Source organism: Oncorhynchus masou, chromosome 31 (assembly GCF_036934945.1).
Source record: "Oncorhynchus masou masou isolate Uvic2021 chromosome 31, UVic_Omas_1.1, whole genome shotgun sequence".
Lineage (NCBI taxonomy): Eukaryota > Metazoa > Chordata > Actinopteri > Salmoniformes > Salmonidae > Oncorhynchus > Oncorhynchus masou.
In genome coordinates, this window is record NC_088242.1 from 32352974 (window position 1) to 32474869 (window position 121896).

At 43.1% G+C, this 121896-nt stretch overlaps 6 protein-coding genes, 1 long non-coding RNA gene and 1 other non-coding gene across 15 annotated transcripts; 3 read left to right on the top strand and 5 right to left on the bottom strand.

Moving 5' to 3' along the window:
- Positions 1–8961: 8961 nt before the first annotated feature.
- Positions 8962–38790, bottom strand: LOC135523816 (protein phosphatase 1B-like). 4 transcript variants are annotated; one of them, XM_064950749.1, is made up of 8 exons: positions 38458–38790; positions 24450–24944; positions 12794–12967; positions 12527–12700; positions 12316–12433; positions 11973–12084; positions 11745–11802; positions 8962–9543 (listed from the first exon to the last, which is right to left on the bottom strand). In XM_064950749.1, the coding sequence occupies exons 2-8, from the start codon at positions 24930–24932 to the stop codon at positions 9520–9522; spliced, it is 1143 nt and encodes a 380-aa protein (XP_064806821.1). In that variant the 5' UTR covers positions 24933–24944; positions 38458–38790; the 3' UTR covers positions 8962–9519. The 4 variants fall into 4 exon arrangements, with proteins under 4 accessions (XP_064806821.1, XP_064806818.1, XP_064806817.1 ...); XM_064950746.1 differs by lacking the exon at positions 8962–9543 and adding an exon at positions 10070–11224 and having other exon boundaries at positions 24450–24941; XM_064950745.1 differs by lacking the exon at positions 8962–9543 and adding an exon at positions 10070–11224.
- LOC135523817 (uncharacterized) lies at positions 37719–42439 on the top strand. Its single transcript, XR_010452873.1, has 3 exons — positions 37719–37914; positions 39510–39608; positions 41931–42439. It is a non-coding gene; the product is annotated as an uncharacterized LOC135523817 (long non-coding RNA).
- Positions 42440–42669: 230 nt separating this feature from the next.
- On the bottom strand, positions 42670–42764 carry trnai-uau (transfer RNA isoleucine (anticodon UAU)). The gene is made up of 2 exons: positions 42727–42764; positions 42670–42705 (listed from the first exon to the last, which is right to left on the bottom strand). It is a non-coding gene; the product is annotated as a tRNA-Ile (tRNA).
- Positions 42765–47145: 4381 nt separating this feature from the next.
- Positions 47146–65597, bottom strand: mta3 (metastasis associated 1 family, member 3). Of its 2 annotated transcripts, XM_064950751.1 has the most exons (19): positions 65223–65594; positions 63517–63584; positions 60311–60404; positions 59997–60135; positions 59762–59825; positions 59520–59637; positions 59332–59434; positions 59146–59245; positions 58824–59012; positions 58550–58624; positions 58347–58405; positions 54550–54668; positions 54213–54370; positions 53827–54049; positions 52081–52173; positions 51749–51910; positions 51633–51661; positions 51126–51256; positions 47146–47703 (listed from the first exon to the last, which is right to left on the bottom strand). In XM_064950751.1, the coding sequence occupies exons 1-19, from the start codon at positions 65248–65250 to the stop codon at positions 47532–47534; spliced, it is 2124 nt and encodes a 707-aa protein (XP_064806823.1). In that variant the 5' UTR covers positions 65251–65594; the 3' UTR covers positions 47146–47531. The 2 variants fall into 2 exon arrangements, with proteins under 2 accessions (XP_064806823.1, XP_064806822.1); XM_064950750.1 differs by having other exon boundaries at positions 51633–51910; positions 65223–65597.
- Positions 65598–79622: 14025 nt separating this feature from the next.
- LOC135523819 (protein tfg-1-like) lies at positions 79623–96130 on the top strand. Of its 3 annotated transcripts, none has more exons than XM_064950752.1 (12): positions 79623–79798; positions 82279–82321; positions 82960–83162; positions 83428–83509; positions 83859–84143; positions 86541–86749; positions 89387–89422; positions 89894–89974; positions 90365–90478; positions 91289–91333; positions 93599–93718; positions 93836–96130. In XM_064950752.1, the coding sequence occupies exons 2-12, from the start codon at positions 82279–82281 to the stop codon at positions 93944–93946; spliced, it is 1329 nt and encodes a 442-aa protein (XP_064806824.1). In that variant the 5' UTR covers positions 79623–79798; the 3' UTR covers positions 93947–96130. The 3 variants fall into 3 exon arrangements, with proteins under 3 accessions (XP_064806824.1, XP_064806826.1, XP_064806825.1); XM_064950754.1 differs by having other exon boundaries at positions 86607–86749; XM_064950753.1 differs by lacking the exon at positions 91289–91333.
- Positions 96131–102567: 6437 nt separating this feature from the next.
- Positions 102568–105937, bottom strand: LOC135523821 (phosphatidylinositol-glycan biosynthesis class F protein-like). 2 transcript variants are annotated; one of them, XM_064950757.1, is made up of 6 exons: positions 105683–105937; positions 104959–105216; positions 104733–104824; positions 104488–104604; positions 104134–104242; positions 102568–103929 (listed from the first exon to the last, which is right to left on the bottom strand). In XM_064950757.1, exons 2-6 carry the CDS (start codon positions 105184–105186, stop codon positions 103816–103818), a joined length of 660 nt encoding a protein of 219 aa, XP_064806829.1. In that variant the 5' UTR covers positions 105187–105216; positions 105683–105937; the 3' UTR covers positions 102568–103815. The 2 variants fall into 2 exon arrangements, with proteins under 2 accessions (XP_064806829.1, XP_064806828.1); XM_064950756.1 differs by having other exon boundaries at positions 104959–105221; positions 105683–105935.
- An 81-nt stretch (positions 105938–106018) lies between these two features.
- Positions 106019–109626, top strand: cript (cysteine-rich PDZ-binding protein). Its single transcript, XM_064950758.1, has 5 exons — positions 106019–106120; positions 106435–106500; positions 106605–106659; positions 106727–106848; positions 109110–109626. The coding sequence occupies exons 1-5, from the start codon at positions 106105–106107 to the stop codon at positions 109172–109174; spliced, it is 324 nt and encodes a 107-aa protein (XP_064806830.1). The 5' UTR covers positions 106019–106104; the 3' UTR covers positions 109175–109626.
- A 480-nt stretch (positions 109627–110106) lies between these two features.
- gch2 (GTP cyclohydrolase 2) lies at positions 110107–120385 on the bottom strand. Its single transcript, XM_064950755.1, has 6 exons — positions 119923–120385; positions 114827–114936; positions 114394–114449; positions 113233–113264; positions 113026–113110; positions 110107–112891 (listed from the first exon to the last, which is right to left on the bottom strand). The coding sequence occupies exons 1-6, from the start codon at positions 120218–120220 to the stop codon at positions 112762–112764; spliced, it is 711 nt and encodes a 236-aa protein (XP_064806827.1). The 5' UTR covers positions 120221–120385; the 3' UTR covers positions 110107–112761.
- Between the last annotated feature and the right edge of the window lie 1511 nt (positions 120386–121896).

A 121896-nucleotide genomic window follows, 5' to 3' on the forward strand; every position in this document is an offset into this window, starting at 1 on the left:
CGTAGGTCTCACTGCATGGCATTTTGATAGCAAAACAGCTCAACCATTTCCTTGTTTGTAAAAAAAAAAAAAGAAGCTTGTCCTGTTATGTAATACGCCCGCATTTTGAAACACCAGTCTTACAGGATGTGCTAAGTCTCCCATTGGACCTTTGGCAGTAACATCTTTCAGAAGAGAGAGCTGTCAAGGTATGTGCTCTTCTTTTAGCCAAATATACTCTGGTTGCACTTGGCTCCTACTTAGTGAAGCCACGGATGCCCAGAAAACTAGCACCGGGAGATTTTTTTTAACATAAAAACTTCACATCCATCTTTTAAAAACACTCGTATGCATTTGATCCATGGCCATCAGGAAACCCGAACCATGACCATATGGCTGAGCCTAACTGAATCTGTGCTAATGCGGATTGAATGTGTTTGTCTATCAGACTGTTAGATATGATCATCTGACTGTATTAGAATGTCGTGTGGCTTAACACTCAAATGTTAAATATGATAAAGCAGAACAGTGATTAGAATAAATGGTTCATATCATTGGAAAACCACTTGGAGAAACATACGCAGCCTACCGGCGATACGGTGGACAAAAAAGTCACACCCTGGACCGGAGGGCCATAATAAACACTGTTATATGTGTGTGTGCTTATCTTTGTCCAGAGTGCCCAGTGTGTCCCACGGCCTTCGGAAGCAGAGATCACACAGCGGGATTTGATTTCAGAGGGCAAGATGAAGCTATAGTACCTGTCCAATCCTCTCAGATTTACAGGAGTGCCAATGCGGTCTAGGGGTTGATTTGGGATGGGGCAAGATTGTTGTGCCCTGTCCAAAAAACACCGTATACCAGATTGGTGATTGACACGAAGACCAACGAGAAAAACATCCGGGGAAACAAAAAAGCTGGGGTTCCTGCCTGGGCTCAATTAATAATGCCAATTATCACCCACGGGCAGATGGATCTGTCTGAGCCCAGTCACACTGTGTGGAGTGCTTCTCTATTCTCTAGGAATGTGTTGGTGGTTTATTCTCTAAGGCTGATACTTCTGGGTCAGGACATGTCAAGGCTGGTTCCATTCATTCCATACTCTCTAACACGATTACTACTCGAGACGCCTTAGCTGTTGCTCACAGATCCACTTCATGACTATGTGGTGCCTAAAGCAGACTGGTGGGTCTCTATAACAGAACAGGACCACCAGCTAAACGTACGTCAGGATTTCTATACCAGGTATCAATTATGTGTATTTATAGCTGTATATAGGGCTGGTTCTCAGGGCTTTCTTAACTCTCTCTTCAAAACACATATTGTCCTCAATCTCCCCGTAGAGAAATATGAACTGTACAGGAACATACAGCACATTATTACAGGAGAACAATATAGAATACCACCCTGAATCCCACTCCTGGCTTGCCGAAGATGCTAAGCGGTGTCGGTCCTTAGAGGGGGGGACCAGATGCTGCTGGAAGTGGTGTTGGAAGTCAAAAAGGAGGCACACTTTCCTCTGGTCTAAAAAAACATGTTTAAAAGCTTCCAACGCCCCAGGTGCAGTGATGGGGGACATTGCCCTGTGTAAGGCGCCGTCTTTCGAATGGGCCGTTAAACGGGTGTCCTGACTAAATGTCCAATCTGGCCCTCATACCATCACGGTCACCTAATCCTTCCCAGTAACTATTCCCCAGGTCGTTGCTGTAAATAAGAACGTGCTCTCGGTCAACTTACCTGGTGAATTAAAGGGTTAAATAAATAAATAAATATGAAGAGGGAAAAAAAGAGTGGAGAGGTGTTACCACTCAATTACACACCCAAAAGCACAAAATACTCCCCTATAAACAATCAATCACAAGATTATTATAAGATATTTCCTCCAAAACAAGCCTTCGTCTCTGATCCAAACCCTCTCTCTCAGACACACAGAGAGAGCGAGAGAGCGGGGAGCTGGGCAGATGTTGACTCTGTATTTAAATCGTTATCCAGTAAAATGTGGTGACATCACATTAACCAGGTTGTTAAGCGTGTGTAGATGTGGAGACAAAAGCATACAACTGGCCTGACAAAGACACCAGCAGCCAAAAACACAAACAGCTGTCTGTTTTCAGTATTCACCAACTGGCAAAAGCAAGAGAAACAGAGGAAAGGAGAGAAATGTACAGGGGAAAAAGTACAGGACTTATACAAAAAGGAGTGGGACAGGAAGAGGAGGAAGGGACTGAGAGAGGCACAGGAAAAGGGAGCTTTGGAGGAAGGGGACTAGGGTTAGAGAGAGGCCAGATGGGGGCATGGGGTGTGTGTGTGTGTGTGTGTGTGTGTGTGTGTGTGTGAGTGCGCGGATAATAATCTGCACTAATCAGGAGCGTGTTAACCCATCTGAGCAGTCAGAGCAGATTATCCCTCTAACAATGGCCAGCCCTCATCTGCTAAATGACCCCACTCGAAATCACATGCTGTCAGTGACAAACACCATCTATACGTAGAAGGACCCTCCAGAACACAAGGAACTGCAGGACGATGTCATCCAATACAGTGCATTCGGAAAGTATTCTGACTTTTTCCACATTTTGTTACATTACAGCCTTATTCTAAAATGGAATAAAATGGTTTATTCCCCTCAATCAAATCACATTTTAGTCGTCAAATACAACAGGTGTAGACCTTACAGTGAAATGCTTACTTACAAGCCCTTAACCAACAATGCAGTTAAGACGTGTTAATTAAAAAATAAGAAATAAGAGTAACAATTAAAGAGCAGCAGTAAAATAACAATAGCGAGGCTACATACAGGGGTACCGGTATAGATGTGCAGGGATAGAGTTACATGTAGGCAGAGTTAAAGTGACTATGCACAGATAATAAACAGAAAATAGTAGCAGCGTAACAGAGGGTGGGGTGGGGGGAATGCAAATAGTCTGGTTAGCCATTTGATTAGCTGTTAAGGAGTCTTATGGCTTGAGGTCGCAGCTGATGGGAAGCCTTGGACCGAGACTTAGTGCTCCGGTACTGCTTGCCGTGTGGCAGCAGAAAGAACAGTCTATGACTAGGGTGGCTGGAGTCAGGGCCTACATTTAAAAAAATAAAATCACATCCGGCCGTGATTGGGAGTCCCATAGGGCGGCGCACAACTGGCCCAGCGTCGTCCGAGTTTGGCCTGGATAGGCCGTCATTGTAAATAATAATTTGTTCTTAACTGACTTGCCTAGTCAGTTAATACCAGTAAATACCTTATTTACATAAGTATTCAGACCCTTTGCTATGAGACTCGACATTGAGCTCAGGTGCAGCCTGTTTACTTTGATCATCCTTGAGATGTTTCTGCAACTTCACAATTCCTTTGACCTCATGGCTTGGTTTTTGCTCTGACATGCACTGTCAACTGTGGTAAATTCAAATGATTGGACATGATTTGGAAAGGCACACACCTGTCTATATAAGGTCCCACAGTTGACAGTGCATGTCAGAGAAAAACCAAGCCACGAGGTCGAAGGAATTGTCAAGAGAGCTCAGAGACAGGATTGTGTCGAGGCACAGATCTACGGAATGGTACAAAAAAAAATTAAACAGCATTGAAGGCCATAATTTCATACTGAAATGGAAGAGGTTTAGAACCATCAAGACTCTTCCTAGAAATGGTTGCCTGGAGCAATCGGAGGAGAAGGGCCTTAGTCAGGGAGGTGACCAAGAACCCGATGGTGACTCTGACAGAGCTCCAGAGTTCCACTGTAGATATGAGAGAACCTGCCAGAAGGACAACAATCGCTGCTGCACTCCACCAATCAGGCTTATATGGTAGAGTGGCCAGACGGAAGCCACTCCTCAATAAAAGGCATATCACAGCCCGCTTGGAGTTTGCCAAAAGGCACCTAAAGGACTCAGACCATGAGAAACAAGTTTCTCTGGTCTGACGAAACCAAGATGGATCTCTTTGGCATGAATGCCAAGTGTCACATCTGGAGGAAACCTTGCACCATCCCTACGGTGAAGCATGACCCTAAAGCACACAGCCAAGACAACACAGGAGTCTTCAGGACAAGTCTCAATGTTGAGTTGCCCAGCCAGAGCCCGGACTTGAACCCAATGGAACATCTCTGGAGAGACCTGAAAATGTATGTGCAGCGATGCTCCTCATCCAACCTGACAGAGCTTGAGAGGATCTGCAGAGAAGAATGGGAGAAACTCCCCAAATACAGGTGTGCCATGCTTGTAGCGTCATACTCGAAGCTGTAATCACTGCCAAAGGTGCTTCAACAAAGTACTGAGTAAAGGGTCTGAATACTTATGTAAATGTGATATTTCAGTTTGCTAACATTTCTAAAAACCTGTTTTTGCTTTGTCATTATGGGGTATTGTGTGTAGATTGATGAGGATATATTGTTTTAATTTATCTTAGAATAAGGATGTAACGTAAAAAAAATATGGAAAGTCAAGTGGTCTGAATACTTTCCGAACGCACTGTACCGGGGTTCATGAGAAGCAGATACATTGAACGGAGGATGTAAAAGCAGCCAATAGCAGAAGTAACCCATCACCAAATTAAAAAACACACCTATGACCCATAACGCCCATAATGTCTTAATCAAGCTCAGATTGAGAAAATTGTGATTGGAGATTATGATGAAGTGATGAGAGGCCCGAGAGAGGGGGATTAACCAAGGGTATAGGGGGGAAGAAGGGCAGCAGCTGGATTCTCCCTGAAGTGTACTCATTCGCTGTCCCACGTGGATTTAAACGGAATGGATTTGTGTGTGAAATAAGCAAAACAGGGTGCCCACTTTCATACGCTAATGCAGACGCAGAAACATGTACACACAATCCAGAGACACTGACCACTGGTCCTTGGCAGGTATTTTATTTCATATATAGACGCTTTCTGTAATCAAATGTGAGTGCAATCAAACAACAGCAAATACAAACATTACCGATGTAGTCTGAACCAGGTACACAGGATTAACACTAGGACTCTACCTGGGTTTAAAAAAAGGTACACTCCACCATATGACGTCATACACAAAATGGGGCGGCGCTCTGCTTTACAGACAACAGCAACAATGTTTTTATCTGCCAAGAAGACTGATCACATTGGGAAGAGTCAAGTGTCAGTTTTGGCAAATTTGAATTGTGTTGGTGATTTCCGTAACCAGGAAGTTGCCCTGCAGTCTATGATGACATCACATTGTGGAGTAGGGCGTCTGGCGGCCAACCAGGGGTTGATGTCACAAAGCAGGACCAAATATTTAGCTAACGCTCCTAAATATTCTTAAACAACTCCACATTTCCTAGTTTACAGAGACTGATTTGAATTCAACTTTAGCTTGGTAATACTCCGTAAAATCAACAGCAACGCGCGTGAATGTTGCTCAATGTGATCTGGGCCCGGTTTCACGATAGCGATGGACCTTAGGCTTACAAGTGTTTTAACGATGCAACTTTCCTACAACCGCCGAAGATATAACATGCGTTTCCAAAAACACCACGCGTAGAGAACAGTCGCTAAATGCATCGTTGGAGCATGTGTTGATACTGATAGGATCGAACGGGAGTGCTGCTCTCAGATCAGCTTTATCCATTCAAATCTTTCCTTTACATTATATTTCTTTCACAAAACTGACGACGGATCAGCTTCTAGAGACACATTACCACCTACAGTTGCAAATATCGAGGCGGCTTATTTTTTAACGCTTACCCAATAACAAATGCACCATATCACTGATTTGTTAGGCTACACGTGATGAAATATATTGATACAAATTACATACAGTATCCTACAGTACAGTACATTTGAAGCATCTTTTTATGTCGCCTCCCACTGTTTCAATGGCAAAGACATTGGCAACTTTGTATTTGTGGTCAACTTTGTTCTGAAGTTATAGGTGGTCACAGAGACTGTTAATAAACCATGTGATTATGTTTAGCGGAGATCGTGTGTATAAAGTGACGTGGGAGGGCAAAAAAAAAGCATCTAACTCGGCTGTTCTGAGGTGATCTGATGCAGGCGTCAGATTACGAGCATCTTCAAGTGCAACGTTAATAACGATGGTTTTGGGAAACGGCTCACAGATTTAACGACAACGTATCTAACGTTCTTGGGAAACCGGGCCAAGGTTAACTATTGATCCTGCTTTACTCAGGTGGGCATAGCTGAGGGGAATAAGGTGAGACGGTGGGGTCCAGGAGATGTCCGTTTTTGATCAAAGTGATCAGGTTAACTATTGATCCTCTTTGATCAGAAGAGCGGGGGGGGGGAGTAGGTGAGGTTCAGGAGCAGTCTGTTTTTGATGCAGCAGGTCCAACCCTGACACCCTAACCCCAATGTTTCCCAAACTCGGTCCACGTTTAGTTTTTTGCCCTAGCACCACACCGCTGATTTAAATGATGAACATCATCATCAAGCTTTGATTGCTTGAATCAGCTGTGTAGTGTTAGTGCAAAAAAACTCAAATGTGCTCCCCTTGGGGTCCCCATGCCACAGTTTGAGAAACTCTACCCTAACCCCTGATCCCTCCCTCCCCCAGTCCAGCCTGTGACACAGACATCATCACACGGAAACCCACCACGCCCAGAGTCCACCATTGTGAGCCCACCCCTACCAGAGAGAACAGAAATCGCCGTAGTCCTCTGCCGAGTCCCAAACCAGTCCCTCGCCTCTACCAACTCTCGGAAAATCACTCCATTGTCACACTTCCTGACAAGACTGATGTTTCCAGCGTGTCAAATCAATAACCCCAACCAACTTCGGGACAAAGTCATGACTTGAACGATTCATTACAAGTTCAATAAAATGGACATGTAAAAATGGACATGCAAGTCTAATTGAAAAATTCCCCGTTGTTTAACGAGATTTAAACCACACTAACAGTTGAACATTTCATTTGGGATGTATTTCACTGCTTCACAAAATAAACGCACGTGCCTTATCATTAGGCAAGACTTTTCAATGTTATTTATGAAATTGCACTTTGTGGTGCGTGTTGGAATATTACTTTGCTGTGAAGCCAGGTGGAAGTGTCTATCGGAGAGAAGAATTAGACCTAAAACCCCTCAATATTTCCACTCCCTCGGCTTTGGGACACGTGCATATGGCGGGCTCACATGAATGTACAAATCGAGGGCATTGGAGCGAGTGGAAGGGACTGGTTTGGGATTCAGCACTCCTCTCCTTTTTACCGCTCTTCTCCTTCGTTTATCCTACAGCAAACAGAACGTAAAAATTATCAGAAATCTCCATCCATCAGGAGGAACCAATCAGAGGCAGTCAGGTGGGATCAGTTTGAACCAATACCCACCCTGTTGCTGTGGCGTGGCACATAGGGGGTCAGGTGGGATCAGTTTTAACCAATACCTGTTCAGTAGCTGTGGCGTGGAGCAGAGAGGGTTGTGAGGGATGGGGGGGTGGGTGTATAACCGCAACATGTAGCACGTGGACCCCCCCACCCTCTGTGTGAGAGAGAGAGAGATACAGTGGGGAAGTATTTGATAACCTGCCGATTTTGCAGGTTTTCCTACTTACAAAGCATGTAGAGGTCTGTAATTTTTATCATAGGTACACTTCAACTGTGAGAGACGGGATCTAAAACAAAAATCCAGAAAATCACATTGTATGATTTTTAAGTAATTGATTTGCATTTTATTGCATGACATAAGTATTTGATCACCTACCAACCAGTAAGAATTCCAGCTCTCACAGACCTGTTAGTTTTCCTTTAAGAAGCCCTCATGTTCTCCACTCATTACCTGTATTAACCTCACCTGTTTGAACTCGTTACCTGTATAAGACACCTGTCCACACACTCAAACAGACTCCAACCTCTCCACAATGGCCAAGACCAGAGAGCTGTGTAAGGACATCAGAGATAAAATTGTAGACCTGCACAAGGCTGGGATGGGCTACAGGACAATAGGCAAACAGCTTGGTGAGAAGGCAACAACTGTTGGCGCAATTATTAGAAAATGGAAGAAGTTCAAGATGACGGTCAATCACCCTCGGTCTGGGGCTCCATGCAAGATCTCACCTCGTGGGGCATCAATGATCATGAGGAAGGTGAGGGATCAGCCCAGAACTACAAGGCAGGACCTGGTCAATGACCTGAAGAGAGCTGGGACCACAGTCTCAAAGAAAACCATAAGTAACACACTACGCCGTCATGGATTAATATCCTGCAGCGCACACAAGGTCCCCCTGCTCAAGCCAGCACATGTCCAAGCCCGTCTGAAGTTTGCCAATGACCATCTGGATGATCCAGAGGAGGAATGGGAGAAGGTCATGTGGTCTGATGAGACAAAAATAGAGCTTTTTGGTCTAAACTCCACTTGCCATGTTTGGAGGAAGAAGAAGGATGAGTACAACCCCAAGAACCCCATCCCAACCGTGAAGCATGGAGGGGGAAAGAGCATTCTTTGGGGATGCTTTTCTGCAAAGTGGACAGGGCGACTGCACCGTATTGAGGGGAGGATGGATGGGGCCATGTATCGCGAGATCTTGGCCAACAACCTCCTTCCCTCAGTGAGAGCATTGAAGATGGGTCGTGGCTGGGTCTTCCAGCATGACAACGACCCGAAACACACAGCCAGGGCAACTAAGGAGTGGCTCCGTAAGAAGCATCTCAAGGTCCTGGAGTGGCCTAGCAAGTCTCCAGACCTGAACCCAATAGAACATCTTTGGAGGGAGCTGAAAGTCCATATTGCCCATCAACAGCCCCGAAACCTGAAGGATCTGGAGAGGTCTGTATGGAGGAGTGGGCCAAAATCCCTGCTGCAGTGTGTGCAAACGTGGTCAAGAACTACAGGAAACGTATGACCTCTGTAATTGAAAACAAAGGTTTCTGTACCAAAAATTAAGTTCTGCTTTTCTGATGTATCAAATACTTATGTCATGCAATAAAATGCAAATTAATTACTTAAAAATCCTACAATGTGACTTTCTGGATTTTTTTTATTTTTTTTTAGATTCCGTCTCTCACAGTTGAAGTGTACCTATGATAAAAATTACAGACCTCTACATGCTTTGTAAGTAGGATAACCTGCAAAATCGGCAGGTTATCAAATACTTGTTCTCCCCACTGTACATTTGCAGGGCTTGGTGTGTCAGGTTTTAGGGTGTGTGTGTGTGTGTGTGTGTTCAGGCGGTTGGGGTTTTCAGGCAGCACAGAGTCCAAGACAAGTACCAGATTGAACCAGTCTGGGTCCCAATCCCCACCTCCAAATTTCCTTTCTCTCTCACACACACACAAACACATAAATCCACCCCAGGTCATGTCCATGTAGTCAGGTGATCAATGTCAACAACAACAAAATGTAACACCAGAAAACCTGGATGGTAAAAAACGTCTACCATCCAGACGCTTCATCAGTCCTTACAACAACCGCAACACCTCCAAAGACACACTCCTCCCAAGGAAAAGCAGAGTGTGTGTGTGGGTGTGTTCATCCTCACACGCACACACACACGTCGTCCACTGGGCACGTGGAAGAGGCAATTCTCCCTCTGGGTGGCTAGACCAATCACAGGAGGAGACCGGGTCGCAGTTACCACGACTACCAGGGGTCCTCCAGATCACACTGAGATAGAGAGAACGAGAGAGAGAAATGTTTATGAGGCGCCATAGTGCATACAATATAAAACTGATGTTATTAACGTATTGATGTTGAGAAGCGGGTGTGCAAGTGGACCGGGAGCTGAGAATGTGAGGGGTTGGTATGTGGGTCAATCTGTGGGATGAGCCGATCTTGGACTCACCTGTTGGTGGCCTACTGAAAGACCAGCTGTGTCCCAATTCTTATACTAGGCTACAGCCTAAGTAATAGGCTTTTTTTGTTGTCAAGAATTAAACATTTGTAGATGATGCTATAAATGCCATGGTGCCATGTAGCAGGAAATCACTGTGCACTATTCAGGACATGAAGAGCAATTTCAGACCCACAATGGAATGTTCACAGGAAAAAGTGATCATATACCATAACAGTCAGACACTGACCAAATCTGACAGTCAAGAGACAAACCAAATCAGATGGACAGATCTTAGTATTATTATTAATTCAAATCACTTTTATTGATTATTTTATTCATTCACATATTGCTGTATGGAACAGATTCAGCCCACACACACACACACACACACACACACACACACACACACACACACACACACACACACACACACACACACACACACACACGTGTCTTGTTGCATACAGTAAGTGCCACCATTCATCAGAGAGAAATACAACTCAGTCTTTAGAAATACAATGACACACACACTTTTTTTACTTTGGTATTTTGAACTTTTTAGAACTTTGTATACTGTTCCAGAATTTTGAAGTAGTTACAGTACTGTAGTGGACACACACCTGAACAAATTCTACCAAACACACACACACACACACACACCTCAGCTGGCTGCTAAGACCTGTCTCTCTCTCTCGGACGGACAGAGAGACACGCAGGCAGACGCAGAGAGACAGAGACAGGCAAACAGAGACACACAGAGACACACAGAGAGTGAGTGTGTTGTGTGTGGGTACTGTGAGAACAGGTATAGGTGGTTTATGGGAACTTGTGGTTTTATATGGACAGTCCAGTCGGTCTTCTCTCTCTCAGTCAGGTAGAGGTCCAGACATGATCGGTCCATTGACTTAGACCACTCATCTTTATATCTACCCATTATGGCGTTTGTGAGAGCACGGATGGACTAGACGCTGTGAGAGCACGCATGGACTAGACTAGATGTTTTTGGGGGGGTCAACAACAACAACAGAGATCAGAGGTGAATTAGGAGGGGGGAGGGTCTGGTTGGCGAAGCTCAGCAGCTGGAGGATATAGTGGGACGAGGTCTGCCGCGGGAGGTTCAGGTTGGTCAGTGTCTACCGCTGGAGGTTCTGATTGGTCGATGTCTGCAGCCGGAGGTGGTTGTTGGTCGATGTCTGGAGAGGGCGTGTCTTTGCTTTTCTCTGTCTCCGGGGATGAGGGCGTCTCGATGACGACAGGTGAGGGAGGGGGAGAGGGGGGTGAAGGCCGGGGGGAGTCAGGGAGGTCGTCAGCGGTAAAAGAGGAGGATTCCTCTCCCATGTCGGCTGTATTCTCCCCAGGCAGACGGTAGACTGCCAGGGCTTCCTCCAGCACCGAGCGATACTGCCCCCGGTGGTGCAGGCGGAACTGACGCAGCGCCTCCAAGAGGTTGGTCGCCGTACTGCTGCCTCCTCCCTCCTCACTTTCCTCCTCTCCTCCACCTCCAACACAGGCCTGGCCGGGGCAACACCACGCCACACACACACACACACACACAAGCTAGTGTCAGACACCCACCAGCGTCAAACACGCACACACAGGCACACACACTGTCTCACACCATACTACCCCTACCCCTGTGGCCAGCTACCCGTAGTGACATTGTCTTTGTCCAGTGAGGGAGAGGAGAATACCACAATGCCTTCCCGTTCCCCACTACAACTCCCAACACCCCAAACACAACACAGACTAGACTAGACAATGCAAAATAGTTCATGTTCAAAAGACGTCCAGGACTTTTGTGTGATAAAAGGTTGGGACACGGTAGGAAGGAACATCAGGGAGCAGTATTCATGTGATGTGAAACCAAGTCTTGACTCTAGATGAAATATTCAATTTTGATCATGTTTGGTATTTTGACGGTCCTCGAAGCCCATTCACACGCCAGAAGAGTGGTGCTGTTGTGACTGGGCTGGAGTGGGGTCATTGTGGAAGTGGGAGGTCAGGGGTGAGCGGTCAAAGAAGAGTTACTCACCCCTTCCTCTTCTCTTTGTGGGTTCAGCCTGCTGTACACCGCCTCGATCACACTGCGCCTGACCCCACACACACACACACAGAATTAGACATTCTTATTTGTGAACTTGTGTGAAGCGTTATTGAGAAGTTGGATCAATAAATCATGACAGTCTCTCATACTTTCATGAAGAAAGAAGGGGGAGACATGGACAATAAAGCAGTTGTCTTCAGTGTGTGTAGTATTTACTTGCAGGCCAGGCCTCCTCCAGGTGGAAGGTTGGGGATGTTCTCAGAGGCGATGTTCCTCAGAACAGACACCAGGTCAGGAACCCCCTCCTCTCCACAGCTACCCAGCAACTCTAGAGACAGACACAGGGTTAGAGTGGAAACGCAACAGAATAAAAGACGGACAGTTGCCTCTGACCAGAATATTGGCCGCCATGTCCACGTTGAAAGAGCCTCTGCTCGTCGACACCCAGCAGGTGGTCGCTATTACACACCGCGGCAACAGCTTCTCGCTGCTATTAGCCGTTCGTCCGTGTAGTGTCTAAGCTCTTAGAAAGGATGGGGGTGTATGTGCATGTTCTCACCCTCTACACGTGTCTCCAGGTATTTGTCCAGGTCCTCCTCTCTCTTAAGGGCTTCCTCAGACACCTTGGGAGCTCCCGGTAAAGTCACCAACACCACACTCATGTTATCTCTGCTGCCCTGGAGAAACACACATACAGAGACCGGGGCTTAGAGTGTGGGGCTTAGAGTGTGGGTGAGTTAGAGTGTGGGTGAGTTAGAGTGTGTATGTACCTTGTGCAGACAGGTGTCCACCACGGCAGTGCAAACTCTTTCCAGGTCGTCAAACACTTGTAGCCGGGACCTGACGAACTCGCACAGCTCCTCGTTGGACATCACGTCCCAGATCCCGTCGCACGCCAGCACCACAAACTCATCCCCCTCCGCAGCACGCTCCAACACACACACCTGTGGGAGGAACACACACCTCAAGTAGGAGAAAGACCTCGAGTTTACTACAAGCTGTGCACAGTAATAAAGGCATTTTAAATACACACACACCTCTGGCTCTGGGCTGACCAGTTGTTCTGTGGGACCCTTCCCATCCACACACTTGTAGTCATAGTCCCCCAGGGCCCTGGACACGGCCAGGGAACCGTTGACCCTCTGGATCATCACTGACCCCCCTGCGTTCTGGATACGCTCCTTCTCTCTGGGGTTGCACGGCTTGTGGTCCTGCAGTGAGAAATAGAAAGCGTTTGAGATAAGAGGCTGCTGATCTACAACATGACCTTGCATTCTAAATAACTACTCATTACATGATCAGTGTCAGAGATCATGCGTCTTGCCAGGCTCAAACTGATCCCCTGCTGTCTCTCGCCATCACTCCCTCCCTCTCACTCAGTATATTGTATAAGTATTCAGCTCCCTGAGTTCATACATGTTAGAAACACTGTGGGCAGCAATTACAGCTGTGAGTCTTCAAACTCTGTCAAGATGTTGGGGATCATGGCTAGACAGTAATTTTCCGAGTCTTGCCATAGTTTTCAAAGCAGATTTAAGTCAAAACTGTAACTTGGCCACTTAGGAATATTCACTGTCTTCTTGGTAAGCAACTTCATTGTAGATTTGGCCTTGTGTTGAAGGTTATTGTAATGCTGAAAGATGAATTCCTCTCCCAGTGTCTGGTGTAAAGCAGACTGAAGCAGGTTATGCTCTAGGAGTTTGCCTGTGCTTAGCCCTATCCCAATTCTTTCTTTCTTTCCTGAAAAACTCCCTAGTATTTACCGATGTCAAGCATGAATCAGCCACCATCATGCTTGAAAATAAGGAGGCAGTTGCTTAGTAATGTGTTGTGTTGGATTTGACCCAAACATAGGGCCTTGCTTTTAGGCTAAAAAGTTTATTCCTTTGCCATGTTTAGTTGCATTATTACTTTAGTGCCTTGTTCCATACGGGGCGGCAGGTAGCCTAGTGGTGGCAGGTAGCCTAGTGATTAGAGTGTAGGGGCGGCAGGTAGCCTAGTGGTTAGAGCGTTGGGTCAGTAACCAAACGGTTGTTGGAACGAATCCCAGAGCAGACAAGGTAAAAATCTGTCGTTCTGCCCCTGAACAAGGAAGTTAACCCATTGTTCCCCAGAAAGCAGTCATTGTAAATTAGAATTTGTTCTTAACTGACTTGCCTAGTTAAATTTAAAAAAAAAAGTTAAATACAAGATGCATGTTTTGGAATCTTTTCACTTGGTCATTAATGTGGAGTCACTACAATGTTAATTCATCCTCTCCCATCTCAGCCATTGAACTTTGTAGCCGTTTTAAAATCACCAATTGCCCCATGGTGACATCCCTGAGCAGTTTCATTCCTGTCCTAAAGCACAGTTCAGAAGGATGACTGTATCCAAGGTGTCTGGGTGGTTTAAACACATAATCCTCAGCATCAATATAAACTAGACCATGCTTAAGGAGATATTCAATGTCAGATTTGTTATTGTGACCAATCACTGCCCTTTGAGGCTTTTGAAAAGCTCCCTGGTCTTGTAGATGAACGTGTGTGTGAAATGCAATACTTGACTGAGAGACCTTACAGGTGTTTATGTATGGGGGACAGAGTAAGGGTTCGTCATTAAATCATGTCAAACCCTATTATTTGCCAGAGTACATGTAACTTTTGTGATTTGGTAATTTGACTTCTGAACTAATTTAGTTTTGCCTAAACAAAGGGGCTGAATACTTATGCAACAACTATTTTAGTTATTGAAATGTTTTATTCATCAAAAAAAAAATGAAACAAACATTCCACTTGGACAAGAGTATTTTGTGGGGGCCTCCCGGGTGGCGCTGTGGTTAAAGGCACTGCCATCAGAGACTCTGGGTTCGCTCCCAGGCTTTGTCGTAACCAGCCGCGACCGGGAGGTCCGTGGGGCGACGCACAATTGGCCTAGCGTCGCCCTGGTTAGGGAGGGGTTGGTAGGGATGTCCTTGTCTCATCGCGCACCGGCGACACCTGTGGCGGGCCGGGCGCAGTGCGCACTAACCAAGGTTGCCAGGTGCACGTTGTTTCCTCTGACACATTGGTGCGGCTGGCCTCCGGGTTGGATGCGCGCTGTGTTAAGAAGCAGTGCGGCTTGGTTGGGTTGTGTATCGGAGGACGCATGACTTTCAACCTTCGTCTCTCCCGAGCCCGTACGGGAGTTGTAGCGATGAGACAAGATAGTAACTACTAAAACATTTGGATACCACAAAATTGGGGAGAAAACGGGGTAAGAATTAAAACATTATTATTTTTATTTTTTTAAAGAGTATTTTGTGTACATTGTCATCCCACTAACACAATAAAATGTGAAAAAAGTGCCTTGACAAATAATTCTGCAAGGCACTGCATATTGTACCAGTGTAGAGATGATAACCGTTAAAAGCGGTTAGCTGCCAAAAACACAGTTGACCGATTGGTCTATAGGCTAATTTGCATAATTTAGTGGAATGAAATTGTCCGGTGTGCATTTACGAAATAATGCATCTTATTTATCACACAAGCAACAATCACCTGTTGTGCAAGCTCCTCCTCCAGCTGGTTGCAACTTGAAGTGAAACATGTAATCGCATAAACCCAGTCGTCGCACAACAATTCTAAATGCAATTTGAGTGAAAACGATGTTGGCCACCAGCCCATTAAAACAGCTTTCTATTGCTACACATTTTTCTTCCCTCCTTATATTAAAGCAACTGGATCTTTTTACAAGCGGAGTAGCCCTTGGTTAAAAAGACCATTGGAAACATCCTCAACTCGCCATTTGAGTGCGCACTGCGTGATACGGTAGGATCAGTGAGTCACCCATTACCTTTCAATATGCGCTGGAGGCAGTTTGCATGTACATATACAGTGCCGTCGGAAAGTATTCAGACCTAGACCTTTTCTACATTTTGTTACCTTACAGCCTTATTCTAAAATGGATTAAATACATTTTTTCCCTCATTTCCACACAATACCCCAGTCACAAAGCGGAAAAAGTTTTAGATGTTTACATTTTTTACATTTTTTTTTTTTAAACATCTTTAAAAAAAAAAGAAAAAAGAAAACACAAATAGCTTATTTACATCAGTATTCAGACCCTTTGCCATGAGAGTCAAAATTGAGCTCAGGTGCATCCTGTTTCCATTGATCATCCTTGAAGTTTCTATAACTTGATTGGAGTCCACCTGTGGTAAATTCAATTGATTGGACATGATTTGGAAAGGCACACATTGGAAAGGCACATAAGGTCCCTCAGTTGACAGTGCATGTCAGAGCAAAAAACAAGCCATGAGATCGAAGGAATTGTCCGTAGTGCTCCGAGACAGTATTGTGTCGAGGCACAGATCTTGGGAAGGGTTCAAAAACATTCATGCAGCATTAAAAGGTCCCCAAGAACACAGTTGCCTCCATCATTCTTTAAATGTTAGAAGTTTGGAACCACCAACACTCTTCCTAGAGCTGTCCGCCAGGGGGAGAAGGGCCTTGGTCAGGGAGGTGACCAAGAACCCGATAGTCACTCTGACAGAGCTCCAGAGTTCCTCTGTGGAGAAGGTGGACCTTCTGGAAGGCTCTCCCATCTCTGCTGCACTCCACCAAAAGGCACCTGAAGGACTCTCAGACCATGAGAAATAAGATTTTCTGGTCTGATGAAACCAAGATTGAACTCTTTGGCCTGGATGCCAAGCCTCACACCTGGTACCATCCCTATGGTGAAGCATGGTGGAGGCAGAATCATGCTGTCAGGATGTTTTTCAGCGGCAGGGACAGGGAGACAGGATCGAGGGAAAGATGAACGGAGTACAGAGCGATCCTTGATGAAAACATGCTCTGGAGCGCGCAAGACCTGAGACTGCAGCGAAGGTTCCCCTTCCAACAGGACAATGACCCTAAGCACATAGCCAAGGAAATGCAGTAGTGACTTCGGGACAAGTGTCTGAATAGCCTTGAGTGGTCCAGCCAGGGTCCAGACTTGAACCCGATCTAACATCTCTGGAGAGATGTGAAAATAGCTGTGGAGCAACATTCCCCATCCAACCTGACAGAGCTTGAGAGGATCTGAAGAGAATGATAGAAACTCCCCAATTACAGGTGTGCCAAGCTTGTAGCGTAAACAAAGTACTGAGTAAGGGGTCTGAATACTTATATAAATATTTTATTTCTAATACATAATAAAGTATTTTGTCAGCCACCAATTGTGCAAGTTCTCCCACTTAAAAATATGAGAGAGGCCTGTAATTTTCATCAAAGGTACACTTCAACTATGACAGACAAAATAAGAAGGAAAAAAATCCAGAAATATCACATTTTAGGATTTTTAATTTATTTATTTGCAAATTATGGTGGGAAATAAGTATTTGGTCAATAACAAAAGTTTCTCTCAATACTTTGTTATATACCCTGTCTTGGCAATGACAGAGGTCAAACATTTTCTGTAGGTCATCAAAGTTCACACACTGTTGCTGGTATTTTAGCCCATTCCTCCATGCAGATCTCCTCTAGAGCAGTGATGTCTTGGGGCTGTTGGGGCTGATTTTCTATGGGGTTGAGATCTGGAGACTGGCTAGGCCACTCCAGGACCTTGAAATGCTTCTTACGAAGCCACTCCTTCGTTGCCCGGGCGGTGTGTTTGGGATCATTGTCATGCTGAAAGACCCAGTCACGTTTCATGTTCAATGCCCTTGCTGATGGAAGGAGGTTTTCACTCAAAATCTCACGATACTTGGCCCCATTCATTCTTTCCTTTACACGGATCAGTCGTCCTGGTCCCTTTGCAGAAAAACAGCCTTCACAGTAGGTATGGTGTTCTTTGGATGCAACTCAGCATTCTTTGTCCTCCAAACACGACGAGTTGAGTTTTACCAAAAAGTTATTTTTTTGGTTTCATCTGACCATATGACATTCTCCCAATCTTCTTCTGGATCATCCAAATGCTCTCTAGCAAACTTCAGACAGGCCTGGACATGTACTGGCTTAAGCAGGGGGACACATCTGGCACTGCAGGATTTGAGTCCCTTGCGGCGTAATGTGTTACTGATGGTAGGCTTTGTTACTTTGGTCCCAGCTCTCTGCAGGTCATTCACTAGGTCCCCCCGTGTGGTTCTGGGATTTTTGCTCACCGTTCTTGTGATCATTTTGACCCCACGGGGTGAGATCTTCCGTGGAGCCCCAGATCGAGGGAGATTATCAGTGGTCTTGTATGTCTTCCATTTCCTAATAATTGCTCCCACATTTGATTTCTTCAAACCAAGCTGCTTGCAGATTCAGTCTTCCCAGCCTGGTGCAGGTCTACAATTTTGTTTCTGGTGTCCTTTGACAGCTCTTTTGTCTTGGCCATAGTGGAGTTTGGAATGTGACTGTTTGAGGTTGTGGACAGGTGTCTTTTATACTGATAAGTTTAAACAGGTTCCATTAATACAGGTAACGAGTGGAGGACAGAGGAGCCTCTTATTAAAGAAGAAGTTACAGGTCTGTGAGTGCCAGAAATCTTGCTTGTTTGTAGGTGACCAAATACATATTTTACACCATAATTTGCAAATAAATTAATTAAAATTCCTACAATGTGAGTTACTGGATTTTTCTCTCTCATTTTGTCTGTCTTAGTTGAAGTGTACCTATGATGATAATTACAGGCCTCTCATTTTTTTAAGTGGGAGAACTTGCACAATTGGTGGCTGACTAAATACTTTTTTGCCCCACTGTATCTCTTGTTCTACTGGTTTTCAATTCTCTTCCAGAAGTTAAAAGGCATATAGTCATTAACTACCCATCTTAATTGCTGCATCTTTAGATATTGGAGAAAAGTTCAAAAAACGGACCCTCCGTTACATCGTGACGCGCCGTAACGTACAGCAGGCATAAAGCAACTATCTCTTTCTTACAATCTCTCTCCACCAGGTGTAGCACTTCTCATCGTTTCAAAACAAGAAATGGACAATGACGGGGGTAGGGTGATACCTACCGGTAGTCATTTTTTTCGTCATCATTGCATGCGATCATCATTCTCAAAGCCGCTGTTTACTTCTAAGATCACTTCAGCACTGCCCTAAAAACCCAATTTCAGATTCGACACAAACCTTCAAATAGGTATGTAATGACACATTATATAAAGTCTTTATAGTGTTTTATTTACATTTTAGAGGCGATAAGGTGATAAGTTGGACAGATCAAATGAAAAAAAGCAATTTTCCCACACAACTCCTCTCCTTCACGTATTAGTTTCGCTTCCCCACCCGCCATTTTTAAAAGACCCTATGGAGCTCATTGCCTTCTTGAATCATGCAGAAAAGGACATCGTGGAGGTCTCGGCATGGAATTTGTTGGAAAGGGGAGAAATTGTGCTTTACAATAGTATTGAAATTACAGTTGATCTGGAAGTATTACGTTTTTTGGGCGCTAAAATAAGGTCAATTGTACGGACCAAGGCGATGTACAAAAGTGCGTGAGTTTACGTTATCCTGCAAACACCGGCTTCCGAGGGCATTATCTGTTTTATACAATATACATTAAAAGCTTTATTTTTAGTAATTAATTCATACTATTTCATACTTTGACGTGACTGTAAGTTAGTCGTAGTTGGCTAGCTAGCAAACAAAATATAGTCCCGACACAAATCTAGGGTTGCTACCCAAACTGGCTGGTCATTCCTGCTATCGGTTCGGTTGCTAGAGACGCGACCCTGTCGCTCAGTATCTATGAACGCGACCCAGTCGTTCGTTCTAAATGTTCCATACTGGTTGGCAACGTCTTATTGCTTGCTAGCTAGCCAACTATGGCTAACTTACAGTCACGTAAAACAGTACAGCCAGAATGTTTAAGCTGTTTTCAAGTTACTTTTATTTGGATGTTCTCGTCCTTCAGGGGAGCTACCCAACAACACTTTAAAAAAAAACTTTTATTCCACTAGGTAAGTCAGTTAAGAACAAATTCTAATTCATGCTGGCGGACTACTGGGGAACTGCCTTGTTCGTTGGCAGAACGACAGATTTTTACCTTGTCAGCTCAGGGATTCGATCCAGCATTCTTTCCGGAGACACCTGAAACCCCACCTCTTTAAGGAATACCTGGGATAGGACAAAGTAATCCTTCTCACCCCCCCCCCCCTTAAATGATTTAGATGCACTATTGTAAAGTGGCTGTTCCACTGGATGTCATAAGGTGAATTCACCAATTTGTAAGTCGCTCTGGATAAGAGCGTCTGCCAAATGACTTAAATGTAAATGTAAATCTCACCTCTTACTACATTTCTAACAGATATTTTAATCTCAGTCACATGAACTGCTCACATCAGGTGCACTTTTCCAGCCAATTGCTTTTGGCCAAATGTTTGAAAATATTTTTTGCATTGACTGCTTCATTACAGTAATTGTATGTTCAATACTACAGTGGCTTCGCTAAGTAATTCACACCCCTTGACTTTTTCCACGTTGTTGTATTAAATTGAGATTTGTCGTCACTGGTCTACACAAAATACCCTATAACGTCAAAGTGAATTTTTTATTTCTTTTTACAAATTAATAAAAAATGAAAAGCTTAAAAGTCTTGAGTCAATAAGTATTCAACCTCTTATGGCAAGCCCAAATAAGTTCAGGAGTAAAAATGTGCTTAACTAGTCATATAATAAGTTGCATGGACTCACTGGGTGTTTAATAATTTCTTTAGAGTCTATGACATTGGGGAAAAGGTGTGCTAAGCTGACATATGGAATTGTTTTAAGATGGGCACACTGGATCATTTTGCTATTTGATTTAGAATTTTAGGACCCCTTTATATATATATATATTTTTATACCTAAAACAATTGTATAAAATATTGATTTTGGACCATAGAAACTCAACACAATTATTAAATAGCACAAAGGACAATCAAAAAATAAATCATGAACTTGGTTTAAGCTAGAAGGTAACCGATACCGGTAAAAAAAATAAAAGGGTTAAATATGTGTAAACAATATATATTTATTTCTATTTCCCAAGTTTTTTTAAATTTAAAAAAAATATCTCCTAGATTTAGGACAGACACTCGTCTGTCCTAAATCTAGGATAAAAAATAAATTAAAAAAAACTTGGGAAATGTAAGTACATATACATTTTGTTAACACATATTTAACTTTTTTTTTTACTGGTATCGGTTACCTTCAGACGAGTCACGACACTTGTGGGGGTGGTGGAGCAAAACGGAGAACACCATCGTGTTTGTGAGAGGCTCCCCCTTAGGACGCTACAAACAATTGTTACAAGAGTGATTTTCAGATGTGGCAGAGCTAGAGCGGTGTTTGTCACAACATGAGACATTTCACCGCAGATGCGGAAGTGCGACACTGGCAGATGAGGTGGATAGAGATGCATTCAATTCTAGCTTAACTTCTTGGTGACAGGGGAGCAGTATGGAGTAGCTTGGATGAATAAGATTCCCAGAGTAAACTGCCTGCTACTCTGTCCCAGATGCTAATATATGCATATTATTAGTAGTATTGGATAGAAAACACTGAAGTTTCTAAAACTGTCTGTGATGGCAGGCGAAAACCTGAGAAAAATCTAATCAGGACGTGGGAAATCTGAGGCTTGTAGTTTTTTAAAACTCAGCCCCTATTGTAGATACAGTGGGAAATTGGTTGTTGCACTTCCTAAGGCTTCCACTAGATGTCAACAGTCTTTAGAATTTTGTTTGAGGATTCTACTGTGAAGTGGGACCGAATGAAAGAGGAATGAGCCAGGTGTCTGGCAGATTGCCACAGGCTCTGATGCGCGGTCACGAGAGAGTTAGCTCTCGTTCCATTGCATTTCTACAGACATAGGAATTCTCCAGTTGGAACATTATTGAAGATTTATGATAGAATCAATCTTTAGGATGTTTTTATACTGAGTTTGAAAAGTTTCTACAGGCTGTAATGGACCTGAACGCGCTTTGGATTTGTTGACCAAACTCTCTGCTTGTTTAGCTATGGTTGAAAAGAATATTTTGAAAATCTGAGATGACAGTGTTGTTAACAAAAGTCTAAGCTTGAGAGCAAATATATTTATTTCATTTCATTTCATTTGCGATTTTCATGAATAGTTAACGTTGCGTTATGCTAATGAGCTTGAGGCTATAAATAGGATCCCGGATTGCTCAACGCAAGAAGTTAAACTAAGTGATTTCGATGGAGATTTTTTTGGTCATGTAACTCAGATGAACACACTGGTGCGTCAATCGACTCTAGGGGGTTAATAATAGTGTTTAACACGACTGCATCGTCTCTGTACCTATCACACACATTTATCTGTTGAGGTCCCTCTGTCGAGCAATGAATTTCAAACAAATACCAGGGTGGTTTTCCAATGCCTTGCAAAGGGCACCTATTGCTAGATCAGCAGACACGGAACATTCCTCTGAGCATGGTGAAGCTATTAATTACACTTTGGATGGTGTATCAATACACCCAGTTGTAGAATGATACAGGGGACCTTCTGAGTTGTCAGAAAACCACTCAAGGATTTCACCATGAGGCCAATGGTGATCATGATAAAGAGAAAACTGAGGAAGGATCAACAACATTGAAGTCAGTCCACAATACTAACTTAATTAGCAGAGTGAAAAGAAGGAAGCCTGTACATAATACAAACATTTCAAACATCCATCCTGTTTGCAACAAGGCATGAAAGTAACATGCTGACCACACCGCTTGCGTCGCATACTCTGCAAAATAAATGTACACATACATGTTATTCAATCATTGCACCCACACTGCTCACGCGTGTCTGTGTAGTCAGGTGTAAAAATAGAACTTGGTTCTATTTGTGACGCTTGACGCGCTGCAATTCCCGCCTATCCCAGCTCATTGGTTTTTAGGAGAGTATTCCCACAGGGGTGATTGAAAGATGAATTGAGGGCCATACTCCAGTCCAGTTGGTGGTGGTAATGTACCTTAAAGTTGGTTGCCAAACGCCATATAAACTCCAAAGAAGAATCCTGGAGGAGAGGTTACTATAAAAACTCGGTTTACCCTTTTATCTGTGGATTAATTGTCAGAGAAGAGGACTTTGTTCACTTCAAGTTAAAATAACAACCCAATGTTTGCTTGTAATTGTTAAAGACTAGGCAGTTTTTCAGAATAAACAAGAAATGTAATGGAGCTAAGCACGGGCAAAAACCTAGAGGAAAACCTGGTCTGCTTTCTACCAGACACTGGGGGATGAATTCACCTTTTTGCACAACAATAACCTAAAAACACAAGACCAAATATACACTGGAGTTGCTTACCAAGAAGACCGTGAAAGTTCCTGAGTGGCCGAGTTTCAGTTATCGTTTGAAATTCTATGGCAAGACTTAAATGGTTGTCTAGCAATGATCAACAACTTGACAGAGCTTTTAGAAATAAAAAAATAAATAAATGGTGCAAATGTTGCACAATCCTAGGTGTGTAAAGCTCTTAGAGACTTACCCAGAAAAACTTAGAGCTGTGATCACCACCAATGGCACATCTACAAAAGTATTGACTCTCTATTGTAAATTAGATCATTTCTGTATTTCAGTTCAAAATTATTATTTTTTAAATTCAAACATGTTTTCACTTTGTCATTATGGGGTAATGTGTGGTTTCATTCAAGCTGTGACATTTGGAATAAGTAAGGAGAATGAATACTTTCTGAAGGCACTGTGAGACGATAGGCTTGTCACGTTACAATTAAACTCTGCAGCCGTTTTTACCTCAATATCAAAATCATACCTTTAAGGTTCTATCTGCAAAAGATGATCCAGAGATATGTCTTTAAAGTTGAGAACCCCCATTTGTTTGAATGAAGTCAGCCATTTTGATCTTGTATTCTTTTGAACTTGACATGAATTGGGATATTTAGAATACTATATATTAGGTAGAGAACATTGAACGTAATTTTAGGGCCTAACGCCCACCGCCACAGGCATCGGTGGGTTAGATGTCTATTTCCCCATCCACGTTGGCGGGTGGTCAGGGCTCCACAGTACGATCATTTCACTCACATTTCTGAAAACAAATAGTAAAGTTTGAACCCATTTAAAGTAAAATAAATGCTGCACTAGCTTTTTAAAAATTATTTCTGCTGTTTAGCATCATAGCTAGTAAATTAATCTCACTAAGTCAAATAACTACGAATCCTGCAACAATGCCTGGCTGGGGGCTGTGTGCATGTGAAGGGTAGGTGAAAAATATATATTTTTAAAGTGCTATGAACAGTTATACAAGTTGGTCTAATTTACTTGAAACTAAAGTCTACTGAAGTGAGGCTTAGTCCTTCCTTGGCTATTTAAACAAAAACTAGATGTTTCACAAGCTGGGTTGTCTTTCTACATTTGAGTTTCAACTGCTAAGGAAGAGAAGCAATGCGGATGCTAGTCAGATTCTCAATTCCACAGGCACAAACATGACGAGTTGCGCAACCTCGGTAACCTCCCACACTTAAAGGGGCAGGTGAAAATGTTTGTCTAATCTGTGATATTTTGGTTAAAAGACTCGACACAAACCGGTGCGCCTGGCACCTACTACCATACCCCGTTCAAAGGCACTTAAATCTTTAGTTTCGCCCATTCACCCTCAATAGCACACATACACAATCCATGTCTCAATTGTCTCAAGGCTGAAAAATCCTTCTTTAACCAGTCTCCTCCCATTCATCTAGACTGACTGACATCAATAAGGGATCATAGCTTGCATCCCTAATTTGCATCCCTAATCTAGTGTAATATATTGTACCTGTGTAGAGAATCCAACTCGTCCATCTCGGCTCAGCACGGCCCGGGAGTCGCCACAGTTTATGAAGTAGAGGTGGAAAGGGCTTAACAGCACACCCACTGCCGTGGAGCCGCTGCGGTCCAGCCCTTGTCGCAGGTCCGTGAAGCTGCGCATGTATTCGTCGATCTTCAGGAAGCCCGTGCGGATCCCATCCTTTACACCCTCCACTGAGCCCGTCCCCGGGGTGAACTCCGCCCCCCCTGATAGGATGTGCTCCAGTAGGTGGGCGGAGCAGTAATTGGCAACGCGGGAGCCGGCATGCCCGTCGTAGACGGCGAAGAAGGACCAGTCGGTGAGGCCGTGGGGCAGGCCCACCATGGCGGTGTGGGCATCCTCCATCTCCACCCGCCAGCCCTGCATGGAGCTCAGGCCGTAATGCAGCCCATTGCCCTCACCATGGGCCGTATGCTTCTCTGTCTTAGGCTTGTCCAGGAACGCCCCCATACCTACAAACTGCTGACAGGAGAGAAAACATACATAAAGCTACGTTATCAACACAGTCATACTTCAATAGGCTAATGGTGGCTAGGGTGCCACTGAAATGTTTTTCAGCTGGTCATGTTAGTTTTTGGTTCCCTATTTTATTATTATCATCATGATTTGGGTATGCAACAATGGGTATGCAGACATGGTATTCAAAAAGTTTGGTCTGAAGTCTTGGTTGAATCTTTGTAATACGCAACTCGGTTATCATGCGCTGATTGAAAAACAATTTCTAATTGCTTTCCCAAAAACCGACTGCAAAGTAGGCCCTCCCTGGCAGAATGATATCATGATAATTTGTATAAAATCACAGGGTATTCTGCCATTACATGTAGCCTACATCGTACAAAAATACATCTAGCCTAACAACATTCTCCTGGAAGGTGCACAATTGAATAAAAGGGCAACGACACCCCTCCCCCCCTCCCCCAAAGATGTGTTTGATTGTTTTGAGACCTCAAAACATATCAGAAGACCGCTCTTAAGTCTACAGCAATGCATAAACCATAATATTTTGTATTTTTACATGCATTTATTTAATTTTTAAACAAAAGTGTGATTAAATAGTGAAAACCTGAACTACAAGCAAAGGAAGAAGAGAACAGGCTCTGGAGCGGCATGTGGACACGCTGTGCAAGAACTCCGGTACACAGCAGGCGGAAGGCGACACGTAGCTAGCTAGCACACTTGTGCACAGCACAGACTGTGCACTTTGCCCCCACCTGCCGGGCACTGTTTTCCCGCAGTTCTGTTACCATGGCCAGGGTAGGTGTTCGGCAGGCATTAGCGAACACTGGGTGCTAGCAGGAATGCCCACACGCCTTGAACACCCCGAACTGTGGGTCTAAATTGAATTGGTCCACTCACACAAACAGCATCGTGAAGAAGGCGCAGCAGCGCCTCTTCAACCTCAGGAGGCTGAAGAAATTCGTCTTGTCACCAAAAGCACTCACAAACTTCTACAGATGCACAATCGAGAGCATCCTGGCGGGCTGTATCACGGCAACTGCTCCGCCCTCAACCGTAAGGCTCTCCAGAGGGTAGTGAGGTCTGCACAACGCATCACCGGGGGCAAACTACCTGCCCTCCAGGACACCTACACCACCCGATGTTACAGGAAGGCCATAAAGATCATCAAGGACATCAACCACCCGAGCCACTGCCTGTTCACCCCGCTATCACCCAGAAGGCGAGGTCAGTACAGGTGCATCAAAGCTGGGACCGAGAGACTGAAAAACAGCTTCCATCTTAAGGCCATCAGACTGTTAAACAGCCACCACTAGCCACCACAAACACCACCACCGCCAACACACTGACACTGACTCAACTCCAGCCACTTTAATAATGGGAATTGATGGGAAATTATGTAAATATATCACTAGCCACTTTAAAACAATGCTACCTTATATAATGTTACTTAACCTACATTATTCATCTCATATGCATACGTATATACTGTACTCTATATCATCGACTGCATCCTTATGTAATACATGTATCACTAGCCACTTTAACTATGCCACTTTGTTTACATACTCATCTCATATGTATATACTGTACTCGATACCATCTACTGTATCTTGCCTATGCTGCTCTGTACCATCACTCATTCATATATCCTTATGTACATATTCTTTATCCCCTTACACTGTGTATAAGACAGTAGTTTAGGAATTGTTAGTTAGATTACTTGTTGGTTATTACTGCATGGTCGGAACTAGAAGCACAAGCATTTCGCTACACTCGCATTAACATCTGCTAACCATGTGTATGTGACAAAATTTGATTTGATTTTGATTTAAATTACACACTACTGGGCTTGCATGATCTGCTTGAGAAAGGTGCAACTGAGGACTGCAATTTGGAGCATTCCTGTTTGTGGACATTCCTGCATCTGCAGGAACCCCTCTTTATACTTCTATTGGTCAATTTGTATGCTAGGACTCCTGTACACAGGTGGGAGGTGGGGGCACTCTAGTACAGTAGGTGGTGGCAACGCATCAGAAAGTTGGACGCCAACTGCCGATAAACCTAACAGAAAAAGATGTGGGGCTAGCTAGTCAACACTGGAGTTGCTTACCAAGAAGACAGTGAATGTTTCCGAGTGGCCGAGTTACAGTTTAGAATTCTATAGTAATACCTGAAAATGGTTGTTTAGCAATGATTGACAGAGCTTGAAGAATTTTGAAGAATATTTTTTGGGGTGGAAAGCTCTTAAAGATTTACCCAGAAAGACTCACAGCTTTAATCACTGCCAAAGATGCTTCTACAAAGTATTGACTCAGAGGTGTGCATACTTATGTAAATTAGATTTAAGTATTTTATTTAAAAAATAAACAAAATACAAGTTTTCACTTTGTCATTATTGACTATTGTGTATAGAGGGGTGAGAGAAAAAAAATCGATTTATTCAATTTTAAATTCAGGCTGTAACTTTCTGAAGGCACTGTATTGAATTAATTTGATTAAATCTCATTTTTGTTTTAGCACAAATTTCCAAATGCCTGTATCACAAAAAAAAGTGTTTTTCATGTGCATTTATGTATTTTTTGACTCGTCTCATTCGCTTGTCCTGTGCTGTGTGTACCTTCCCATTCTCACACACGCCAAGCCACTTCCCCTGCCACTCACAACAGAGATAAAAGATCACTTCTTCTTCTCTGAAAAGCCGTTTCATCTCGGTATTTGCATTTGAGGTTTGGTCCATCGGAATAGGTCATGTAGACAATGAAACAAAGATATTATTTTACTGTAATAGGATGAGAATGTTAGTGCAGAGCAGACCCTACTAACACTGGAGTATCCATGAACATTGATTCTGGAAAAAGTATTCTGTTTGTCGAGCGCGGCAGTGCAGTACCACGTATCGCCAGCAGGATTACAGCCATAGACTTATTTTCTGGCTTTCTAGTTTGTGTTTTTATACATTTGCAATGAATATAAAAAAAATATGCATTTATTGATTTCAACATCTAAGCAAAGTGGACAGGCTAGCATGCTGTTCAAATTTCAAAAAGCTAGAGTCGGACAGGAGGGTGTGTTCATAACAGTTCAACTGTTTTGCCTTGTTAGCTTGCAAATAGATCCAAGTTGACTCGACTTGAAATAAAAGATTAGTTGGCTACTCACTAGAACATGGGCTTGTGCTGGAGATTGTTTATGAGATATTTGTTGATTTTCTAAATGCCTGCTATAACCAGTTGGTCATTATTATTGAATTATGCATGGTTCTGATTAAAGTTGTAACAAAAATGGCATTTTCAGAGAGAGTTGAAAGCCAGATAAGTGATTACAAAAAAAACAACAGGTAAACGCATTTTGATACAATTATTAGTGGGTCTTATGGTTGTGGAAGGCCTATATGTAGCCTAGGTATAATTACACAAGCCCTGAATTCATTAGATTGCTGACTGCTTGAAAATGCAGTCTATTGCCCTTTAAAAACTGTGCAATAAAGCTTATAGACAAAAATAAAACTGAGATATTAAGTTTGAAAAAAAAAAGATTTATATGCCATATCGACCAGCCCTAAATCGTGAGCACACACACACACACGGCACGACAGGCATGTGCCCAAAAAAAGGTTGGTAGGCACAAAGAATGACTCCCCAACTGGCCTTGGAAGAATGTGTGTGTGTTTGTGTGTGTGTGTGTGTGGGGGGGTGAGAGCCAGTGGGGAGCACACAAGTCATGATGCTCTGTAAAAACACAGTCTATTAATAGTGTGTGGTTTGGGTTTCAAGCTCAAGGTGGGAAAGACACTCCATTCATACCTCTACTAGCCCCCCCATCACTCCTACTAGCCCCCCATCACTCCTTCTACTAGCCCCCCCATCACTCCTTCTGCTAGCCCCCCCATCACTCCTTCTGCTAGCCCCCCCATCACTCCTTCTGCTAGCCCCCCCATCACTCCTTCTGCTAGCCCCCCATCACTCCTTCTGCTAGCCCCCCATCACTCCTTCTGCTAGCCCCCCATCACTCCTTCTGCTAGCCCCCCATCACTCCTTCTGCTAGCCCCCCATCACTCCTTCTGCTAGCCCCCCATCACTCCTTCTGCTAGCCCCCCATCACTCCTTCTGCTAGCCCCCTACCCCTCCTCCTGCTAGCCCCCTACCCCTCCTCCTGCTAGCCCCCTACCCCTCCTCCTGCTAGCCCCCTACCCCTCCTCCTACTAGCCCCCTACCCCTCCTCCTACTAGCCCCCTACTCCTCCTCCTACTAGCCCCCTACTCCTCCTCCTACTAGCCCCCTACCCCTCCTACTAGCCCCCTACCCCTTCTACTAGCCCCCTAGCCCTCCTACTAGCCCCCTACTCCTCCTCCTACTAGCCCCCTACCCCTCCTACTAGCGCCCTATTCCCCATCACTCCCCCATTGTCCCTCTACGAGCCCCCCATCACTCCTTCTCTTCTAAGACTAGGCTACCCATTCGTCCCTATACTCAGAGTCGATATCCACGTAATAAGGAATTCACCAACTACGCCCACAAATTGGACAAAAACAAACATTATTTCCAATTAAGCCCCATTTAACAAGGAGCCAACTTAGACATACAATTTTTGCTATACAGAATCAACAAAACATGCCGAAAAGCTGCTGTGTTGTTCAATGAACAGTGCCAGTTAAAAGTTGACACACCTACTCATTCAAGTTTTTTTTGTTTGTTTAATTATTCATGGTTATTATTTCAAAGTGTTGATGTCTGCACTATTATTCTACAATGAATAGTAAAAATAAAGAAAAACCCTTGAATGAGTAGACATGTCCATACCTTGGACTGGTACTGTACATGGAGCCAGGTCAAAAACTCTGACTTCTGTTTCACAATGCTCCCAAGTAAGGAAATAGAGCCTGTGAGAAGAGCCCTGTGGCTTCAGGCTGTTAGGCATGGGAAAGTGGGAACACGGTGTCTAAGTAGGCTACATGTAGCTCTATGTGTGTGGAAACATTCTCACATGCAAGACATTTAACTTGTTTAGTACAGTCCGTTTGTAACTCCACTCACTACTTGTAGCTGTACAGTCTGTTTGTGTTGTTGGGAGCATTCACTCAATTGGCTACTAGCCAATGGGGTAACCTAGGTAACCACAGGTTGTTTTCCCCCACAGGTGGGCAGCGATATTCTATCTAATACCGACTGGGTCTATATCAATGTGTGTGTGTGTTTGTACAGAACGTCTGTCATGTTAGGCAGTACAACTCTAAAATAAAACAAACTCACTACTGTTGCCTAGCAACCAAACATGCAGTCTAGGCTTCATTCAGCTACCTCACACACGCTCTCTCAAAAAAAATGGGAGCAGTGTGTGTGTGTGTGTGTGTGTGTGTTCGAGGAGGAACGAGTTACATTGCCCAGCCTGAAATGGCAGGGAATCACAAAGCTCCAGCTTCCTTCTTTAGTATCCCCTTTATTCTCCAGTGGCATTTGGGTGGACTGCTACACACACACACAGACATAGGTGTTATTGAGACACATACACCCCAGCTCAGGGACGAAACCACAGACTCTCGACCACTCAACCCTCGAAACTGATGTCACCCAACTTAAAACCACAAGCCGAAACCAGGACTCAGATCTCCCACAGCCACACGTGGTTGTCAAGAACCACTGGCTCTGCAGAGGGAAGTGGAGGCCAGTGATTACATAACTCTAATGAGCGCAGAGTACAGCTCTGTGGTCACACACATACGTCACTTTTCCAACTGTTCACAGATCCATTTAGAGGATTCCATTAGGCTTGCAAGAAAGGAATCTCTCTGTACTTGTGCATGTGACACATTACAACCTATTTGAATTCAATCATTTGACAGAACCCCTTTTGATTTGATCAAAACCTTCCATAAATATTTCCCCATTGTATAAGTGCTCAGAAAGTGACTTTTTCATACCCCACCATGAGACAGTCATGTCTTCATCACTGGAAAAGATACAGTTGAGATTGATATTTAAAAGGTTTACAAACAGGGTTGTCATTTGATCATTTCTGGAGATTGCTCTTTCTGATATTTCTTAAGAAAGCATTTTTGGGGATTTGTGTGTATTGGTAGGTAAACACTGCACTGTTGGCGCTAGAAACATATGCATTTCGCTGCACCTGCGATAACATGCTAATTACACTACTTGACCAAAAGTATGTGGACACCTGCTCGTCAAACATCTCATTCCAAAATAATGGGTATTAATATGGAGTTGGTCCCCCGTTTGCTGCTATAACAGCCTCTACTCTTCTGGGAAGGCTTTCAACTAGATGTTGGAACATTGCTGTGGGGACTTGCTTCAATTCAACAAGAGCATTAGTGAGTTCGGGTGCTGATGTTGGGCTATTAGGCCTGGCTCGCAGTCAGCATTCCAATTCATTCCAAAGGTGTTCGATGGGGTTGAGGTCAGGGCTCTGTGCAGGCCATTCAAGTTCTTCCACACCGATCTCGACAAACCATTTCTGTATGGATGGAGCTTCCTTTGTGCACAGGGGCATTGTCATGCTGAAATAGGAAAGGGCCTTCCCCAAACTGTTGCCACAAAGAATGTCATTGTATGCTGTAGCGTTAAGATTACTCTTCACTGGAATGAAGGGGCCAAGCCTGAACCATGAAACAGCCCCAGAACATTATTCCTCCTTCACCAAACTTTAGAGTTGGCACTACGCATTGGGGCAGGTAGCGTTTTCCTGGCATCCGCCAAACCCATATTCGTCCGTCGGACTGCCAGATGGTAAAGCGTGGTTCATCACTTCCCACTGCTCCAGAGGCGGGCTTTACACCACCCCAGCCAAAACTTTGGATTGCGCATGGTGATCTTAGGCTTGTGTTCTTTGGCGGCTCATATGCTGACGTTGCTTCCAGAGGCAGTTTGGAACTTGGTAGGGAGTGTTATAACCGAGGACAGGCGATTTTTAGGAGCTACGCGCTCCAGCACTCACCGGTCCCGTTCTGTGAGCTTGTGTGGCCTACCACTTCGTGGCTGAGACGTTTTTGCTCCTAGACGTTTCCACTTCACAATAACAGCACTTACTGTTGACCGAGGCAGCTCAAGCAGTGTAGACATTTGATTAACTTGTTGGAAAGGTCATATGACAGTGCCACATTGAACGTTTTATTTGACATAGAATTGTAGCGGACGTAGCTGTCCCAAATCAACTCCTCAAACCGTAGCAACTAAACAAAAAAGACTGGATAAATGTAACAAACATATGATAATCATTAGGTAGGATGATTGGATTTGTAAGCATTAAGACAATTGGTTCAGCTTGCCCTCAAAATGGGTGGAAACCTATCCAGTCCATGCAGAACGACATCCCAGCACACCTGATATAGCTAACAGAGATCTTGATGAATTGATTTTGATTAGTTTAAAATCACACCTGGGCTGGAACTAAAGCCTGCTGAAACTGTAGCTCTCCAGGACCAGGGGAGAAAACAAGTATTGTTACCTATCCAAAATATTTTTGTGCAGATGTAACCGCTGTGAAATGGCTAGCCAGTTAGCAGTGCGTGCTAGTAGCATTTAAATCAGTGACGTCACCCGCTCTGAAAACTTGAAGTAGTTATTTCCTTTGCTATGCAAAGGCTTTACAAGGCTTTTGTGGAGCAATAGGTAACTACGCTTCGTGGTTGACGATTGGGGCAAGGAGATGCACAGAAGCAAACCTGTCACACCATCTGAACACGCCCCTGTACTGAACCACTCAGCCTCGCACTCCACTTCCCTCAATCCCTCAGTGATGGGAGAAAGAGATCTGGTTAACTGTATCAAATGTCATAGCTTGTTCTCCAGCTTTCTAAATAGGGAGCCAATTTGTTTTTAGCATTTATTTCCATGACTGATCAAAACTATTTTTTTCTCATTGCTCCCTTGTCCATCTGCAGCAAAAATATCTTTGGAACATCGAAATCGCAACACATACACTGAAAAAAAAATAGAAAACTCAACATGTAATGTTGGTCCCATGTTTCATGAGCCGAAACAAAAAGATCCAGAAGTGTGCCATACGCACAAAAATATTATTTTGCTCAAATTCGTTTACATCCCTGTAAGCATTTCTCCTCTGCTAAGATTATCCAATAACCTGACAGGCGTGGCATATCAAGAAACTGATTAAACCTATTGTACAGAAATTAACATAAAATTCTCTGGCAACACCTCTGGTGGACATTCCTGCAGTCAGCATGCCAAATGCCCGCTTCCTCAACTTGAGACATCTGTGGCATTATGTGGTGACACAACTGTACATTTTGGTGGCCTTTTGTCACCAGCACAAGGCGCACCTGTGTAATGATCACGCGGTTTAGGGAATTGGGCAGTACGTCTAACCGGCCTCAGAACCGCAGACCACGTGTCACCACGCCAGCCCAGGTCCTTCACATCAAATCTTATTTTATTGGCCACATATTTAGCAGATGTTACTGCGGGTGTAGTGAAACGCATCCAGCTTCTTCCCCTGCGGGATCAGCGGGAAATTGCTCACCTTCGATGGCCACAAAGATGCCATGACGAGAACCTGAGGCCCATTGTCATGCCATTCACCCACCACCATCACCTCATGTTTCAGCATGATAATGCACAACCATGTCACAAGAATCTGAACACAACTCCTGGAATGTGAAAATGTCCCAGTTCTTCCATGGCCTGCATACTCAGCAGACATGTCACCCATTGAGAATGTTTGTGGTGCTCTGGATTGACATGTACGACAGCATGTCCCAGTTCCCGCCAATATCCAGCAATCTTTGCACAGACATTGAAGAGTGGGACGATATTCCACAGGCCACAATCAGCCTGATCAACACTATGCAAATGAGATGTGTCACGTTGCATGAGGCAAACAGTGGTAGCACAAGACACTGACCGGTTTTCTGATCCACGCCCATACTTTGTGGTATTCTATGACCAACAGTTGCATATCTGTATCCCAGTCATGTGAAATCCATAGATTGGGCATATTGAATTTTTTTTAATTATCGATTTCCTTACATTAACTGTAACTCAGTATAAAATCTTCGAAATGTTGCGTTTATAGTTTTGTTCAGTGTAAAATCGTGAGAATCGCAATAGAAATAAAAAAATATATATATATATATATAAAATAAAAATACCCTAAAATATATCGTGAGGTCCCTGGCAATTCACAGCCCTACTCTCCTGGTCCGTCTTCTCCCTACGAGTGACTCCTCATGAAACCCAGACAAAAAAATGATTTAGGGGACTTTCACAAAATGTAATCCATACAATAGTCTTTTGGAGGAAGGATTGTTGACATATTTTGACATTTGTACAGTGCCCTCCACTAATATTGGCACCCTTGGTAAATATAGTTGAAGTTGGAAGTTTACATACACCGTAGGCAAATAGATGTAAAAACTCAGTTTCACAATTTCTGACATCTAATCCTAGTAAAAATTCCCTGTCTTAGGTCAGTTAGGATCACCACTTTATTTTAACAATGTGAAAATGTCAGAATAATAGTAGAGAGAATGATTTATTTCAGCTTTTATTTCTTTCATCACATTCCAAGTGGGTCAGAAGTTTACATACACTCAATTAGTATTTGGTAGCATTGCCTTTAAATTGTTTAACTTGTGTCAAACATTTCTGGCAGCCTTCCACAAGCTTCCGACAATAAGTTGGGTGAATTTTGTCCCATTCCTCTTGACAGCTGGTGTAACTGAGTCAGGTTTGTAGGCCTCCTGGCTCGCACACGCCTTCTCAGTTCTGCCCACAAGTATTCTATCGGATTGAGGTCAGGGCTTTGTGATGGACACTCCAATACCTTGACATTGTTGTCCTTAAGCCATTTTGACAACTTTGGAAGTATGCTTGGGGTCATTGTCCATTTGGAAGACTCATTTGTGATCAAGCTTTAACTTCATGACTGATGTTTTGAGATGTTGTTTCAATATATCCACATAATGTTCCTTGCTCATGATGCCATCTATTTTGTGAAGTGCACCAGTCCCTTTTGCAACAAAGCACCCCCACAACATGATGCTGCCACCCCAGTGCTTCACAGTTGGGATGGTGTTCATCCAAGCATAACGATGGGCATTATGGTCAAACAGTTCCATTTTTGTTTCATCAGACCAGAGGACATTTCTCCAAAAAGTATGATCTTTGTCCCCATGTGCAAACCATAGTCTGGATTTTTTATGGCAGTTTTGGAGCAGAGGCTTCTTCTTTGCGGAGCGGCCTTTCTGGTTATGCCGATATAGGACTTGTTTTACTGTGAATATAGATACTTTTGTACCCGTTTCCTCCAGCATCTTCATAAGGTCCTTTGCTGTTGTACTGGGATTGATTTGCACTTTTCACACCAAAGTACGTTCATCTCTAGGAAACAGAATGTGTCTCCTTCCTGAGTGGTATGACGGCTGCGTGGTCCCATGGTATTTATACTTGCGTACTATTGCTTGTACAGATGAACGTGGTACCTTCAGGCGTTTGGAAATTGCTCCCAAGGATGAACCAGACTTTTGGAGGTCTACAAAAAAAAAAAAATTCTATGACCTTGGCTGATTTCTTTCTTTTGATTTTCCCATGGTGTCAAGCAAAGAGGCACTGACTTTGAAGTGTCAATTAGCCTATCAGACGCTTCTAAATCCATGACATTTTCTGGAATTTTCCAAGCTGTTTAAAGGCACAGTCAACTTAGTGTATGTAAACTTCTGGCCCACTGGAATTGTGATACAGTGAATTATAAGTGAAATAATCGGTCTGTAAACAATTGTTGGAAAAATTACTTGTGTCATGCACAAAGTAGATGTCCTAACCGACTTTCCAATACTATAGTTTGTTAACAAGAAATGTGTGGAGTGGTTGAAAAATGAGTTTTATTGACTCCAACCTAAGTATATGTAAACTTCCGACTTCAACTGCATGAGCAAAACAGGCTCTAGATCCTTCATTAAAAATTCACAAAAATCTAACTTTTATTTAAAGTAAAATAATTTACACAAATAAATTAACATAAAACAAATATTTCTCAAATATATGTGTGCCACAATTATTGGCACCCCTTCGTTCAATACTTTGTGCAATCTGCCTTTGCCAAGATAACTCAGAGCCATTTTCTCCTGTAATGGGTAATGAGGTTGGACTATGATGAGACTATTCCTCCATACAGAATCTCTCCAGATCCTTCAGATTCCGAGGTCCACGCTTGTGGACTCTCCTCTTCAGCTCAGGTTTTCTATGGGGTTCAGGTCAGGGGACTGGGACGGCCAAAACAAAACCTTGATTCTTTGGTCAGTGAACCATTTTTGTGTTTATGTTGAGATGTGCTTTGGTTCATTGTCCTGCTGGAAGATCCAACCAAAGCCCAGTTAAAGCTTCCTTGCAGAGGCAGTCAGGGTTTGATTTAATATCTGCTGGTACTTGGAGTGCATGATATTATGTATCCTAACAAGTTGTCCAGGTCCTTTGGAAGAAAAACAGGCCTACAGCAAAGATAAACCACCATACTTCAGTGGGGGTGAGGTACTTTTCTGCATGGAAATCTTTCTGTTTACGCCAAACCCACTACTGTGTTTGTTTCCAAAAAGCTACATTTTAGTCTCATCTGACCATAGAACCCGGTCCCATTGAAAGTTCGGCAAACTGTAGGTGCTTGAGTGTTGTTTGATGACAGCCACGACTTTTCTATGGCAACCCTCCCAAACAACTTGTGGTTACGTAGGTGGCGTCTGATCGTAGTTTGAGACTTTCTGACCCCAAGACCCAAATAACATCTGCAATTCTCCAGCTGTGATCCTTGGATATTTTTTGGCCACTAACTAGCCGCCTCACTGTGCGTGCGGTCAGTATAGACACACGTCCTCTTCCAAGCTGATTGTTAACATCTCCAGGTGCTTTAAACTTCTTAATTGTTGCCCTGATAGTGGAAATGGGCATTTTCAAATGTTGAGCTATTTTTTTAATAGCCATTTCCTGGTTTGTGCAGCTCAACAACCTTTTGTCGCACACCATTACTGTATTCTCAGGTCTTTCCTATAGTGATGGATAATCTTGGCCTGTATGTCACCTCATATTTATACCCCAGTGAAACAGGAAGTGATGGCATACCACTTAAGTATTCCTAAACCCTCAAGTGACTTTAAAAACGTGAAATATGAATGGGAATATACTATAGATTTTACTCATAAGAATTTCAAGGGGTGCCAGTAATTGTGGCACACGTTTGAGAAAAATATTTATTTCACATTTATTTTTTTCCAATAATTTTACTTAAATTAAAAAGTTAGATTTTTTGTGAATATTTGGAATGAAAGACCAAGAGGAAAAACAGCAAAGACATTTTTTTTTGCAGCCCGTTTTGCTCATATTTACCAAGGGCGCAAATATAAGTGGAGAGCACTGTATCTAAAAGCATAATTTAGAAAAAAAATGAATCAAAGTTGGCCTTACCCAGGCCTCCTTTAAGACCCCATGTTTCATCTGTAGATGCTACAAAGCCAAAATTGGTGTTATATTAAGCTTGTCCGCTTGCTCTGTAGTATGAGTAGTATTTTAATGTAAAAAAAACATTATGTACATTAAGAATATTGACAAAATTAAAACATGAATAATCTAAATAATAAATATACCTAATCAGTCTCCTAGAGTAATAAAGATAGGGATGTGTAAATGACGAGGTTCTGTCTAAGTTAACATCATTGCACCTAGTGTCACTTCTCTGTGTGTGTGCTCTACGTCATGTAACCATGATTGTGTTCCGACCTCAGTACAGCTCAGTGTAAACAAGTAGGTATACCGGTAGGGTCAGTATCTTCTGGCAAGGTGAATGGGACAACGTCGGGAGTCTGTTCGTTTGACTCCCTGCGTTGTGCATCGTTCTGGTGTGCGGCGACGGAAAATAACCCTACAACGATATAGCCGGCTACTAGGACCCCTGGGGGTACTTAGCCTAGCCACAGGGAGTACTTAAGACTCATGAGACAATATGCTTACTACAGGTAAAAAGAACATGAGGGGATACTTCGGCTAGAGCAGAATTCAGTTGGTGGTAAATGTACAGTAACCGAAAAAGGTTAGGAACCACTGGATTATATAATTAACTGTGCTAATATTACGCTTGATCAGATTCGATTATTTCTGCGACAAACGGATGTTTGTTGGTTGCGTTAAAACGGACAACAAACCAAACGCCACATTTAGCTAGATAGCTGACGTTAGTTAAAGGTGTCACCTAAAAAAAATAAGCGGCTAGCTATTTAGCTAAATAGTTGGCAAAATAATGACTTTTCCCTGCCCAAACACAGCATTTGAAAACAAGTGATGTACCTTTTAGACGACGTTGACAGTCAAAAGCATGTAACTAAGGTTAAACGTTAGCTGCTATTCGTAACACAAATTCATGCGAGAATCAATCACTGGTGACGATAACGTCAGCTACAGTTGTAAGCTAGTTAAATGCGAATAGGCCATGCTAGGCTAACGTTAGCAAGCTAGCCAACACAACGATTGCCCCCTAGCTAAACCTCTTAATTTATACTTACGTTTCCAACTGTAAAACGAATGTAGATGTTTTTTTAGGTCCCTGACTAGTGGGTATCGTCGTGGTGATATATTGTTTTGTTTCCTTACTTGACAAAACAAAATATGCGAGTTTGGCCTCAGATGAGCGGCGATAATTCCTTTCTCGGCGGTTCCCTGCTTGGATGGCGTAGGTTTTTACGCATGTTTGACACCAAATAGGTTTCTCACATCAACAAAAAAAAACTGTTTGGTACGTTTCTACACAAATATGGACAGTAAGAATTGGTTATAATAGACAACACAGGCGAATCTCGCACTTTCGTCCTTTGGGTGCTGAACAAGAGGAGGTGCTATTTTTGGTACTTGTTCGGTGATTGGTCAAAAATTATCGAGGGTGATAACATTGATTGGTTGAAATCGCTTTCAATCAGCTCTGCCCCCATTCAAATCTGCCGTTTCATTGGTTAATGTGTAACCGTCTGACGTTTCGCAAAGGTGCGCTCGTTTTCCCTGATGTGTTTCCCTGATGTGTCCCGAAATCAGCAGATGAGCTCAGGGCTTGAAAGTCAGTTACAAATAAAGTTTGTCTAAAGTTTTTAGTTTTAGACAATGATGTGATCTTCCCATACTTCAAAAGATTTACAACTAGATGATTCAAAACACCTAACACACACATACACACACACATAGGAGAGGGAGTGACAGAAAGTACATTTAAAACATTTAATTTATCTTGGAAAGTCAGTTTAGAAACAATAGCTTATTTACAATGACAGTCTACACCAGCCAAACCCAGACAGCACTGGGCCAATTGTGCACTGCCCTATGGGACTCCCAATCACAGCCAGTTATGATACCAGAATGCAGTGCCTTAGACCACTGCACCACCCAGGAGCCCCAAATAAAGAGAAAGGAGAGGGAGAGAAGAGTTATAGGGGAGTAGGATGAGGGAGGTCGACAATAGATTGTGCAGACAGACAGTCTGGGGTCTTTAGGGTGAAAATCAGCAATTGCTCCTCCTTGTAAGAACAGGGGAGCTTGTTTTCATGTAGTGTTTCTTTGTGTTTTTCAGCAGGATTAATCTCAGTCTTATTAATGGACAACTCATCAGATATCACAGCAGCTTTCCCCCGAGGCCAACAAGTGTTATGACACTCAGCCACAGGCCTGGGTGAGTGAGTGAGTAGAGTGGGTATTTTCATTTGCTAAAATGCAGGATTAGCGTGGGTAGACTTGTATCATTTTTCTCTGTTCTCAGGATGTTCAATCTCAGTTTACCCCCCTGAACAAACACACACAGGCTCTGGTTAGGTGTGTGTGTGTGTCTGTGTGTGTGTGTGTGTGTGTGTGTGTGTGTGTGTGTGTGTGTGTGTGTGTGTGTGTGTGTGTGTGTGTGTGTGTGTGTGTGTGTGTGTGTGCGTGTGTGTGTGAAAGAAAGAAACCGGGGGTCAGGGGCTGTGTTGCTCTGGCCCCTTCAGGGGATTTAGAGTCTTATAGCAGCGGATCAGAATCCTAAATTAAAAACTGTCCTGTCTAATCTGCAGGGAGAAAATAGTGTGACACACACACACACACTGAAATCTGAGCACTGATAAACTGTGATCAGTGATTGTGTCCTTGGCCAGATGAAAGAAAGAGGAAGAGAGGGAGGGAGGGAAGAATGAAGGATAGGTAAGGGACACAGATTTACAGTCTCATGTTCAGTCCAGATATCAGATATCTATGTCACATCATTACTACAATATTATTCTTGTTCATTCCCAGTTAACACATTTTACAGAGTTTACACACACACACACGCACACGCACACGCACACACACTCTTATACACATATTTGATTGCACAATAAAACATTGGTAATAGAAATGTCACAAATATGTAAAAGGTCTAACAGTTGCTTGGTGGCTAGCCCCTTTAAACAATGTTCTGTATGCTTTACATTGCAACCTGCCCCCACCTGGCTCCAATCCTTTTTTGGTGGCCCTGGCCTCAGCCATGGAAACACAAAAGTCTGAGTCTTTAATTCATTCATTTAAATGTATTGATAGAAATTACTGGTCAGTTTTCATTTCATCAATTGAATTTCAATTAACTACCCGAATTAACTGACTTAAAAAAACATCCCTTGGGTTGTGCTGTGGCGGAGATCTTTGTGGGCTATACTCTCTTGGTGGTTGGGCAGTGCCAAGAGTGTGCAAAACTGTCATCAAGGCAAAGGGTGGCTACTTTGAAGAAACAAAAATCTGAAGTATATTATGATTTGTTGAACTTTTTTTTGGTTACTACATGATTCCATATGTGTTGATGTCTTCACTATTATTCTACAATGTAGAAAATAGTGAAAATAAAGAAAAACCCTTGAATGAGTAGGCTCGTCCATATATGTATATAGTCTTAATTCATTGCTACTTAGATTTGTGTGTATTGGGTACATGTTGTGTAATTTGTTAGATATTACTTGTTAGATATTACTGCACTGTCGGAGCTAGAAGCACAAGCATTTCGCTACACCTGCAATAACATCTGCTAATCACGTGTATGTGACCAATAAAATTTGATTTGATTTAAAATAAGATGTAAGTAGCATGTAATAAGATGCTACTATACCGTGGCAAAGGGACAAAGAACAAACATTTGAGAAGACTGGGTTGGGGCTGGTTGTGATATATGCTTCCCTCTGGTGGAGAAGTACAGATCACACGCATTTTACATTGTTATGATTATGAAACAGTCGTTTCATACAGTACTTTCATTACGACAGATGCACAATGGAAAAGGTCACTAACATCTGCAACAGCAAAACAATGTTTCCTTTCAACCTTTTAAGTAAACCTTTTAACATATTTCCAACGGGTAGAGAGACCCTCTGCTAGTCAGTTGCTTGTTTACCAGTAGGGTGTACTCTTGAGCAGCTATTAAAGCACTACTTGAACACGCACAACGCAAAATGTTGGGCATCTTTTGAGAGCACCAATTTTCCAAACTGAAAATCACTGATGTAATGATTTGACCTCGTTTTTATCCGGAGTTCCCAGCTGTCTTGTGGTGCGTTCAAGACAACTGGGAACTCTGAAAAATACGAGGTCAAATCATAAAATCAGTTATCCTCAGGTCGGAAAGTCGAAGCTCTAGAGGCCCGAGTTCTCGAGTTAGAATCCTACTTGGATTAACGTAAAAAACTATTTTTCACCTTTGCAGCTCGTTCACAATTGTCTTGAGTGCACTGAAGTCGGAAGTCAGAGATTTCCGAGTTCCAAGTTGTTTTGAACTCGGCATTGAAAACATAATAAATACAGAGATGACACCATTGTTATCAATTATGTATTATGCCTCGTTCAAAACAACTGGGGAAAAAATAATTCTGACTGGGAAAAATATTTTTGAATGGTCACCCAATTCGGAATTTCAAGTCGGAAAAAACATATTTCTCAGATCCGACTTTACGACCTCAAGATCACTGACATCATGATTTGACCATTTTTTTTTCTCCAGAGTTTCCAGTTGTCTCGAAAGCACCAATAAACCCTGAATTGCTGATGCTATGTGTTGGCCAATGAGAGACTTTGAAGCCACTGGTCGGCCATATTAGCACTTCCCAGACTCTCCAACCCGGTTCCTGAAGAGCAAGCAACAGATTTTCATTCCAAAATGTATCTAGCGCAACTGATTCTAATAATTAGCTGGTTGATAATATGAACCAGGTTAGTTACAGCTAACAGAGGTTGGAGCGAAAACATGCAAGAGGGTACTTAGCTGAACAGGATTAGAGAGCCCTGCTCAGAAGAAGCAGTCTCCATAGGAATGAATGGAAATCTACAGTATTGCGCAAGAAATATAAGTTAAATATGCAATTCAATTGCACAATTAAATGTTTCAAGGACACAATTACAGGTATTATTTTGTGGTAGTGGCCACAGTAACATTATAAAAAGTATGATTTAAGGGAAATGGTTTTATATATTTTTTATGTTTATGTTTAGCTCACATAATATTATTTTTAATGTAAGCATTAAAGTGTCTGTAATATCATAAACGTGGCAAAATGAATGTTGACATTAATAAATGCTTTTCTATAGTTCCCAAAATATTTTTCTCAAATCCTTGGGGAGTTCCAAGTGAATTCAAAACAGCACACCTTGTCATTGATCCTGTGTATATATAAATAATTGGTTGTAACTTGTGTATTTGTCTTCTCCGCCGTTCGGTCAAGCGGGATCAGTTAAAAATTCTCTGCTCCAGGTGAGGCTCGAACTCACAACCTCGGCATAGCTCAACTGAAATACTGCTGTATAAGTACCGCGCGCTAACCGATTGCGCCACTGGAGCCCCGATGTTTCCGACTAGGAATACCGTTTAAGAATGTCATGTTTGTTCATTAGGGAGACGACTTTTTATTTTTTCCTTTTTTTCTACATCCAACCGAGTAGCTTGCAGCTAATTGTGTGGCTGACAATAACCGACTACGACGTTATGCAGTGAAATCACTGGCAGGGAGGAACAAGGGAGGGGAAGAAAAATGAAAAAAGAGGATACAGGAGAATGTTGGATCAAATAACATACGAGGCTAATGGAAAATAAAAGTTACAAACATGAACAATTAGCTAATAATATTCGAAATATTATTCCTAAATATCTCAGTATCTGTGGAATAACAGGGACCAACTTGACACCTGAGGTGCAGACTTGAATCAGTTCTCATTGCTCCCATCCTTGGGCCTTCCTCCCTGAGACCAACCATCACCACTAGGCCAACACACACTAAACAGACTGTAGAGACAGAGTGAATTCTGTGTATTGTATAAGGCTATTGTTTATTTGCAAGTATCCTGGGGCAAAGATTATTCTCGTAGCTAACCATATTTCCCTTATTCATCTGTGGTTGTGAGGTTCTTATTGAAATTCCTCTGTGAAAAATAGATCATGTATTGTAGGCCAACTCACTGTGTCCCATTGTGTAGTCTATAGCCTTCACTGGCCGTCACAATGGAGTTAGTCAGATACAAACACTCTCTGCCCAATCTCTCTCTCTCTCTCTCTCTCTCTCTCTCTCTCTCTCTCTCTCTCTCTCTCTCTCTCTCTCTCTCTCACTAATTACAATTTGTACAATATGTAACGAATTTGCAAAACACACACACACACACACACACACACACACACACACACACACACACACACACACACACTGACCCCTGGGAATAGAACAGTTGAATGAATTCAACCGTCAGGCTCTCTGAAGGAAAGGACACGGAAAGGAGACGAGGAAACATAAAGGAGGCGAGTAGAGAAAAATCTGTAATGTGTTTTGTTTTTAATCACGTGACGTACAGGAACACGTGACGTACAGGAACACCAACATAAACATAGTGGAGAAGTAATCAAAGATCAGCTGATCAGGAGGTTTGACCTCAGAGGCATGCTGCTGCAGGAGACATGTCCTAAAAGTCACCCTATTCCCTAATACACCAGACGGCTCTGGCCAAAAGTAGAATAGGGTGCCAAATCAGATTAGATCTGTCATGACAGTCCCAGGTTCTGTTGAGCAAAGAGGAAGCGTTCTACCTAGAGCAGGGCTAGGTAGAGCATAGAAATAGAGTGGCTAGACTGTACAGTGTTGCAATGGGTATAGTAATATACAATGACTCTGAGGGAGAGGAGCGTATATCTATGTTGTTGCCTCAGAGGTTCGCAGTGTCATGGAACTGTAGGCTACAGAATGATGCAGCTATCCTTTTAAATGATAACAATCCCTTTAACCATTTAGTTTGTGATCAAACCATCCCTTTAAATCTAGTTGATCTGTTTTGGTTAGTTGATATCTGGTTAGATCTCTCTGACACACGGAGGAGAGCTATACAGTATATACAGTGCCCTCCGTAATTATTGGGACAGTGAAGCATTTTTTCTTCTTTTGGCTCTATACTCAAAAATCAATCAATGACCATGAGGTTAAAGTGCAGACTGTCAGCTTTAATTAGTGGGTATTTTCATCCATATTGGGTTAACCATTTAGAAATGACAGCACTTCTTGTACATAGTCCACCCATTTTAGGGGAACAAAAGTATTGGGACAAATTCACTTTGTGTATTAAAGTAGTAAAAAGTTAAATATTTGGTCCCATACTCATAGCACACAATGACTCATCAAGCTTGTGACTACAAATTTGTTGGATGCATTTGCTGTTTGTTTTGGTTGTGTATTTTGCTCCCAATGGTAAATAATGTATTGTGTCATTTTGGAGTCACTTTTATTGAATAGAAATAAGAATAGAATATGTTTCTAAACACTTCTGTATGAATGTGGCTGCTACCATGATTACGGATCATCCTGAATGAATCATGAATAATGATGAGTGAGAAAGTGACAGATGCACAAATATCAAACCCCCCACCGGTCACAAAAAAATGCCTCCACTGTTATTGTAATGGTGAGAGGTAAGCATGTCTTGGAGGGGTGATATTTGTGCTTTTTTGTTGTTGAAATTACAGCACTTTTTGTACATAGTCCTCCCATTATAGGGGACCAAAAGTATTGGGACAAATTCACTTATGTGTATTAAAGTAGCACAAAGTGAAGTATTTGGTCCCATATTCAAAGCACTACATCTAGCTTGTGACACATTCGTGAATAATGATGAGTGAGAAGGTCAGTTTATGGCAGCATCCACATTCATGTAGAAATGTTTAGAAACATATTCTATTCTTATTTACAATAAAAGTGACTTCAAAAGGACACAATACATTATTTCCCATTCTTTTATATTGGGGACAAAATCATCTGAAACACAGGCAAAACAAACTGAAATGCATCCAACAAATGTGTAGAGTCACAAGCTTCATATAGTCATTGTGTGCTATGAGTATGGGACCAAATACTTAACTTTCAAATATTTTAATACACATATAAGTGAATTTGTCCGAATACTTTTGCTCCCCTAAAATGCGGGATGTACAAAAAGTGCTGTAATTCTTTGAGGGTATTTACATTCGATATGGATGAAAATACCCTCAAATTAAAGCTGACAGTCTGCACTTTAACCTCATAGTCCTTGTTTAATTTCAAGAAGAAAAAATGCTTTACTGTCCCAATAATTACAGAGGGCACTGTATATATACATGCATTCGGAAAGTATTCAGACCCCTTGACTATTTCCACATTTTGTTACATTACCGCCTTATTCTATAATGGATTAAATACTTTTTTTCCCCCTCAATCAATCTACACACAATACCCCATGATGACAAAGCAAAAGCAGGTATTTAGATATTTTATCAAATATTACATTTACATAAGTATTCAGACCCTTTACTCAGTACTTTGTTGAAGCACCTTTGGGGAGTTTCTCCCATTCTTCTCTGCAGATCTTCTCAAGCTCTGTCAGGTCGGATGGGGAGTGTCGCTGCATAGCTATTTTCAGGTCTCTCCAGAGATGTTCAATCTGGTTTAAGTCTGGGCTCTGGCTGGGCCACTCAAGGACATTCAGAGACTTGTCCTGAAGCCACTACTGCATTGCCTTGGATATGTGCTTAGGGTCATTGTCCTGTTGGAAGGTGAACCTCCGCACCAGTCTGAGGTCCTGAGCGCTCTGGAGCAGGTTATAATCAATGATTTCTCTGTACTTTGCTCTGTTCATCTTTCCCTTGATCCTGACTAATCTCCCAGTCCCTGCTGCTGAAAAATATCCCCACAGCATGATCCTGCCACCACCATGCTTCCCTGTAGGGGTGGTACCAGGTTCCTTCCAGACATGATGCTTGGAATTCAATCTTAGTTTAATCTGACCAGAGAATCTTGTTTGTCATTTAGATGCCTTTTGGTCATTTAGAGTCCTTTAGATGCCTTTTGGCAAACTCCGAGCGGGCTGCCATGTGCCATTCACTGAGAAATGGCTTATACAAATTTGTGAATAAAGGCCTGATTGGTAGAGTGCTGCAGCGATGGTTGTCCTTCTGGAAGGTTGTCCCATCTCCACAGATGAACTCTGGAGCTCTGTCAGAGTGACCATCGGGTTCTTGGTCACCTCCATGACCAAGGCCCTTCTACCCCGATTGCTCAGTTTGGCCGTGCAGCCAGCTCTAGGTAGAGTCTTGGTGGTTCCAAACTTCTTCCATTTAAGACTGATGGAGACCACTGTGTTCTTGGGGACATTCAGTGCTGCAGAAAGGTTTTTGCACCCTTCCCAAGTTCTGTGCCTCGACACAATCTTGTCACTGAGCTCTACGGACAATTCCTTTGACCTCACGGCTTGGTTTTTGCTCTGACATGCACTGTCAACTGTGGGACCTTATACAGACAGGTGTGTGCCTCGCCAAATCGTGTCCAATCAATTTAATTTACCACAGGTGGACCCCAATCAAGTTGTATAAACGTCTCAAGGATGATCAATAGAAACAGGATGCATCTGAGCTCAATTTCGAGTCTCATAGCAAAGGGTCTGAGTATTTATGTAAATAAGATATTTCTGTTTTTATTTGTAATAAATGTACACTTAAAAAAAAATGGTTTTCACTGTGTCATTATGGGGTATTGTGTGTAGACTGATGAGGATTTGTATTTATTTAATCTATTTTAGAATAAGGCTGTAACGTAACAAAAAATGAAAAAACGAGGGGTCTGAATACTTTCCGAATGCACTGTATATATATATATATATATATATATATATATATATATATATATATATATATATATATATATATATATCTCACAAACCCCCACTCACTGGCATGTAGCAGGTACAGAAGAAGAAAAACATCAAGTTCACACACTCGTGCACACGCTCATATCCTTGCGCGTGCACACTCGTGCTCAAACACATAAATTCTCACACGCACACACTGGTTTCTGTCCTAGGGAAGTTTAATCTGTACAGGTGGGAACCACTTTCTGTCTGTCCCCACCGCAACACAGCACATCACTTCCTCCCGAGGTGAAGGGTCAGACTCCGTAGGGTCGGGAGGTTCACAATATTTTTTCTTAAGTGGGCGATGGGCAGGGCGGGTTTCGGGGGCCAGGTGAAACTAGGGTTAGGGTCTTGCATGTAGAGCATAGGCAGGTGACAAACATGGCAGAGAGATAGGGTCAGAGGTCAGTGGTCAGTCGTGGATAACGATGGGTCCCCTCATCCTGAGGCTGGGGTGGGGGTGTGGAGGGGCGAGGAGCGGCCCCTGCGATAGTGCCTGGGAGGCCTTGCGCAGGGTGATCTGCTCACAGGGCTGCCGACAGGCGCGCCTCAGCTGGGACCGTGACAGCAGCCGTCTGGCCCTCCTGGAGAGACAGGATATGACATCAGAGGGGAACTCAACAGAACGTTAAAACACACGTCTCGCTCTAACCTTTTATTCTGCCAAAACCTTGAAAGAGACACAGAGAAGGATACATGAAGTAAAGGGCAGTGGTTGCAGGGAGTCTATTACTACAGCATTTCTCTCTATCTCTCTCGGTCTCTCAGGGTTGTTCATCATTTCTCTGAACAGAAAAATGCATCAATTTCCTCCAGTACAGCGCACGCTGGGATTTAATTAGGCTAATATAGGCACTATGTGTGAGTGTGTGCGTGCATATTAGGTTGTTTTGTCCATTGTGTTTTACTGCATCAAGGAAAGAGAGGGAGATGAAGAGAGATATGGGTCCTGAGGGCAGGGCTGTCTGGTGAATGTCTGAGTGTTTATTAGAGAATTTCTCTGTGATATAATCAGTAATATCGATCACTCCATCTAGTGAGGCAGGACCAGTCACAGAGTCATGGAAAATGTATGTGTTCCACACACACAGTCTTTTACTGAATATATTCTTTCATAGTCTCGAAAAACCCAGACCTAGAGCAACAGCATTAGGTCTGGGGAATATGGGGGATTTTCTCGGTAACTTCGAAAGGGTAGAAAAAAAAATGTGAATGGTAATTCTTGCTCTTGAACAATAATGATTTCGGAAACATGACAGAGGTAGACACAAAAGCAAACTAGTTACTTGGGAAATACAAATATTGTCTGCAAGCTCCATCGGGCTAGTTACAAATGTTGTGTCCGGTGGGGATGTTTAAGGCATAAGGCTCAGAACGGATTTCCTGTATGTCCATTTCTGCCTTGCCCAACCTACGCATGAACCTTGGCACACCTGTAAATTGGAACATTGTCATTGTGTGAGACAAGCTGTCTGCTGGCCCTTGGGAGACTAATCTCTACCTGTTTAGAAATACAGGGCATATGTAATCTCTCACACACACACACAAATGCACACACACACCACCAGCCTGACCTCTACCTGAGCTCTAATTGGGTCTAATAAAGCATAGAGCATCTCCATCATCTGTCGTTAGTGTCAGCCAATCAGATGAGACTCATTAGCATATTCCAGCTGTGATTCTGGGAAGAGGAAGTGTTCTGGCGCGCACACACACACACACACACACACACACACACACACACACACACACACACACACACACACACACACACACACACACACACACACACACACACACACAGTGGCATGTAAGTGGATGCTCCAGTGGTGCAGTAATGATATTTCCACTGAAGCCTGGTCAATTTCAGACAGTTAGACTAAAATAACCCTTCATCCAGGGAACAAGGGGGGTGATGCGGTTGGCAATTTTTCGTGGACACAGTGAGTGTGTGTGTCTGTTTGTGTGTGTGTCTGTCTGTGTGTGTGTGTGTGTGTGTGTGTGTGTGTGAGTGCATTATCCCGTTGACTGGACTGAACGATCCACAAATGACAAACAGACTCCACAGGTAACCCAGGTCACGTGTGTATGTGTGTGCTTGCACGTGTGTGTGTACGTGAGTGTGCATGTGTGTGTGTGTGTGTGTGGGGTGGGGGGCTTACCGTGAGCAGGTGTGTAACGGCTGCAGCACTGAAATGAAACAAGCAGCCAGTCACTGACACGAAGGGAAACACACGCCGACCCACGATGCAACAGGGCACGAGAGGTCAGGGTCTGTATTCCCAAAGAGTCTCAGAGCAGGAGTGCTAATGTACACTCTTAGGAAAAAATGTGCTATCTACAACCTAAAAGGGTTCTTTGGCTGTCCCCATAGGAGAACCCTTTGAAGATCCCTTTTTGGTTTCAGGTAGAACTCTTTTTGGTTCCATGTAGAACCCTTTCCACAGATAGTTCTACATGAAATCCAAAAGAGTTATCCTATGGGGACAGCCGAAGAACCCTTTTGGAACCCTTTTCTTCTTAAGAGAGTAGGATTTTGCATTTGAGGTCGTAACAATGTTATATGGAACCGATCCTGGATCAGCACTTCTATTCTGAGACACTTTTTGCATACGGGCCCAGGTGTGTGTGTGTGTGTGTGTGTGTGTGTGTGTGTGTGTGTGTGTGTGTGTGTGTGTGTGTGTGTGTGTGTGTGTGTGTGTATGTATGTATGTACATTAAGATACATAAAATTATGTGAGTGTGTTTTGTATGAGATGAGCCTATTTGGTTACCTGTGGAGTCCCATTCATCAGCTTGGCAGTGGCCTCAGTCTCAGCCCTGTCTACCCTACAGTTATGATCCCCTGTAAAGGATGTTCAACTAACTATCCCTTAACCTAGCAATTTGATGCATAGCAAAACCATTTCCATAGACCACACACTAAAAACAAATGGTTCTATATAGTGGCAACTAAGGGTTCTTTGGCTTGTAACCATAGCGGAAGGTTTTTGAAGGTTCTATAAAGAACCACGCTCATAAGGTTCTAAATGGAACCTGTATGGAGCTATAAAGCACCCTTTCCTAAGGTTCTATAAAGAACAATTGAAAAAGGTTCTTTAGAGCACCAAAAAAGGGTTCCGCTATGGTTACAACCCTTTTGGGAGCTAAAAATAACCCTTTTTTATGGTTCTTCATAAAACCTTTATAGAGAACGTTTCTATAAAGAATCTTTCTCAATACAAACTTTTTTTTGTAGAACCATGCAGGGTTTTAATTCTGGTTTATTAGCCATATTAAATTGTTAAAATTCCATACATTTTATTATTGTGTGTATGAACAAGTTGAATTAGGTTGTGCTAGCTCTGGAACGGCTGGGGGTCCCTGAGGAGAGAATTGAGAACTACTGATTTAGTCAACCGTGAGTTTTACGTGAGTCTTTCACACGACACCATCATTGGCCATAGTCATAAGTCAAAATGAAATAGCATAACACAACATATTACATAAACTGTAATGACACTCACTCACGGTTGCACAAAAATAGCTGTGTGCGCAAACCTCGACCCAAAATATTTGAATGAGTCGCCACCCCTACATTTGAATTATCACTAAAAGAGGAAAGAACCCTTTTTTGAAGTGCAAAGAACCATTGAAGAGCTCAAAGGGTGCTTTGGGTCAGTATGGTTCCACATAGAACCATCACCCTTCCCAAAGAACCCTTGAGGAACCCTCATTTCTTAGTGTGCATCTACAGACCAATTTGACCCATTTTGACCCAGACTCAACTTCTGATGCATCTCAACGCTCAGCAGTGGCTTGTTTATTCATTTCATTTCTACGTCCTGATCTCTATTATATTCGATTTCTGTGCTCGGTGAGTCATGGTTGTCGAAGCTTGTCAGGACATGGCTTCTTCAATCCAATCAGCTGTCAGTCCCAGGCATAATCAGCCGTCACGCTCTAATCACATATAAGACAGTATAACGTATCATTAGCTCAGCAGCCAATCAGAGGCCATGCCTACCTGGTCTCCCGGGAGACGACGAAAAAGCTGTCGTCAGGGGCATCGATCAAGTTTGGGCGTCGCTTCCTAATCATGACTCCGCCCCTAGCACTGCCCCTGGTCCCTCCGCCACCACTGCTGCGGCCGTTGTGCTGGGAAGAACCAATCATAAACAATTAGAATGAGCCAATCAAATACAAGCACCTCATAATCATCCAAGAAAAAACTGCCATGTTAAATGATGTAATATTGCGGAGACAACCTTAAATGTCTGTATTTGAAGTCTGTGGTTGAATTGCTGCCCGACGACATTGCAGACGTTGCATTGCATCATCAACCAATGGTTGTGTTGCTACGTCATCAACTTGGCAGCAATTGAGCAGGTTGGTATGTCATATGATGTGATTAGCAGATATATTAAAAACCTTTCCAGGTGTTTTGAGATCTGGGATGAGTCTGCAATGAAGTCAAGGAGGAGCGCCACCTACAGTATGTAAAGTGTTACGTAAAAGAAAGACTGTTACTCACCACTGGTCCTGTTGTCTGCCCCGGGTTTTCTACAGAAGGACACAGGAGACAACACGATAGAGATGAATAGGAGTTTGTGCGATTGTTTGTGTGCGTGTAAGTGTGTGAGTTTGTACCTGGGCGTTTCTCCGGCTCGGCTCTGGTGTGGTGGTGGAAGCTGCGTTTACCCAGAAGGCCGTGGGGACCGTAAGGGAGAGAAGAGAGGAGGCGGCGTGGGGGAGGGGCTTGCAAGCCGAGGGTTCGGTGAGAACGGGGCGCGTGTATCGCGGGGCGGGACTCTGGAACACATTACATCACAGATTTGACACCCATATTACCAACTATTTTAGGTTCTTGTTATCATATGAGTATGTCATTCCTTACGGATTACTTCATGTCATAGGAACACGCCGTGGGACGTATTTGCTCCATCATTTAGGTATTGTGAGTCGGTGTGTGTGTGTGTTACCCAGAAACTGCAAGACGCTGGCCAGGGTGCTCCTCTGGGCAGTCCGGATTCTAGGTGGTCGCCCGACTTGCCCCTCCGACACCCGCAACATATCTAGACCAATCACCAAACAGCAGCTCATCTACTGACCAACCACACCGCCAGTGACAAACAAAGCAGCTGTACTGTCATTCAGTCAGGAATATGGAGACATGTTCAGAGACTAAAGGTGTGAACATCGGTTTATTTACCGGTGCCTGTTGCAAGCGGCGCAGTTTCCTTGTATTGTTTCATCTCTTAAGGCGGAATTTACCTGAAGGCTTCGAAACTAACTGTAGCCCACCAATAATAGCTGTGCAACTACTGATCTGCTAACATAACTATCGAGCTTCAGTCCGAGTTGAGAGCAGTCAGTTTGAGACAAACGCATGTTTTATAGACGACTTTCTGAATAAGATGGTTATGGGGAGACGTAGTAGCAGTGCTTTCTCTCACACACAAACTGAATATAAGTATAAACACAACACCTAAAACTAAAATATAAAACACATACATGCACATACACACAGCATGTTGAGGGTGTGATGGAAGCAGGCAGGGAGGCTGAGTCCATGCTATTGGGGCAGGCCTCGTCTGGTCCTCTGGCCAATCGGTATGTTTGGTGTCGTGATGGACAGGCACACAGACACATGAAGCACAAGGACTCAAGAGAGGATGGTTTCAGCTGTGACTTTATTAGTTAACCACCGTCACATTCATAGAGGGAGATGGAGAGAGAGCGCTGGAGAGAGGAAGAGAGACAGTTGAAGAGCAAGAGAGAGGAAGACAAGGTAGGAGAAATAGAGATGATTCCATATGACTGGGACATAGGAAAGTCCCGATATGGGCATGTGAGAGTTGCTTATAGGACGGGAATGGGAGTGGGCTGACAGAGCAACACAGAAACAGGAAATGATAAACAAGCTTCAAACTCAGAAAGAAAAGCAGAGAATGGAGATCTGATTACCACCATCTTCATAGAATCCACTACTGCCTGAACTCCCCCTCCCTCCTTTATGTCCTATTCCGCTTTATCGCCCTCCTTTGTCGTCAGTTGAGCTCTAAATCAAACTGCTCTCAAGCATATCACACATACACACAATTACTGGCCCAAAAAAGGCACCGACACACGCAGAAAAGCACACGTACAAAAAGGCTCATTAAGTGTAACACGCACTGTGCAAAATAGAGCTTCTCTTAGTAAAATAAGTCTCCTCTACTTCTAACCAACCTTAAATATACGCGTACATTCGACAACCATCATGTACCCTGGCCTGGAAAGTAGGAAGAGCATCAATTATATGCATCCATGTTTGTCTATGGGTGGGCATGTATAGTGCATGGCATGCATGTATAGAAAATGACTTCTGAGAAAAGGTGTGGAGAAGATTGTGTGCTTGTATGGATTCCAAACGGCTCTAAAGGCTCAGTGGTTTAAAAAATAAAAATGAACCAAAAACAGACAAACGAACAGATGATGAAACCCAAAAGTCATGAGGACAGGCAGTCTTTATTGAAACCGGGGAGAATACAAAAACCAAAATAATAATAATAATATAATACAATATAACAAAAACAGAGAGAGAGAGACAGACAGGGAGGAGGGGGAGGAGACAGCGAGGTGGGGTGAAAAGGGGGGTGTCAAGGTGAAGGAGGAGGGCGGTGTGTGTGTGTGTACGTGCGTGTGTGTGTCATGAGGCAGAAGTTAGGAATTGAAGGAGCTCTTACACTCTGCCTTTATGGCGCCACAGTTAATGGGCACAAAGGGGCGCCGCGCAGCGCGTCGCAGTCTGATGATGTCGCGGCACATATGGCGTGCCAGCTTGGTGAGGCGGGTGGCCTGCAGCAGGAAGGCCTGCTTGGTCTTCGTGGAGGACTTGGGGCTGCCGCTGTTACGCACCGGCACCATGTGACTGGACTGGCGGGGGCCATGGCCGCGCGACCGAGGCTCCTAGAGAAGGAGAGAAGGCTCACATGAATACCTGTTCTCCATGACCAAGAAGATCAACTGTTCTGAACTTTCAGTAACATTGTAGAAGCAGAATTTGGTTTTATGTTGAGTGGTGGACAGTGTTAAAGAGGACGTGGGGGGGTAGTTAAAGGTGAAGTCTTACGTTGGGCACAGGGCTTGGTGGGGTCTTCTCCTCAGGCGCCTCCGCTCTGCTTGGCATCTTAAGGCCACCGTACTTCTTCCAGTAAATCCAGCACGAGACACACAGGCGACATTGCATGTTGGGCGGCCCCCACGAGTACCACTGGGCTGATTGCATTGCTGTACACACACACACACGTATATAAGGACTCATACACCTTATCAATGCATAATCAATAAACATGATCAATATCTAACAATCCATCAATATGGTTTCCTCTTAAACACTGTTCATCAGTCTCTCATCAGGGATGGAGAGCTGGATGGATGGATGGATGAAGGGAGGAAAGTGTACTTACAGTAGCAGCTCTCGCAGGCCCGTCCTCCCCCCGCTGCATGGTAGGCTCCAGGCCCCGCCCCATTCACCGTCGCCATCTTCCCATTGGTCACTGAGATCTGGTTAGGGTTGGGCTTATTGCTGCGAAACGAGAGGAAAGTGGAGACAACAAAGCTTACAATCTCAATCCTATGTAACGACTAAAGACAAACATGTCTGCCCTGTAAGAGCTGCCACCGGTCAACTGTAAGTGCTGTTATTGTGAAGTGGAAACGTCTAGGAGCAACAACGGCTCAGCCACAAAGTGGTAGGAAACACAATCTCACAGAACGGGACCGCCGAGTGCTGAAGCGCCTGTTGTCGGTTGCAACACCCACTACAGAGTTCCAAACTCCCTCTGGAAGCAACTTCAGCACAATATCTGTTCGTTCAGAGCTTCATGAAATGGGTTTCCATGGCCAAGCAGCCAAGTGTCGGCTGGAGTGGTGTAAAGCTCGTCGCAACTGTACTCTGGAGCAGTGGAAACACGTTCGCTTGAGTGATGAATCAAGCTTCACTATCTGGCACGAATCTGGGAATCTAAGAACTTGACTGTCCTGCACAGAACCCTGACCTCAACCCCACCCAACACCTTTGGGATGAAAGGAACACCGAATGCGAGCCAGACCTAATCGCTCAACATCAGTGCCCTAATGCGCGTGGCTGAATGGAAACAAGTCCCCACAGCAATGTTTCGACATCTAGTGGGACGCCTTCCCAAAAGAATGGAGGCTGTTATAGCAGCAAAGGGGGGGGGGGACAAACTCCATATTAATACCCATGAGATGTTTGACGAGCAGATGTCCACATACTTTTGGTCATGTAGTGTATATGGTCATTGTGCACCCACACACACTAGAGGTCGACCGATTAATCGGAAGGGCTGACTTAGAGCCGATTTCAAGTTTTCATAACAAATCGGAAATTATTATGGCCGATTACATTGCACTCCACGGGAAACTGCGGGGCAGGCTGACCACCCGTTACGAGAGCGCAAGCAGCAATGAGCCATGGTAAGGTGCTATCTAGCATTAAACGTAACTTATAAAAAAACTATCAATCTTAACATAATCACTAGTTAACTACACATGGTTGATGATATTATTAAGTTTATGCATCTTGTCCATCGTTGCATATAATCGATGCGGTGCCTGAAATTGTGTCACTTCTACTGCGTTCTGTGCAACAGAGTCAGGGTGTATGCAGCAGTTTGGGCCGCCTGGCTCGTTGCGAAATGTGTGAAGACCATTTCTTCCTAACAAAGACCGTAATTAATTTGCCAGAAATGTACATAATTATGACATAACATTGAAGGTTGTGCAATGTAAAAGCAATATTTAGACTTAGGGTTGATACCCGTTCGATAAAATACTCAACGGTTTCGTATTTCACTGAAAGAATAAGCCTTTTGTTTTCAAAATGATAGTTTCCGGATTTGACCATATTAATGACCTAAGGCTCGTATTTATTTCTTTGTTTATTATATTATAATTAAGTCTATGATTTGATATTTGATAGAGCAGTCTGACTGAGCGATGGTAGGCAGCAGCAGGCTCGTAAGCATTCATTCAAACTGCAATTTACTGCGTTTGCCAGCAGCTCTTAACAATGCTTGAAGCACAGCGCTGTTTATGACTTCAAGCCTATCAACTCCTGAGATTAGGCTGGCAATAATAACGTGCCTATAAGAACATCCAATAGTCAAAGGTATATGAAATATAAGTGGTATAGAGAGAAATAGTCCTATAATAACTACAACCTAAAACTTCTTAACTGGGAATATTGAAGACTCATGTTAAAAAGGAACCACCAGCCTTCACATGTTCTGAGCAAGGAACTTAAACGTTAGTTTTTTTGTGTTTTTTTTACATGGCACATATTGCACTTTTAATATCTTCTCCAACACTGTGTTTTTGCATTATTTAAACCAAATTGAACATGTTTCATTACTTATTTGAGACTAAATTGATTTTATTTATGTATTATATTAAGTTAAAATAAAAGTGTTCATTGTTCATTCAGTATTGTTGTAATTGTCATTTATTACAAATATACAGTGCCTTGCGAAAGTATTCGGCCCCCTTGAACTTTGCGACCTTTTGCCACATTTCAGGCTTCAAACATAAAGATATAAAACTGTATTTTTTTGTGAAGAATCAACAACAAGTGGGACACAATCATGAAGTGGAACGACATTTATTGGATATTTCAAACTTTTTTAGCAAATCAAAAACTGAAAAATTGGGCGTGCAAAATTATTCAGCCCCTTTACTTTCAGTGCAGCAAACTCTCTCCAGAAGTTCAGTGAGGATCTCTGAATGATCCAATGTTGACCTAAATGACTAATGATGATAAATACAATCCACCTATGTGTAATCAAGTCTCCGTATAAATGCACCTGCACTGTGATAGTCTCAGAGGTCCGTTAAAAGCGCAGAGAGCATCATGAAGAACAAGGAACACACCAGGCAGGTCCGAGATATTGTTGTGAAGAAGTTTAAAGCTGGATTTGGATACAAAAAGATTTCCCAAGCTTTAAACATCCCAAGGAGCACTGTGCAAGCGATAATATTGAAATGGAAGGAGTATCAGACCACTGCAAATCTACCAAGACCTGGCCGTCCCTCTAAACTTTCAGCTCATACAAGGAGAAGACTGATCAGAGATGCAGCCAAGAGGCCCATGATCACTCTGGATGAACTGCAGAGATCTACAGCTGAGGTGGGAGACTCTGTCCATAGGACAACAATCAGTCGTATATTGCACAAATCTGGCCTTTATGGAAGAGTGGCAAGAAGAAAGCCATTTCTTAAAGATATCCATAAAAGGTGTTGTTTAAAGTTTGCCACAAGCCACCTGGGATACACACCAAACATGTGGAAGAAGGTGCTCTGGTCAGATGAAACCAAAATTGAACTTTTTGGCAACAATGCAAAACGTTATGTTTGGCGTAAAAGCAACACAGCCTCATCACCCTGAACACACCATACCCACTGTCAAACATGGTGGTGGCAGCATCATGGTTTGGGCCTGCTTTTCTTCAGCAGGGACAGGGAAGATGGTTAAAATTGATGGGAAGATGGATGGAGCCAAATACAGGACCATTCTGGAAAAAAACCTGATGGAGTCTGCAAAAGACCTGAGACTGGGACGGAGATTTGTCTTCCAACAAGACAATGATCCAAAACATAAAGCAAAATCTACAATGGAATGGTTCAAAAATAAACATATCCAGGTGTTAGAATGGCCAAGTCAAAGTACAGACCTGAATCCAATCGAGAATCTGTGGAAGAACTGAAAACTGCTGTTCACAAATGCTCTCCATCCAACCTCACTGAGCTCGCGCTGTTTTGCAAGGAGGAATGGGAAAAAATTTCAGTCTCTCGATGTGCAAAACTAATAGAGACATACCCCAAGCGACTTACAGCTGTAATCGCAGCAAAAGGTGGCGCTACAAAGTATTAACTTAAAGGGGGCTGAATAATTTTGCACGCCCAATTTTTCCGTTTTTGATTTGTTAAAAAAGTTTGAAATATCCAATAAATGTCGTTCCACTTCATGATTGTGTCCCACTTGTTGTTGATTCCTCACAAAAAAATACAGTTTTATATCTATGTTTGAAGCCTGAAATGTGGCAAAAGGTCGCAAAGTTCAAGGGGGCCGAATACTTTTGCAAGGCACTGTATATTAAAATCGGTATCGGCTTTTTTTTTGGTCCTCCAATAATCGGTATCAGCGTTGAAAAATCATAATCGGTCGACCTCTAAAACATACACTTACTATGTGGGGATGTAAACCTGTTTCAGTTTGCTCTCTGCCTCTGCTGCCTTCAGTCTCTTCTGCTCGGAGAGAAACAGAGAGGAGAGTTAGACTGCAAGCCAAGGAAACACCAGAGGATAGCTTGGCACTGGATGCTACGTTGTGGCTAACAGCTAAGCTAGCTAGTTAGTTAGCAGGAGCGGTGTAGAGATACCGAGACTTACCTGCTGTACGTATCTGTCTGTTGTCTTCCACATGTAATAATACTCTATTATACTGGTCAGAGACTTCCACGGTAGCTAAAGTGAGGGAAAACATTTTATTAACTCGTGTTTTTGATGTCTGTGGGTCAGATCCCCCCCCCAAAAAAAGTTGAGCAGGGTAATTCTAAACCCAACGTGTCAGACGCAAAACACAGTTTACTATATACACAGCAATCTCACATGTATGGCTATTCATGAGCACCTGACCTCCACACGCACACACACACACACTTACAAAGTCTTGTCTTATGTCGTTGAAGTCCTTTCCGTATTTCTCCAGAGCCTCCTCAAACATGGCTGCCTCCGAGGCGCTCCACTCCTCCATCTCGTCCCGACACAGCACCGGCCCACCGGACGGCACCAACACACTCAACGCACTGGACAGGTCGTAACCATGACGATGCAGCGTGTCCATCGCATGGAACTAGACACACACATACGCACAGGCAGATCGACCGTTATAGAGTTGATCAGTGGATGTGAGAGAAGGTTACCGCCGTAGACGAACAGCCAAACCCAGGACAATTAAAAATGGTGTGTGTGTGTGTGTGTCTTACCAGTGTGATGTCTCGGGAGGCGGCAGCTGCACTCGTATGTAGACTGGGCTGTCTGACCGAGCTGCTACAGTCCAGCGCTCTGGCAAACGTCCCCACCGCCCTACAAACACAGTTTTGAGGTCAGGGGCTAGAGATCAAGGAGATCAAGGAACTGAGAGGTCAGGGGTTAGAGGTTAAATGTCATACCGTGCGACCACCAGGAACTGGTCAATCTGTTTGCTGGAGAGAGGACAATCAGGATCCCACAGCTTCTCCTCTAACTTTGACTGGTCCCACTCATCTGATTCCCCTACAAAGAGATGAATACAGTCAGAGGGTGAGTGTGTGTAAAGAACATATGGTAAGTATGTCTGTGTGTGTGTGTGTGTGCCTACCCTCCTGTAGCATGTCAGGTACATCGGCCTGAAAGCGTGGTCCCACTCGGATCTCTCCTTTATCAGCCAACAGTGTCTTCTGGGTAGGGTCGTAGACCAGCGAGTAGAAGAACGTATCCTACATAAAACACACACACACGTTTTACATTATACCACACACACACACAAACACAAAGATGACGCATGGTAGGCATTTTAATGGCAGATGTGGATGCATGGTGCACACACACAAGCCCCCTTACCTCTTTGTCCAGGTAGGAGAGGACAGCTTCAGTCTCATTCAATAATGCCACACTACACTTCCCCCTGGGGGAAAAAAAAGACAGAAAGAGGAGAGAGATGGCGAGGGGCAAGACAAAGAGATGGGGGAGTGAAAGGAGAGAAAACGAGCACCGTTGTCTGTGTTAACATGGTTTTATGGCTGGGTGAGTGGGTATGCAGGGGTACTGCCTGTTACAGTAGGGTGTGTGTGTGTACCTGATGTGTGTGGCTGGTAGACTCTCATACTGACGGGAGAGGAACAGTTCTCTGTGGCGTAACTGATGTTTCTGTTTGTCTGTCAGCTCTGCCTCCAACGGACTCTCTTTCTCCTCCTCTTTCTCCTCCTCTAAGTCCTCTGCGCACACACACACACACACACACACACTAAACACGACCGTCTGAACCTGGACCCCTGCTGTAAGGATCAGGAAACTCTCCAGACATTCAGCTACCGCCAGTTGTTACACTACTACACAACAGCACACATATGGACGGACGGATGGACCGGCCCCATGCACAGAGCCACTTACTCGCATGTTTGTCAGCCAACTGTATGAGGCTGTGTGAGATGTCTCTCCTTCTGTAGAAACACACCACCTTGGCCTCCACATTTCCACTGGCCGTCTGAAGAGAGAGAGAGAGAGAGAGACGTAAAGTGAACTCTTAAAACAACAGATTTATCACAATTAAACGATACTCCTCCACATTACCACTGGCTGTCTATGGGAGGGGGAGAGAGAGTATATACAGTTTAAAAACAGTGTGTTGATTTGAAATGAGAGAGGGGCTGGGACTAAGGAACAAGTCTGAGATGTTGCTCCCTGGCCCAGGAGCCACAACACTGACTGAAAGATGATTTATTTGCAAAGTACATTTTACATTTACACATACCCAGAATGTTACTCGGTAATATGGCGCTACTAGCAAAAGACAACAAAGAGACAGAAACAGACAGAGGAATTTACACAAAGGTTTACATACATTATATACAAAAAAACGATACTATACATTGATTGATTGCCTGATTGGTCAGACAGATGTTTTGTCTCCTCTGAGATTAAACACACTGGAGGAAAAGCATGGAGGAGGAGAGAGGGGGGGGGGGTACGGATTAGGGGTGTGAACTTTAAACAAAATTGGGAGTTTTAACATGACGACAACCGAAAAAACTGTTTTTTTCCCCCTTCACAAATTAAAATCACAGTGCAGTTATCACAAAACTACCACTAACAGGTCCCAGTCATAACATAAAACAAAAAAATGGACAAATACCTAATGCAATAATGCTGTGATCTTAGCAGGAGGAAAAAATATATATATACACACACACTGCTCAAAAAAATAAAGGGAGCACTAAAATAACACATCCTAGATCTGAATGAATGAAATATTCTTATTAAATACTTCTTTCTTTACATAGTTGAATGTGCTGACAACAAAATCACACAAAAATTATCAATGGAAATCAAATTTATCAACCCATGGAGGTCTGGATTTGGAGTCACACTCAAAATTAAGGTGGAAAACCACACTACAGGCTGATCCAACTTTGATGTAATGTCCTTAAAACAAGTCAAAATGAGGCTCAGTAGTGTGTGTGGCCTCCACATGCCTGTATGACGTCCCTACAACGCCTGGGCATGCTCCTGATGAGGTGGCGGATGGTCTCCTGAGGGATCTCCTCCCAGACCTGGACTAAAGCATCCGCCAACTCCTGGACAGTCTGTGGTGCTTCGTGGCGTTGGTGGATGGAGCGAGACATGATGTCCCAGAACGGGCGGGCCAGTCCATAGCATCAATGCCTTCCTCTTGCAGGAACTGCTGACACACTCCAGCCACATGAGGTCTAGCATTGTCTTGCATTAGGAGGAACCCAGTGCCAACCGCACCCGCATATGGTCTCACAAGGGGTCTGTGGATCTCATCTCGGTACCTAATGGCAGTCAGGCTACCTCTGGCGAGCAGATGGAGGGCTGTGCGGCCCCCCAAAGAAATGCCACCCCACACCATGATTGACCCACCGCCAAACCGGTCATGCTGGAGGATGTTGCAGGCAGCAGAACGTTCTCCACGGCGTCTCCAGACTGTCACGTCTGTCACAGGTGCTCAGTGTGAACCTGCTTTCATCTGTGAAGAGCACAGGGCGCCAGTGGCGAATTTGCCAATCTTGGTGTTCTCTGGCAAATGCCAAACGTCCTGCACGGTGTTGGGCTGTAAGCACAACCCCCACCTGTGGACGTCAGGCCCTCATACCACCCTCATGGAGTCTGTTTCTGACCGTTAGAGCAGACACATGCACATTTGTGGCCTGCTGGAGGTCATTTTGCAGTGCTCCCCCTGCTCTTCCTTGCACAAAGGCGGAGGTAGCTGTCCTGCTGCTGGGTTATTGCCCTCCTACAGCCTCCTCCACGTCTCCTGATGTACTGGCCTGTGTACTGGTAGCGCCTCCATGCTCTGGACACTACACTGACAGACAGAGCACACCTTCTTGCCACAGCGCGCATTGATGTCCCATCCTGGATGAGCTGCACTACCTGAGCCACTTGTGTGGGTTGTAGACTCATGCTACCACTAGAGTGAAAGCACCGCCAGCATTCAAGTGCCCAAAACATCAGCCAGGAAGCATAGGAACTGAGAAGTGGTCTGTGGTCACCACCTGCAGAACCACTCCTTTATTGGGGATGTCTTGCTAATTGCCTATAATTTCCACCTGTTGTCTATTCCATTTGCACAACAGCATGTGAAATTTATTGTCAGTGTTGCTTCCTAAGTGGACAGTTTGATTTCACAGAAGTGTGATTGACTTGGAGTTACATTGTGTTGTTTAAGTGTTCCCTTTATTTTTTGACCAGTGTACATTTAGCTACTTTGCTAACCAGAGCTGTAATGCACAAGGTAGAGTGAGAGGCTTGAAGCAGAGAAGCAGCTCAATTGTGAGTGACGAGGGGAGCAGGGAAGGGGGAGAGAGAGAGATTGCAACAAAATTGGCTCACGCTGGTAGACTAATTAATCGCTTGTTATTTATCATCTCAATACATTGGACCCGTCTTGACTGCATCATGCTCGTTAAGCTAGCTAGCGTTAGCCAGGCTAATTGAGACAACATATTGTAACTTGAACTGTGCACCTTCTCCTACAGTAAATAACTACGTTCAGATTATTCAATAGCAGCCTACCTGTTTGGCTCTTGGTGTTGTAGCTTGTCCTTATTGTTTAACTTTCAGTTATGTCATTTCAATTCCATCTATTAGCCTAGATATCTCCTAATATCTTGCCACCCGGAGGTTCTATGACCATAGCCTAGTGCCGGTTTGATGACTTGTGATTACAAACAAGCTACACTCATTAAAAGCAAGAGCACCAGCAGCATATATTATAAATCTGTCTCTCTCTAAGGGAAGTGTGCTGTAGCCCATCTACATTGTGAATTTGCGTGGAATTTTATGAATTTGTATCGTTTCCGTTGGTCACATCTCTAATACTGATGGAGAGCGAGGGGGAAGGAAGGAAGTGTGCCCATTCTCACCTGCCGATTGAAAATGACAATTGTAGGCAGGTAACATCTGTTGCTACGCATCATATTACACACACAATCTCACATGCGCACACACACTAGCGCAGGGGAGGAGAGGGAAAGTCACAAAACAGACAGGCATTCCACCTATTCCCTCCTCAGGCACATCGGCCAGAGTACTTGAATTACACACACAAACACACACTCCAGGGCGAGCAGTACCTTGTTGAGCTCTTCTATCCGGCGGATCAGGTAAGGGTTGCTGGAGGAATTCTCAAAGAATACATAGTCTGGAAGAGAACAGAATAACATCACATTAACACACAGCCTGCCATATAACCATTACATATATCGATTACAACTACTAGGTGTGTGCAGGCTTTTATTCCAGCCCTGTTCTAACACCTAATTCAACAACAGGGTGGAACAAACCTAATGGGGCTTACACTAGTGACCCTGCAGTATCCTGTCTGGGTGGCAGGGTAGCCTAGTGGTTAGAGCATTGGACTAGTACCCGAAAGGTTGCAAGTTCAAATCCCCGAGCTGACAAGGGACAAAATCTGCTGTTCTGCCCCTGAACAGGCAGTTAACCCACTGTTCCTAGGCTGTCATTGCAAATAAGAATTTGTTCTTAACTGACTAGTAAAATAAAGATTCAGAACCCTTGGCAGAGGCTGCAGTAGTCAAATGCTGGGAGCCAGGGTACACAGTCACACCTATTCCTTCCGAGAGTTGGTGGTTCAGGTCAGAGTTAAACAAGTCAATCAGATCTGAGTGGCACCTCTAACTATAGAGATGCCTGTCAACCGGCATCAAAATGGCTTGCTACCATACTGCACACACACAGTTCACATCTCTGCTCAGAAAGACAGACAATCACTCTCAACCCATAGCCAGATTACATATTAACAGAGTTGCAATAATATCATATTGATGCAATATGAAAAATACAGTGACATCCGATGGAAAACACATCACCAACAACTCGCTTCAAGATGACAACAAATTAGACATCACGTGACACATTCCAATATTCTGTAGCCAAGTAGTAAAAAAAATCGTTACATTGTTGCCAGTAAATCTTTTTCACCCAGCAGCGCGTGTGTATATATATATATATTTATGGTGAAATACAATTTCCTTTACCGCCGACTTTTGTTGCGCAGATGTTGTGGGATAAGTATTATAAAACAGTAGCTGGCTATCCTCGCAAACGTGAAAGAGTCATTCCCGCGACGCCATCATGAGACAATGTCGGATGCCATCAGCAGCTTTCTAACTGTTAGGTGGCTAACCTGGTAAAGCTAACCACATAGCTAGTTATGTAGCCAACTGAATATGAGCAACAGTAAGACGAGCATATAAAGATGGGACATTCCCTTCACACTGTCAAACAATAGAACGTTATTATAACGGTTACGATAATTAATTGCATTGGCAACAAAGCCTGCACTTCTAACCGGGGGGGGGGGTAGTTGGCTAGTTGCTAGCTAACGCAATAAGGAGCCGTAATACATGGATGCGTGCCAAAAAGGAGCCAAATACAAAGGCACCTATTCCAAACAACAAAGTAAATCAAACACGCACACAGCAAATCATGCAATGCATGGCCGTGCATGTGTGGATTAAATGGGATATAAAGTGAAAATACGTGCATAAAGCTAAAGAAGAAAATAGTATGTTTATGGTGTAGCATGCGAGCTAAGGGCTAACTGGTATGGCCACGATAGTCGCGAGGCCTGACCCATTAGAGAATCGCAAATATTGGGAAATCCATGCATTTCTCCGGGAAATGACAGCACACGTTTGCAAGTATAATATCAGAAATGACACCACAGGTATATATATATAAGATAAAATAACACATTTTCTGCATTGATAAATCTGCATGTTTCGACTTCATAAAAAAAAAAAACAATGTGACATACCTCCGACCCGGTACATGTTGGCGGCCATTTCTGCCCTCCCGGAGTGTAAAAACACAAACCATAAACTAACCGAAAATAGAATCAATAAATAAAGCAATCAGATGTTTAAATCCTGTGGTCGGTTTTAAAATGCACTGAAGTTAGAAGGTAAATTGGTGGGGGGGTTGAATGTGGAGTTGAGCGGGAGATTTTGGTGAGGTGCCCCCTATCTGCCTGCCTTCTCACAGTACAATACAGTAGGCAGACAGCCCAACACACAGCCAAAAGACTCTGATCAACCCGAAACCACATTGTTTGTGGGCCGACGCATCGTATATGCTTTAGTTTTCTAGATGATCGGTCCCTTGCGAGGGAAGAGCTGGTTTTTAAATATTGTGTATATGTATTTCTTCTTAACACATTTCCGTTTTCTGGCAATGTCAATTCTTGCCAATTTTTTTCAAAATACATTTATGTGCGCAAGCTGGACCAATAGTGTGCAACTGCAGCCCGCAATTGGGGGCGTTCCTGCATGTGGGCATTATTTTATTTGCAGGAACCCCCCCCCCTTCTTCCTCCCTCCCAGCACCCAATTGGTTCCTGCATGAACGGCCCCCCCTTGAGCATGACATTTTTAAGTTTATGTGACACTTTCGAATACACATAGAGCGATCAGTTTCAGGAGCTGTGATAGCAGCTTTAGTGGGGGCAGCTACTCAAATCAAATTTTATTTGTCACATACACATGGTTAGCAGATGTTAATGCGAGTGTAGCGAAATGCTTGTGCTTCTAGTTCCGACAATGCAGTAATAACCAACAAGTAATCTAACTAACAATTCCTAAACTACTGTCTTATACACAAGTGTAAGGGGATAAAGAATATGTACATAAAGATATATGAATGAGTGATGGTACAGAGCAGCATAGGCAAGATACAGTAGATGGTATCGAGTACAGTATATACATATGAGATGAGTATGTAAACAAAGTGGCATAGTTAAAGTGGCTAGTGATACATGTATTACATAAAGATGCAGTAGATGATATAGAGTACAGTATATACGTATACATATGAGATGAATAATGTAGGGTATGTAAACATTATATTAGGTAGCATTGTTTAAAGTGGCTAGTGATATTTTTTACATAATTTCCCATCAATTCCCATTATTAAAGTGGCTGGAGTTGAGTCAGTGTGTTGGCAGCAGCCACTCAATGTTAGTTGTTGCTGTTTAACAGTCTGATGGCCTTGAGATAGAAGCTGTTTTTCAGTCTCTCGGTCCCAGCTTTGATGCACCTGTACTGACCTCGCCTTCTGGATGATAGCGGGGTGAACAGGCAGTGGCTCAGGTGGTTGTTGTCCTTGATGATCTTTATGGCCTTCCTGTAAGATCGGGTGGTGTAGGTGTCCTGGAGGGCAGGTAGTTTGCCCCCGGTGATGCGTTGTGCAGACCTCACTACCCTCTGGAGAGCCTTACGGTTGTGGGCGGAGCAGTTGCCGTACCAGGCGGTGATACAGCCCGCCAGGATGCTCTCGATTGTGCATCTGTAGAAGTTTGTGAGTGCTTTTGTTGACAAGCCGAATTTCTTCAGCCTCCTGAGGTTGAAGAGGCGCTGCTGCGCCTTCTTCACGATGCTGTCTGTGTGGGTGGACCAATTCAGTTTGTCTGTGATGTGTATGCCGAGGAACTTAAAACTTTACTACCCTCTCCACTACTGTTCCATCGATGTGGATAGGGGGGTGTTCCCTCTGCTGTTTCCTGAAGTCCACAATCATCTCCTTAGTTTTGTTGACGTTGAGTGTGAGGTTATTTTCCTGACACCACACTCCGAGGGCCCTCACCTCCTCCCTGTAGGCTGTCTCGTCGTTGTTGGTAATCAAGCCTACCACTGTTGTGTCGTCCGCAAACTTTCTTTTTGTAGTCCGTGATTGACTGTAGACCCTGCCACATACCTCGTGTCTGAGCCGTTGAATTGAGATTCTACTTTGTCTCTATACTGACGCCTAGCTTGTTTGATAGCCTTGCGGAGGGAATAGCTGCACTGTTTGTATTCGGTCATGTTTCCAGTCACCTTGCCCTGATTAAAAGCAGTGGTTCGCGCTTTCAGTTTCACGCGAATGCTGCCATCAATCCACGGTTTCTGGTTTGGGAATGTTTTAATCGTTGCTATGGGAACGACATCTTCAACACACGTTCTAATGAACTCGCACACCGAATCAGCGTATTCGTCAATGTTGTTGTCTGACGCAATACAAAACATATCCCAGTCCACGTGATGGAAGCAGTCTTGGAGTGTGGAATCAGCTTGGTCGGACCAGCGTTGGACAGACCTCAGCGTGGGAGCTTCTTGTTTTAGTTTCTGTCTGTAGGCAGGGATCAGCAAAATGGAGTCGTGGTCAGCTTTTCCGAAAGGAGGGCGGGTCAGGGCCTTATATGCGTCACGGAAGTTAGAATAACAATGATCCAAGGTTTTGCCAGCCCTGGTTGCGCAATCGATATGCTGATACAATTTAGGGAGTCTTGTTTTCAGATTAGCCTTGTTAAAATCCCCAGCTACAATGAATGCAGCCTCAGGATGTATGGATTCCAGTTTGCAAAGAGTCAAATAAAGTTCGTTCAGAGCCATCGATGCGTCTCCTTGGGGGGGAATATACACGCCTGTGATTATAATCAAAGAGAATTCTCTTGGTAGATAATGCGGTCGACATTTGATTGTGAGGAATTCTAAATCAGGTGAACAGAAGGATTTGAGTTCCTGTATGTTTCTGTGATCACACCACGTCTCGTTAGCCATAAGGCATACGCCCCCGCCCCTCTTCTTACCAGAAAGATGTTTGTTTCTGTCGGCGCGATGCGTGGAGAAACCCGCTGGCTGCACCGACTCCGATAGCGTCTCTCCAGTGAGCCATGTTTCCATGAAGCAAAGAACGTTACAGTCTCTGATGTCCCTCTGGAATGCTACCCTTGCTCGGATTTCATCAACCTTGTTGTCAAGAGACTGGACATTGGCGAGAAGAATGCTAGGGAGTGGTGCACGATGTGCCCGTCTCCGGAGTCTGACCAGAAGACCGCCTCGTTTCCCTCTTTTACTGAGTCGTTTTTTTGGGTCACCGGCCGGGATCCATTCCGTTGTCCTGGGTGAACGGCAGAACACAGGATCCGCTTCGCGAAAGTCATATTCTTGGTCGTACTGATGGTGAGTTGACGCTGATCTTATATTCAGTAGTTCTTCTCGACTGTATGTAATGAAACCTAAGATGACCTGGGGTACTAATGTAAGAAATAACACGTAAAAAAAAAAAAAAAAACTGCATAGTTTCCTAGGAACGCGAAGCGAGGTGGCCATCTCTGTCGGCGCCCCCCCTCAGAGGCTATACCTAAGAGTGCAGGGAGGAGAAGGAGGAAAGCAGTCCCTTGGTGGATGGAGGAGTGTGGGGCAATGGTGAGGAGTAGGAACAGGGCATTTACAACTTCCAACATCTGATTCAGTATGAGCAGGCCCTGGTGAGGAGAACTATCCGTCAGGCAAAGAGGTCACATTGGCGTCGGTTCTGTGACACCATTGGAAGGCCGACACCTGTGGGAGAAGTGTGGGGGATGATTAAGAGGATGAGTGGGGTCAGAAGGGAGTGGGATTATCCAGTTCTGACAAGTGGGGAGGATGTGGTAGTAAGAGATGAGAAGGCAGAGATGAAGGCTGAAGCGTTTGTAGAAGTGCATAACTCAGCAAATTTGTCAGAGGAGGGGCACGGGGGAGAGAGAGAATGAGAGAGGAGCACCCTGGAGTGCTGGATAGGAGGAAGGATGTAAATGATGCATTGAATGTACCCTTTACCATGGCAGAGATAAGGGCAATAGGTAACGCTGGGTTAACTTCACCTGGGAAAGATGAGGTGTGTGATGTTATGTTGGCCCATCTTAATGATTAGGCACTAGACAAGGAAGCAGAGGGCTAGTATCGCCACATCAGTGTGGGTTCAGAAAGGGGAGGGGTACTATGGACACAGCACTCTGCTTAGAAGCAGAGGTCAAGAAGGAGACTGTTGTAGCTGTCTTTTTTGATGTGGAGAAGGCATATGATATGGAAGGAGGGTTGTTAATCAAGCTTGATATTATGGTGGTTGGAGTAAGAACGTACAACTGGATAAAGGATTTCCTGTTTGGAAGGTCTATCCAGGTGAGTGTGGGGAAGTCTCTATCAGGCAGCTACCTGGTGGATAACGGTACACTGCAGGGGAGCGTGATTAGTCCTCTGTTGTTCTCAATCATGATCGTTGATGTTTACTCTCAGGTCCGGCCGGATATTGGAAGGTCGTTATTTGCAGATGATGGGGCCTAATGAAGGGGAAAAGAGGAAGAAATGTGCCATGCATAATCAGGAAGGTAGAGGAAGCAATTGATGAGGTTGAGCGGTGGGCATTAATGTGGGAATTCAGGTTCTCTGTAGAGAAAACTCAGACAGTGTTCTTTACCAGGAGGAAGGTCGGAGATGAGGAACGCTTGAGGTTATATGGGAGAAACTTGGAGAGGGTGGGGGCCTTCAGGTTCCTTGGGGTAAACTTTGACACTAGGCTGACCTGAGCAGAACACATTGAGAGAGTGGTGGGAAAGTGTAAGAAGGTACTAAATGTGATGTGCTGTCTGACAGGGAAGGAGTGGGGGTCTGGGCGTTCTTCATTGAGGACCATGAATGTTGCATTGATCTGATCTGTAATAGACTATGGCAGTATAGCATATGGTTCCGCAGCCCCAACCTTATTGGATAGGCTCATACAGAGGCAAGGACTCAGAATATATAGTGGAGCGTTTCGTCTCTCCCCAGTGGCTGCACTGCAGGTGGAGATGGGGGATATGCTATTGCACATTAGGAGACAGCAGCTGGCAAAGAATGATTGGGTCAACCTACAGGGACATGGTGTGCCTCATCCTGCGAAAATAATTTTACAGGCTTGCTGGGTACATGAGCGAGGACAGAACACAAGCTTTGGGTGGGTGGCTAATACCCTAGTTGATCTAGAAGTGTTGGAGGGACTATGGAAAGATTGGGAGGGTGTTGATCCATCTGATTGGTTTAAGAGACATCTGGATGCTGTGTATCAGGATTTTGTGGCCATTTACACAGATGGTTCAAAAGATCCAAGGACAGAACGTACTGGGTCAGCATTTGTAGTGCAGGAATGTGAGGTGTCAGTCAGGAACCGTTTCACAGATCATCTGACTGTATATACTGTACGTTAGAGCTGAAGGCCATACTGTTGGCCTTGCAGTGGGTGAAGGAAGCCAGACAGAGTAGTTATTTGCTCTGATTCATGTGCAGTGTTGATGAGTCTCCAGTCCTTTAGCTCACGTAGCAGACAAGACTTCCTTTATGATGTACTACAAACCCATGGCAGGATAAGACAGAGAGGTACACAGATAAGATTTACTTTGATCCCAGGCCATGTGGGGGAGGAGGGGAACAAGGCAGTTGATATACTGGCTCAAAAGGCACTTAGTAGTGGGGATGTTGTACTTTTAATGAGCAAGGCACCTGCCATGTACCATGATGGTGCAGAGATGGCAGGAGCAGTGGAATAGAGATACTAAGGGCAGGCATTTATTTCAAGTGCAGAGGAAAGTCAGGGGAGGGGAGTACGGCAGGAAGGGACAGAAGAGAGGAGGCTTTTTTTTACAAGGTTGAGGGTGAGACACAGCCGTTTGAGTAATACTTTAAATGTGTTAGGAAAGCATCCAACAGGAAAGTGTGTTTATTGCCAGGAAACAGAGACCGTGGAGCATGTATTGCTACAGTGTGGGCAGTATCAGAGGGAAAGAGGGAGGCTGAGATCTAGTATGAGGGAGAAGGGAATGCAGGAAGTTAGTTGAAAGAGTACAACGTCATTAAAGACATAGAGCAATGGGTAAAGTCTATAAAACTTAGTCCACTATGTTTATATAACAGGTTCTACTTTTGGGAACAGAAAACTGTATTGAGATCAAATGTTTCATCGATGAGAAGTTTGCAGAATGACGGCCAAAATCCATCTACTTCAATCTTTTCCCATTACCGACCACCATATTTAGTAGTGAGCGGCAACACCGAGCGTATCTTACTCGTTGGTCTATCTGGCTTTATCATTAGCATGTCATTCCCGGGACATGAAGCTTTAGCTATCATTATTCCAAGTAATAATTTAAGACTACAAAATTCTATAGGGAACGTATTGTATAGCTCATACAGTCATCAAGACAGGACTCACAAATTGTATTTATCCTGACAAATAAGAAATGCCACTTTATCCCTGCCAATAGGCCTAGTTGGAGTTAGCTACAGATTGTAGCTACACCTGATAATGTGATATAACCAAAGATTGTTGTTATCCATTACGGGACCTTACAGTTTTAACTATACAAAATGCTGCCGTAGATTCTTCAACATTCTTCTTCCTATTTGGTAGTCGGAATAATGGATTGGCAAGAATTTGACACGGGCAACTTTTAGAAGGTGAGTAGGAAAGTAAATAATTTTAACCACCTAAATATATTCACATTCACTGAACATTTAGTATTTTGGAATGCAAAACATGAATTCTTCAGTTGCTTTTTCTATCATCCTTCCTGCAGCCTCTTTATTGTTCTCCATACCTTATATTCCAGTGCATCCAACATTATGCATGTCTACCATGCTATTGGGCAGCTTCTGACATTTGAGAACTCATCTGGTCTAGAAACTAAAAGGGAAAGGAAGCTGGTCATCGTATTGCAGAGCACATTGTATCATTTTTTGCTGGGCTGTTTTTAAGAGAAGATTGTATTGCAAGGTACACTATATGTGTAGGATATGCTGTGTTGGCTAATATGTATATGCAGGTGTAGTTTTTAAACCTCCATTCCAGCATACATGACACACACATTTTCTATCTACATGCTTTTATTTGGTTTTATATACAAAGTATGTGATTGAGTGTTTATTTAAGCCTGCTGCAAGTTGCTTGAAATGATACATATGATCATACTAACGGAGTTACCTCTTCATATGATCAAGACAATTGGTAACACATGCTGCATATTTCAAGTGGACTCAAAAACAGGTATCTTATTTCAGTCTTTGGGAGCTCATCACACATGATACAGAAACAGGCTCCAGTTTTAATTTGAGGCTGTGTTTACATCCTATATAGAAGCAGGCCATTAGCTTCCTTCATCACCAGGGGTATGTATGGGAGTTCTGATTGGTTCCGGGTTTAGCAGTTCTGCGAATTTGCCTGATTACACAGTGTTGAAATATGATCCAAATCAAATTATATTTGTCAAATGTGCCAAATACAATATACCTGTCACGAATCCCGCTTCCTGAGTCTGTGTTTGCCTGTGTTTCTGTCCTGGAGTGTGTTTCCGGTGTCCTGGAACGCACCCTGTCTGGTTGCCGGGCGAATTAGCTTGTTGGGAGATCGATGTTCACCCGCACCTGTATCCCATCAGTAATCTGCACACCTGTCCTGATCATCACCTCTCCCCTTCAAAAGCTCTGTCCTGACATCCATTCCCTGCCGGATCGTTAGCCATGAACAGTATGTTGTGCCCACGAACCAGCCTCCAGTTTATAGAGTTGTTTTATTTGTTTTGTACGTCTTGCTTGCCTTTAACTTACCGCCGTTTGTTTTGTCTACAGCCATTCACCCGGAACCCATACCCCATCCCTGTCTGCTCGTCGCCAGTGTGTTGTTATCCATTGGATCTGCCTATCCACTCCCATCAACCCACCTCCGCTGCCAGCTCCTCCACCCGGAACTATCTACCTCCACGTTCTCATTGATTAATAAATACTCACCATCTTTATACTCACCTTGTCCTGGTCTGCTTCTGGGTCCAATTCTGGTAAACCCTGACAATACCATAATTCTTACTTATAAGCCATTAAACAACAATGCTGCTTTAAGAAAGTAGAGTTAAGAAAACATTTACTAAATCAATTAAAGTAAAAAAAATGTTTTTTAAATGACAATGAGGCTATATACAGGGAGTACCGGTACCGAGTCCATGTGTGGGGTTACAGGTTAGTCAATGTAATTTGTCCGGGTAGCCATTTGATGAATTATTCTTATGGCTTGGGGTAGAAGCTGTTAAGGAGTGTTTTGGACCTAGAGTTGGCGCTCTGGTACCGCTTGCCGTGCGGTAGCAGAGAGAACAGCCAATGACTTGGGTGACTGGAGTCCTTGACATTTTTTTGGGCCTTCCACCACCTAGTATATAGGTTGTGGATGGCAGGAAGCTTGACCCCAAGTTATGTACTGGGCCATACTCACTACCATATGTAGCGCCTTACGGTCAAATGACGAGCAGTTGCCATTCCAGGCGCTGATGCAACCGGTCAGGATGCTCTCGATGGTGCAGCTGTAGAACTATTTGAGGATCTGGAGACCCATGACAAATCTTTTCAGTTTCCTGAGGGGGAAAAGGCGTTGTCGTGCCCTCTTCACAACTCTCTTGGTGTGTTTGGACCATGATAGTTTGTTGGTGCTGCTGACACCAAGGAACTTTTCCTTTTCCTGTAGTCCACGATCATCTCCTTTGTCTTGCTCACATTGAGGGGGAGGTTGTTGTCCTGGCATCACACTGCCATGTCTCTGACCTCCTCCCTATAGACTGGCTCATCATTGTCGGTGATCAGGTATACCACAGTTGTGATGTCAGCAAACTTAATGATGATGTTAGAGTCATGCTTGGCCACGCAGTCGTGGGTGAACAGGGAGTACATGAGGAGACCAAGCACGCACCCCTGAGGGGCTCTCGTGTTGAGGATCAGCGTGGCAGATGTGGAGTGGGTCTAGGGTTTCTGGGATGATACTGTTGATGTGAGCCATGACCAGCCTTTCAAAACACTTTATGGCTACCGACGTGAGTTCTACGGGGCAGAGTCATTTAGGCAGGTTACCATTGCTTTCTTGGGCACAGGGACTACGGTGGTCTGCTTGAAACATGTAGGTACTACTGACTCGGTCAAGGAGAGGTTGAAAATGTCAGTGAAGACACTTGCCAATTGGTTCGCGCATCCTGGTAATTCGTCCAGCCCTGCGGCCTTGTGAATGTTGACCTGTTTAAAGACCCCGGCGGCTCTGGACAGACGGGAGACCCCGGCGGCTCTGGACAGACGGGAGACCCCGGCGGCTCTGGACAGACGGGGGACTCCGGCGGCTCTGGACAGACGGGAGACTCCGGCGGCTCTGGACAGACGGGAGACTCCGGCGGCTCTGGACAGACGGGAGACTCCGGCGGCTCTGGACAGACGGGAGACTCCGGCGGCTCTGGACAGACGGGAGACTCCGGCGGCTCTGGACAGACGGGAGACTCCGGCGGCTCTGGACAGACGGGAGACTCTGGCGGCGCTGGAGAGGAAGGCTCTAGCAGCGCTGGACAGGCGAGGCGCACTGTAGGCCTGGTGCGTGGTGCCGGCGCTGGTGGTACTGGGACGAGGACATGCACCCCAGGGCGAGTGCGGGGAGGAGGAACAGGGAGTACTGGGCACTGGACACGCACAGGGAAGCCTGGTGCGGGGGGCTGCCACCGGAGGGCTGGTGCATGTAGGTGGCACTGGATAGACCGGACCATGCAGGCGCACTGAAGCTCTTGAGCACCGAGCCTGCCCAATCTTACCTGGTTGAATGTTCCCGGTCGCCCTGCCAGTGCGGCAAGGTGGAATAGCCCGCACTGGGTTGTGCAGGCGAACCGGGGACACCATGCGTAAAGCTGGTGCCATGTACACCGGCACAAGGAGACGCACTGGAGACCAGATGCGTAGAGCCGGCTTCATGGCACTTGGCTCGATGCCCACTCTTGCCCGGCCGATGCGAGGAGCTGGAATGTACCGCACCGGGCTATGCACCTGCACTGGGGACACCGTGCGCTCCACAGCATAACACGGTGCCTGCCCGGTCTCTCTCGCTCTCCGGTAAGCACAGGAAGTTGGCGCAAGTCTCCTACCTGGCTTCGCCATACCTCCTGTGTGCCCCCTTTTTGGGGTTGACACTCGGGTTTCCAGCCCTGCTTTCGTGCTGCCTCTTCAAACCGCCGCCTCTCCGCTTTGGCTGCCTCCAGCTCTGCCTTGGGGCGGCGATATTCCCCCGGCTGTGTCCAGGGTCCATCACCTTCCAACTCGTCCTCCCATGTCCATTCCTCCTCGCGCTTCTCCTGCTGCCTCTTCTCCTGCTGCACCTTGGGCGACGACACTCCCCTGGCTTTGCCCAGGGTCCTCTCCCGTCGAGGATTTCCTCCCACGTCCAGAAGTCCTGATTGCGCTGCTCCTGCTTGCGCTGCCTGTCACCACGCCGCTTGGTCCTGTTGTGGTGGGTGATTCTGTCACGGCTTTCTTCCTGGGAAGGAGAGGCGGACCAAAACGCTGTGTGGTTATATTTCATGGTTATTTAATAAGAAAACTTAATCATGAACAAACTACAAAACAATAAAAGTGAAAACCGAAACAGTCCCAACTGGTGCATAAAACACAAAGACAGGAAACAATCACCCACAAAATATCCAAAGAATATGGCTGCCTAAATATGGCTCCCAATCAGAGACAACGATAAACACCTGCCTCTGATTGAGAACCAATCCAGGCAACCATAGACTTACCTAGACACCTAAAAGAACACAACCCCATAAATCTACAAAAACCTCTAGACAAGACAAAATACATAAATCACCCATGTCACACCCTGACCTAACCAAAATAATAAAGAAAACTAAGAAAACTAAGGCCAGGGCGTGACAGACAGGGAGAGTAAGTAAGTAACATTGATTACAAAATAACTGAACAACACCGCAATGCCATTGGAAAATGTTCCAGGAGTCATCCAATCTGTGCTAGCCAAACAGTCTTTTAGCATAGCGTCCGCGTCATCTGACCACTTCCATATTTAGCGAGTCACTGGTACTTTCTGTTTAGTTATTGCTTGTAAGCAGGAATCAGGAAGATAGAATTATGGTCACATTTGCAAATTGCACATCTTAGTGTGTGGAGTAAAGGTGGTCAAGAGTCTGTTTGCAGATGTGACATGCTGGTAGAAATTATTATGCATTTTTTTATTCAACCAGGCAAGTCAGGAAAGAACAAATTCTTATTTACAACAACAGCCTAGGAACAGTGTGTTAACTGCCTTGTTCCGGGGCAGAACGATAGATTTTGACCTTGTCAGCTTGGGAATTCGCTTTAGCAACATTTCGGTTACTGGCTCGACGCTCTAACCACTAGGCTACCTGCCACCCATGAGGAAATTAGGTAAAACTGATTTAAGTTTGCCTGCATTAAAGTCGGCCACTAGGAGCGTCACTTCTGGATGAGCATTTTTCCTGTTCGCTTATGGCCTTATGCAGCTCGTTGGGTGTGGTCTTTACTACCAGCGTCGGTTTGTGGTGGTAAATAGACAGCTACGAAAAAAGATGAAAACTCTCTTTGTAGATAGTGTGGTCACCAGCTTATTATGAGCTACTCTACCTCAGACATCACGCACCAGCTGCTATTGACAAATAGAACCCCCCCCGTCTTACTGGACGTAGCTGTTCTGACCTGTTGATGCATGGAAAACTCAGCCAACTGTATATTATCCGTGTCATCCTTCGGCCACGACTCAGTGGAACATAAGATATTACAGTTTTTAATGTCCCGTTGGTAGCACAGTCTCAAACGGAGCTCATCGAGTTTATTCTCTGGTGATTGCACATTGGCCAGTAGAAAGGATGGTAGAGGCGGGTTACCCACTCGCTGACGAATTCTCACAAGGCACCTGTCACGATCGTTTAGAGACGGATTGGACCAAGGTGCAGCGTGGTAGGCGTACATTTTACTTTTATTAAATGACACCAAAAAAACAACAAAATACAAAAACGAACGTAAAGCTACATACAGTGTTGAAAGCAACTACACACAAACAAGATCCCACAAACTAAAGGTGGAAAAAAGGCTGCCTAAGTATGATCCCCAATCAGAGACAACGATAGACAGCTGCCAGGCGGCTCCGGTTCGGGACGTAGACCCCGCTCCGCTCGTTGATCCCTCTGCTTCCATGGAACCGGACTGTGGATCGTTGCCAGAGGCTCCAGACCATGGACCGTAGATCGTCTCCGGGGGCTCGAACTGGGAACCCCCGCTGGAGGCTCTGGACTGGGAACCCCCGCTGGAGCCTCTGGACCGCAGACCGTCGCCGGAGACTCTGGACCGCAGACCGTCGCCGCAGATTCCGGGCCGTGGATCGTCGCCGGAGGCTCCGGTCTGGGAACCGTCGCCGGAAGCTCCGGTCTGGGAACCGTCGCCGGAAGCTCCGGTCTGGGAACCGTCGCCGGAAGCTCCGGTCTGTGAACCGTCGCCGGAAGCTCCGGTCTGGGAACCGTCGCCGGAAGCTCCGGTCTGGGAACCGTCGCCGGAAGCTACACACAAACAAGATCCCACAAACTAAAGGTGGAAAAAGGCTGCCTAAGTATGATCCCCAATCAGAGAAAACGATAGACAACTGCCTCTGATTGGGAACCATACACGGCCAACAAAGAAATAGAAAAACTAGAATGCCCACCCAAATCCCACCCTGACCTAACCAAATGGAGAAATAAAAAGGCTCTCTTGTATTTCCTTATTTTCTTCATGCAAAGGACAAGGATTATATCCTTAGCGTCAGACTCATTAAAGAAAAAATAATTGTGCAGTTTGCGGTGAGTAATCGCTGTTCTGATATCCAGAAGCTCTTTTCGGTCATAAGAGACGGTAGCATCAACATTATGTACAAAATAAGTTACAAACAATGCGAAAAAACACACAAAATAGCACAATTGGTTAGGAATCATTCCCTCCAGCAGCCATCCCCTCTGGTACCATTCTATTATGGGATTATAATAATGACAGAACTACCTGAGTTTGTATATTCAATTACGTGGTCGCACATTGAGTTTTGTGGTTGCAAGTATGATTTGCAAACGTGGAATTTAATTTTGCAAGCTTGTATCATGGTTAACCACGGATTAACAACGGCGGCAAACTTGTCATTTTACATTTGAATACATTCAATACGATTTTCAAGTATAGTAAGTCCATTTACGAGTCCATTCACGGAAAAAAATATTCAGAATTGAGCTGCTTGTCTAAATGCAGCCAGGGACAAGTGACTACAAGTCAGTTCTTGTCTTCGTGGCAGTTTCCATGAATTTGAGTGGTTACATACACTACATGTTAAATGGCTATCAGACAGAGATAAGGAAACTCTTGCTGTAATCAAAGGGAAGGTACAACTGAAGGCCCCAGTATTCAGGCAGGCAGCTTGAAGCAGATGTGTATCACCATCCTGGCCCTTGTCACAGCATGCAGTGGCCTGATAGGGAGATGACAATAAATACATTAAGTCCTTAGTTTTGAAGTTATGTTCAGGTAAAACAATTTGGCTAATCTATACTTCCATATTTCCACATCCTATTCTTGAACATCAAGGGGTATAAAATGTATTAGAATTCTGATAGACTTTGGTTTTTAATGTAAAGAAAGAATTTAGTCGTATTATTATATGTAGTAGAAAGTGATGGGTTGGAAGAAGCCTACATAACCAACCCATAAAGTAAAATTTAACATCCATATATGGCCAGCTATGTAAACTTTAACATTGATTTATCCTGCAATAGATGTTGTTCAATTGGTGACATACATTTTTTTCTAAAAGTAACTGAATGTTACGTTACTGAGTTTGGATAATCCAAAAGTTACTTTACTGACTACAATTTTGGACAGGTAACTAGTAACTGTAATGGATTACATTTAGAAATGAACCTACCCAACACTGGTTAATTGTTACATGATTAATTTAACTGGGTAACAATTAAACATTGTTATTTATCTAATTAACTAACTGTCATCAGATTAGTGAAAGTGGAGTCATGACATAAATTACAAATTAGTGGCTAATATGTGTACCCTACAATAAAGTGTAACCGAACACATCACTCTGGAGTCGGATGTTAACAGTGTAGTGAGGTATCAGTGACAGCCATAGAGTGAGTGCAATTGGCTTAGCCCAGTTGTCAGGGAGAGAGAGAAAAATAGGGGATCGTTTCTTTTCGAAAATTATGATTGTAGTTTTTTATTCTTTGGGGGGTTAACAATTGTGTGGATGGTTCAAGTAGTTAGCTACAATGCTACATGGCAAAAAAGTAATTAGCTAATGAAAATACTAAGGAGATTTGAATTTAGTTAAACTACCACCTAGCTTCTGTGGATCTATTGCATGATAAAGACGAATAGCTTAACATTATAGCACATACAACAAATTAATTTAACACCAATGTGCAGCTGTGTGGTTTAAAAAATCAGTAATATATAATACTGCCTAGACGAGTTACTACCCCACGCAGCGCAGTCGCTTCAAAACAGAGGATTGTCATCTAGGGTTTATAGTTTCGTTGGTCGGATACGAAGTGATTTGAAAACCGCTTCCGAGCATCAGAGCTCCGGCATCAATCGTACACTTGGCCTACTACTTACTCTCCGCTGCCTATTGAATCACCGCGTGACGCTCTCCCGTCATAGATACATTGTTACGAGGAGAAAAACAGGGAAATAATCAACTAGATTCTTTCCTATCAAGGTATGTAGCCTATAGGCCTACTACATATCGTCTGCATGCACAATAAGAATGTTTGTGCGATGGCCATGTTCATGGCTCATAATTCGATTTTTCATTGCAGCTGTCTGCTTTCTCCATGCAGCAGTAGCGGCTTTTTAGTTTTATTTGGTCAAAAACAATTGCAACACAGGCGAACACTAAACTCTCCTCCGTTGATATATTTTTTTGTTGCATTGCCTCGGTTAGTGATGTTTGTTATTTTTGTCGCATGGTGATTTGTGGTCTGGGCGCTTGCGTGCGAGACTCTGCCTAGCCAGGAGAGGAGAGAGGTGGTTGTGGGTGTTCTGTCGAGCAAGGAGAGGAGAGAGATGGTTGTGGGTGTGCGCGGTTATATACCGTATGCGTGTGCATATTGTTTTGTGTTGGGATTGCTTTCTACCCGTTGCACCGAGTCACACAGCGATTTAATCGTATTCTATCTACCCCTAACATCATGTTTAGCTTTTCATTACTGAAAAGATCACATAGAAGATGTTCTTATTTTATATAAATCGTCTCGATATGGTTCATCCTTGTTTTGTTTTTTGTTATTGTTTTTTTCCCGAGAGTTATTGTCGTCGTTCTCCCCTTCCCAAATGAAAGGCGCGGCACCCTCCGTAGATTTTACGGCCCCACGTGAACCGCTAGCTCTCTGGAGAGATAGCCGTTAGGCTCCTCACTGTAGACTGATATTCTGTGGATCCTCAACAGGTTGAAGCCCAATGTTTCATATGGGCTAATCAGGCGTGAGATATGCCAAAGAATAGCTGTATGTGTGGCTTTAAAATTAAAATAAAAATTAATACATAGTAATAATTGTAAAAAAAAGTATATATATATATATAACGTTATAAATTGCATGGCTGTTGTGGCCCTGTTAGCCTATTGTAGAATTTTATGTAATCATGGAAATTATGTTTGTTTCATTATCTCTAATCATTATCACTAATCGGCGCGGCAGGTAGTGGTTAGAGCGTTGGGCCAGTAACCGAAAGGTTGCTGGATCGAAATCCCGAGCTGACAAGATAAAAATCTGTCTTTATGGCAGTTAACAAGGCAGTTAACCCACTGTTCCTCGGCCGTCATTGTAAATCAGAATTTGTTCTTAACTGTCTTGCCTAGTTAAATAAAAAAACTCAATTGTATTTAAAATAGAATTGCCGGCCTTGTGTGACAATTATTAAACGATTGTTGTGGCCCACACATTTATGAAACGCGCACGACCCCATACCGCCCTTGACTTGACGGATGCGCTCCAAATTCAAAAGGATGCGGATCGCGTGCGCGCAAGGTGGTTGTATGAGAGAAAGGACCACCATACCACACATTACAATATCATGAATGGTTGTAAATTCTGGTGTGAGACAGTGGATGGGAGGTAGTTGTTTGACTGGCCAACGTTAACCTGGTAGCCGAACTCCTGGACCTATGGGCCCTGGTCAAATGTAGTGCACTGCACTATATACTACTGTATACTATTTTGTAAACTTACGTTTTAATTTAGAAAATAAAGACAAATGACACTGACAAAATGATTGCCACCAGGAGCACTTTGGCCAAGATAACGGCAGTCAAACGCTTATTGTTGCCATTGATGAGCTTGCTTCACCTTTCTACTGGTAATTTGGCCCACTCTTAAGCAGCAAACTGCTTGAATTCTTCCATGTTTGAGGGTCCAGCATGTTTGCCCTCCACCTACTGCTGTTTTCAGATCTTGCCATAGGTTTTGAATGTGATTCAGATCTGAACTAGACGCTGGCCTCTCCAGAACAGTCCAGTGTTTCATCTTGTACCATTCCTGGTTGCTCTTTTTTGTCATGTGTTTGGGGTCATTGTCCTGCTCGACCCACAACGTTCAATGGAGACCCAGTTTTCGGGACACTGTGTTGAACATTGTAGTCCAAAACACCTGATGATCTGCTGAATTCATGATGACATAGCTGTGGTATACTGATTGGCCATATACCACAAACCCCCGAGGTTCCATGTTGCTATTATAAACTGGTTGCTAACATAATTAGAGCAGAAAAACACATGTTTTGTCATACCCTTGGTTTACGGTCTGATGTACCACGGCTGTCAGCCAAAAGCATTCGAACAACCCAGTTTATAAAGTTGTTTATAACATATTTTATTAACTGGGTAGTTCGAGCCTCGAATGCTGATTGACTCTTTTAATTACGTTTATAACCAGTTTATAATAGCAATAAGTCACCTCGGAGGTTCGTAGTATATTGCCAATATACCACAGCTAAGGGCTGTATGTTGCACATGTTCAAGGTCCCCAGTACCAGAGGCAGCAAACAACCACAGAGCATGTTCTTTTCACTGATTTCTTCTTTTGGTCATTCTTTATTGATTCATCATCTGTCTGTGTTATACCCCCCACAACGACCCGTTCACACTATAATTCATTATATTTCTGGTAATTTGTTCACAAAAAATCTCTATTTCCCACGCAGATGATGTGGAGTCTGTGGATCCTGTTGGGAACTCTCGGTGTGGGTGAGTCATTTATTTTCCATAATTTAAATGTTTTATTTTTGAAGTACAAAATGTGGTACAAGTTTCGAACCTGAAGACTTATGTGGAAGTTTTAGCTTACTGTATTAGCTCTTTTACATTCCAATGAAATGTCATCCAGAAAACATGTCGATGAACAAATTCCTTAAGCAATAAAGCCCGAGGGGGTATGGTACATAGCCAAGGAGGAGGGCTGTTGACATTTCAAGATGAATAGGCTGCAATGTTAAAAGGTAAACTATTGTGTACAATAAGGCCTAACCTACACCATTATTGTACCTGTTAACTTTCACCTCACATTCGGCATTAGTCAGCAGCATAGGGCTCATTGGGTCTGTATAATGCACTACTTTTATCCAGGGTCCATATTGGAAACAGCTGTAGAGAAAATACATAATTAAAAGGGTTTCAATTTACAGTGTTTTAATCCTGTCTTTCTCACTCCATCTCCCCACCATCTCTCTCTGCCTCCCTATCTCCCCACCATCTCTCTCTGCCTCCCTATCTCCCCACCATCTCTCTCTGCCTCCCTATCTCCCCACCATCTCTCTCTGCCTCCCTATCTCCCCACCATCTCTCTCTGCCTCCCTATCTCCCCACCATCTCTCTCTGTCTCTCAGATGGCTATGCGATGCACGACCTGCACGAGCGTCTGTCCCACGGGCGTCAGCTGAAGATCTACCTCCCGAAGAGCTCTTCAAAGCTGGAGTTCACCCCTGCTGCAGAGCCCGCGAAGACCTACCTGTACTGGGACCATGGTGCCCGGACCAATAAGGGACGGGTGTCTGGGACAGGAACTGACAGGCGCTGGTATCTGGACAAGGTGACTGACTGACTCCTCAATTGTCCAAGTCAAATCTTCCCATGGAGACAATAAAGTATATCATATCATGCCACCAGACGTCCAATTGGGGGGGGGTGTCCGCCTCTTAACAAAAAGGTCCACTTGATTTTGACCATTAGTAATACATTTACACCACCTCCGCTAATGTGATTACCATCCTCTATCTATCTCTTTAATTTAATTGTATTGTTTTTATTGTGAAACAATTTTAAATGCACTTAGATTTGACCTTTGCCCTCTGAAGGTGACGTACGAGGACCAGGGAACCTACGTCCAGAGAGACCACTGGAACAAGGAGATCTCCTCACTCAAAGTGGCCGTGAACAGTGAGTGCAGGAGGGGGTGGTGGGGAGTTTTTTTTTTGCATGTTATTGAAATATTGTCCTTTGTTGTTGTCAGTTCGTGTACAGATCCTTCTTGCCTTTTTGTCTCTCCCTTTCTCTCGCTCTCACTCTTGCTTGATCCTTCACTCTTTCTCTCTCTTTCCACCTACTCGCTCTCACCCACCCCCCTCTCTCGTCTCTCATGTACTACCCCTCTCTTTCTTTCACTCTCTTCCTCTAATGCTAATTTCCCTCCTTACTTTCTCTCACCCCTTCATGTGCCTGCCCCATCTCTGTTTCCAACTACTCTCTCACCCGTAACACGTTCTCACACCTTTTCTCGCCCCACCAGCCAGGCATGAGTACCCGAAGTGCGTGGCGGGCGAGGACCTCTACATCTCATTGGAGGGCATTGACCTAGCCGACGCCCAACTCTCCTTCTCTGGCGCCGACGCCAATGTCACCCTGGTGCATGATGGGGCCGTGGTCGCCCAGGACCACCCGGACTACTGGAACCGGGTCAAGACCTACTCCACCAAGATCACCATCGAGAACGTCAACACCACGGACGTGGGTTACTACACGCTGAGGGACAGGAGAGACAGGGTGGTCTCCATCATCAGGATGGAACTCACAGGTGGGGGTGTGTGTGGGGGGCGTGTGTAAGGTGTGTGTGTGTGTGTGTGTGTGCTTTTTTGCTGTGTCACCATGCGTTGTTAGTTGCTCCAAACCTTGGTCTGCATATATGCTGGCTGTTTCCCAAATGGCCTAGCCCCACATACCTAACCTCAACCCTGCCTGGGAGCAGCAACAGTAGGGTGTGTGTATATATGGTTCTCATCATAGACATAAAAGGGATTTTATTCTAGAATATAAATTGTGCTATTTACAGTGAGCTCCAAAAGTATTGGGATAGTGACACATTTTCTGTTGTTCTGGCTCTGTATTCCAGCACTTTGGATTTGAAATTATACAATGATGAAACTTCTACATTAATGTAGATGCTACCATGATTACGGATAATTCTGAATGAATTATTGGCATTGTTAGTTGCTCCAAACCTTGGTCTGCATATACGCTGGATGTGTCCCAAATGGCACCCTATTTCCTCTAAAGAGCCCTATGGGCCCTGATCAAAAGGAGTGCACTAAATATGCAAAAGTGTGCCATTTGGTCTCCACAGACACTGGCTGGCTTTAAGTGGCTATCCAAGTATCTTATTACCCTGTCAATGGTCTTCACCATTCAGACTGCACTTGTGTCCCAAATGGCACCCTATTCCCTATTAAGTGCACTACTGGTCAAATGTAATGCTTACATAAGTAATTGTGTTACATTTGGGACACATACCATGAGTGTACAAACTGAAATAGAGGGACAAGGAATCCATTCTGGAATTGACTCAACTACTGTGTCCATTGACAGGAATCAGAATTCCATAGAATTGCCATCTTCACCCCTTCTGCCCACCAGCAGGCCTCCAAATGTTTTCAATATTCCATCTGCTGACTTCCAGGGACGGGATAGGCCCAAAGGGCAGGGGTTTATTTGTTATTATGAACTGGGTAGTTAGAGCCCTGAATACATTTGAGTCATTAAGCAGACAATCTTATCCAGAGCGACTTACAGTAGTGAGTACATACATATTCATACTTTTCCTTACTGGTCCCCCATGGGAATCAAACCCACAACCCTGACGTGTCAAGCGCCATGCTGTACCAACTGAGCCAAACAGGATAGGCTGAAATGCCTGGTATAATTAAGCAATAAGGCACGAGGAGGTGTGGTATAGGCCAATATACCACGGCTAAGGGCTGTATCTAGGCACTCCGTATCTAGGCACTTGTGTTGTGCGTAAGAACATCCCTTAGCCATGATATATTGGCCATATACCACACCTCCTCTGGCCTTATTGCTTAATTATAGTAGGTCTGCTCTGCATACAAAAAGGATAGCAAAGAGCTGAATTCATTCTGACTGAGCACTCCTATTCTCCTGTTATGCTTGTTCACGCTGCCATCACTTTTCACTTCGTCTGCGTCCCTATGGGCCCTGAAGGGTATACTACGAAGCAGGACCAATGAGCGTGATTTAATTTGAAACTTTTCTTCAACAATGTGCATATAAAGAGTCAAGTATTTATGTATTGCTCAGTTTAAGCTCAATATGTTTTGCTGGTCATGTAAGAAAACCATGCATACATCAGAAACATGCCATGAGGTACATATGGAATTCCAACCTATTTTAACTACCCTACAACCCTACACTCTTAGAAAAAAATTGCTATCTAGAACCTAAAACGGTTCTTTGGCTGTCCCCATAGGAGAACCTTTTTTGTTTGCAGGTAAGAAGCCTTTTGGGTTCCATGTAAAAATCCTTTCCACAGAGGATTCTACACGGAACCCGAAGAGTTCTAACGGGAACCAAAAAGGGTTCTCCTATGAGGACAGCTGAAGAAGCCTTTTGGAACCCGAGTGGTTGTTTCTGATAGGCACCTACACACACTTCAAATGGCCACCAGTCTCACTTCTACTCGTCTCTACTGTGTTTCTGTACTTTTATTTATTTAATTTATATTTAACTAGGCAAGTCAGTTAAGAACAAATTCTTATTTACAATGACAGCCTTGTTCAGAACAACAGATTTTTAGCTTGTCAGCTCGGGGATTCGACCTAGCAACCGTTAGGTTACTGGCCCAACGCTCTAACAACTAGGTTACCTGCCTCCCCCAAGCATGTACTAAGCATAGTCCTTCTAATAAACATGCTCTTTGTGTCCTTTGCGCTAAATTATCACGGTCTGTATTTTAGTTGTATGCTTTTGGGGCTATTTGAGAAAAACCTCATAGGCACCTACAGTAACTGACTCTCTGAACTCTTTCTCTATTTTTGTTTTCCTGATTTCTCCCCTTTCTCTCCCTGTCTCTTTCACACCGACTCTCTAATTCTGTCGCACTCTTTCTCTGTTCTCCTCCCTCTCCTGCCTTCCTACTCTCATTTCCTCCCTCCTCTGTTCCCTCTCTCTCCCTCTCCAGACCACCATGACTATGAAGCGGCTAACCCCCTCATGGCCCTTCTCCTTCTGCTGGGGATCCCCGCAGGTATCTGCTGCTGTTGCCAGAAGAAGATCTTCAAGAAGAAAGCCCCCCACCCCACTGCCGTCCTCCAGGGGACCCCCGAGACTCTGCACCCTCCTCCCGGCTACAATATCCCTGGAGGAGTGTCCCCTGGACCTGGTGGCCCGGTAAGGGGTAGTTTTATGGTGGCTTGGCGAAATACCAAATGGCATCCTATTCCCTATTTAGTGCACTACTTTTGACCAAGCACCCCATAGGGCTCTAGTCAAAAGTAGTACACTATGTAGGGAATAGTGCCAAATGTTACCCTATATACTGTAGTGCGCTACTTTTGACCATGGCTGATGGTACGCTATTCCCTATTTAGTGGGCTCTGGTCAAAAGTACTGCACCAATGGGCTCTGGTCAAAAGTAGTTCACTTTATAGGGAATATGGCGTCGTTTGGGACACAACCCTTGTTATATACCCCTTTAGAAAGTATTCATACCCCTTGACTTTTGTTGTGTTACAGCCTGAATTCCAAATGGATTGAATATATATTTTCTCTCTCACCCATCTACACACAATACCCCATAATGGCAAAGTGAAAACATGTTTTTAGACATTTTTAGACATTTATTGAAAATTAAATACAAAAATATCTAATTTACATATTGTGGTATTCACACCCCTGAGTCAATACATGTTAGAATCTCCTTTGGCTGTGTTTACAGCTGTGAGTCTTTCTGGGTAAGTCTAAGATCTTTACACACCTGGATTGTACAATATTACCATATTATTCTTTTTAAAATTCTTCAAGCTCTGTCAAGTTGGTTGTTGATCATTGCTAGACAGCCATAGATCAGCCAAGTCTTGCCATAGATTTTCAAGTTAACTGTAACTCTGCCATTAAGGAACATTCAATGTTGTCTTCGTAAACATCTCCAGTGTATATTTGGCCTTGTGTTTTAGGCTGTTGTCCTGCTGAAAGGTGAATTCATCTCCCAGTGTCTGTTGGAAAGCAGACTGAACCAGGTTTTGCTGTGCTTAGCTCCATTCTGTTGAAGAAAATGGATGTATTGATACTCCATCCAAAGTGTAATTAATAATTTCACCATGCTCAAAGGGACATTTTCCTTATATAGTTTTTTTTACCTTTATTTAACTAGGCAAGTCAGTTAAGAACAAATTCTTATTTTCAATGAAGGCCTGAAGACAGATTTTGCACCTTATCAGCTCGGGGATTCGATCTCACAACCTTACTTGTCCAACGCTCTAACCACTAGGCTACGCTGCCGCCCTAGTGTACATTCAATGTATGCCTCTTTTCTTTTTTTTTACCCATCTACCAATAGGTGCCCTACCTTGCGAGGCATTGGAAAACGTCCCTGGTCTTTGTGGTTGAATATGAGTTTGAAATTCACTGATTGAATGAGGAACCTTAACAAATAATTGTAGGTGTGGGGTACAGAGATGAGGTAGTCATTTAAAAAGTATGTTGAACACAATTATTGCACACAGGGTCCATGCAATTTATTATTTGACTTGTTAAGCACATTTGAACTCTTTAACGTATTTCGGCTTGTCATAACAAATCGGTTGAATACATTTTTTATTCATTTGTAAAAATGCCTAAAAACATAATACCATTTTGACATGTAGGCCAGTGACACAAAATCTCAATTCAATCCATCTTAAATTCAGGCTGTAACACAACAAACTGTGGAAAAGGTCACGGGCTGTGAATACTTTCTGAATGCACTGTGCACAATACTTCATGCCATGTAGTACCCACTTTGGTCACACTTTATGGTCATAACCATGTCATAATATGTCATAACAACTGACGAGAAGGGGGTCATAACACACATTATAATATGGTCATAACACTGCCATGTATGGAACACTGTTTGTATGTCATGATACATATATTTAGACTTGTTGTGACATATACTGGTTATGACACCGACATAAGAGTGTCAAAACCTACCTCACAAGACAAAACATTCCATTACACCATAGCCTACATGTTAACAGTATGTTTATGTGATATATATATATATTGTTTTTAATTGACCATATTAAATTATCATTGTTCTTGCGCACACATGAATGATGACTAGGATGAATGCAGTAGCAGATTTCAGGAGCAGGACATGATTCCCTTATTGACTGAATACTAATTAATATAAGGGCATGTACGTGATAGGCCTCTCTGGCTGATATGATTATGATGTCATAATGCTCCTTGACAGTGTCATAAAGTGTATTATCTTAGTCCAAGTAAAGTGACACAGGATGGTCATAATGCTTTTTTGACAGCGTCATAAATTGTATTATCTAGTTGTATAAAATATGTTGAAAAAAACACGACTGTAAAGAATTGAGTACAACAACAACAAATTATTTAAGGAACAAGCATTCAAACGAAGGGAAACTTGTTGGCAAGGGGGGGGGATTATTTAAATAAATACTTGTCAGAACAGGTGTAAATACATGCGTCATGAAAGTGTTATGACCATATTATGACAAGTTATGTCATCTGTTATGACTGTTATGACACTGGGTGTCAAGTAAAGTGTTACCGACACTTTTATCCAAAGCATTTTAAGGAATGGAGGGGTGTCGTGAATCAGACTCACTATCCTGCCGTTGCAAGCACCACGGTCTACCAACTGAGCTACAGAGGACCACACGTTGCCTTTATGTTCCTCATGTCTCCCCTATCACTCCTTGATGTACTATCACAGTGACGTCGCAGTAAGGTTTTGTGAATGAACGGTCGATAATAACATCAATTGTGTTTTTGTTGTGATTGTTGCAGGTATTTTATCATGGCCCAGGCCAAGATCCTAACATGGTACGTGATGCATTTATTATTACTCAATTAACTACACTGTGGTGTGTGTGTGTGGTTGGTTATCGGCTTTGTGTCACTGATCTGAATGACAAGCAATAATGCCTTCCGTATGTACATCATTTTCTTATTTCCGTCTTAGTCATGTCATGAGCACTGTGCGTGTAGCATGCGTGTATTGGAGTAGAAGTCCCTATGTCTATCTGTGGGTATCCATGTACAGTACGAATCTGTGTATGTTCAGGTTGTGTATGAGTATATACTGTCATGGATATATAGTCTAAGCAGGGATGGAAATTAAGCTAGCCCGAGTCTAGCACTTTTCGGACTGGGCTAGTAGTAAATAGGCCAAACATTGCATGGCACAGATTTGGACCCCAAATCGTTAAATTCCATCCCTGAATATGCTTATATAAAAGTATATTTCAGTCCCTCTGTCTAACTGTAGGAACTGTGGTGCTCCTCCATGTACAGGGAGGTTACCCCCAGGTCTACTCTCCCCCCAACCCTGGGATGCCTGGCCAGCCTCAGTGGACTGGACCCCCATTCCAACCAGTGAGTCAATCCATTCATCTCTCCTCTCTCTCCTTCACGCCTTCTCTCTCTCCATCTGTTCATTTGATCACTTAGCAGCACAACTGTAAGGTCTGAAAACAAAGTGAGAAGGCGTGAGAAAATGGGAGAAAATGTCTGGCCTCGTGGCACCTCATTCCCTTTATAGTGTGCTACTTTTGACCAGGGCCCATAGGGTGCTATTTGTGACACATCCACTCTCTGTACAGGAGGATTGGGGCTGAGTTAGGGGCTGTGACGCTACACTAACCTTCCAGGAATAAGGTTCTGTCTGTCCCAGTTGATTAATACTCTCAATTGGCCAATCTTCATCAACAAGCAATATTCCTCTGTGTGTGTGAGACGGTGTTGTTTTGCTGTGTTTTGTTTCAGGGGTTCAACCCAGGCTACCACCCACAGGACCCTATGTACCCCCCCGCCCAGCCCCTGCAGTGGAACGGCCCGCCGCCCAACCAGCCACAGTATAACCCTGGTGCTCCTCCTATGGTATGTCTCTCTACTCTACCATACGCTCTTCTATTATATTCTTCTCCTCTACTCTGTTCTACTCTAATCTGTTCTAGTCTACTCTGTTCTATTCAACTATACTATATTCTATTGTACCATTCCACTCTGTATTCTACTCTACTCTAATCTTTTCTACTCTACTCTGTTATATTCTACTCTACCGTGCTATATTCTATTCCACTCTACTGTGTTATATTCTACTTTACTATAATCTTTTCTACTCTACCCTGTTCTATTCTACCCTACTATATTCTATTCTACTAGTCTACTCTACTCTGTTATGTTCTACTTTATTCTAATCTTTTCTACCCTATTCTATTCTACCCTACTATATTCTATTCTACTATTCTACTCTGTTCTATTCTACTCTAATCTGTTCTAGTCTACTTTGTTCTATTCTACTATACTATATTCTATTGTACCATTCCACTCTGTATTCTACTCTACTCTAATCTTTTCTACTCTACTCTGTTATATTCTGCTCTACCGTGCTATATTCTATTCCACTCTACTGTGTTATATTCTACTTTACTATAATCTTTTCTACTCTACCCTGTTCTATTCTACCCTACTATATTCTATTCTACTATTCTACTCTGTTCTATTCTACTCTAATCTTTTCTACTCTACTCTTTTCTATTCCACTCTACTCTGTTCTATTCTACTTTACTTTCTACTCAACCCTATTCTACCATATTTGGTTATATTATTGAAAACTCTACTCAGTCTCTACTCCTATTCCCTCTATTCTACAATCTATCTCACGCTGCCTTCTTTCTGACCCCTAAGTGGAGTGGGCCGCCTAACCAGTATCAGTATCCCATGGCTCCAATGGTATATATCTACTCTACTTAACCATAGTCTAGTGTCTCTTCCCAGTCCTCCCCATCACCCTTGTCCTCTGTGTCAACAGATGTCAAATCTTAATTTGTCTCCATTCGTCACTGGAGGAAAATAATCCAGCAGTAGGTTTTGAACATCTGAATAAATATTTAGAATCGCCACCAAGGGGCAGCTGGAAGCAGTGTTTGTGAGCAATGCACACCGTACCTACATTGTACATTATGTAGGCTACGTACAGGCGACAGGGCATCTCGTGTGAATTATTTTGTGAATTATAATAAATTGACATATTTGTAGGGGGTAGATGTATTTGTAGTTTGTTTTATTATATGTTGAAGGCAAGTAATAGGCAGAATAAATTATACATTTCCTCAGTGTCTGTGTGGTCCAGAGGTCACAGCCACTGACCATAGCACACATATGCCAGAGGCGGCATGGGTTTGAATCCGGCCCACTGCATATGGATGAATGTCTATTTTTGACACAATAACTCCGCGAGGTGACAAGGTTAAAGCAGAAATAATTCAAAGGTTAACAGTTTAGGCATTAATTCTGAGTGGTTATGGTTAGGGCTATGGTTGGGGAAAGGCTTAAAACAACAACAAAATTGGAAAACTACGTGCCTATGTTTCATCAGTATTTATAGTATTCTTCGTGCCTGTGAAAGTATAGTGAACTGTAGTAGTGCAGTGGTGAAAGCAGCATGCTCCAACTCTGAACCTCATGAGTTTGTGCCCAGTGCTGGGTGAGATAGTGACCAGCCTGATCCTACATTAGGCCCACAAGTGAATTGCATTTATTTCAATAAGTAAAGCAAATAGTCTAATCATTTACATATTATAGAAAAGTGTCTCAGCTCAACAAAATAATCTTTGGATAGGCTCAAATGCCTAAACATCTTGACAGCTTTACGAAGTTAAATATTAAAGCCACACAATACAGGCTTTCAAACCACACCAAAGACCAGAACTATACTGACAAATGATACATAGCTTAACTATAAAACGTGGATGGGAGGGCGAACATACTGTAGGTAGTCTTACATCTGTCAATCAACTGATGGCCCAAATCAGCTGATCAACTCAGCCAGGGAAACACAGACGCCTGTTATCAGTTTTCACTCCTTTCATTATGTCATAATGGATAGTCTACAGAATGTAGCCTATTGGAAGATAATCCTATTGCAACCGTCAATGGCACTAGATTATCACCAGCTGATGTCTTGTTATACCATTAATATGCGCTAAATTCCCCCCCCCCGCACAGCTGATATCAATTGCAACCATTAGTCACCTCATTACTGCTCCCTAAAAGATCGGTGGTCCTTAGTCCTGCTTGCAATCAAAGTCTTTCAAGATATGTTTGCCCTCTGGTTGGTATTGTAATCGGAACAATTGAGTTATTTTTGAACAGACTAAGGGCGATGTATCTATTTAACGAGCATTCCGTGCGATAAAAAGAAAGTATTTCATAGTTTACCACGGCAAATCTACTGTGGCATTTTACCCCACACTTTTTGTATGAACGGAAAACTAATGTTGGTGTAGCCGACTGCTAATATTTTATTTGTTTCCTATTTAGGTTATCCAAAAGTGTCTGGTATGGTCATTTCTTATCACGATCGACAGTCCTTGAAATGTGTAAATAAATCAAGTCAATCGGGGGGATTGAGTTCTTTGTGCCATCAGAGTGTGGGCCGGGAATCAAACCCAAGCCGACACCATAGACATGTATTTATGTACACACTGAAGAAAGCAGCCCTAACCGTTAGACCACCCCAGGGCACAATTAAAAATGTTGACCTGATAAACTTAAGACTTCTACGTCGTCGCCAAGTGGAGACCAATGTTTATCTTGTGTTATTAGGCTATATAAAACGACAGATGTTGATGTGTATGGCTTAATTTCAGATACATTTTGTACATTTGAATGTTGTAGTAACAGGGCCTAGGTCTAGCTTTTGAGCGAGAAAATGATTTTGATAGCAAACTCTGATCCCAATGACTGGACTGTCCCCTCATGGAAGGAAAGATTACTGCTCTTTTTTTCAGGGACTGTCGAGGCTCATTCGAATGTTTTGATGCAGCAGGAAAATTCTTAGCGACAAAAGAGTGATCAAGTTAAGAACTGACATCTGTATCTGTCATACGCTGCTCCAGTTTGGATCCTTCTCATCTCAGTGTGTAGTTTGTGTGTGTGTGTGTGTGTGTGTGTACATGACCTGTATTTGTGTGACTAATTGTGTGTGTGTTTCAGGGGTATGCTCCAGTGATGTACAGCGCCATGCCTCCAGGTGAGCCAGTGAAGGAGGAGATAAAGATGGAGAACATGTCTGCTGCTGATCCCCTCCTCGCCCACCCCCCACAACCCCCCCAGGTCAGTCCTCTCTCTCTCTCTGTCTTTTTCTTGCTCGCTGTCTCTTCATCTCCCAGAAATACACACTTGCTTACTTTATCGATACATGGTTTTCAACTCTCAACCTTCACTCCTTAGGCGTCATCGCCCTCCGCCCCCGTGCCTGCCTCTGACGTCCTCCACTCCTCGGACGGAGCCTACCAGTTTAACATCGACACAGGAAAGAACACCACCACCAACTTCCTGTAGAACACCACCCAATGGCCCAATCAGGAGCGGCCTTTTCAACGTAATGGGGGCTCGTCCCAATTGCTTCCTTTCCTCGTCTCCTTTCCTCGTTGCTTTCCCTGTGTGACCACTGATATTAATGGGAGGTATAAGCCATGGGGGCTGTTTGCGATTCAATTTAGGGAGGTGTTAAACAAGAGAAGTGCTAATGAATTTACCCATGGAAATGCAGTGATCCATTCTCACAACAACAAAAATCAGCTGACATAACTAGGTCCCGAGCTGTGTTTTTTTCACTGTTTTTTTTACCCCCTACCCCTTTCACATAAACAAACAAAGGTAACAAAATGTAAAAATAAGGGGTTTTGTCTCTGTGTAACTGGGGTATTAGTGAAGGAAAGGAGATAAGGAAAGTAGGTAATTGGAATATGCCCCCTATTTCCTGTATAGGGACAGGAAGTGTCCATTAGCTGTGATACAGAGCCTGTCAAAATGGCTGAAACGGACAATGGAAGCATGGGATTGGTGCAAGAATGGCTGAAGGTAGTTACCACCATATTCCCTGTCCATTTATTTTAAATATACTAGGGGGATTGTACGAGTGCACACTTCGGGAGAAGGGTAGAAAATTGGAATGTAGCCAGAGTCTAGGGGCGAGGTTTGGGAAGGCAGTAGAAAAGGTCAGTTATGTTACATTTATTGTTTTAAACGTGTAGCCTTAGATTTTTTTACTTGTCTTTTTTTAAACTCAACAGTAAAGATGGTATCTATGAAACACTCCAACTGCCAACCATCTCGCAAAAAAAACAAACACGATCATTATCCAACCAGAGAACCTACATCACACCCAGTCATGATCCAATCAGATGGTACCAGAAAAACTCATCATCACTCTGGATAGACAAAGCAAAGCTCTATAAACAAGTATATACATGTAAATACAATCACAAATGCCTTTATGTTCCAAAGTTTAGTTTGTCATTATATGCATGATGGACCATTTTAGTACTTCATATGAAACTACTGTCATTTCAACCGGGTATGCAGAGTTAATTAACTGTTTTGGCAGCTTATGATTAAAAACAATTGGGAAGCGGGTGCTATTCTATTAGGCCCAAATAGCCCCCTATTCCTTACATAGTTCACTACTTTTGACCCGAGTAAATGTCATTCCTGTGCATCTGTTCTCTTGTATTGTCATCACGTTAGGTTGAACACGGACAGTTTTGTAGCGTCAACAAGGCTACAAGAGCCTATGCAAATCACAAAGTTGGAATAGTTACCAATTTATTACTGTATATAATCAGCCATGTTAATGTGAATTATTAATATTAATTATGTTAAAATATGTAGTATGTATAAATATTCAAGGGACATTTTAATTTGCGGTGTACAAACTTAACATGATGAACAGCAATGACATTTACGCTAACGGGCGACGAGCATTTCCAGATCATGTGACCTGACCAGAAAAATTTCCTGGCCTAGTTCTTTGTTCTCATCATTACATCGTCGTTAGTCATCTTTCAACCATTGCAATGTGACACTGCCAAGGAACCAGAGTTGGCATTCTACCTCTCATTCCTTCATCTATGCACATATAGGCTCTACTCCATTATCCACACTATCATACCACTTAGAATGAAGCCATGGATGTGTCTAAAATGGCACCCTATTCTCTATCAAATGTATTACTTTTGACCAGGGCCCAAGTGTATTAAAGTTTCTCTACCACTGCATTTGTTTTTTGTCGGTTACCAATACCCTCATGAACTGTAAACAAACTTGCTACTCCAGGGACATATTCATTAGTGTAGACTAGTGAAATGTGTTTCAATGGAATTGTGTCATGTTGTAAAGCGTTTGGAGTTAACAGTTTCCGTTGCAAATGTTTTGCTAGTTTGCTACGGTGTGCGCAGTGCGCTAATGATTACAACCCAGGCTCCCGATACTCATTTTTTTATTTACATTTTGTTACCTCACTCTTTAGGGATACCACATGAGCTTTTGGAGTAACTTTTAAAGCGATCTTACAGAACGTCTTTTCTCACTTTGTAACTGTCTAGATGATTTCCAAAGCAATATCATTAGACCTTGTGGAATGTTCCGTTTGTTTTTATTCTATGAATATCGTTAGCATTTATAGTAGATTAGTCTGTAGGACATGCACATATCCACCTCAATAAACATAATACAAAACCCCTGCTCTGCCTGTCCGTTTGTGTGCTTTAAAAACAAGCTAATCACATCTGCAGTTAATTCTGTTATCACACACACAAAAAAACGACTTAGTAACATTATGAAAAAAAGGCAAATGCTTTATTATACAAAATGGAACCAAACGATTTATAAACGGAGACATAACAACAACAAAAACTACTGCTTCTTATTAATTGTACTGCCGTTGACACGATTCAATAAAAACAATTGAAAAAGAGTATGGAGACGGAATTATCGAAGCACCATTACACCTCAACTTTCATAAATGTTATCTGGGACTCTGGCTTCACTTCGTCTCGAGGAGATGAGCTGAAACCAGCAGGCCAGTGGTAAGACTTACAGGTCCAGGTGGTAGAAGAGCAGGACCAGGTATCTTCCTCTGTGGTAGTCAGACTGAGCTGTTTAAACTGTCTGTCAACTACTGCTGTCCCCACCCAGTCTGAAGCAGGCGTAGATACTTGGGGAGGTAAGAGCTGCTGTAACAATTAGCACCACCCATATATCTCTATTACTATTCACTCCCTCCTTATGAATAATCTCTCTGTCTCACTCACGTAATCACGTGAGGACTAAAACTACAGTAACGAATGTTATTACAGTAATGAATGTTATTTTTTTTAACCAGGGAGCCACACAGCAAATTCTGAGTGTTAAATCCACACTGAGTGTTACATTTAACACTAGTCCAGTGTTTGTATGGGTCCACACTTTTCAGTGTTAAATTAACACACTGCTTAGTGTAAAGCCTTATTTGCATATTTCCCAGAGTGTCTTTTGAATGAATTGCAGAGTTACGACACATGACTGTATTCGTTAGGGCCAGCATTCCAGAGACGCCTCTTCACTGTTGATATCATTCACTAAAATTAAATATATATTTTTTTAATTATTCGAAAAATATGTTTTTTTAAATCAATTAGTAGTATATTTGAGTTTAACCACAATATTTGTTGTATTATTTGTTCTGTCTTTTTAAGTGGGAGAACTTGCACAATTGGTGGCTGATTAAATAATTTTTTGCCCCACTGTATGGACATGTCTGCTCTTCCCAAAATTACAACGATTTAATTGCAGCATTACCACAAAAATGGAAGAGGCAAGTAGAAGGGGAAAAAAGTAAGGAAGTTGTATGTCGGCCCTGTATTAAAGAACATAAATGGTTAAAGAAAAGTGTGATGAATAAAAACATATACCAATTTCATTTAAGGACCAAAAAACTGACAGCTGTGCCATATAAATTGCAAAATAGTTGGGAAGAGATTTTCGATGTACCCATTCCATGGCACATGGTTTATGAATTGATACACAAAACAATGGCGGATTCAAAACTTCGTAATTTTCAATTTAAATTACTATACAAAATTATTGCAACCAATAGAATGTTATATATATGGGGGATACAATCTTCTCAGTATTTGGTTTAAAATGTATTTAAGTATCAAAAGTAAATGTAATTGCTAAAATATACTTGAGTCAAAAATGTAAAGTAAAAGTATAAACCATTTCAAATTCCTTATATTAAGCAAACCAGACAGCATCATAGTTCTTGTTTTTTAAATTTCTGATAGCCAGGGGCACACTCGAACATTCAGACATAATTTACAAACGAAGCATGTGTGTTTCGTGAGTCCGCCAGATCAGAGGCAGTAGGGATGACCAGGGATGTTCTGTTGATAAGTGTGTGATTGGATAGATGTAACAAAACCATGATGTAATCATTAGGTAGGATGTTTGGATTTGTAAGCAGTATGACTGCTTCAGATAGAATGGGTGGAAGTATATCCAGTACATTCAGATCTACAGGCCAACACCAACACACATGATGATACACCGATATCTTAATGATGAATTGATTAGTTTAAACGATCATGTCCAAGATGGCGTAGCAGTCGGACGTGTTTGTCTTGTCCTATCTTGTCCAGTGTAAATAGTCTGTTTCCTCGTTATTTTTTGTATATATTTTCATCTCACTTTCCATCTCCGAACTAAATATACTTTCCTGCAACCCACCTCACCCAATGTGGTACGGATCTGCTATTTTTATACTTTATAACCGGAACCTCCATCAGAAGCTAGCCAGCTAACTAGCTAGTATTCATTGTTAGCCACTGCTAGCGGTCTTCACCTTTAATTCGGACACCAGCCAGCTTTAGGTCAGTCAATACCTGCCAGTCTGCACAGCGAGATATCAACCCAGAGCGTATCGGACTGCTTTTCTCTACCACATCACCGGATTCCTGCCGCAAGCTCTGAACCATTACACTGGATCATCGCAGCTAGCTAGCTGCAATCAGAGTGGCCACTGTTGGCTAACACCTCTGTTCTGAAGCAAGCACCAGTTAGCCTTGAGCTAAGCCCATCTCCCGGCTAGGCGACGAAGGCATACCAGCTAATTCTTGGGCTACAATACCTCTTTTGCCAATTTGGCCTGGACCCTTTATTGTCGACACGGAGCCCCGCCGATCCATCACAACTGGTCTGCTGACGTTATTGTCCGATGTGGTTTCAACAGGCGTTTCCATTGCGTTGTCGCCAAAGACCTATCTGCTAGCCCCGGCCTGCTAGCTGTCTGAATCACCATGTCTTCTGCTTGCCTAGCGTAGTAGAGACTACTGAACGGCTCCCTGACTAATCTATTGCTGCTCATTGGACCCTATGATCACTCAGCTACACAGCTGATGTCAAATGGACTGTTCACTTAAACGGTACCTCACTTTGTTTATCTATCGGCCCCAGCCCCAAACTCAGGTCCCTAACTGTGTACCTAACTGACCCTCTCTGCCCATTCATCGCCATTTACCCGTTGTTGTCTTAACTCTCCCGATCAACACCTGTGATTGCTTTATGCCTCTCTCTAATGTCAATATGCCTTGTCTACTGCTGTTTCGGTTAGTTCTTATTGTTTTATTTCAGTCCCACTCAACATGCCTTGGATAGCTCTTTTGTCCCACCCCCCCACACATGTGGAGACCTCACCTGGCTAAACTGGTGCCTCCAGAGACACAACCTCTCTCATCGTCACTCAATGCCTAGGTTTACCTCCACTGCACTCACATCCTACCATACCCTTGTCTGTACATTATGCCCTGAATCTATGCTGCCACACCCAGAAATCTGCTCCTTTTATTCTCTGTTCCCAACGCACTAGACGACCAGTTCTTATAGCCTTTAGCCATACCCTTATCCTACTCCTCCTCTGTTGCTCTGGTGATATAGAGGTTAACCCAGGCCCTGTAGCCCCCAGTACTACACCTATTCCCCCAGGCACTCTCATTTGTTGACTTCTGTAACCATAAAAGTCTTGGTTTAATGCATGTTAACATCAGAAGCCTCCTCCCTAAGTTTGTTTTATTCATTGCTTTAGCACACTCCGCCAACCCTGATGTCCTAGCCATGTTTGAATCCTGGCTTTGCAATCTACTGCAGAGATAGTATGACAGACCTCTGCAGCCTATCCAGGTCTGTGCCCAAACAATTCGAGCTTCTACTTTTATAAATCCACCTTTCTATAAATAAGTCTCCCACTGTTGCTGCTTGTTATAGACCCCCCTCAGCCCACAGCTGTGCCCTGGACACCATATGTGAATTGATTGCCCCATCTATCTTCAGAGTTCGTACTGTTAGGTGACCTAAACTGGGACATGCTTAACACCACGGCCGTCCGACAATCTAAGCTAGATGCCCTCAATCTCACACAAATGATCAAGGAACCTACCAGGTACAACCTTAAATCCGTAAACATGGGCACCGTCATAGATATCATCTTGACCAACTTGCCCTCTAAATACACCACTGCTGTCTTCAACCAGGATCCCAGCGATCACTGCCTCATTGCCTGGGTCCGTAATGGGTCTGCCGGCAAACGACCACCACTCATCACTGTCAAACGCTCCCTAAAACACTTCAGCGAGCAGGCCTTTCAAATCGACCTGTCCCGATTATCCTGGGAGGACATTGACCTCATCCCGTCAGTAGAGGATGCCTGGTTGTTCTTTAAAAGTGCTTTCCTCACCATCTTAAATAAGCATGCACCATTCAAAAAATGTAGAACTAAGAACAGATATAGCCCTTGGTTCACTCCAGACTTGACTGCCCTTGACCAGCACAAAAACATCCTGTGGCGTACTGCATTAGCATTGAATAGCCCACGCGATATGCAACTTTTCAGAGAAGTCAGGAACCAATATACACAGTTAGTTTGGAAAGTGAAGGCTAGCTTTTTCAAACAGAAATTTGCATCCTGTAGCACTAACTCCCAAAAGTTTTGGGACACTGTAAAGTCCATGGAGAACAAGACCACCACCTCCCAGCTGCCCACTGCATTGAGGCTGGGAAACACTGTCACCACTGATAAATCTACGATAATCGAGAATTTCAATAAGCATTTTTCTACGACTAGCCATGCTTTCCACCTGGCTACACTTACCCCGGCCAACAGCTCTGCACCCCCCGCTCGGGCAACTTGCCCAAGCCACCCCCGCTTCTCCTTCACCCGAATCGATATAGCTGATGTTCTGATAGAGCTGCAAAATCTGGATCCCTACAAATCAGCTGGGCTAGAACATATGGACCCTCTCTTTCTAAAATTATCCGCCAAAATTGTTGCGACCCCAATTACTAGCCTGTTCAAGCCTTCTTCAAAGGGGGTGACACTCTAGACCCATACTGTTACAGACCTATATCCATCCTGCCCTGCCACTCTAAAGTCTTCGAAAGCCCAGTTAACAAACAGATCACCGACCATTTCGAATCCCACCGTACCTTTTCCGCTATGCAATCTGGTTTCCGAGCTGGTCATGGGTGCACCTCAGCCACGCTCAAGGTCCTAAACAATATCATAACCGCCATTGATAAAAGGCAGTACTCTGCAGCCGTCTTCATCGACCTGGCCAAGGCTTTCGACTCTGTCAATCACCACATTCTTATCTACAGACTCAATCAGTGTTGCCAACTTAGTGACTTTGTTGCTATATTTAGCAAGTATTTAGACCCCTCTAGCAACACATTTTCAAAAAAGCAACTAGCGACAAATCTAGCAACTTTTTCTGGTGTTATTGGAGACTGACGTGAAAGCATGTATCCTTCTTAGTCTTCTCAACGAGCAGCGAATGCTGCCGGGGGCCCCGCCTTGTCCCAAAGCACTCACAGGCGGCCCAGTCCTCGTGCAGCAATCCCTCCCAGCTGCAGTCAGAGCAGATGTTCACCCCTCTGTGTCCAGACTGCAAATAAATCGCGCATGTGGGAAGCCGTCGCTGGCTGATCCCACCCTGGCTTACATTAAAAAAACAATTAACCCGAACTAGGGCCAGACTAGTTACCATAATTTTCTCACATTGCCATTGACAGTTTTTTCTATTGTCTCTTTTTGGTCCATTTAGATTGTTAATGTAGATAGTATACAAAAAGAAAATGGTTAAAAATGTTCATGTTTTACTGTGACTTGTTGTGGGATCCTAAGTGGACCATAAGGTTAAAAACCAAACCAAATTAATAAAACTAAACTTCTGCCATCCCAAGCCCGGATAGAGGAGGGTTGGAATTGTGCCATAAATTTTTTTTTTTAAAGACAGAAGAAAGTTAATTTGTAGTTCTAAACATATTTAGGGTGTTTTTACTCACATTTTGTCTCTCCCACAACGTTGTTTCTCTCTCCTATAGCATCCATCACAATTACATGCACATGGCCAATTATGCGATGATGTCATTTAGCGATTTCTGGGACAGCCAATAGCTACTTTCCTTACTGAGGAGTTGGCAACACTGGACTCAATAGCATTGGTTTTTTAAATGACTACCTCGCCTGGTTCACCAACTACTTCTCAGATACAGTCCAGTGTGTCAAATCAGAGGTCCTGTTTTCCGAACATTTTAAATTAGTAAATTGATTTATGGGTTCTTCATTTCCTACCCAAGCGGGCTGGTCGTTAAGTTAATTTCTCATGTTTTGACCAAGTCGTTAATTATAATAATTACATTCATTCGACGTTGCTGTGCTAAACAAATCATAGAAGCACCTTTGACAGCAATCTGTATCGGCAGATTTGATCAACCTCTTAAGTTAGCTGGGGAGTGGTGGTGAACAGCAATCTTTCCACAGATTTTCAATGCGATTCAAGTCTGAGCTTTGGCTGGGCCATTCCATTTCCCAATGATGGAGATCACTGTGCTCTTGGAAAATTGTGATGAGGCATATATCTGGGGATGGTTATAAAACCATTTCTATCTCAGAGATCTATAGCCAGTTCCTTGGAATTCATGGTATAGTGGCAGTGTGTGTGTGTGTGTGTGTGTGTGTGTGTGTGTGTGTGTGTGTGTGTGTGTGTGTGTGTGTGTGTGAAATGCACAGCTGTAGCGGTACAGCTCTGTGGTTTCTGTCTGTAAAAACCCTATTAGAAGACGATAGGGAAAAACAATCAGAGGAATAAAAAGAAACTAAGACTTTATTTGTCAAAAAAAGAGGAAATCTGGAATATTTTTACATGGCAACATCATATTTTACAGGAGAGGGCCTGTCCACCAACAGCCCAATAAATATTCAATACCAAAGGAATACAGCAGGATTACTACTAGGATAATTTGACAGCAGCCTGGAGGAGTAACATAACAAGCATGCACATATATACAATACACACTTCCATACACAATACACATATACAATACACACACATACAATATCACTCTTTCACCCCAATATATAATGCACATACATACAATACACATACATACACTACACATACATAGTACTTGGGAGTATGGATAGACAGTGCACTGTCCATCTCTCAGTACATATCAAAGCTGCAGGCTAAAGTTAAATATAGACTTGGTTTCCTCTATCGTAATCGCTCCTCTTTCACCCCAGCTGCCAAACTAACCCTGATTCAGATGACCATCCTACCCATGCTAGATTACGGAAACATACTTTATAGATCAACAGGTAAGGGTGATCTCGAGCGGCTAGATGTTCTTTATCATTCGGCCATCAGATTTGCCACCAATGCTCCTTATAGGACACATCACTGCACTCGATACTCCTCTGTAAACTGGTCATCTCTGTATACCAATCGCAAGACCCACTGTTTGATGTTAATTTATAAAACCCTCTTAGGCCTCACTCCCCCCTATCTGAGATAACTGCTGCAGCCCACATCATCCACATACAATACCAGTTCTGCCAATCACATTCTATTAAAAGTCCCCAAAGCACACACATCCCTGGGTCGCTCCTCTTTTCAGTTCGCTGCAGCGAGCGACTGGAACGAGCTGCAACAAACACTCAAACTGGACAGTTATCTCAATCTCTTCATTCAAAGACTCAGTCATGGACACTCTTACTGACAGTTGTGGCTGCTTTGTGTGATGTATTGTTGTCTCTACCTTCTTGACCTTTGTGCTGTTGACTGTGCCCAATAATGTTTGTACCATGTTTTGTGCTGCTACCATGTTGTGTTGCTACCATGTTGTTGTTATGTTGCTACCATGTTGTGTTGTCATGTGTTGCTGCCTTGCTATGTTGTTGTCTTAGGTCTCTCTTTATGTAGTGTTGTGTTTATATTTATTATTATTTATACTGTTTTTGCCTAGTTAAAATAAATAAAAAATACAACATACATACATACATACATACATACATACTCTCTCACACCCACCCACACTCCCTCCCTCCCTGTCCATCACTTGCTCTTGTAGGTGAGGTGTTTCCGGTGCCAGTGTATCCAGGCGGGGGCGACGACTAGCCCAGTCAGGTAACCAATCACTCCACCCAGACTGCAGGACACAGGCCACACCTACAGGGAACAACGTTGTGATATAAATATATTGTGTAGAACAAACAGGGCTTGCTGATATACAAAGTAAGGAGTCGTGTCAGCTCTACTCATTGCCTTTCTGTGTGTGTGTGTGTGTGTGTGTGTGTGTGTGTGTGTGTGTGTGTGTGTGTGTGTGTGTGTGTGTGTGTGTGTGTGTGTGTGTGTGTGTGTGTGTGATCTGACCTGCCAGGGTCGGTCCCAGTCCAAAGGGATAGGGAAGGCTCCCAGCCAGGCTCCCACAACACTGCAGCCGACCACTATCTGTAGAGAAGTGTCCCACACCGACATGGCCCTAAAACAAATCACACAAGTATACATATACACATTTTACACACACACATAGCATTGACATTGTGAAGCTTGTGACATAGTGGTAGAGACTGTCTCCCAGTGGATATACAGTACAGATATACTGTCTCTGTCAGAGAGAGAAAGAGAGAGTTTGACTAGAATGTGAGAGAGAATAAGAGAATACAGAAATGCGAGACTTAAAGAAAGACCAAGAGAGACAGAGGTAGACGTAGATAGAGGTAGTACCCATGTCGGCTGAAGACTCTTATCCAGGCTTGGACGTTGGGCCCGAGGATACACACACACCTCAGAGTGGTTAGACTGGTCAACAACACCGCCAGAGAGAACGTCTCCAACGCAGACCTAACACACAAACACAGTGAAAGACTCAGAAACAAAGACTTCCAAAAACTTTCAACACAACGACTTACAACACAATCTGACACACTCAATATTGGCAGGTGGAAACACACTGTCTTGGCAGAACTCACTCCAGTAACGGTGCTCCATACAGGACCACTACAGTGTGGAAGAACAGACAGGAGAGGAGCAAGTAGAGACAGGAACGCACCAACCTAGACAACTGGGGGGGGGGGGGGATTATCACCTCATACCATTCAGTTCTCGTATAAAACTGATCATATCTTCATAATGAGTATGTCTTGTAGGCGAGATGTGTGTGTGTGTATCTGTTTCTTTTGGTGATGGTGTGTGTACCTTGTAGGTGATAGTGTGTTTCTTGGTAGGGGTGCTGGCCCCCAGCAGCCAGAACAGGGAGATGTTGACCACAGCGATAACCCCGGCAACAGAGTACTGCCACAGCAGGTGTGTCCCATATACAGAGAAACCCGGCACTAGCACCGCCGGCACCACTGTCGCCATAAATACCCCCGATGCCATGATGGCGTGGCTGGACGCCATATGTCTGATCTCCTCGTCCCACATGGTGCTGGAGAGAGGTCTGGTGAGGACTACCTGTACTGAAATTGGAAATATAGTATCCTGTTGCAGTATTTGAGAGGAAAAGCCGTAGCAGGGTTTGAACCAGCAACCCCAGTTACAGGGCGAGTGCACTACCACCTGACTGTGCTATAAAAGCATGGTTAGCAGATACAGACACTCAGGTAGTCTAGTGCTTAAGCACTTTGGGCCAGTAACCGAAAGGTTGCTAGCTTAAATCATCGAGCCAACAAGGTGAAAAATATGTTAATGTGCTCTTGAGCAAGGCACTTAACCCTAATTGCTTCTGTAAGTCGCTCTGGATAAGAGGGTCTGCTAAATTACTAAAATATATAAATATGCCAGACCAGGCTGGATGCATTGTTAATCATCATCATAATAGTCTGAACCACTAAAACCCCTAGCAATAACCCAACAGCTATTTTTTTTAGCACAAAACCAACTACTGCAGCCCCAGGGGTGGATAGTCTGAATAGCCTACCTTGAGAACCCCTTCCTCGTACTGAGATATGACGTTGAGTCAAGTTTTGCTGTCTAGCTAGCTACGGCCTTTGTAGCCTAGCTAGCTGTATCCTTCGAAATAATACAGGAGTTTACTATTCTAAATGAGACAAGTCAACGAGAGGCCTGCGTGGCTGTTTTTCAAGATTTCACACCGATATTGTGGTGGTCATTCATCAGACTCCCTTCCGTAAACATTCAGCCGCGCAAGGTTGGACGCTTACATTGACTGACATATTTGTCAACCAATAACGGTTTACCACTCCTGCGAAACCAACCAATCAGGTTCTTAGGTCCCAGAGGTTGAAAACGGAAACAGGAAGTTTACAACTGACTTGCTTCACATTTAGGTCCAGTTTATTAGTGGTGTTAGCAAAAAGTGTTGTACAAAACAAAGAAACTATGGTTTGCGACAATTGTAAGTAAGTTCTGGATAATTAGAAGTTATAAGAAGATAACTAACGTTAACTGGCTAGCTGTCTAATTGTGTTTATCTCAACCAACTGTTGTGTTGCAGAAGGCTTGTTTTGTTGTTTAGTCTAACGTTACCTAGTTAACATGCCCTATTGTGTATCACAGACCGAACGGGAAGTGTTTGTGTGAGTCCTGCAGCTAACAATGAATTCCTGTCTCTCATCTCTCCCCATCTCCTTTCAACATCTACTCCTATTTCGGACCTTTCCTTCTCTCTTTCTTCACCCTCGGCCTCTATTGCTTCTCTTTCTATCTCAGGTGAGAAGAAGCTGGGCAGGGTGATAACTCCAGACACCTGGAAGGATGGAGCAAGGAACACTACAGGTAGATATAGGACTCATATTATAGATACAGAATTGTGTATTACACATAGTATCAAACTATTCACAACTATGTATTCACAACAGTATACTGTATTATGTTTGTAGAGAGCGGTGGGCGGAAGCTGAATGAGAACAAGGCTCTGACATCTAAGAAGGCTAGGTAAGACAGTTGATGTTGTATATGGTCAGATGATGGTTATGTTACGATAATATGATTCTGTCAACAGGTTTGATCCTTATGGGAAGCCAGGAAAATCAGGAAAGTCGGGCTTTGGCATCTGCCGAATCTGCAAGAGCTCTGTTCACCAATCAGGATCTCACTACTGCCAGGGCTGTGCCTACAAGAAAGGTACTATATCTGCCTACATACTAGTGATGCGTGGGTTGACTCATAACCTGCAGCCCCCAGGGTTATATTTGCGGATCTGGGGTCATAAAATATTGTGTGGAGGAAGGGTGGGCGCGATGTATAAAGAGAAAACAATGCATAAAAAATTCATAAATGGGGCGGCAGGGTAGCCTAGTGGTTAGAGCGTTGGACCAGTAACCGGAAGGTTGCAAGTTCAAATCCCCGAGCTGACAAGGTACAAATCTGTCAATCTGCCCCTGAAAAGGCAGTTAACCCACTGTTCCTAGACCGTCATTAAAAATAAGAATTTGTTCTTAACTGACTTGCCTAGTTAAATAAAGGTAAAATAAAAATATATACTTGTACAATTCTATAGGCTACGTTGAGGTTTTTATTGTAATTATATTTATCAGGCGTTAGGCCCTAAATTAGGCTTACGCACTAACTGTACGCTTGCCAAATACACACCAATTGCCAAATGCTTTTGGGAACTTGGGCACGAAAAATTCACGTTGATCCACTGAGGCAAAAAGGACAATGTCATAGTTTAATTCAATAAGAGAAAAGCTGCAAAATGGAGAGTTGAAAATAAAGAGAAGGGAGGGCCAGAACAGTAGCCTAATGTTTGGGAAATATGTTGATTGTGAGGCGCTATACAAATTTGACAGGGACTTCGAATATGGCACATCAATATAACTGAAAAGTTCAGATGGGTTAAATGGAATAGTAGTCCTAACTGAAATCTGAACACTGACTGTAGGTCTATAACCTGTCACATAGCCTATTATAATACTAACTCCTGCAGAAGTACTATATATTTCTTACAGCATCTTGAGAGAATGAATGCGCGATTAAGGACCATCTGTAAAGGTGCTATCTTTATCAGCATCGTAAAAGCTGATAAAATATGCATCCAAGCTGAAGGGAAATCTTATCAGAAACATGTTGTTTTCAGGTTGTTTTCACAACTTTTAACAAAATCATTCCCATTTTTGCATTTTCTCCCCATTCCCTAAATGCCTTTGCTGCAGGAGAGAAGCAGATATGAAAGCGAACAGTACCAATGTCAACTAGATGCATTAAAAATCAAACTAGATTGAGGCATTCATTCTATCGATTTATGACATTTTCTGGTGAACAAGGGTTTATTTAGTCTTCTAGGGCAACAAGTAATTACAGATGAGAAGCTGCATGTATCTAAACAAGTTGACTAACAAATAGCCTACCAAAATTTCGGAAATTATAAGCAGAATCGTGTCTTTAATTGGGCTTAAAAAAATCAGCAACCTGCACCCCCTGTCAAAAAATAGCGCATCTCTTACTGTACAGCGCATTTTCTATATTTGCGGGTTAGGGTCGGGGGCGGACCTCAGATTTTCAGTTTATCACATATAGTCGGGCGGTGTGGATGAACAAACCAGCTGACCCGCGCATCACTACTACACACCCCATCTTGTCTGCCATTTTGGTTGCTCTTGTAGGTGAAAACTCATGACAATGTTTGACATTCCAGTATCTAGACTGTTTTCCCAGAAGTATTGAGACAGAAAACATAGGGTTAATTAATAGACATGTGTAAGCAGAATAAAGGCTGAGCTCAGGTGAATGGACAGAGCTGGATAAACAAAGAGTTAACCATTGGACATGTAGAAACAGAACGGAAGCAAAATCCATGGGAGTGTACAGACTGGGTCAACATGGAGTTAATCACTAGATATGTAAAAACAGAACTGAAGCAGAAAATGTGTACCTTAATTAATATAGGCACCAAAAGCCATGTATCTGTAATAAGAACATATGTTTGTACTAATCAAGAATTATTAGAAAATAAGTTATATTAAGAAAGTATATATGCAATAAATGTATTATTTATTTGTATTAACACTATGGCGCCGCCACCAATATAATCTAAACTGAGCAGATGTGGGCATTAACAAACAATTATTGGGACAGGAAGATAATGGTGGCTCAAGGCCAAGGGGAGTTAATCATCTACATAGAGGGGAATGACCATGTGTGTTATTTGAAGTTGGAAACCTATAAAGCTTGAATGTAACAAGAAAATTAACTTGTTTCATGGAATTGCTCGGCTTCTGTTACTTTGTAATAAAGTCTATTTGAATGTACAAGTTCCGGTATCTGACAAGTATTTGATTCAATATTTCCACAACACTCTCTAAGAAGCAAATTGTCATTCAGTGAAGATGTAATTATGTTCACAATCGCCCTTCTCTCCCCCTTTTTCTCTCACTCTCTCTTAGGGATCTGTGCCATGTGTGGGAAGAAGGTTCTGGACACCAAGAACTACAAGCAGACCTCTGTCTGATAGTCTTCTGACAGGCCACCAGTATAACCAGAGAAAGAAGGGGAGGAGTGAGAAAGAAAAGCAGGGAAAGGGGAAGGAAGGTGGGCACGAGAAATGACCACTTTATTGTGTCGCAGGCTTGTTTTGACCCTGTCTAAATCTCTCATAGCAGAGATACAGTCAAAGGGTTCTTACTCTTTCCAGCTCTCTCGTGTGCGTGTGCGTGATGGAGCCCTCCCTATTGTACAGATCCTATAACCCTCAGCAATAAGTGGCCAGTACTGTTCCACACACCAAATCCGAGACTAGTTTTAATACCTGGACTGATGGTTTCTCTCCGGTCGTGTCAAACCTGCTCTGATAAAGGAGTTTTCTTTTATCAATTCATTGGAAATTATATCAAGTGTCATGTTTTTGAGTGTATTAATATAATACATATGTAATGGCAATTAAATTATTATTCATCAACTTTGTTTTGTCTCAGACCAAAACATTCCAACAAATGTCTGTTTGTTGTACATGATCTTATTCAATAGGCTTGAAGACAAGTCACGACCCTGTTCTCTGTATCACTCGGTCACCTGTACACGCTGCAGTGATTGGTTTAGAACCTCTGACATCATCATGATGTGACACGGCATGCTGTAACTTCCTGTGTGACCCAGGATTCAGGTTAGATGCCGTGTTCACGTGCTAGTCGGAACTTGGAAACTCTGAAATGTTTGACTTGCTAACTGGTTGAACGTGGCACGTGTACAATGGCACGTGTACAACTTCAACCAGTTAGCAAGTCTGAAATGTCAGAGTTCTGACTAGCATGTGAACGCGGCAGGAGAACAGAGGTTGGCTGAGTCATTGCAGCTGCCCACTGACATTTAAAGGCACCGTCTCCCCTCAGGCTCTACCCCAGCAAACACACACCCAGCCCATTACACAGAAACAAAGAGCCACTCTATTGTGGTGATCTAGTTTAATTGAGAGAACACACAACATAATGATGATTCATGAAAACAAATGGCAACATAGACAGAGTAAGACACATACTAGGAAATATAGATCTAGAACACGTGCTGGCTTATAAACTGTAGAGATGCTTTTGCTGACCAGTGCTGAAATACACTTTTTTTCAAATGTTGGTTACAGATATTTTCCTTTATTTTACATACAGATGAAACACGGAGTCTTAACAGGCTAATCTGCTGTTGGAAAAATAACTTTCGGTAAAAAGATGAGGGATGGGGCTGGATAAATCAAACCGCTCTAAAAATGTATAGACCGAGCTATGTATGCAAGGACTGACCATCCACGATATCACAATTATAGTTTTAAAATAAATCTTCAGGATTGGTGGGTCCCCTGCGGGACGGTTGAGCTAACATAGGCTATTGCGATTAGCATGGGGTTGTCAGTAACCAGAACATTTCACAGGACATAGACATATCTGATATTGGCAAAAATCTTAAATTCTTGTTAATCTAACTGTACTGTCCAATTTACAGTAGCTATTACAGTGAAATAATACCATGCTATTGTTTGAGAGTGCACAGTTTTGAACATGAAAAGTTATTAATAAACAAATTAGGCACATTTGGACAATCTTGACACAAAAGTTTGAACAGAAATACAATGGTTCATTGGATCAGTCTAAAACTTTGCACATACACTGCTGCCATCTAGTGGGAAAGAAAATCTAAATTGCACCTGTGCTGGAATAATACACTATGGCCTTTCTCTTGCATGTTCTTTTACTAGATCTAATGTGTTATTGTCCTACATTCTTTTCACATTTCCACAAACTTCAAAGTGTTTCCTTTCAAATGGTACCAGGAATATGCATTTCCTTGCTTCAGGGCCTGAGCTACAGGCAGGTAGATTTGGTTATGTCATTTAAGGTGAAAATTGAAAAAAAGGGGCAGATCCTGAAGAGGTTGTTTTGAGACTATACAGTGTTTGTTTATATTTACAAACATTCAAGTAAAACAAGCATATATGTTGGGTTCTGATTGGGTGTAACAGTTGAACTAAGCTCATTAGGCATATAAGTTATATTTCTCAAGAATCAAGGGGTAAAAATAATTAATTTTACAAGTCCAAAAATGTATGTTGTGAGTGCAGATTGTCCCTTTTCAACCTCAGTCATTATGTTTATAAATGAAAGGTTATCAAACCCATTCACAGGGTTGGTTAACTCTGGAGATTCTTTTGGCTTTTAGAGTTAGGTAAATCAGCCTTTAATTTCCTTGCACCTTAAATGTGGAATGATCTACATACAATTCACTTCAAACTTGGAGGAATTGATACCTCTAGAGCATTTCAGATGGTTGTTCCGGAACCATTTTACTATAGAATGTCTGTTTTTTTATGATTGTGTTTTTCTTTTTGTGTATAATAACATGTATTTAATTGTTTTGTAGTTTAATGTGTATTGTTGTGCTACACAGGGCTCATCTGGAAAAGAAACCTCTGTCTTAACATTGACTGCCTGTCAAAAGAAAGGTTAAGTAAATAAAAAAATACAAATCTCCAGCACCATACCAGTGTCTACATATGTGAAAACGGCTTGTTTCTACATTCTGTAGGTAAAATAAGAGGTCCTAAAAAAGTGCAACTTGATGACAGTAACTAGGTTCCACCCAATCGGTGTGACAGATTTTCATGTGAATATTCAAAAATCTGCATATAAACAATATGCACATTTTCCCACCAGAGATGTATTTCCATCAAATGTACTTGCTGCGGATAAAAGGCTGTGCATGATGACGTAGTGCACATAAAAATAACTTGCGGTTAAATATACAAGTAAAAAAAATACAAGTTAAATGGGTTTACATTGCATTTTCAACTCTACTGATGCTTGTCACAAAACTGCTAGATTATATCCGGTATGTGCCCACTCTGGTCATATCACAAGAATAAGACTTGATATTTAATATAAAGGAGTGAATTCCATTACTTATTTTATCTATAGCCTAATAAACTGCATGATTTCCTGAGACGTAGTGGGAGTACCACACAACATATTGCGTGTCTCCAAATGTACTTTAGATAATATGGTTATTCTATCAATATTTGCACATAAAGGCATTTCCCACCGCAACTCCTCACATAACTATTTTTACAGCCACAAAAAGACCCCACCTTGTCTAGCGTATTTTGTTTTGTCGACATTTGGAAAGTTTACCGACAAATTTGCTATTTCCATCAGGTCTGTTGTGACATTTTTTATCCGACATGTACTTTACTCACATAAAAATGTTGAGTGGAAACCTGGTTCATGAGTTGCATTAAAAAAGGTAAGAGGTAGGGCACTTTCCTGCTCACAGTATCACAATAAATCTCAGTCTTAACTAGTCATATCTAGTGCTTGTAACTAGTGTATATATATATACCTTTCTATACAGTAGAGATCATGTTTTAAGACTGTCAGGTTTTCTAGCTGAGGTTAGCTGAATGCACCATAATTATAGCCTCATAATTATAGCCTGCATTGCCTTTTGTGTATATAAGGCTTCTGTGAGGTGTGTGGAGTAGTCTTAGGAACTCTACCCTAGAACATGTGCTTTACAGGGTCAGGGCAGGGGCTAGAGGTCAGGGGTCAGAGATGGTTGCTAAGCAGTCTTGGTGAGTCGTAGGAACTCTTCTCGAGTCTTTGGATCTTCTCTGAACACCCCCAACATGCAGCTGGTCACAGTTCGACTGTTCATCTTCTGAACCCCACGCATCACCATACACATATGCCTGGAACACATTATTAAATACAAGCCAACACAAGAATGCCCCGCTTTACTCTCATGATTAACATGTGATTTATAAGTCTGGAACTTCAAGCACCTAATAAACATTCAGAGGTGGTGAGAGTGTGTAGTACTCACGCTGCCTCTATAACCACAGCCACACCAGCTGGCTGTAGAGCTTCTGATATCGCCATGGCAATCTGCTTGGTCAGACGCTCCTGGACTGGAGAGGGGAACACGCACAGAATGTTGCCTATTTCTTACAGTAATGTTTCGTATATGTCCTTTGAACTACAGTATGCGTACTGTGTATGTATATTTGAGTAAGCCCTCTGCCATTCTTACCTTGGAGCCTCCGACTGTACATCTCAACAATCCTACAGATACACACAGCAAACAAACAGTTACTATCACAGTAAGAACATACACACACCAATGGAGGCTGGTGGAATGAGCTATAGGAGGACGTGCTCTGTGTAACGGCTGGGATGGAGTCAAACATGTGGTTTCCATATGTTTGATCCCGTTTACATTTATTCTAGTCCAGCCATTACACAGAGCTTGTTCTCCTATACCCCCTCCCAACAGCCTCCGCTGACGCGCGTGCACACACACACAGAACAATAATATAATACAGTAGAAGACCATCAAACATATAGCTAATTGGTGATCAGATTTGATAATGATTAATGTCTTCATAAATAGAGAGATGACCTGATACACAATCTGTCAATCATTCTATCAACCTGTCGATCACTCTATCTGTCAATCATTCACTACCTGCCAAAACATTATCTGAAATTGTTAGGCAAGATCTGATCAATGTGCATGTTTGGAGTGAAATATACAAAAGGGTTGAAGGGCTATAAAGTATAGGGAGAGAAATAGAGACAGGGAGGGAGGACAAGGGAGAGACAGAGAGACAGGGAGGGAGGACAAGGGAGAGACAGAGAGACAGGGAGGGAGGACAAGGGAGAGACAGAGAGACAGGGAGGGAGGACAAGGGAGAGACAGAGAGACAGGGAGGGAGGACAAGGGAGAGACAGAGAGACAGGGAGGGAGGACAAGGGAGAGACAGAGAGACAGAGAGAGCCTGTGATAATAGAAGAATGATTCCCACTGGTCTGGAGGGATTTTCTCATGGTCTGGGAGCGGCTAGGTCTGGGTATTGTGTGTGTGTGTGTGTGTGTGTGTGTGTGTGTGTGTGTGTGTGTGTGTGTGTGTGTGTGTGTGTGTGTGTGTGTGTGTGTGTGTGTGTGTGTGTGTGTGTGTGTGTGTGTGTGTGTCTGGGGTGAGACAGGATATTAGCAGTAGGGCTTACAGTCTAAGCCTCCAGGTCAAAGAACTGAAATAACAGAAGAACTCAGCCACCCAGCACTAACACACACACACTCGGGTAGCCCGACCATTCCCTGCCCCTGTCATGAGCCAACCAGCTTCTCCAATACACACACTACGTATGGACTGTGTGTCAGTTGTGTGTGTGTGTTTGTACTGTATACTCACCTAGCCAGTTTGCTAAGCCCGACCACCTTCTTATTTGGCAGGTATCCGATATGTACCTGGGTCAATGCAACAGAGTAGAAATACAGGTCAGAGTTCAAACAACCAGAGCAGAGTTTCAAATGTGACCTGCTCAGCACACATACAGCATCTTCATACTGTTTGTAAACTCTACACACAACACCAGACTGGCATCAAAGCTACCATGTGCTAAGCCAACTCACTGTGTGTGTGTGTGTACGCGCGCATGTGAGTGTGTACGCGCGCATGTGAGTGTGTCCCATTGCTCCCTATCCAGGACAAAGAACCCAATAACCCCCCCCCCCCATACTCTCTTTCCAACAGAACACACTCTCTCTCTCTACCATTCTTTGCTCTGCTCTTCTCTGTCAGCCACTCCCCACCCCACTTTATGTCTTTAGAGCCCCAGTCTTACCCTGCCAAAAAAGGGTACAAGGTGGTGTTCACAAAGAGAGAACATTTCAATGTCTTTTACTATCACTATCTCGTCATGGTCCTCGTCAAATATGGCATCATTCAGGATGTCTGTAAAGAGAGCGAGAAAGAGAGAAAGTTCATCAAATTGTTATAAAAGTCTATCAGTATTGTTCAACCTCTGGTCAGTTGAGTAACAGATGGTTGGAGGTGGGGAAAAGACCAGGGGGTGTCAAACTCATTTTGCCTCGGAGGCAGCATTTGGTCTTCAACTAGGTCTGGGGGGCGCACTGAAAAAGGCTGTATGTTTGACACCCCTGATTTAGACCATACAAACAAGAGACGGCTCTATTCTAATTATGAAAAAACGGATAGTGAACGAAAATACATATCAATGACATAACACCAACACACACACATTCTTAGATTACAGGTTAGAGTGGTGTTTTGTAAAAAAAATGGTCAGATTATATAACCGTACCACACGCGGATAAAGACGACCCATGCGGTCTTGGCGAGTTCCTACAGCCAGGACCGATAAGCACGAGTCACCGGCTTTAGCGCTAACAGCAACATCTGTCTTGATGAGAATTGGTAATCGTGTAACACATAACTCAAAGTTGGGTTTCGATTAACCCACGCAACTGCCTGATAACGAGATAAATAACACATTATGCATATAGCTGTTGAGTTCAATTCAATGATGTAATTTGGATCCAAAAATATATTGTTCCAAGATTTGAGAGAAACATAAACACTGTAAAACGTGGGATAGCACTTTCGTTCAGCTGAAGTGCTTTTTCTGATGTGTACAATCCAAAATTACGCTGTGGTTCATTAAACCTATTCTATTCAATTTGTCAGAAATCAAAAAACGAATTTGACAGATCAATGTGATTTTTTTAATGATAGGAAAGCTTCTAAATTGCTTTCAACATCTCATGCACATTCGCATTGCATGATGGTGGGTACAATCTTGCGATGGCAGCCTATCAGAAGAGTTGAAGGCGTGGCCTATTGTGGGTCTGGCTTTTGGTTTGTTATTTTAGTCCACCCGTGAGAGTAAATGTCATTCAAGGTAATATGTTTTTTTATTTTTTTTAATTCACTACTTTATATGCTCACTGCCAGCACTGATATCTGCCTCAGTACTGCCATCGCTCATAATGAGGTGGTCATCATTTGGCTATGATATTGTAGACAGTTAATGTGAATGTCTTATGTACAGAAAGTGTTTATCTAACATAATATCTTGATTAACAGGACATTGTTGAATTGCTTATTACCCAATTAAATAAACTTATATAAGTGATTCCAAAGTGAAAAATGTACTTGGTACAACATTTAAAAAAATGGTTTGTATGTATATTTAAGTGATAATGCCTGAGAAACCGGTGTTTGGAGGATATATTGGCATGGGTGTTGTCGAGGGCCAGGGCCAGCCAATATATCTTCCAAACACCGGCTTGAGGGCATTATCACTTTTATACAACGGGTTACCAACATATTCAAATAATTATTGATATATTTTCAGTCCTTTATTAAAAAATGTATTAATTAATACTATTTCATCCTTCTACAAGATATAGTCCCAAACCGGCTCGTCGTTCGTTCTGTCGGTTCGGTTGCCTGTTTTTTTTTGTTCTACATCTATGGACGTGACCTAGTCGTTCGTTCTAAATGTTCCATTGCCATACTGGCTGGAAATGTTCTTATCCCTTGCTTGCTAGCTAGCCAACTATGGCTAACTTAGTCTCGTCAAAGAGTGCAGCCAAAATAACAGAAAAGTAGCTGCATTTGCATTTGTTTAAGCTGTTTTCTAGTGACATTTATTTGGATACATCCATAACAATGAGCTAATGATGCGCTATTTCGCCTGGCATAGAAAATGTGCTCTCTCGTCAGGACACTGTTGTTCAGAGTAGCCAACAACACAGCTCACACAATCACTTCAAAGTGAAGCTGGAAAGACAGCAAACTAGATGAATTTCATTTAGTTTTATCTGTTTTCTATTGATATTTCTTGGTGTGTGTGTATATATACAGTACCAGTCAAAATTTGGACATGCCTACTCATTCAAGGGGTTCTTTCTTTTTACTTTTCTACATTGTAGAATAATAGTGAAGACATCAAAACTATGAAATAACACATATGGAATCACATAGTAACCAAAATAATTGTTAAACAAATCATAATCTATTTTAGATACTTCAAAGTAGCCAACCTTTGCCTTGACAGCTTTGCACACTCTTGGCATTCTTTTAACAAGTTAAATGAGGTAGACACCTGTAATGCATTTCAATTAACAGGTGTGCCTTGTTAAAAGTGAATTTGTGGAATTTCTTTCCTTCTTAATGTGTTTGAACCCTGCGTTCATTCTTTTTGTTCTGTCTCCATGGACACGACCCAGTTGTTAGTTCTAAATATTCCATTACCATACTGGCTGGCAGCATTCTTATCCCTTGCTTGCTAGCTAGCCAATTACGGCTAATTTAGTCATGTCAAAAAGTGCAGCCAGAATAACAGCAAAGTAGATGCATTTATTTGGAAATGTCCATAACATTGAACAAATGAGGCACGATTTCACCTGGCATCAGGTTACTGTTGTTCAGAGGAGCTAGCCAACAACACAATCACTTCAAACTAAAGCTGGAAAGACAGCGAACTAGCTGCACTTCCTTTTTTCAATCAACATTTCTATGTATAGATCCATAAAATTGATGCTAGCTGATTCATGATTTCGACTGGCTGAGAAACGATGCCTGCCTGTCTGTCTCCTCCCGACATGTTCATCACTATGGGACAGCTGGTGATCAAATTTGAAACAATGTTGCCAATGTTGGAGAGACAGACAGCAATGTTGATACAAATCTCCGCTGTTGAAATCTAAATGTTAGTCTAAAAGAAATGTGAGATAATATGTAGATGTTTTTTTATAGTGGGTTGATGAGACAGTGGATTGCTCAATAAGAGTAAATAGGCAGTGTGTGTTAACTTGCGGAATAGACACAGGCTGGAATGTGGTTTTAACCAATCAGCATTCAGGATAAGACCCACGGTTGTGTATATACAGTTGAAGTCAGAAGTTTACATACACCTTAGCCAAGTACATTTAAACTCAGTTTTTCACAATTCCTGACATTCAATCCTAGTACAAATGCCCTGTTTTAGGTCAGTTAAGATTACCACTTTATTTTAAGAATGTGAAATGTCAGAATAATAGTAGATAGAATTATTTATTTCAGCTTTTCCTTCCTTCATCACATTCCCAGTGGGTCAGAAGTTTACATACACTCATTTAGTATTTGGTATGATTGCCTTTAAATTGTTTAATTTGGGTCAAACATTTAAGGTAGCCTTCCACAAGCTTTCCACAATAAGTTGGCTGAATTTTAGCCCATTCCTCCTGACAGAGCTGGTGTAACTGAGTCAGGTTTGTAAGGCCTCCTTGCTCACACACACTGTTTCAGTTCTGCCCACACATTTTCTATAGGATTGAGGTCAGGGCTTTGTGACGACCACTCCAATACCTTGACATTGTTGTCCTTAAGCCATTTTGACAAAACTTTGGAAGTATGTTTGGGGTCATTGTCCATTTGGAAGACCCATTTGGAACCAAGCTTTAACTTCCTGACTGATGTCTTGATATGTTGCTTCAATATATCAACATAATTTTCCTTGCTCATGATGCTATCTATTTTGTGAAGTGCAACCAGTCCCTTCTGCAGCATAGCACCCCCACAACATGATGCTGCCACCCCCGTGCTTCATGGTTGGGATGGTGCTCTTTGGCTTGCAAGCCTCCCCCTTTTTCCTCCAAACATAACGATGGTCATCATGGCCAAACAGTTCTATTTTAGTTTCATCAGACCAGAGCACATTTTTCCAAAATGCAGTTGCAAACAGTAGTCTGTCTTTTTTATGGCGGTTTTGGAGCAGTGGCTTCTCCCTTGCTGAGCGGTTTTTCAGGTTATGTCGATATATGACTCATTTTACTGTGGATATAGATACTTTCATACCTGTTTCATCCAGCATCTTCACTAGGTCCTTTGCTGTTGTACTGGGATTTATTTGCACTTTTTGCACCAAAGTACGTTCATTTCTAGGAGACGGCTGCGTGGTCCCATGGTGAAAATACTTGCGTACTATTGTTTGTACAGATGAACGTGGTACCTTCAGGCATTTGGAAATTGCTCCTAAGCATGAACAAGACTTGTGGAGGTCAACAATCTTGGCCTATTTCTTTTGATTTTCTCATGATGTCAAGCAAAGAGGCACGGAGTTTGAAGGTAGGCCTTGAAATACCTCCACAGGTACACCTCCAATTAACTCCAATTATTTCAATTAGCCTATCAGAAGCGTCTGAAGCTATGACATCATTTTCTAGAATTTTCCAAGCTGTTTAAAGGCACAGTCAACTTCGTGTATGTAAACTTCTGACCCACTGGAATTGTATGTGAAATAATCATTCTGTAAACAATTGTTGGAAAATGTTGTGTCATGCACAAAGTAGATGTCCTAACCGACTTGCCAAAACTATATATATATATATATATATATATATATATATATATATATATATATATATATATATATATATATATATATATATATATATATATATATATATATATATATATATATATATATATGTATTTATAAAAAGTTTGTATTTATTAGGTTCAACCAAAGGGGAAAAGTAAATTGAGTGTTTAAAGAAGTAGGCAGCTGAACTATAGGTTTGCTAATAATCAAATAACAGTTGGCAGCGAATCATATATTTGGTTTCAACAATTTTTTATTTTTTATTTTTTACAATTTACAGTGTAGGAAGGAATGTGTTCCTAGCTCTCTATTCTCTCTCTATCCTACGTTTGGCACTCTCCTGCTGCTCATATTTGATAAATGTATTCTTATTTTGTTTCTGCACCAAAAACAAAAACCTATAGGTCTATAGATTTGCATTGCTTTTGCATCGGCTTTTGAAATGGATGGCAAAAACAGGGTACTGATATTCAAGTTGGATGTGCCCTTTACTTTTAGCATATTCCCCCAACTATTAATCGACCAAATACTGAGTCCCCACCGGGTCTTACCGTACACGTCCTCGTGGTATCCCTTGGTAAGGAACTGCATTGCCTTGGCCGCTCTTAGAGGCGTCCTCAGGAGCCCCTGCCGGTCCGTGTCCTCCCCGAGACCCCGCAAGATGCTGCTGTACGCTGCTTCAAGTGCCGGTAACCGGGACTCATCCTCAGCATCTTTACCGGACATCTCATGCTGTTTCCGCTGCTGTACGGTGGTCTTCTTGGTCTCGAGGCTCAACTCACTGAAACCGTTATTATAGTAGAAATCTGTCACCAGCTGCTTCCCGGTCCCGTTACAATGGCTGTTCATCGCCGCTGGTTTTTGGTATTCGATCTGACAGAGGGAGAAACGATATACAGCCTTTCTAACTCAAGAAGTTGCTGATTGTAAACGCTAGTTGTCGCTTTGTTGTCCGCCAAGCAGTGACCAACAGCAGATTGTCCATGGCCCTGACCTGCGCTCCGTTTATATACCAGACCTACAGCAGCCGCGTGCGCACGGTGCCAAACCAAACCTCGGCTCCGCATTTCGTCACGCTAATGAAAAACATCGGGTGACGCCATCCTGAGCTCCAAGGGGCTTTAGTTCGTATGAATTGTCACGACTAGAAAAGCTTGATTGTCTGTTATGTTGTTATCAATTATTTAACTGAATGTTTTTTTGTTTGTCATATTTGATTGGATTAAAAAAGGATTGTCATGACTTGATCATCGGTCATTATCGACAATAAACCCATATTCGCACGGAACGAGTATTAGTACAGAACGTTGATTATGTAACTATATTATCCCAGAATGTCTGTTATTCCAGATAACGATTCGGAGGGGATTCGTTTTTTCCAAACTGCCCCATGTAATTCTTTATTTGTGTTGTTGTTGTTTATAAGCCATACCAAACCATCGTTGGTATAGATAGTGTCGCCATAATATTTGAATTGAGGAAGTGTGATCATTTTAGCGATCCACAATAGAAGACGTCCTAAATGTCCCCTCATCTTCAGATGTGAGCCCAACAGCGCCCTTGATATGCATTTTTAGTCTATGGATGAGAATGTTAACTTGTCATTTCCAAACGTTAGCTCAGTTGTATTATGCTTTGCGATCTATTAACAGGAAGGTTATAAAAACATAGTATATTACGAAAAAGGGATCTGCTATGGTTACAAGCCAAATAACCCTCATTTGACACTATATATAACCATTATTTTGTGTGTGTCTATAGTAGTTGCGCATCACAATTTATTTTTAATTATCTATACAAAATATAATTGGTTTGACTTGATTACCTGGGGCAATGGACATTCACAACCCGGATCGTGGGAAGTGACAACGCGCTCTTATAGGACCAGGGCATAAACAATAATATAATAATAATCAATAATTTTGCTCTTTATTTCACCATCTTACATATAAAACCTTATTTATTCATCGAAAATTGAGAATAATTCACCACAGGTTAATGAGAAGGGTGTGTTTGAAAGGATGCACATGACTCTGCAATGTTAGGTTGTATTGGGGAGTTTCAGTCTTTAATAATTTTCCACACACAGTTTGTGCCTGTATTTATTTTTCATACTAGTGAGGCTTGATAATCCACTCTCACATAGGTATGTGGTTAGAAAGGGCATCAGTGTCTTAACAGCACAATTTGCCAAGGCAGGATACTCTGAGCGCAGCCCAATCCAGAAATCTGACAGTGGTTTCTGACTCAATTCAATTTTCACAGAACCGCTTGTTCAGAAATTGGTAAGTGGACTGGAGGCAAGGCGTGAAAGGGATAAGGAATCCAGTTGTTGTTGTCCATCCGTTTCGGGGAAAGTACCTGCGTAATTGTGCACCCAACTCACTCAGGTGCTTTGCTATATTACATTTGACATTGTCCGTAAGCTTGAGTTCATTTGCACACAAAAAATCATACGATGATGGAAAGACCTGTGTGTTTTCCTTGTTAATGCAGACAGTGAGGAGCTCCAGCTTCTTAATCAT

Bases quoted from the DNA above. Each gene is read 5' to 3' on its own strand.
- LOC135523816 (XM_064950746.1), bottom strand. From the start codon at position 24,932: ATGGGGGCGTTCCTGGACAAGCCTAAGACAGAGAAGCATACGGCCCAT. The intron at 12,968-24,449 runs GTACAATATATT...TTCTCACTGCAG, and splicing joins GAGTTGGATTCTCTACACAG to GACCACAAGCCGTGCAACCC. The intron at 12,085-12,315 runs GTGAGAACATGC...GTCTGTCTCTAG, and splicing joins CCTGGAGACACGTGTAGAGG to AGTTGCTGGGTAGCTGTGGA.
- mta3 (XM_064950750.1), bottom strand. From the start codon at position 65,250: ATGGCCGCCAACATGTACCGGGTCGGAG. The intron at 60,136-60,310 runs GTAAGTGGCTCT...GTGTGTGCGCAG, and splicing joins GTTGGCTGACAAACATGCGA to AGGACTTAGAGGAGGAGAAA. The intron at 59,013-59,145 runs GTAAGACACACA...GTGTGTGTCTAG, and splicing joins CCTCCCGAGACATCACACTG to TTCCATGCGATGGACACGCT.
- LOC135523819 (XM_064950752.1), top strand. From the start codon at position 82,279: ATGATGTGGAGTCTGTGGATCCTGTTGGGAACTCTCGGTGTGG. The intron at 86,750-89,386 runs GTAAGGGGTAGT...TGATTGTTGCAG, and splicing joins CCCCTGGACCTGGTGGCCCG to GTATTTTATCATGGCCCAGG. The intron at 89,975-90,364 runs GTGAGTCAATCC...GTTTTGTTTCAG, and splicing joins CTGGACCCCCATTCCAACCA to GGGTTCAACCCAGGCTACCA.
- LOC135523821 (XM_064950757.1), bottom strand. From the start codon at position 105,186: ATGTGGGACGAGGAGATCAGACATATGGCGTCCAGCCACGCCATCATG. The intron at 104,825-104,958 runs GTACACACACCA...CCCCCCCCCCAG, and splicing joins AACACACTATCACCTACAAG to TTGTCTAGGTTGGTGCGTTC. The intron at 104,243-104,487 runs GTACTACCTCTA...GATTTGTTTTAG, and splicing joins AGAGTCTTCAGCCGACATGG to GGCCATGTCGGTGTGGGACA.
- cript (XM_064950758.1), top strand. The intron at 106,660-106,726 runs GTAAGACAGTTG...TTCTGTCAACAG, and splicing joins CTGACATCTAAGAAGGCTAG to GTTTGATCCTTATGGGAAGC. The intron at 106,849-109,109 runs GTACTATATCTG...ACTCTCTCTTAG, and splicing joins GGGCTGTGCCTACAAGAAAG to GGATCTGTGCCATGTGTGGG.
- gch2 (XM_064950755.1), bottom strand. From the start codon at position 120,220: ATGAACAGCCATTGTAACGGGACCGGGAAGCAGCTGGTGACAGATTTC. The intron at 114,937-119,922 runs GTAAGACCCGGT...CTCTCTTTACAG, and splicing joins ATACCACGAGGACGTGTACG to ACATCCTGAATGATGCCATA. The intron at 112,892-113,025 runs GTGAGTACTACA...AATGTGTTCCAG, and splicing joins GCTGTGGTTATAGAGGCAGC to GCATATGTGTATGGTGATGC.